Below are 144179 nucleotides of genomic sequence, written 5' to 3' on the forward strand. Positions count from 1 at the left end.
GTAATTTCAAGAAAAAAAATGATTAGCTGTGTGCCCTGGAACAAGTTTTGTCATGACATATACGTTTTCATATTTCTTTTTATAAGATTTATTTATTTTTATTGGAAAGACAAGTTTACACAGAGAAGAAAAGACAGAGAGAGAATATTTCTTTCACTGGTTCACTCCCCAAGTGGCTGCAAATCCAGGATTGAGCCGATCTGAAGCCAAAGAAGTTTATGAGCTGTATTTAAGTCAGGAATTTCTTTCAGGTCTCCCACACAGGTGCAAGATCCCAAAGCTTTGGTTTGTCCTCAACTGCTTTCTCAAGCTACAAGCAGGAAGCTGGATGGGAAGTGGAGCAGCCAGGACACAAACACCTATATGGGATCCTGATTTGTGCAAGGTGATGCTTTAGCCATTAGGTCCATCTTCACATTTTTTTAAAGATTTATTTATTTTTATTACAAAATCATATATACAGAGAGGGGAGAGACAGAGAGGAAGATCTTCTGTCTGATGGTTCACTCCCCAAGTGAGCCGCAACGGCCGGTGCTGTGCCGATCCAAAGCCAGGAACTAGGAACCTCTTCCAGGTCTCCCACATGGGTGCAGGGTCCCAAATCTTTGGGCTGTCCTCGACTGCTTTCCCAGGCCACAAGCAGGGAGCTGGATGGGAAGTGGAGTTGCCAGGATTAGAACCGGCACCTATATGGGATCCCGGGGTGTTCAAGGCGAGGACTTTAACCGCTAGGCCATGCTGTTGGGCCCCATCTTCAAATTTTTAAAAAGACACTCATCCAAAAGCACTAATACTTGCAGTACAAGCAAAGCATATTTGAATGTTGAAAAAATATACCTAGCATTTAGCTTCCAAGGACAATTGTGTTTGGTATTTCCATTTGTATTTTGAGACATAGAAGTTTAGCTTAACTATTGCAAGGACCAGTTCCTTGATGAGCTTTTTATCAGTCAAGTGTGACACCTTCTCTGATCTTTGTAGCAGAAAGAAACTAGTTGCAATGGAATAGACAATAATAGATGTTTCTTGGATCTGACTTGCTATTATAATAATAACAATAATAATAGCTGGACATATGTTATAATTTGGTAATTCCTATAAAGGAAACAACTACATAACCTTGATTAGTGCACATTAAACAGTACAACATGCCATTAAAGGAAATAAAAGCAATATGCCATCCTACTGTTGAACAACAGATTAGTCAGATAGTTAAACCGCAAATGGTATCAACCTTAGGCATAAACATTATGTGGGGTGTGCAGAAATAGTTCTACACATTTTCCTGATGTTATTAAAGAAGTGCGCAGAATTAATTCAACTTCACTTTTGATAAGTCACTTAAGAGGCAATGGAATATAACTTCCTTTTTAAAAAGGAAAATCATCAATGAATGACTATATGTCTATCTGGATATTGACCTGGGAACTGATAGAAGTTTGGATGATGTCGTTATTGCAGAATACAGGAAAAACAAGCATAAGTTTAAATTTTTACATATAATTATTTTTAATAACTGTTTTTGAATATTTTTGAATATTTAAAATATTGAATTTAAAATTAACTAATTTAGCATGTCTTGAAATTCTAATACATATCTACAAGCTAAGATGACAATCAAAAGCAGGAGTTTCCTAAGAGATGTCAGAGACTGAATCCCTGATTAAGAAGGAAAACTGTGGTAGAAACCCATTGAAGAGTAAGGAAATATTTGGTGATACATTTTATTTTTATATACATATATAGATTTCAAGATATGTTTTACTTTTATTTGAAAGGCAGTGTTATAGAGAGAAAACAAGAGGCAGAGAAATCATAATATTATGAGATGTGATTCACTCTCCAAATGACCACGATGACCAGAGAATGGCTGGTCTGGATCCAGGAGCATTTTTGGTGTCTCCCACATGGATGCAGGGGCCCAAGGGCTTGAATCCTCTATTGGCAGGGAGCCGTATCAGATGTGGAAACTCTGGCGCTAGAACCAGATTCTGTCTGGGATGCTGGTGCTGCAGGTGGAGGCTTAGCCTGATAGACCATAGAGCCAATGCCTGTGATTCATTTGCAACAGAGAATGGAAAATTATTGTTTGCCAAATTGCAAATACAGCAAAAGTCACTAGGTAAACCACATCGTAATGAGCAACCAGCTCACTAGAGGAGACTAGAGTACAGAGAAGCAAGTAGGAAGGAAAACGTGTGACTTAGAAGATGTCTGGGAAGGTTGTCCCCTCTGTAGTACTCAGCTGCTGATGAGCCAGGGGAAGCACCTGTGTGCTAGAATATAATTGCCTGTTGTAAGTGTTCCAGATGTGCCTGTTCATCCTAGAAGACCAATTATAAAATTGCACTTCATGAGACTGAGTTTCTCTCTCGAGTGGGGAGGACTTTTTTTTTTTTTTTCACAAACTCGGGGGCTCATCTGGAATCTGTGTGTGAAATGTGAAATGTGAATATGTAGAAGTGTTCCCACTTCGTTGCTGGTAGCCTACTTTATCTGTGTCTGCATGCCCTGTCTCTCCGCAAAAAGACACAGAAATGGCCAAGAATGTAATTTGGACGACAGTGGAGGTGACACAGGTAACGTGACAAATGGACAATCTGTGATTAACAAAATGTTATTCTTGAAAGAAGTATATTTTTTTAAAGATTTATTTATTTTTATTGGAAAGGCGGGTATACAGAGAGGAGGAGAGACAGAGAGGAAGATCTTCCATCTGATGGTTCACCCCCCAAGCGGCCGCAACAGCTGGAGCTGAGCCAATGCAAAGTCAGGAGCCAGGAACTCTTCTGGGTCTTCCACATGAGTGCAGGGTCCCAAGGCTTTGGGCCGTTCTCGACTGCCTTCCCAGGACAAAAGCAGGGAGCTGAACGGAAAACGGGGCCTCTGGGATTAGAACCGGTGCCCACATGGGATCCCGGGCATGCAAAGCGAGGACTTTAACCACTACACTATCACACCGGGCCCAGAAGTAGATTATTCTATCTGCTGAAAGAAGAAATTGATTGCAAGTTTGCCTTTAACAGTAATGTTTATTGTCTCTATGTATAACCTTGGGGCACCTTATTATGTCTATGCCCTTCTGCATGGAGGATAGCAACATCAAGAAGTGGCAGTAAAAGATTCAGGAGAAGTAGGACCATGGGACCATGAGCAAGTCAAACCAACAGCCCCCTTAAACCTTTATCCTAAGTTAATAGAGGAACTACAGCAATAGGGAAAATACTTAGGAAACTTTCCTCACACGCCAAGTTCCCCAAACAATAAGAATCTAGAATGTTCCCTTTTCAGAAGTTCCTGTAGGACCAGGAGAGTGTGTATTTGAAAATGTTCCCCTAATGAGTACTGAATTCAGAAATTTCTAAAGAGAGACAAAACTGTTGCTCGAGGACACTGAGGGCTAGCAAATCAACTAGACCAATTCTTAGAATCAAGTTACTAAACTTGGGCTGAAATGACATCTATGATGAAGATTCCAGGCAGTGATTCAAAAGGCAGCCATGGTCATTTGAGAAAAATAGCATACTCCTAGAAACGGGATCTGATTGGCTGAACACAGATTTCTCAAGATTGATCCTGAGTGAAATAATACTGACACCAACATTGAGCAAATGTGAAATATCAGACAGCTAATAATTAAAGGAATAAAATAGTCTCTTTCAGATTCTAAGAATTCATTAAACCATTTACTCAAAGATGAAGAAATCTTCCATTTTTCCACTAAGACTTAGAGATCAAATAAGGAAATACTTTAGTCTGAATCCAAAGCGCTCAGTTGGATATGTACTTTTAAAAGTTAATTTTGTATCATTAGGAGCCTGGATATCATAAAGAATCTACAAAAGACTAAGGAGAAACGAAAGTGTTTTCAAATGAAGAAATGGGCAAAAACAAAAGGTGAAACTCATGGCTTCTTCTGCAGAACAGGCAATGAAAAACTGGATGGGAATTCTCCTTGCAAAGATATGGAGAAATCCCAAATTTCAGCAAACAGCTAGGAGGAATATACAGATGGGAACTTGTATTAATAATCACTTGTATTAAAGGTTTAGAAAGATTGGACATTCAAGAGAGAATGCCCACAATCAAAGAAACAGGACTTCTGATGACGATGTAGGGTCTGAAGTTCTTCCTGTGTGGGTTCCACCAGAAATTTTTGATAAACCTCTGGATAGGATCTGAGTGGGAAGAGATAACACTTTTGCTTGACAGTGAAACTTTTCATTTTCACTGATGCATAAACTGAAGGACATATAACTGTCCAGAAACAACTTGTCAGTGCCAGGGACAAAGGGGAGGGATTCTATGTTCCAATATTTTTTAAAAAATGCAAATCTGATTAATATCAGGACATGTTAACAAATCATTTCATGTTCACATGAGACAGGGCTTGTGATCCTCTGCCAAGACTTGATTATGAGATTGAATTTATGATTAGACATAGACAAGAACAAATAAAAGTACTCCTATCTTAGGAAAAGGAGGAAAATATTGATCATTTAGTTTGGGTACGAGAGGATAACAGGGGAGGATTGAAAATTACGCCATTACAAATATTTTTTCATTCTCTTTTTTAATTAAATTTATTCATTAATTACATTGTGTTGTAATTTCATAGGAACTGGGATTCTCCCCACACTTCCCCACACCCTCCCCCCATGGTGGGTTCCTCCACCTTGTTGCGTAACCATAGTTCAAGTTCAGTTGAGATTCCCTCTTAGCAAGCATATGCCAAGTATAGAGTCCAACATCTTATACTCCAGTCAAGTCCAACTACTTATTGGGTAGACCCTCTCTGGTCTGAGGGCAGAGCCAGCAGAGTATCATCCCGATCAAAAAAAAGCACTAACATATTATCAGCAACAATTAACATCGTTATGGAATTAATTCACATAGTATTGAGCAGCCAACATGTTAAAAATAAATGTGATTTCTTAACCCCATTCGGTGACCACCCCATTCACATTTCCATTTTAGTTTATATACTACATATAACATAACATCCATAACATAACATGTTATGCATAACATCATATCTTCTTAAATTAAGGCAAACATGTGGTATCTAACCCTTTAGGATTGGCTCATTTCCCTTAGCATTATGGTTTCCAGTTTGGCCCATTTGGCCACAAAGAACTGCATTTTGTTTTGTTTAATAGCTGAGTAGTATTCCATGGAGTAGATGAACCATAGCTTTCTTATCCAATCCTCTGTTGATGGGCATTTTGGTTGCTTCCATGTTTTTGCAATTACTGATTGTGCTGCTATGAACATAGGAGTGCATGTTGGTTTCTCATAAAACAAGTGTTCTGGATATATTCCTAGGAGTGCTATTGCTGGATCATATGGTATGTCGATTTTGAGTTGTTTGAATATTCTCCATACTGATTTCCATAGAGGCTGTACCAGCCTGCAGCCCCACCAGCAGTGGAGTAGGGTTCCCTTTTCCCTGCAACCTCGCCAACAAGTGTTGTTGGTATTTTTCATGTGGGCCACTCTTACTGGCGTTAGGTGGTACCTCATTGATGTTTTAATTTGGATTTCCCTTATTGCCAGGGAGCTTGAGCATTTTTTCATATGTTTATTTGCCATTTGAGATTGTTCCTTTGTGAAATGTCTGCCCATTTCCCATGCCCATTTTTTGAGTGGCTTGTTTGTTTTGGTGTTTTTGGCTGTTTTGTAGTTCTTTGTATATTCTGGAGATTAGCCCTCTATCACCTACGTAGTGCGCAAAGATCTTCTCCCATTCTGTGGGCTGCTTTTTTACTTTGTTGATTGTTTCCTTTGCTGTACAGAAGCTTCTTAGTTTGATGAGGTCCCAATTGTTTATTCTGGTCTTGATTTCTACTGCTTTTGGAGTCCTTTTTAGGAAGTAGGGACCTACCCCTAGATCTTTCAGAGTATTTCCAACATTTTCTTCCAAAAGTTTGAAGGTTTCTGGATGTAGGTTTAAATCTTTTATCCATTTAGATTTGATCTTGGTGTATGGTGATAGATGTGGGTCTATCTTTTTGTTTCTACAGGCTATCAACCAGTTGTCCCAACAGCATTTATTGAACAGACCTTCCCATTTGCCTGGATTATCGTCTGTCCTTTTGTCGAAGATTCTATTCTGCTCCATTGGAGAAAAACTGGAACCCTTCCCGCCATTACAAATTAAACTTAAGCAACTGGGAGCAACAGCAGCTCATTCCTTCTGGAGGGAAGAAGGGTTTATAACTAGTAACACAAGGATTAATCAGAGATGGATTACTAGACCTTTGCATGTCCCCATGCAGTACCCCAATTCTCCCTATTAAAAAAACCTGATGGATCCTATAGACCTCGACAGCACTTAACAGCTGTCACCAAATTGTCCTGAATGGCCACCAGATAGTGCCAAACCTTTACACCTTGCTGCATAAAACCACATATGAACACAAGGAGTTCAGTGTGGTTGATTGAAAAGATGAATTTTGCATTGTCTCTTAGACAATGACAGTGGATCTTCTTGAGTAGGAAAATCCTGCAAATGGAAGGGAACAGCAATGCCCGAGGACTGTATTATCACACAGCTTACAGAAGCCCCAGATCTATGTGGCCAAGCGTTAGGAAAAAATGTGAAAGAGTTCCAACAAAGACACATTGTGATACACAGATAACCTTCTAATCTCACTCCTTCCCTCTAATGTTTATGGTTCATCATATGGAATTTAGCAATTTGGTGCTGATTAAGACTTGAAAGGAAAAAGCCCTGGCCACACTGAGAGGGCCAATGTCAAGTAGACAAAAGGTGGAATAATTATAATTGGGTTAAAGGACTGATAAAAGAAAGTGTGGGACAGAAATGGGAATATATAGAAAATATGAGTCATCTGAATCTCCATTAAAAGTGATTCTAAAAAGAACTCTAGCCGTGCACATTAGCCTAGCAGCTAAAGTCCTCGCCTTGCATGTGCCAGGATCCCATTGGGTGCCAGTTCTAATCCCGGCAATCCAGTTTCCCATCCAGCTCCCTGCTTATGGCCTGGGAAAGCAGTCAAGGACAGCACAAAACATTGGGACCATGTGCCCACATGGGAGACCCTAAAGAGGCTCTGAGCTCCTGGTTTCAGATCAGATCAGACCAGCTCTGATTCATGTGGCTATTTGGGGAGTAAACCAGTGGGTGGAAGGTCTTCTGCTGTGTCTCTCCTATCTGTACATCTGCCTTTCCAACAAAAGATAAAATAAAATATTTTAAGGAAGTAATAGAAAAGTCAGGACTGGAGGTTGATTAGCTAGCATCTCCTTACAGGCTACCTCTGCTCACTGCCTACCGCCTCACAACATTCAAGTTAATTAAAGTTGTGATAATGGATCCTGGGAGAGATTTGTTTGATCTGAAGAGAAATCAGAATATCCCTTCAAAGTCTTTTGGCTCAAGGGACTTCTTGCGCATACCCCGCCCCTCTTGATTTCCAGGCCCTTCAAGTTAATTGGCTTGGCGGGAATGGTCCTGGAGGCTCTGCAGACCCCACCCCTCCTGCCTCCTGCTGTACTACTTTAGGCTAATGAACTACAGGAAAACTTTGGGTTCCAGCAGTTCTTCTTCTCCCTCCTAACAATTAATTGAATGTATCGAAACTTTTTACTGTATGCCTCTCAAGCTGACTGGAGGATGAAGGCTTAAATTTGGCAGTAAGGTGCAGTGGCTCCTAGGGTGTAACAGCAGCTACTGACACCAAGCTTGGCCAATAAAGAGTTCTCCTAACATTCTATACTTGCATTATCTCTTTTGCTTTCTGCCAACACTTTAATTAAGGAAAAGAAGGGAAAGAAGGAAGGAAGGAAGGAAGGAAGGAAGGAAGGAAGGAAGGAAGGAAGGAAGGAAGGGGAGAGGGAGGAAAGAAGCGAGAGAGAGAGAGAGAGAGAGAGAGAGAGAAAGAAAGAAAGAAAGAAAGAAAGAAAGAAAGAGAAAGAAAGAAAGAAAAAGAAAGAAAGAAAGAAAGAAAGAAGGAAGGAAAAGTGAAGAAAAAGAAAAGAAAACACCTGGCTCTTAAACATGGCATGCACACTTCTTAATCATATTATGACATGTGAACAACTTGAACTGTTCGGATTCTCCAATCAGGGGTATAGTTTCTCTCTAGATTAAATCCCTTTGTAACTGAGTAAGTAGTACTAGGTAGCTTGCAAAAAGAAAGTGAAAACTTAATACTATATGATCAGTGGCAGCTGCATAACTAACATTGAATGAGCACATATAATGTACTAGAAGTTGCAGAAAGAACTTTATCGTATCTTTAACTATCTTAGCCTCAACTAGGGAACTACAAATGAGAAAATAAAACAAAACAAAAAAGATCAAAAGAGAATAGAATAAACACTGAACAGAATGACAAAACAAGAAAAATCCAAGCCAAAGCTCTCAATTGTACCTTAATGATACTGTTACTGGTTGCTGTTGAAAGATAAAGTTTCAAAGGTGTCTTTTTCTTCATTGTAGGAGCTTTTGAGAATGAGTTTGAGAGAGATAGCTCCTCTTATTATTGTGAATTCCTTGCTGAGCCCAGGTTATACTGGCCTGGAAAAACCCCAAGATTGGTACCGTTGTCGACTGGACAGAACCTCCACAACCATTTGACTGAGATTTTTATCCTCCATGTGAGCAAAACCAGGAAATTTATTATCTAAAAGAGTATCGTTTCAACCAAGACTATTTCTTGGTACACTGCACATCACACTTGGAAAGTTTTGTTTCCAACCTTTGTGAAGTTCCTGCCTCCACAATGGTAGGTGGCTCTCTTGAGGCGCTCCCGACTTACCAACAATAATCTGAGAGTATAATCCTGTAAATTTTTTGAAATATACTAGAAGGTTACTTTTCTACAACGGATCAGACATGAGTGCAGGTTTCTTGTCCGTATTATTTCCTGGTAATAGTACAAGAATTACTATTAGTAGTAACAGTAGTTAATCAATTAACTTTTTTTAAGTTTTTTTTAATAGTACAAGAATTATTATTAGTAGTAACAGTAGTTAATCAATTAACAGTAGTTAATCAATTAACTTTTCCTTGCTAATGTAAAACACTAGATTGTTGCACAGCAATATCCAATGGATTTATACTCATTTGTGAACAGTGCCTGTCCATTGACTGCTCTGATTTTTAATCAAAGAAAAATATCATGGTCCGGCTTGATAGCCTAGTGGCTAAAAGTATTCGCCTTGCACACACTGGGATCCCATATGGGCAGCTGTTATAATTCCACGTGCCCCGCTTCCCATCCAGCTCCATGCCTTGACCTGAGAAAGCAGTCAAGGACAGACCAAAGCCTTGGGACCCTGTACCTACATGAGAGACGTGGTAGAGACTCTGGGCTTTTGGCTTTGGATCGACTCAACTCTGGCTGTTGTGGCCAAATGGGGAGTGTATCATTGGACGAAAGATCTTCCTCTCTGACTCCCCTTCTGTCTATATCTGACTTTCCAATAAAAACAAAATAAATTGTTTTTTATAAAGAAAAGAAAAACATCAGAATTGGTTATGAAATCATAACACAATGATGTAGACAGATACAGCTAATCCCATGAGATTTTATTTCCACTATCAAAATGTAGAAACAAGGATGATTTTTCAAATGAAACTTAGACTCAATTTCAGTAGTTGAAAGAGTATCTTATTTATTTATTTATTCATCTTTTATTAAAAAGGTAGATCTATGGAGAGAAGGAGAGACAGAGAGAAGGGCCTTCCATCACTGGTTCAATCCTCAGGTGACTGAAGTGCAGAGGTGAGCTGATCCAAAACTAGGAACCAGGTGCTTCCTCCAGGTTGCCCATGTCGGGGCTGAGACCTGAGAGTTTGGGCCATCCTCTACTGTTTTCCCAGGCCACCAGCTGGGAGCTGGATGGGATGTGACATGGCTGGGACATGAACCAGCATCCATATGCGATTCCAGCTGTTGAAAATGGGATGATTAACCAATCGAGCCATTGTGCTCAGACCCCAAGTTTTCATTAAAATCAAGCTTTCTTAAAATAAGATTGACTTTTCAATCAAGAACAGAAGTTTTTACTTCATTATTTTTCATTTGTCCAAACAGAATTTGAACTGTTTTGTAATCTAAATCTTACCAATTTTACTGCATCTTGTTTAAGAATTTGTATGGTTGCTTAGCTGTTCTAAGAAGTGCATGTAATTTTCATTATATTTTATATTGTCATTATCAATTGGAGACTACAATAATGTTTTTAAACAAATAACTATTGCTTTTTAAATTAAAAGTGATGAGAAATCGCTAATGTCAATTTAACTTTGAGTAACTAAATATATGTGTAGTAGGATTTTATTTGATTAAAAATAAAGCTTTCCATAACATTTATCTTTAATTTTTCAAATCATATATAAATACTTTGAGTTAAAAATAAAGAATATATAAGTATATGGATTATAGACATTGGGCCAGTTCACTGGCAGTTTATTGCTCCACCTACAGTGCCAGCGTTCCATATAGAGGCCAATTTGCACTCTAGCTGCTCCACTCCCTTTGGATTCTCCCTGTTTATAGCCTGGGACAGTGCAAAGGATGGATCAAGTCCTTGGGCCTCTGTACCCACCTGGGAGAGATGCTTCTGGCTCCTGGCATCAGATTAACTCAGCTCCAGCGGTTGCAGCCATTTGAGGAACGAACTATCTGTTTCTTTCCTTCTCTCTGTAAATCTGCTTTTCCAATAAAAATAAATAAATCTTTTTTTAAAAAATCATATGTATTTATTTATTTGGAATACAAAGTTATAGAGAAAGGGTGAGATACACTTGTGCACTCACACATACAGAGAAAGAGAGAGAGAGAAAGAGAGAGAGAGAAAGAGAAATTGTCTCTCCACTGGTTAATTTCTCACATAGCCAGAGGTGGGTTAAGTCAAAGTCAGGAGCCTGTTCTGGGTATCCCATATGGGAGACCTCCTTCAATGTTTTTCCCAGGGCATCAGCAGAGATCTGGATTGGAAGTGGATCAGCTGGGATATGAACCAGCATCCACGTGGGAAGCTAGTGTCACAGCATAAAGATCAGGTACACCACAACATTGGTGTTCAAACTTTCAAAAAACACTTATCAATTCAGTTCCAAATTTATATTTTCAATATATTGCATTTTTAATTTTTACAGAATCACATTTGTGATTTTAAATGTACAATTTTGTGAAGTCCTCACCCCCATCATCATTTTGTTTTATTTCCTTTCATTTCATTTGAAAAGCAGAGAAAAACACAGGCAGGAAGAGATTTTCCACCCAGTGGTTCACTTTCCAAATGGCCAACAACTGAATCTTGATCTTCCAAGAGGATGTCGAGGATCTAAGTACTTGTTGCTCTCACCATGCATATTAGCGGTAGATGAACAAGAAGCAAAGAATCCAGACTTAAGTCAAGGCACATCATGTGGGATGTGGACAAGCACTTGTCCCTTGACTTTTGATTTTAAATAATGTGTATAGTTACATAACTACCACAAAATCTGAGATGCAGTTAAATGTGCTGTCACCAAAAATTTCTGATGCTGTCCCTTTGTAATTTTCCCCTTTCCCGGCTCAGACTCAGGAAATTATTGATTTGTTCTTACGCACCACATCTGCCTTTCTCCCAAATGTCAGTCATCCCAGCTTAAAAATATAGCAAGCATAATGCAGATGAGATTCATTTATATGGTTGTGTGTATCAGCATGCGTTTCCCTTTGGATTCTTTCAAACTTTCTTCATAATGGGCAGAATCATTTGGCATTCATATCAATGATGAATAATAGTTCCAGTTTTAGCTAATCTTTGGTTTCCAATAGTTTCATTATGACATATGTCTGGTTTTCTTCTTGAAATTATATATGTATCTTCTTCACCAAATCTGGCATAGTTTACCCATGTTTTTCACTATTTTTTTCATTTTTTTCCTAGAATGCAGTAACATGAGTCTTAGACTTTTTATAAAAACAGTTTCTGAATACACCATCCTCAGTCTTTGGTTTCTGCTGTTCAGCCTGGCTAATCTCAGCTGAGCTGAATTCAGTTTAATGACCCCTCTGTTGTCTCCGTATTTGAGACCATCCAAAGATCACTTCGAATGCTGTATTTTTCAGTCTTAATTTTTGTCATGGATTCTTAAACCGATTTGTTTCATTTCCAAAATTTTGTCTTTCCACTCATTCTAAGAGTGTTTTCCACTAAGCTGTGACACCTTATTATCCCAACTATTTTAATGCCATTATCAAATCAGCACAAAATCTGTTTCATCTTGGTATGGTCATCTCTTAAATATGGTATCATGGCAGAATTGATCACCTGTGAGTGTATTTTAATAACTTTAGATTAAAACCCGACCTTAAAAATATTGTATAGAGAGAAACACAGAAGCGTCACTATGTCACTTTCCTCGCCTGCCTACCTCCTAGCCTCCAGAAGCAATAACCCCAATGAGATTCAGACTGTATCATTTGGGGCTTTCTGGTGGTTGGTGATTCTAATGTTAGCCCAGTTTTCACAAACAGTGATCTGCAGATTAGAAATTCTCCTGAAGGTGTGCTTCTATGGAAACAGTGGGCACCTTGGCTGTTAGCTTATGCCTCAATTGTGTTTCCAAAGCCTTTGCTGTTTCTGCTTCTTCAGCATGTATGTGCAGCTCAAGTGTGAGCCCAAGGCTTGAGCTTTTATTTATACCTAGAATTTCAAACATACCAGGAGCTATCTGCAACCTTCTTTTCTCTGAGATTTTTATCTCACAGTTGATCCCTTGGAAATCACTTTTTTCCCCCACACTGTAGTCAGAAATACAGCAGTTGTTAAAGTGCCATAATTCCCTAAGCTTGACAATCTAGCACCTGTATCAGGGCAAAGCAGTGGAAAAGCAACAGAAAATACACAGATTACTCCCATTCTCAGGACTACGCGATTCTTTGCTAGTTCTTCTGCCAATAAATGCAGAGCTTCTCTCACATTTTAAGTAGGTCTTAGAGTAGATGGGGTTCAGAACATGGTTAGGAAAGGATAAAAAAATAATTTAAAAAAAGTTTCATTTATAACCTAGGCCACAGAGATCACTGTTTCTGTACCTCTGTTCAGACAAATGGAATCTCTCAGGGAAATGTTGCTGTCTGCAAACCTTTCATAGTTATACGTCTAGAACTGACTCTTGTGTTAGCCAAAAGGTAAAATAAGATGAAAAATGCTTCAAACAGGATGCTCCGTAGAGTCTGTGATCCCCTCTCCCCATTTTTGAAGCTTTATAAAATTTCAGAAGAATTAAGTAGCATACAGGAATATTAAGTAATTAAAAAACAAACATAATTTTGCATTTCAATCCCATGATTCAGACTTTGTGAATATGAACTAATCATATAGTATAAATGATTGACACAGAGGCCAGCTCCATGGCTAACCTTCTGTCCTGTGAAGCCAGCATCTCGTGTGGGTACCAGTTCGTGGCCTGGCTGCTCTACTTCCACCCGGCTCTCTGTTTAAGGCCTTGGGCTCCTGCACTCATATGGGAGACCTGGAAGAGGTTCCTAGCTCCTGCTCCTGGCTCGTGGCTTCTGGCTCGTGGCTCCCAGCTTTAGGTTAGTTCAGTTCTGGTCATTGCACTCATTTGGGGAGTGAACCAGCAGGTGGAGGATTTTCTCTCCTCTCTGTGAAACTGCCTTTCAAAAAAGAAAACAAAAACAAATCTCTAAGTATTGAGATTATCCAAAACTTCTTTCTCTTTTTCATAGAAGAAAATGTTGTATCTAATGCCTTTATCTTCTGCATTTGTATTAAGGGTGATGGTGATGGCCTTTGATTTTTGTGAAAGTTCCAGTTCCCATTTTAAAGTTAATAGCAGAATCTTACTTTCTTTTATGTATCTTTTCTGTTTAAAGCGCATGGATTTTTTTTCTGTAAGCAACAGTTTGGAACATCCACACTTAAAGCTCTTCTCAGTATTCAATTATTAATTAGTCATTGTCTACATTTTTCTGACTTGCTCAAGAGTTAGATATTTAATAATCTAATGTCCATATCATATTAACTATGCAGCCTCCTAGATCTTAAAATTCAATTAATGGATTAGAGTAGGTGTGTTGAAGTGGAAACATTCCTGATATCTATTGTCTCAATGAATGCAAAAGTGCTGTTTGATATATATACTAAGATGTTTGCTCCATATGTGATATGAATTATTTATTTAAACAGCACTTATGTGTTTGCTAAAACCGAAGTTTGTTGTGGCATCTTTAGTGTTTGGTAATCCCAACCCATAAAACTTTCATTTTAAATCTTGTAATACTCCCCTGTAGAAATTTCAATTGAAAAGGTGAGCGTTTGGCGTAACAGTTGAGGTACCTCTTGGGATAGTTTTATCCCATTATCATTGTACCTGCATTCATCTCCTGATTACACTTCTGGTTCTAGTTTCCTACTGACATGCACTGTGGGAAGAAGCACTATGTGATGGCTCGAAGTCCAACACATGAATCATTCCGTCTGTTATCAACACTCCTTTACATAGCTGTCACCGTGTTTACCAGGATTGCTCTAACAAAAATATATATTGGTAAATGAGTATTCATTATTTCTGTTATTAGACAAATAAAGCAATGCAAAGTAATGTGTTTCATTCTCTTTTGGGCTAATTTCCAAACATACTATAAGCAAATTCAGTAGCTGGTTGTGACAAACTTTTCACAAGCTTTTTTTTTATGCTCATCTGTGCCTTGCATCACGGCCTACATGTCACACTTGGAAATCAACTTACTGAGGGATAATTTACATAAAACAAAGCTTATCCCTTTCAATTGCACATTTTAATAATTTCTGACAACTATAGAAATCATGTGATCACAGCCAAAATATAAGAATATTAACTTTACCTAAAAATGTGTTCTGTGCATGTTACCATTGCTTGTTCTCCCCACGAGATATAACACTGAATGTTCCTCGTAATTATAATTTATTTTTGCTCATGCTAACATTTTGTATACATGGAAGTATACTATATGTTTCTTTGTGTCTTACTTCTGCTGATGAAAATATTTATTTTAAATTCCAAATCCATTACATCTTCATTCTCTTCAAATTAAGTATCTGTGGTTTTCCATAAATGGCTTTTCTCTCCTGTAGATCTGTCTACTTCCTTCACTTGACTTTGTCTTTGTGATTGATAATCAGGACATTTGTATGATCTACCTTACTGTGCTTTGCATCTTTGCTATCTTTATCCTGCTGGACTTCAGTGTTTATAGTTTTAACTGTTGTTGTTTTTGAATTTTCTAAGGAACTTTGTGCTATTTTTCTCAATTATGTTTTTTCACTGCATGTCATTAGATTCCAAATGTTCTTGTCCCTCAGGTCACATTACTAGGGTTTTGTTACACCTTAATTCATTTTTACTCTCTGTACTTTAATATTTCTATATATTTTTATTGAACATCTGAAAGTTTAATGATCTTTTCTTTTTGTAGCCTCTAATTGGCTATTAATGTCATTGGTAATTTTTTTAAATTTTAAACATTGAAAATTTCCTTTAGAAATTCCATCTAATTGGACAAACACTTGGCATTTCACTTGTAATGCCTGCAACCAGTATCAGTATCCACTTTCAGTATGCCTGGATTTGAGTACTGGCTCCACTTACCACCCCAGCTTTGTGCTGATGGGTATTCTTGGGATCACGTGTGATGGGTCACGGTTGCCCGACACTCACCTGGGAGGCCTGGATTGAGTTCCCCGCTGCTGACTGCAGCCTGGCGCGGCCTCCACTCTGGCAGCCATTTGCAGGATGACACAGAGGACAGGGAATCTCTTCTTCCACCTCTCTCACTCTCCCTCTTCCACTGAAGCCCCATTCCCTTCCTCTGCCTTTCAAGAAAACCAGTCCTGAAATTTATAAAAAATAACAAAATAAAAAAGACTTTTCAATAGTTTTCTCTGTTGTTAAAGGAAATTCACCATCACTCCTCAACAAATTCACACATTTCTCTGTTTTTTCGCTTGTTTTTTTCTGGTTAGTCTCATTTTCTCCATCACTTTATAGAAACTGAATTAACTGAGTATTTTCTTGACTCTCAGTTACAATCCTTTTTCCTTCCTTCCTTCCTTCATTCCTTCCTTCCTTCCTTCCTCTATTCTTCCTCTCTTCTTTCTTCTCTACTTGCTTTTTCTGGTCACATTTGTTTCCCATTATGAGCATTTTGTGAGTGAAATTGTTGAGTGTCTGGATTTTGCTTCCTTTCATCAAAGAGTGTTGAATATATTTCAACTTGATTTACATTGTTTGGACTTTATTGATGATCCAACAATTTTATAAAATATTTATTTTATTTTCATTACAAAGTCAGATATACAGAGAGGAAGAGAGACAGAGAGGAAGATCTTCCGTCCTATGATTCACTCCCCAAGTGACCACAACGGCCAGTGCTGCGCCGATCCAAAGCCAGGAGCCAGGAACCTCCTCCAGGTCTCCTACATGGGTGCAGTGTCCCAAAGCTTTGGGCCATCCTCAACTGCTTTCCCAGGCCACAAGCAGGGAGCTGGATGGGAAGTGGAGTTGCCGGGATTAGAACCGGTGCCCATATGGGATCCTGGGGCATGTTCGAGGCGAGGACTTAAGCCGCTAGGCCAAGCCACCGGGCCTCCCAACAATTTATTTTTAAACCTTATTAGGGCGGAGCTGGACCAGTCTTCACTGATAAGCAGGGTGTTATAAAGGCCATACTGCAATGCTTGTGGCATCTGCACTCAACCACATTAGTATGCAAAAGTATCGCTTCGCTCTGGCTAGTCCAGACCCACCTATTGTTGAGTCCTCTGTGGAATTTCTTCACCTTGTACATCCCGAGCCTTTCTTCTGGTGTCCTGAAGCCTCACGCTACACATTTGCAGATGTCTATCCAGCAACCGAATCCAGGAGCTTGCTATGCAGGTCCCTGGGGTACTCCCTACATTTCTACGACCCTCCCTCTTCTTGGATACATTGCTGGACAATCCCCAGCTATCGCAGCCCCTACATGCATCAGTTTCATCTTTCATGTATGTCTCCATGAGATTGCACACATTCCTCAGTTTCCCCTTGCCTGTGACCATGTAGAACTTCAGAGCGATTGCCTGACACTCCCACCTTGTTATTCTTTTCTAAGGATTCTCCATCCCAGATCATTTGTTGATGAGTATCTGAAAGTAATTGGTTTATGGTTGGCAAGATACAAATCATTTTTGTTACAGCTAGATATAAAGTTAGCTTTTCATTAATTTTTTTAAATTATGTTTACTACTATATTGTTTTGGAATACAAATAAGTGCATTATATATAAATCCATACAAATACTCTGTAGAAGTACAAAAACCATTTGTGACCTAGATGATCATTTGTGCTTTAATTCTAAAATGACTCAACAGAAACAATGAACCTAAAATGAACTTTAAGTTTGACAACCTCTTATATTTCACACAAGAAGCTATTAAAGATATTTTCCTTCTAAACTTTGATCAAGTCCCTTGGAGTTCAAAGAGTGGTACATAGGACAAATGCTTTGGCAACTTGTCTACCTAATGGCAGTTAACTTTTTTTTATTCTGATTTTTAAAATTCTAAGACATAGTTTGGTTTTATAAAATGACTTTACTACCTAAATCTGAATATTTATGACTTTTTTCATGTCTCTTAATAAGTTATTTAAGTACTAAAAAACAGGGGTCAAAACATGTAAGATTTTTTAAAAAATAAAACAGGGTCATTTTCTCAAATACACTCTTAGGTAACAGGAGTTTAAAAGATACAGAAATAGGCATCAATTGCTTATCATTTCATCAATAGAACATGTTCCTGCCTACCTTCTTCTTTTCCACACTCATAGTCTGAAACTGCCAATTATCTGTTAACATCACCCAATCTGGCAAAGACAGCTTTGGCTCATCATAGTAAAGGAGGAGGTCTATTAGGTGTTATCTGCAATAGAATTTTCTTCAAAAAATTGTTTAAGATCTATTTTTCATTTGAAAGGCAGATTTACAGAGGGAAAGAGAGACAGAGAAAGAAAAAGATCATCCTTCCACTGATTCATTCCCCAGACAATTGCAATGTCTAGAGATGAACTGATCCAAAGCTAACAGCCAGAGATTCCTTCAGGTCCTGTATATGGGTGCCGGGGCCCTAGGACCTGAGCCATCCTCCGCTGCTTTCCCAAGCTCACAAACAATGAGCTGGATCAAAAGTGCAGCAGCTGGAACTAGAACCAGTGTTCGTACAGGAATCCAGTGCCACTGGATGATATTTACTATGCTATGCCATCCTGCCAGCTCCAGGTATTAGTTTCAATGATATTTTACACAAATTTTAACATGCTTACCTGTTTCTCCTCCATTCGGTTGCACTTGTGTCATTGGAATGTTGTTCATGTTTATGCAACCACCATTGTTTCTCATTAGAAACAAGCTTACATATGCCTTTTCAAGAAACAGGTTTTCGAACTTCCAAACAATAGCTATTTTCTATCATATCTGTTCATTTGAAAGGTCTGCCTAGAACTTACCAATATTTCTTGTATATCTGCTTACTTACATAATTACCAGCTCTCAGTTGTCTCACATGCCAAAATGAAATCTGAAATGCTTTAAGTCAGAATCTTGTTGGTCTCTTCATTTATATTTCAATAGCATCCAGAATAGCCCCTGACAAGAAGAAGAGGAGCTAGTGATATTTGTTCAGTTATGAAGTGGAAAAAGTGAGTTTGGCCAAGGTTATAATAGAGGGGATGACTCTCATCTCATAGCACATAAAAACACATAGTAACAGGAGTATCATTGTTTTCCTTGTGTATTTTCATGACTTCATTTCAATTGTATTTTTAGTCACCATCTTATGATTGCACCTGCAATTTAATCATAACAATAAGTTCCAGCTGCTCATGTAATTTAATATGACACCTAAATTTACAGTTTGATCAGTTAGAAATCATTAGGCTGTAGAAGACTAAGTTGTGAATCTTAGAAGTAAGTCTAGCTGGGCAGTGAGAAAACAATATGTAGGAGATGTCAAGTTAGAAAACAAGTTTTAAAACGATAAAATACGGGCTGTTTATGTTGTAACTTGAAATAAAGTATAAGTTGATACTATCCAGTATATTAAATGAGTAGCGTTAGATAGAGAATGACTCTGGTAGTTTGAAAACAGTGTTTCTTGTAAAAGTAGATTTAAGCTAATTTCTAATAAGGAGCTGTCAAGAAAATCTCTCTGCAGCGCATTGGATCCTATGCAGGAAGGCCAAAAAATGTGAGGTGTTGAAGGATGACTTTATAAAACAGACAGAACTTAGTTCTTTGTTCTAAGCCTAATAACTTCTGCTCAGGAATTTACAGAAGCGACGTAGGCAACTGTGCTCGAGTTGAGCCCCAAAGCCTACCAGAGCTTCCAGAGTCACAGGCTCAAGTCGCCACTGCATGACTTGTACTCTTACTAGGTGGAAAATTCTGAGACACTTGTTCTCCAAACCACAGTTTTCTCATTCCTATAGTGACATCAGCTTCATTAGATTGTTGGCCAACTTAGTTATAATTACCGATTATCATCTGTAATAGGGATTCGGCAAACGTGTTGCTCAATGACTGCTGCTTGAGTTCTTACTCCTGCCATTACTCACATTCTCCCTCAGGTTGTCAGTCACGAAGACTGAGGCAGCCCTGAGATTGAGTTTCTGCATCGTTTCAGGAAGTGAGGAGGGGCACCTGCTGCTGTTCTTTGCACTGTCTACATACCGCAGAACATCAGAATGAGTTGGCCTGGAATCTTCACACATCACATAAGCAAATTCATTGTATGGTGAGAACTCACACATGAGAATAAATGAATTTTTTCATTAAGGGTTTTGTGTTTGTTGCACAAAGGATGCAACTGCAGACCAAAGAAAAACACGATCCATTGGAATAATTGCTTCTCCATAGGTTCATTTGGAGCCAGGAATTGTAGTTATCCTTGGAAAGAAATCTCTTCTAATCAAAATAAACCATGTAGTAGACATTGATTAGTTTGGATTTAGTACCAGTATTTCATCATTTTGCACTGTGAAATATAACTAAATATGCTCTTTAATAATATCCCATAGCTTAATTTCTTCTTCGATGGTCACAACTAAAGTAATTAAGAGGTGATTTTGTATGATGAAGAAAATTTCATAAATCAAAAATAGACTTTGCTGAATTTTGAATTTAAGACAATGCATTTAAAGACTCTGGTAACGCTGAACGTTTTCCTCCAGAGAAGGCAAAGGTTTATATTGTGACACAGGAAAGTCGTAAGAATCACAATCCTGGTCTAGGAACAATTATTTGATTATCATTAAGGCTACAATTTAAAAAAGAAAAACCAGTAATTAGCAAAATTGCTTGACTACATTAAAACATTAAAATTATTCTTGATAACAAAAAAATCAGAAGTAAATTTAGCACCTGAAAAAAAGTGCCATTAAAGAAAATGATGTACACATCAATGTGGTAAAAACAGCACTTTTTTTTCCTTTTAGGTTATTTGTCATATCATTAATTAACTATTCTTGGTAACAAAGTCTGAGGAAAACTATATAATATGTCTGCAAAAGAAAATTTAAATCTATACAGATTATTTAATTTTTTTACATTATTTCAATATGAGGTCAGTGTTGCGATGCTGAGATTAGAACTCTGCCTGCAGTGCTGACATCCAACGCGGAAGCCAGGTCAAGTCCAGGCTATTCCACTTCTGAGCTAGCTCTTTTTTGGAAGAACAGTGAAGGATCATTCATGTGCTTGGGTCCCCACACCCACTTAAAAGACTCCGATAAAACTGCTCCCTGCTTCTGTGTGGCACATCAGTGGCTGTTGTGGCCATTAGGACAGTGAAGCAGTGAACAGAAAGTCATTCTCTTTCTTTGTCCCTTTCTGTAACTCTGTCTTTCAAATAAGTTAGTAAACTAAAAAAAGGCATTTCACTATTAATAGTAAAAACAATACATCATGTGTCCAAACTGTAATTGCACAAGTGGCTCAACGGCAAATGATTGATTGTGGCAACGAGTCAGCGGCAGTCTACAGGTGTTGTCTGCAGGTCACGTCAAGACCTTGTCATTAGGATACTGGAGGATCTGAATTCTTTTGACCCTGAAGGACCCCATGGTGATTTCCACAGGGGACAGGGAGGACACTGCCAAGGCCACCAGTGTCGTCTTCGTAGGGACATTTTCAATATTTCTCCAAGTGGGTGTTTCAGCAGTTGTTGATGGAAATATGAATTTTCTGATACGTTCAACAAAGATAAATGAGATATTTTGTCTGAGATATATTATCCTGTCTCACTTTGTAGTAAAAACGTAGTAAAGTGGTTCTGCAGGGTCAAGTAACAGAAAAATCATCAGCAAGTGGCAGGGAAGGCATTCATGCAGCTACAGAATAGAGTGGGCAGAATGTGAATTAGGCTCAAGTCAAGGATTACAAAAGAAAAAAACAATTAAGAAGCAGCAATCCACAAAACCAAAAGCTTCAGGCTCTGTGTGCAAGGCTCAAGCTACAAAAGAAGATCTTACTAACAACGCTGGTTTCAGTGCTAGCCAGAGAAAAATTCAAATATGGAAATGTTTTGAACCAGAAGAAGCCTCCATCTCTTAATTTTTTTTTTCCTTAAAGAGAAGCTGATGATTTCTAAGTGGATTTTGAAAAGGCAAAGAATGCCCTTTGGAATCAACTCTAATACTTGCAAAAAAATGTATAGTATGAATGAGCTTCAACAAATTTATGGGAATGCATATTGCAGAAAGAAAAGAAATTCTGCATGGATTTCATTTTTTACACCAAAATAAGCATGTCTTTGAACTTTGCTGCAAACTTTTGAAGTAGTATCAAATTATGCAGTAAAGTTTAGAGGCAGAGATCTATTGTCAATATATCTGGCTCAGAAAAAGGATCAACAGGGCATTGGTATAGTTTGGAGTCTCACCCCACACCCATCTCCCATGCACATGTACAAAGCCCATCATTTAAAGGTCTGGATTCAAGGCAGTGCTACTGCAAGATGGTTCCTTCTTGATGCAGTTATGATGCTGAGAGCGTGAGCCAAGTAGTTAATTCACTGGCTGCACATTTATCTTTGGGAGGTAGTTCTCACAGTAGGGTTAGCAATAGAAGCCAGAGTCACCTAGAGATCTCTGCATTTTGACTCAACAAGTGACCTTTTGTCTGCACACATTCTTCTGTCTACCATCCTCAGGAAATTCAGAGCAACCAGGGCTTCCCCTCCATGGACTGTATGCCTGTGAGCCACACAAATGTTTCTTTTTCTTTCTTTCTTCCTTCCTCCCTTCCTTGCCCCCTTCCTTCCTTCCTGCCGTCCTTCCTTCCTTCTTTCCGTCCTTCCTTCCTCTCTTTCTTTCTTTTCTATTCTATCACTTTATTCTTAAATTTATTTAGTTTACAGACAATGAGTAAGAGATAAAAGAGAAGTAAAAAAAAAGAATCATGGCAAAGATAATTGGACTAATTTCTTTTCGTATTTCAAAGGAAATTACGGGTGGGAGATCCATATACTGTAAAATAAAATATCAACAGAGTAATTTAATGTTCACATTAGTGTTTTGTTATACATTTTAGTTTAAAGGAAGACTATGAGATTATAAAGACTTAATTTTTTACAAAAATTCAGTTTAATCATAGTACAGCGATTTCTAACTATGCCATGTCCGGCTAATCAATAAGTAATACTTCCTTTTTTATGATCGTGATCATAAAGTAAATAAACCCTTATTTCTTAAGTAGCTTCTCTCAATCATGCGTCATAGCAGTGAGAAGCTGACCACTATAGATAGTCATAGGAGATTTGAACACCTGATTTATCTCTACAGTAAAACCCCCTCATTACTTATTTTTCTCCTTAAATATTCTTAAAAACATATTTGTGTTTATTTGAAAAACAGATTTACAGAGATGGATAGACGGAAAGAGAAAGAGAGAGAGAGAGAGATTCCATTCACTGCTTTACTCCCCAAATGGCTACAAAATTGGAGTTTAGCAGGTCTGAAGAGAGGAGCAAGAAGCCTCCCCTAGTTCACCCACATGAGTACAGGGGCCCAAATACCCAAGCCATCCTCTGCTGCTCTCCCAGGTAACAAGCAGCTAACTGTATTGGAAGGGAAACAGCCAGGACACAATCCCATACGAGATGGCAGCATTGTAGGAAAAGGATTAGTGTGCTACTCTGCCATTCTGCCCGTGTTTCCTTTAATTTTCCATGTCATGTCCTTCTAACACAATTTGATTAGTTCAGGCATAAGAACAAACTACCATAGCTTGAGAGACTTAATTACCAAACATTTATTCCTTATAGTCCTGAGACTGGAAGTTCAAGATCAAGGAGACAGCAGATGTTCACTGTCTGATGAGGACTCCGTTGTGTTTGCCAAGGAACCGTCTCTTGCTGTGTCTTCACATGGAAGACAGATAGACAAATAGTCTCTTTTGATAACAGAACACTTATAAGGCTTTATCTTCAGAATTTACACCCTGCCTCTAAAGACCTAACCTCTAGTATCACATCAATGGTTAGGTCTTGTGCAGATGACTTTCAGAGGGGAAGACAGTCATCAGTCTGCAGCACATTGCAAACATTTATTGCATATAAAATATTTCTCAAAAGTCACTCTGGTGACTCCTACCTAGATGAAGCCTCTTCCCATGGGACATTTCAGAGGAAAATGGAAGCAGATAAAGTCATAATGCTCTTTTCAAGCAGATAACACATAGATAATGGCTGGCATAGACATGAAAAGTTTCTTTTATAATAAAAAAAAAGTAATCATGTTAGTAGTGATATTGTTTTTTTATTGTTGATACTGTTACTTGGGCTAATGAACTTCTGTATTTTCTGGTTCTTATCTGAATACTTGAAAATTAAATAACATAGAGACAGGGTTGTTATTTTCCCCATTTTTCTGTACCTTCAACACCATTAGTGAGATGGGTTGTTGAAGAGCACAAATCACTCATAAGTCCCTTTAAAAAACTAAGAAGGCTTGAATTGTAGCTTTAGTTTGGTTTTGATAGCATATATCTAATTCATAAGCATAATACTGAAAAAAAGAAACTTCCAAAAGGATTTACATAATTGAAGTTCTATATTTGTTACTACATATGTGCTACAAAATTCAAACGAAAATCCAGAATATCAAAAATCTCTTGAAGTTTCATGAAAAGGTAATGTGGCCAAATATTCATATCCCCCCGCATAAATAGAGCCACTTTGGCAAATAGAAAAAAAAAGAGATGAAGGAATTTTAATTTCAAAACCCTTTTAAAGAAATAAAATCCCATTTAAGAAAGAATGTCTGAATGTAAAACATCAAGCTTGCCATCAAAGTTCTATCAAGAGCAGAGAAGAGATTTCTGTAAGACATTTTGAATTGTTTTAGTTAGAACTACATTAAGGAAATATTTAAGAAATGTAAGCTCCTTACTTACAACTGGGTTTTTGCTTATAGCTTTGGCAGCCTTAATGTCTATGCATTGTCAGTGTGATTCCACATGCACCAACTTTTTAGAAAGCATATTGAAGTTCTTTTACTTGCCAAGTGGTATTTGATTGTACAGTGTCCAAGTTACTTTCTTTTTTACTCCATTTAGGCTTCTAGAAACCAAAGAAAGTTTTCAGATAGAGTTCATTGGACAATGAAAACATCCTTTTAGAGTTCTGATACATTTTGACCTAAGTCGAATCAAATTAATAGAATTGAATTTTTAATAAAACCACTTTAACTGCTACAAATTTTATTAACTTCAAAGATTCATGAAGTTAGATTTTTTCCAGTTTTTAAAATGTAAAAGAGAAGAAATACAAACATATACATTTGAGTAGTGCTTTAAATTTTGGAAGATGAACTCTTTAGAACAAAAGTCATGACTCTAACAAAAAACACACGGAATTCCTAACCCCAGTACATCACATTGTAACATAATTGGAAAGTAGAGGGGTATGCTTTTGGTCTAGCAGTTACAATGCCACTGGGACACGCATACCATAATGAGGAGCCTGGGATCAAGTTCCACCTCCAGCTTCCTGGTAATGCACACCCTGGAATACCCAGTGCTACTTCAGGTGGCTGCTTCTCATGTGGGAAACTTGGATGTGTTCCTAACTCACAGGCATTTGGGAAATGACACATAAGATGAAAAATCCCTCTCTCTCTCTCTGTCTCTCTCTGTCTCTCTCTCTCTCTCTCTCTCTCTCTCTCTCTCTCTCTCTCTCACACACACACACACACACACACACACACACACACATGCACATTTATGCTACTCAAATAAATGACTAAATACTTTGTTGTTTTCCATGATCCAGTTTTCCTCTCCCCATCTTCCCTCCTGCCACATTCCCCTGTTTTATCACACCAGGAGGACAAGTAAAACTTGAACTTGCTAATATAGAAATGTAGCATGATATTGTAAGTGTAAGCAAATGTAGAAAACCTGGTTTTGTTTTACTGTGGCATATTTATGTTTCATTGGAAGTTCTATTTTTATTTGGGAAAAAAAGACCCATCTTAATAAGAAAGATCAGTCATTGTTGATATGGTTACGGTCACCATGGTTCAGTCAGATTGAAGCAGTGTGGACTGTTAATCCAACGTGACTGGCACCTCTGTAAGAAGAGGAAAGAACTCCAGGTACGGACACATAACCATAGGAAGAAGATGGTCCTTGGAAAGAGACAAGTTCGGACTGAGCTATCAGAAGTCAAGGAGTGCCTGGACTATCAGAAGCTCCAAAGCAAGGCTTTTCCTTTAGAGCTTCTGGAGAGGGCTTGTTCCTGCTGACAGCCTGATTATGCAATTTGCCCTCTGGTATTATGAGGCAATACACTTCTCTTATTTTACCTGTATGACAGCCTGCCAGGTTTTATTAATGCCAGTTACTCAGGGATGCATTTCTTAGAGTACTGGGCTGCAATCCCAAGCATACTTTCTTCTCTAACATTATGAGGCCCTTGCATGGCTTGGATACCTGTTGAACAAAAAAAGCATGCATCTTTACTGTGCTTTGCCTTTGCTTTTCAATTCATATATATATTTTTTTACTTCTCCTATCTTTATGATTTTCTTAATTTTTTCATTCTCTTTAGCATCTTCACTGTAATAAAACTTGGATCTTCATCAACTTTACATCAGATTTTGATATCCTTTTTAATTAATTAATTTATGAAGCATTTATTTGATAGACAAATAGAAACTCCCCATGTGTTAGTTCACTCCCCAAGTACCTTCAAAAGCTGGGGTTGAATGAATCCAAAGCCAGGAGCCAAGAACTCTGTCTGGGTCAATCAGGTGATCGACAAGGAGCTTACACTTAAGCCTTCACTCGCCACTCCCAGCAAGTGAACTTTTATGGGGAGCATTGGAAGGAATGCTGAGACTCAAATGGGCACTCTGATAATGGGTGCAGGCATCCAAAGCGATTTCTTAACTACCCACCCTAGAATCTAAAACGATGTAGCCATCATAATATTAAATGAGATTCTTGGCAGATAGTAGGAGGTTGATTCCTTACTTTAATCATTAAAATGTCCGTGGGTAAATCAATAAGTACAATTGGGATTTGCCTACAAATATTATCACTTCACTTAAGAGTTCAACGTCGTTTGAAATTACTTTCAGATCAATAAGATTTTCCATTTGCAGGAACAAAAAAAAACCAACATTATGCTTCTTTCTTAAAAGTCTGATATCCACAACTTACCATTTTATTTAATAAACTCCTGGATTAGGTCTAAACCAGAAAGGCTGTGCTTCCTACATTCCTTTCCTGTTGAGAGTAAAGCCTCATTGGAATAAATGCCATGACTCTGGGGGGATCAAATGGTCTTTCCTGTTGAGGAATGCATTATTGAGTATAAAAACCTGGATACTTTTTTTTTTTGAGAAAGAGCATTTTAATTATACACAGAATGCAATTTCAGACACATTATTCAAATGTCTTTATACACTATGTGACCATGTAAGCCATTGTTTTGTTGGGACATTTTTGAAGTGAAAAGGAGCTATACAATTATTTGTTCTTTTTTTTTTTTTTTAGTGTTTTTTAAAATTTATTTATTTATTTTTTTAATTTTTTTTTATTGTTAATTATTTTGCATTATGTGACAGTTTCATAGGCTCTGGGAATCCCCCCTTCCTTCCCACGCCCCTCCCCCCGGTGGATTCCTCCACCTTGGTGCAGTATTACAGTTCAAATTCAATCAAGATTCTTTCATTGCAAACATATACCAAGCATAGAGTCCAGCTACTTATTGTCCAGATGGGTTGAACAGTTTCTTGGGGAGACCTTTTCTGGTCTGAAGTTTCAGCTGCCAGAATATCATCACAGTCAATTAAGAGTCCCAATATAACATCAACAGCAATTTGCAATGTTATGGAATTGACATGGTTTTGAGTAACCAGTGTATTAAAAAAAAAAAAAAAAAAAAAAAAAAGGAAAACAAGTCCTAGCCACAACCTGTGATTAGCTCATTGACATTTCAATTTTAGTTCATATACAGGACCGGCTGCTCTATACCTTAAAATGGCCATAAGGTACCATTCAGCCGTTTCGTGTCCACTTCATCTTAGTATTTAGCCAGTTGTTGTGTTGAAGTAAAATTTTGCTGATCTTGGCAGATTTTAGGATAATCCAGACTGGCTTGTAACTCTAACAAGATATATGTCGACATTTTAGGTGCAAAACATTTTGGGGGGGGGGGTGTGCAGGAAAATCCTCAACACCATGGTGAGGAGTAGCTAATCTTTGTGACCCACCCAGCGAGGCATGAGCCAATCCATGCCAGCTCTTTCCTGTCAGATTTCAAGTTCTACTTTCTGTTGTTTATTTATTTTAGTTTTTTTTTTTTTTTAGTTTGTAGGATTGTTTGCTGTGAGGAGTTTTCGAAGCGATCCTGATGGTCATTGCAAGGGAGGGGGGGTCCAGAGGTGGAGCCAGGCTCGGACCAGAGAAAGCTCTCCTCCCTGGTCCGAAAGGACATTTATTGTTCTTCTGTTTCTGCAGACCGCTCAGGGCTTCTGGTTGTCTTTCCGATGACGTTGGTTTCTGCACGGTAGTGTTTGGACTTCTTCCATCCCCTGTGGAAGCTCCGGTTGGGGGTGGGTGACCTCAGAGTACTCGGCCTCCGAGGACATCCAATTCCCTGTGGCCTCCTTGGCAGTTGGGATATAGTCCTTGTTGCTCGTATTAATAGTTTGTGGTGAAGATCTGGGAGTCTTCATGATTGGGATCCAAGCTTCCTCCTTACCACCTGCTCTACTCTGGAGTGCTCCCCTGCTCCACGCACATGACCTCCTGTTAAGAGGTTGTCAGGATTGCACCCGATTCCCCCCTCATGCATTGGTATAGTAGTTTTATTGTTGTTTAGTGCCGCTTTGAGTCTGTTATCTATGAATTACTAGATTTGATCTTGATAGGCTATATTGTACTTTTTTCTCACTCTTTTTATGGTCCTGAAAGATTTCCCTGCACTCCCCCCCATTACAGGTTAACATAGCGTATTGAGGGTATAGTAGGTTTTACAGTTTTTTGATGTAGATCTTAAGTATTCTGACATTAATTGTTGGTTTATAGATTATATCGCGTTATCTTATTGCATTGGATACAGGTTATAAGAGATTGTACTAATATTACAATATACAGGTACTATCTTCCAAGTTGTCATCTTTTCATCTCAGATTAAGGCAAACATGTGGTATTTAACCTTTTGGGATTGGCTCATTCCTCTTAGCATGATGGATTCCAGTCGGGCCCATTTGTCCACAAAGAACTGCATTTCGTTTTTTTTAATAGCTGAGTAGTATTCCATGGAGTAGATGAACCATAGCTTTCTTAGCCAGTCTTCCGCTGATGGGCATTTTGGCTGCTTCCAGGTTTTTGCGATTGTAGATTGTGCTGCTATGAACATAGGCGTGCATGTTGGTTTCTTGTGTAGGAGATGTTTTGGATATATCCCAAGGAGTGCTATTGCTGGGTCATATGGTATGTTGATTTTGAGTTGTTTGAGTATTCGCCAAACTGATTCCCATAGAGGCTGTACAAGTCTGCAGTCCCACCAGCAGTGGAGAAGGGTTCCCTTTTCCCCACATCCTCGCCAGCAAGTGTTGGTGGTATTATGTATGTGTGCCATCCTTACTGGAGTTAGGTGGTACCTCATTGTTGTCTTCATTTGGATTTCCCTATTGCCAGGGAACTTGAGCATTTTTTCATATGCTTGTTTGCCATTTGGGTTTGTTATTTTGTGAAGTGTTTGCCCATTTCCCGTGCCCATTTCTTGAGCAGTTTGTTTGTTCTGGTGTTTTGGTTTCTCTGGAGATCTTTGTATATTCTGGAGATTAGCCCTCTATCACCTATGTCGTGTGCGAAGATCTTCTCCCATTCTGTGGGTTGCCTTTTTACTTTATTGATTGTTTCTCTAGCTGTACAGAAGCTTCTTAGTTTGATGAGGTCCCAATTGTTTATTTTGGTCTCGATTTCTACTGCTTTTGGAGTCTTTTTTAGGAAGTGAGGGCCTACCCCTAAGTGTTGCAGTGTGTTTCCAACATTTTCTTCCAAAAGTTTGAAGGTTTCTGGATGTAGGTTTAAATCTTTTATCCATTTAGATTCGATCTTGGTGTATGGTGAGAGATGTGGGTCTATCTTTTTGTTTCTACAGGCTATCAACCAGTTGTCCCAACAGCATTTATTGAACAGACCTTTCCATTTGCTTGGGTTGTTGTCTGTCTTTTTGTCGAAGATTAATTGACTGTATCTGTGTGGGTTTCCATCTGTTGTTTCTGTTCTGTTCCACTGATCTTCCTGTCTATCTTTGTGCCAGTGCCAGGCTGTTTTGATGACCACTGCCCTATAGTATGTCCATAGATCCGGTACTGTGATTCCCCCGTTAGGTTCCTGTTCTTCAGAGTGGTTCTGGCTATTCGTGGTTTTTTGTGTTTCCAGATGAATCTGTGTATCATTTTTTCCAGTTCGATGAAGAAAGCTGTGGGTAATTTGATTGGGATTGCATTGAATGTATATATTGCTTTTGGTAGTATAGACATTTTGATGATACTAATTTTGCCTATCCAGGAGCATGGGATGTTGTTCCATCTTTCGAGGTCTTGTTCTATTTGTTTTTTGAGTGTTTTGTAATTTTCTTCATAAAGGTCTTCTACGCTTTTGTTAAATTTATTCCCAGATATTTCATACTTTTCTCTGTTACTTTGAATGGTAGCTTGTTGGTTAGATCTTCTTCCATCTTGCGGCCGTTTGCATACACTATGGCTGTTGATTTACTTGCAGACTCTAGAATAAAGGCTTCAAAGACAATAGAACACATTTCCTGATGGTGTAAATTGACAGAAACTCTGTTGTGCAGTCGTTCAGGGCTTCCCCCCATGGTTTGGTTTCTCTACCTCTTTGAAAATGGTTCACATCTGAATTTTCAGGGCTCTGGATCATATAAGGAGAAGGGAAAACATATGTGGGAGAATTGGTTCTGTTTTCTAAGACTTAGACCAGAATTAGAACTTGCCACTTCTTTTCACGATTCACAGGCAAGAACCTGATTTTAAAACTGTAGCTTCAAGTGGGATAAATAAATACAAGGATCATCTTTCTGTGGGCAGCTGCACTTACAACTGCTTCACAGATGAAGTTGGGTAAGAGTGTCAGCTGAAGGTGGTGATCCCTCCCCAAAAACGTTGTGACTATAAACTGGAGTATTTTACTTTTATTTGCCATTACATGTGGAACACATAAAGCCTTATTAAACATATCCAGTTCTGATATTTACATCAAAGATGTCAGGCAGATCCAGGTTGTGTACAGTCTATGAACTTGCGTCTCATATCACAGCATCTTGTTTGAATCCTGGAAGTTGTGTTTCCAATCTGGCTCCCTAACACTTGCGAATACAGCAGATGATGGCCCCAGTATATGTGTCCTTTGTCATCCATGTGGGAGACCAGGATATATCTCTAAGCTCCTGAACTCGGCATGGCTGTGACATGACTGCTGTAGCCATTTGGGGAGTAAATCAGGGACTGAAAAATTCCTCTGTCTTCTCTACCTGCAACCCCCTTTCAGTCTCTCTGCTTTTTAAACAAAAAAATATATGCATATACATATATATGAATAATATAAATTATATATAATGCATATTTATATATTACATAAATAATATTTATTATGTAATAATAAATATATGTATTATATAAAATAAGTACATGTATATTTAAAAGCCAGACTAGCCCCAGATGGTTTACGTGGGTACCTTTACGTTTATGCTCAAGTTCAAAATCAAATTAATTTTTTTGCAACAGCAAATAAGCTGTAAATCATATTCCATATATTTTTGAGAGAACTACAACAAAATATGTGTGTGAGTTTTCCTAAAACATCTCTTCTGAAGTCAGTAGGGAATGCTCAGGTTTGGAGATTTCAGAAACTTTCAAAATATCTGGTGTCTTTTTGAACTCCGGTGGTTAAGGAAGCAAAAGATTAAGAGAGAGGAGAAAAGAAAAAGAGACAGAAAACATTACACCCCCTGCCAATTTACTAAAATGTGAAGAGGTTCATGAGTAGCAATGAATCTCATTTTGATAACAAAAAAAATAAATTTGAAGGCTGCAGATCTATTCAGTTCTTGGTGGGCTAATTCTCTGTTTGCTCTCTTTACTCAGCAGATCTTTTTGCAGTTCTGGGAATTAGAACCACTTTTCATTAGTTCACATATTATTTTCAGGCTTCCTAAACCCCATGTTGTTGATTCTGGCTGTATTCAAGAGGGTAGCTACTCATATGACTTGAAAACTTTACATTAAATGAGCATATTTTTTAAAAAAGGCTCCAATGCTATATGTATTTGTCTAAACTTAAATTGTTATTGAGTCTGGTTTTTGTTAACTTTTTAAAGACATGTGTATGTATAAAGGCTACTCTGAGAGTTCACGACATTCTAAAGGGTGCTCTAGAATGTTACAGAACAGGATTGAACGTCATCACCACCCAAGATTTAGATTTGCAGCGAGCAGCAGATGTAGCACTCTCAGATCAGGAAATAAAAGTAACAGACACAGGGACGTAGTGATTCTGTCATATTTGAAGAGATCGCACGTGAAGTGCTTCTATGAGGCATTACGGGTATGTGAAACCATCGTTTCAGAATAGGCAGCATATTACATCTCTGAGCATAGCAGTGGGTACTATGAAAATCCAATCTTTATAGACATTCAATTACAATTTTTATACCCGATTTACTGGGACAAGGAAGAATACTGCTCTAGAAAGTAAAATTAACTCTACAAGAAAAAATAAAACAGGCAAAATCTGAGGGTCTTAATCTAAAAGTTAAGTTTGACAACAGAGCTTGTAGAAAATTCTCCAGGAAATTCTCTTGTCTGGTTTCCTCTGGGGGGATGCACGTCTGGCTTCTAGTGGTCCCCATTTGCACAGCTTTTTCTGAGTACTTCCTTTGCTATATTAAGCCCACTTGCCCTACAGGTACAATAAACAGGAAGCACCAATCCAGCCAATCCTGGAACAGCCCTCACTAAGAACTATAACACCAATGTCCCTCCCAGGTAGTAAATATGATCTCCAAGTTGCAGTCTGATTTTTGAGATTTCCCTGAGACTGTCTTTCTTTCATAATGACAACTAGCTTAATACTTACCTTTTGCCAGGACATTTTTGCTTTTCAATTGCTCACTTTCCTACTGGTATATTACTTGTCTTCTCATTCTGGATGTGGTGGTAGGATTTTGAGGAAATGGAGATCAAGATCCATCTTAGCCATTGAGCATCCCAGCAAATCAGTGCTTATTATGATGTGATGTACAGGAATCTACGTCCCTCAGCCTTGCATTGGCTTAGAATAACCACTATACACCATCATTGAACAACTGAGAGAGCATGCTCCTGCATGACTCTCTCATTGTCTTCACCTTATTTTGCAAAGATCCCAAGACAGCACGGTCTAGTTAAGAAGAAAACTGTCTCAAGTAACGTAACCCGGATCACTTGGTCTGAACCCTGCATCCACCTGTGTGTGTGCACTTATTAGCATGTCTGATTATCATCAGGCAGATGTTGAAGTAAGACACATAATTAGACTACATAAAATAAAAGAATGAGCAAGTCCTCTCCTCAAGTAAGATAAAGCTGGACTAGCAGAGAGTAAGTGATCATGGGAAAAGGAGTTTTCTTTATAGAAGGTACTTTAAATAGTTCAAGGAAAATGCAATTTCAAAATAAATTTATTTTGATGCTAGAACACTTTGAAATCCATGAACAGTTTTTACTTTTAAATAAACAGCTCTGTGCATATTTAAAGGGCCTTTATTTTATGGGAAAGGATAACGATTGTTAATGATAGGGTATTAAATATTTTGAACAAATTGAAGATAAATTATAAGTGTCTCCACATAAGATTGAGAGGTAGGGAAGGAGTCAAAGGAATGTGCACAATTATTATTTCTCAAGTAATATTCTGAATTTTAAAAAGTGAAAAGTTTCAAAACTTAATTACTGGCAAATCATTTAACAAACACTAATGTATTCACATGAGGTACTCTCATGTGGCATCATACCATGCAGTGTGATAATATTTGCTGCCATGAAGAATGACACTGATAAATGGATAGACAGTTAACGCATTCTGCAAGATTTCTTCAACAGGATAGCCATCATCTTGTAAAAGGTCCTACCTTAATAGTGACCGGAAGAACATCTTAAACGTTTTCTTGGATACCAGGTTTTTGGTTATCTGTGTTCTTTTCTGAGTTTACAAATTTTCAATATGCTTCCTCTACTCAGTTTTGTAATTATTAAAACCATTTAAATTTTCAACTTTTCAGTAAGTCACCACAGTGTAATACAGATTAAACTGGCACAGCTGCTATGTATTCTGTAAGTACAATCCCTTATTCCCAGATCCTCAGTCATGGTTTCTTACATTCATAGTATCTTTTTTTAACATATCGAATTTTCAAAATTTACTTAATGTGAATGTAATTCCCAAAGAAAAGATTGCAACAGAGACAAATAAAGGTTACCATGCTTTCTCAAATGTAGCTTTCACTATGTTAATTAGAGAAGGCTCAGGAGAGTTATAAAAGTAAAATTATTGACTCATTGGAAATTGAAAGATCCTCATTGTGTTTTCTTCAGGAAATGTATCATGACTCTTGTTAAGTAATGATTTTTCCATTTTAATTACATTAAATTCTGCCTTTCTAAATTCCTGCTGTCATGCTAATTAAAGCAAAACTTTTCATTTTCTGTGCAGCAGTCCTACTTTGGAATACTTCAACCAACTCAACCTAATCTTCCAGAGGTTGTCTTGTACATTAAAGTAGGTGAAGCTACTCTTTTATGAAAGATTAATAAAATGCTTAAGATGCCTTGCAGGTGCTATATAAGATAACACATACATACACTTGTTCAGCACTTAATCCAATGGAGAGAACTCTCAGACACACATATTGCTGGAAAATGAGCATACCATATAGCATAGCTACTTATACGTTTCAAAATTCCTTGTGAACAGCTACAAAATCCAAGAAAAGTTCTCTTTTCATTTTATCCTTGGCTGACATAATTATACCTATTTATGGTATATGTTATAATTCAATACTTACACACATCTTCTAATGCTTAAGTCAAGATGATTAGCATATCAATTACTTTCAACATTTATTGGTCCTTTGTTGTGTGAACATTCAAAACCCTCCCTTCTTGCTATTTTGAAACATAATACGTTGTTGTTAGCTAAAATCCTTTACTGAAAAATACAACATCAAAATTTATTCCTCCTAATTTTGTGACAGAATCTATTCTTTTGCTCTAACTGTAATGCTGTACCTGTGGGTAAATCTCTTCAAATTCCTGTCCCAGTACCTCATCTATCCCCCCTGTTTCTGATAGGCTCTGTTCTAGGCTTCACTTTTTGTTGTTATTAAATTTTTTTAGATTCCACTTATGGGAGGGATTAAGTGTTTTTTCTGGACTAACTTGTTTCACTTAATATGAAATCCTCTATGCAAATGTACATTGTTAAAGATGACAAGATATCATTCTGATGGGTAAAGGGCATCCCATTTTGCTTATACACTACATTTTCTTTATCATTTTAATTTAGGGTATTATTAATACATTAGGTTCTCATGGTGACAGAAAATGTGTGATCATTATCATGGTATAAATTCTCACTAGTTTTCATGTTAATGTGGTATTAATGGGAAGAGAACAGAACTCAAGTAGTTCAAAGCATCAAATATCAGACCGTGTTGGCACTTTCATTTCTTCCTTCTTTTCTCATTTTTTTCTTTTACACTTTTTGAGATAACACACGTTCTTATTGGTGAGCTCTGATTGGTTACGAATCTGAGATTCTGTGAATCATGCTAAAATGAAAATCAAGCTGCAGATACTTCTTCAATGTATTGGCTTCGCTCTTTCACAGACAGACCCACAAGGGGCACTGATGGATCCTCCCTAGTTCTATTTTTGAGCTTTTGAGGAATCTCCATATGTTTTACAAAGGTTCCCTTTACTCCCCATCACCCCCTTACATTTGGCATCTTCTGTTTTCTAACTGGAATGGAGTGATGTCTCCTCACAGAATTGACTTGTGTTTGCCTGATGAGTGAGTAATTGTTGAACACATTTTTCTAAAATTTTTGTTCATTTATTTATTTGATTTATTTTGCTTGAGTGGCAAACAGCAACACGGAGATTCCTCATCCATTGGTTCCTTCCCCAAGTGACTATCAAGGGGAGTTGAGTTGAAACCAGAACCCCAAATCACAATGGAGACCATCCATGTAAATTACAAAGCAATTACTGGAGACATCATTTCTGTCTCCCCGGGCAGGCATCAGCAAGAAACTGGATCCAGGACCCAGAACTGAGTAGCAAATCCAGGTACTCTAATGTGGGCAGTGGCTTGTTAACTATTAAGCTAAATGCCTGCCCTAATGATACTTTCATGTATTTATTAGTCACCCATATGTTTTAAATTTTAAAAATATATTTTACGCTTTTTAAAACTATCAGATAGTATGCTGTTTTACTATTAATTTGTTTCAATTTTTGTATAATTTATATATTGAATTTATTGCTGTTTCTTGCAAATCATGTATGAATCTTTACATTTATTGGTGTCCTGTTCAGCTTCTTTCTCCAGTGTTCTATATTTTTTCTTGTTGTAAAGAAATTTAACTTCCCTATCTAAGCTGATTTTTTTCTTAGAATTTCATTTTCTAAGTCACTATTGTAAATAGAATTGCATTTTCGGTTTCTATCCCACATAGCTTGCTACTACTATATAAAAATGCTATTTATATGTGCTTTGTGTATCCTGGAATTTCATTTATTGCTTTTAGGAGTTTTTTGTGGAGATGTTTGGCACAGTTAAAATTCTGTCTTCTGGAAACAGGGAAAATTTAGCAGCGTTTGCAATTTGGATGACTTTTATTTCTTTATGCTTCCTAATTGCTCTGACCTGAACTTCCAGTACCATGGTGAAAGGTGGTGGTGAAAGTACCCACCCTTGCCAAGATGCAACATTGTGTGGGCGTGGAATTATCAGGGACTGTAGTAAAGCTTTTGTCTCTTTTTTTCTTGCTAAAATACCATGGATTGTATTCCATTACACACACACACATATATATGTGTATGTATATATATATATATATATATATATATATATGTATATATGTGTATATATATATATTCAGTTACAAAAAATGATTACATTCTGAGGATGATAGACTTACTATGCTATAGGATTATGGCTACATGGCTTCTTCCAATTAACATTTGAACACTTAGTTCAGCAAATTAGGAAAATAGGAGAAATAATGGAATATACACTAGAAAAAGAAATGGCCCTAGACTGAAGCAAAAATAAAATTGGGTTCACACAAGATGAAAATTCAAAGCCAGAAGTATTTATAAAATAGAAATTAACAGTTCAAAAACACAAGCCATAATATTAGAATACACATCGGTCCATTTATAGCTTCACACTTTTACGTTAAAAATACTATTTGAACAGCCAATACAGTCAATTCATGGTTTCACTGTTGGAAATATGAAGATCAGTTAGAGAATCTACTGTAGTAGCAATATACACACACAGAAGTAGCTTAATGTGTGACAATGGAAGTTAAACAGCTTCTCAAGTTAATTTGTTTGGAAAGTTATAACAGAGACTATTTTAAATTGGAAATTTCTGAAAGTTTTGATTAAAATAATATGGACAAATAATTTTTGGAGCAGAGTTTAAGCTGCCGCTTGAGGCACCAACATTTCCTACTGGAGTACTTGGTTTCAATTCTCAACTCTAATGAACCCAGCTTTCCGCTTAGGCTCTCGCATGGAGGCAGCGAGCGATGACTGACCTCACAGGTCTCTACTGCGCATGTGTAAGATCCATACTGAGCTACAAGTTCCTGCCTTTGGCTTGACCGAACCCTGGCATTGCAGAAATCTGAGAAATCAAGCAGCCATTGAGAGAGCCCTCATTCTCTCTGTCTTTCTCTGTAAAACAAAATGAATGTCTAAGTATTGTATCTATGTACTTACGTGAAAAGCAGAGTTACGGGACAACAGGAGAAAGACTGAGACGCAGAGAGAACTTTGATCCACTGGGTCACTCTTCAAACATTTGCAAAGGCTGGGGCTGTATCAAGCCAAAGAAAGGACACTGAAGCTCCATGCAGGTCTGCCATGTGGATGACGGGGGCTTCAGAACCTCGGACATCTTCCACTGCCTCCTGTGGAACCTTAGTAAGGCGATGGGTTGGCAGAGATACAGCTAGCACTAAAGTGGCACCCATATGCCATGCTGGTGTCACTGCATGTGCTTTAACAAGTGGTGCCACAACACCAGCCTCTACTTATTCTGATCATGTTTTAGCAATTGTCAAGAATATATTGAAACGCAAATGAAAGATTGACCTGAGCTGTCTATTCAGTGGGTTCCCTTCACATCTGCTGATGGGTGCATGGCCAGCTGGGCTTCTCTTTCCAGGGTGGCTTTGAGGTTCTTGGAGGAAACGTTGGAAGGACTCTGCACGGTAAGCTTTCCTGCCCATTATCAGAACCTGCAGCTCCTCAAGACTGTGGACTAGGAACCTCCAGGACATTGGGCAACCTGTGCTGTTCGTTTTCTTGTTATTCCTGTAACTGAGGTCGGGCTTCCAGATCTGGCCCCGAATCTCTTCTTCCTCCTATTACCTCTGCGTTTTTGGTACTTTTGTTTGTTCTCAACATGCTGGCCTGGTGGCAAATGGAGTTCTTGGCCCTCTTTTGGCAGTCTAACTTCACCAAGTGTCTGAAGGCTGCCATGATGCCAAACAGAAGGCTACCTTCCAAGGGCAGTGTTGAGGAAAATCTTTTCTGTTTGTAGTACTTGACCTTTTACATATTAATGTGACATCGATACAAAGAAAATAAAGTGAGTGTAATTCATAGAATATGCTCTTCCCCCGTTCCCTTGTTATCTTTCCTTTTTTAGTTTTTCAAATGGCATACTTGACTTTACATCAAGTTCTTAATATTTCATTACATGAAGTGTTCAAAATAAAATGTAGAAAGATCTTTGTTCAGTGGGAAAATATGCAAAGATTATAGGGAATAGTTGAGGAGTGATGGCTTAGCAAACTAACTCTGTCTTGTGGCACAGGCATCTCCTACAAGCATCTTTTTGTGTCTGTACTGCTCCACTTGCAATTCAGCCTTGAGAAAGTAGAGAGGCACAGCTCAGGTCCGTGGACCCCTGCACCAGTGTGAGAAATCAGAAGACGCTCCTGGCCTCCAGTTTAACATCCGCTCATCTTTGGCTGTTGCTGGGGGGTAAACCAGACAATGGAAGATCTTCTCCCTTTATCTCTCGTTCTTTCTCTGTGAAATTTGCCTTTTGAATAAAAAAACAAATAAATCTTTTAAAACACAAAAAATTAAAATAGTAAAATGAAAGAATGACCATTTACCCATAATTACAGATCATTTAAACCATAGCAGCATAAGGTTCTTAGCCAATGGGTAGACAGATATCTACAATTAACACTTACAAAATTATATTAGAATAATACTGATACACACAGGTGTAATTTCCTCTGTTTTTGATTTTTTTCCTTTTTTAAACTTTGGCCATTTTGTACAAGAAACATATTATATTTGTCTATGTCAATTATTTCACTCACATAGTGGCCTCTAATTGCATACAGTTTGATACATGTGGCACAATTTCATTCTTTTTTATAACTGAGTAATATTGCATAGTGTATATGAATGTATTAAATTATACAATATTTGATACATACATATGCATGCTTATATAAATAGACATTCATATGGTGAAGGACACCTTTACTGATTCCCTATTTTGGCAATTGTGGAATTTCTGCTGTTAACATAGTGACGTAAGTATCTTGTTGTGACAATGTGTTTGTATCTTTTGAATCTATACCACATACTCACATATACATATACACCAAATATATAGATATGTCCACATATGCTCTCATGCCTGTTGATATATGTTCACATACATGCATATATTATATTTATATATTCAGAATATTTATGCTGAATATATGCATATGTATATTCATGTATATATGCTGAATATATTTATGTGTGTGTGTGTGTGTGTATGCTGAATCTCAAAGAGTGTTGACATTGTAGCCCAATGGGTTAAACCATTGCCTTGTAACACTGACATTTTCTATAGGCACCAGTTTCAGTTCTAGCTGCTCCACTTGAAACACAGCTTGTCACTAATATGCCTGAAAATCAGAGAATGGGCCAAGTAGTTGGTACCCAGGACACATGTGGCAGACCTGCACGAAGCTCTTGACTTCAGCCTAGTTCAGACTTGGCCATTGCAACCACCCAGGGAGTGAACACTTGGATAGAAAATCAAGCATTCTCTCTCCATCTCTTTCCTCTGTAACTCCACCTGTAAAATACATAAATAATGTTTTTAAAATTACTTTAAAAAGAAATCTCACACTATCTTCTATGTTGACTGCCCCAGTTTACATTCCTACCAAGAGTGTAGAAGAATTCCCCTTCCTCCTCATGCTTGCCAGCATTTGCTATTCTCTCTGTTTGGGTACTAACCATTCTCGTAAGGACAAGATGTTATTTCATTATAGTTTTAATTTATATTTCCCTGATGACTAATGATGTTCAGCATTTTTTCACACATTTTTGATCATTTGTATTTATTCTTTTTATAATTGTGTGTTGAGGTCCTTTGCCTGTTTCTTATTTGCTTGTTCCTTTTTGTTTTTGTTCTTGCTGTTCTAGTCGCTGATATAACGTGACTATTAAATCTTAGTCGCACAGGTAGTTTGCAAATATTTGCTGCCATTTTATGTTCACCACACCGATTGTTCCCTTTACTGAGTAAAACCTTTCGATGCTCTGCGACTCTTACCCAAGACGTCATCACCGTCACCTACACCAGCACCACTGTTTCCATTACGCCTTCTTCCACAGCTTAATACTATGAAGTTTCAAATCCAGATCTTTAACCTATCTTGAGTTGAGCTTTTTATACCATGAGAAGTTAACATATATTTCATTCATGACATAAGAGGAATCTAAATTATAACATTATGATGAACAAAAAAAAATCAATAACAAAATATCTACTTTCCAAAGCAATTCGGCCTTAAAAAGAGGAATAGAGAAGGGAGTAGATATGATTAATAGAGATGGGATATATTTAATAAAATTGAGATGTTAGTATGATGGGATTCCTTGTATCACTCAGACTAAGATGGGTTTCTTCAGCTTCACTTTTAAGCAAATGAGACGGTTAAACAGTTAGCATTTTAGAGCATAAGAGTTGTAAGTAAAGAATTTTTTGTTTTGTTTAAGAGATAACTATACATCATTATACAGATCTATGATTCAGAAAAAATATGCAAGACTGATTTTTGAAGATATTTAGGTAATTCCTTCTCCCTGCCTTCCATTAGAATCTTCAAAATAGTCTACATTATTCCTAAAATTATTGTTGGATTTGAGGATATTTTATCTTGATTTTAAATGGCCTGATATATTATGAGAGAGGCTTCAAGTACCGGGTAAATATAAAGCCTGTAATTGTACAGAAACATTCAGGTGAAAATCTCCGCAAAAGATTTCAAATTAGTGACTCTAAGTAAAACTTATTGTTCACCGAAGCTGATGATGCTGCTGTTGTACTGACACCGCACATCAGAGAAATACTTCTGATGATTGCCTGTCATTCCTCTTATTCAAAAACCCAAATTAGGAAAGGTGCTTCCAGGCACTCAACAATGTCTATCTTTTCTGACACACCAGCCACACACCATGACACCTGAACATCCTGTGTTTACTCAAGTACCATTAGTGGCTTAGTAGTAGTATCCCAACCCTGAATTCCTATTGACCTTCTTTATTGCAAAACCTTGTCAGATAACTTGACAATGCCATTTCTGAGGAGTGTTTGGATCGGTATAGTAAACTGGCAAGGCATACCGTGTTGGAGACCATGGTTAAGAGGGGAGGCTCAAGAATCTTGCAGAGACCAGCGTTTCATGTAACAGGAGAGAAATGTGAAAGCTGAGAGAGCAACAAGACAAATGTTCCCAGGGCGATACAAAGAGACAGAATGGGCATCGCTTCATGCATATTCAGATCCCTTCCCCTTAATTATAACCCTGCATGTTTGGAAATATGTTGCCACTCTAAGCTCACATATGCTTGGGAAAAAAATGCTCACTTTTTCATTATTTTCAAATTTACAAAAAGTTTATTAAGCTGGCTTAGGAAAAATAGCATAAATAAATATGATTCCCATGTTAGGTCACCCCAAATGGGCCATTGTTACTGAGGCAGCACCATCTCTCATATCCTGAAAATGGTGTTAACAGGGCAACTCTACTTTCTAGTCATAGGAAATCATGAACCTGCTGAAGAGCTTTCATCACAATGTAAGCCAGGGACGCAGCAATTGGGAATAGTACTTAACTCTGTTCAAACGAATTGGCCTTTACATCTCCCAGAGCATCAGCTAACGGACCCTGAAGTGGTAATTTTTGTTTGTTTGTTTTTTCTCATTCCTTCGGCACATAGGTTGTAGGCATAAACTAAATCCTGTGACACATGGAGTTTATTCCACCACTCATGGAACCTGCATGTTTGCCAGAAAGATGAACCACAAAGTAGAAGCTGAGGCAAGAGTCAAAGCCTGAAACAGCCACTTTGTGGTTGAAAGAAACAGAAAGGAAACGAAAGGGAAGGAAAAGAAGAAAAAGGACCTTATTTCCCAATGCCCGATGGAGATTTGCTAGGAAAACACACCTAGCAATGAAGCACCTCAGAAAAACATCAAGGCACACTGAGGGGTGTGATTTCACAGAAGTCAAAATAAGATTTTCAAACATCTTCTCTCAGAAGATTTGAGTCAATGTCTTATTTTATCCAAATTGGCTCTCACTTCTGTAACTATTATTAGAGTTGTTGAGTTGTGCTGGTATGTGTTGTAGATCCTGTGGTTCCCACGTTTTGTCAAAAAATGCAATCACCTGAAAATATTTCTGTGGCTGAGATGTGCAATGAATCCAACAGGCTGTTTGAACACTTCTTGGGTTCTGTGAGGTTTTTGTTCTCTTCCTGCTGGGTCCTGCCATTTTTCTCTCTAATTCTGAATGTGGTTAAGGAAAACTCGGGCAAAATAAAAGTCTACTTTTGAGCCAAATAACTTCACTCATGACTAACTATCCACTGTATATGTGACTCTGAACATTTTTGTCATTGCCACCTACTGCACGCATAGATTGCTACTCAATAGGAGACATCCGCTTTACATTTGTGTGCCCTAAATTTGTACATAAGTGTGCTACACTCCGTGTTTAAAGATTTTTTCACTTGTATGTGTGTTCTTCCTCTTTCTCTTTCTCTTGAATGAAAGCCAGACTAAAATAGTAAACAGCTCACAAGTAATGGGCTTTGGGGTTTGTTTATGCTTTTTTTTTTTCACCTTACACATAATGGCTTTTGGTGAGTGAGAGCATTCTGTTCCTATCTTGTTATTATGTCACAGATGATTCCAATGGAGATACATTTGGAGATGCTTCTAAAACTGACAGGCCGTAAACAATATTGGGACACTTTAATACAGTGATATCTTATAATACACATTGTGTCCTAGCAAAGGAATAACGTTACTTTCTCATTGTGAACATAGAATGCCATGAAGAAATAGGCAATTCAATGTAGTTCTTTTTGCTGCTAGCTGTGTAGGATAAGATTAGTATTGCAATTTCCATAAGTTACAATGATTTAATGGTTATGAACCAGCTGAAATATAACAAAATAAGTCAAAAAAAATATGTGAGCAGTAAGCAGGCTCTCCTCAGCAGCGAGCACCAAGACAAATGTTCGATTGCTCTTTGGTAAAGCACGATTCCAACAGAGATTAGTAGAAGAATGATGGTACGGGACAGGGAAGACGAGGACGCCTGTGGTGATGCTGTGAGCAGTGGGGGACACATATATTTCATGGCAAGCAATAGGAACTGAATCCCTTTGAAAAACTTAGGGAAAACCATAGAACATACCATGGAGTTCTTCAAATTGAAGTGCGGCTTGCTTCCAATGAAAGGGTTGGCCAACTTCTAGAAAGAAAAAAGACAGAAATTGAACATAGAGAGAGAGGGAGTCAGATGGGGAAGGAAGCAGCCAGGAAAGAGAATTAATGAAAGAGGGAGGAAAAACCCTTAGGCAGCAAGTCCCCTTTGCTTCCCTGAAGTCAGGCTCACATGTTGAGGCACCTGCTGAGAACATATGAGTGGGGCTTTAAGTGAATCTGCTATAGCTGTTTACACTAAAATTTTTTTAAAAAGTGCTTATGGGAAAAAGGTGAACAATTGAATATTTCTTCCTGAAAAGCACTGTTAAAATTCCTAGAGATTTGCAGGGACTTGGAATAGACAACCTGAGATGTAGGTACTTACTTGGCCAAATTTTAAAGTATGCAACCAAGGAGAAAGAAAAGAGCGAGCAGCGGGGAGATAGTATTTGAGGCTAAGCACACACATGAAAAATAAATTAAAGCTGAATCATGGGGAAAATGAACAGGATTCCTCAGATGGTAGTGAAAATAGAGGATCAATGGTACTGATTGAAATAGATGGTCTTGGACCCGGCACCATGGCCTAGCAGCTAAAGTCCTCGCCTTGAACACACCGGGATCCCAAGTTCTAATCCCGGCAGCCCCGCTTCCCATCCAGCTCCCCACTTGAGGCATGAGAAAGCAGTAAAGGACAGCCCAAAGCCTTGGGACCCTGCACCTGTGTGGGAGACCTGGAAGAAGTTCCTGGGTCCTAGCTTCTGATCGGCATAGCACCTGCTGTTGCGGTCACTTGGGGACTAAACCACCGGACGGAAGATCTTTGTCTCTATCTCTCCTCCTCTCTGTATATATGACTATCCAATGAAAAATAAATCTTAAAAAAAAAAAAAAAGGAATAGACGGTCTTGGGAAGGGCCATCACTACTGGCTCTTCTGATGCTCTGTTACTCTTTTCTCCATCAACATGAGTGTTTATTGATCATTTACTTTTCAAAACAAGGGAGGAATTAACCAAAGGCTCTGTAATTCATGAAAAACTTGAGTTTAACCATACAGGCTTGGATATTCCTGTGGAATTCTATCTTGATAGAATGATCTTTATTTAAGGTTGTAGCATATCATACCAAATATTTTTAAAATGAAGGCAGAAAAGCCAGTTACATGATTTGGGGACATTGGGGAAGGCAGAACCTCAAATCACACAGCATCAATTAGAGATTGAGTCCAAATAAACAGATAATCTGCACATGAACAGATCAAATTTTCTGAGTTGAGCCCAACGCAACAGCCTTGTGATTAAAATTCTAGCCTTGCATGTGCTGGTATCCCACATAGGTGCTGGTTCATGTCCCAGTTGCTCCATTTCCATTCCAGCTCCACGACTGTGGCCTGGGAAAGCAGTGTAGGACAGCCCAAAGCCTTGGAATCCTGCACATCCATGGGAGACAAGAAGAAATTCCTGGCTTCTGGCTTCTGATCAGCTTAGCTCTGGCTGTTGCAGCCACTTGGGGAGTGAACCAATGAATGAAAGATCCTTCTCTCTGTATCTCCTTCCTTTGTCAACCTGACTTTCCAATTAAAAAACACAAATAAATCTTCAAAATAAGTTTTTTTCTGAGTTTTTATAACACCAAGATTCATCTGCAGGAAGTTTGATTTGATCTATGGAGGGAAGTTTTGAGGATCATGTCCTCAGACTTGAAGTTTGGCTTGCTCCAGGTGTGTGAGATCTGTAACACAAGAAGTTTATCCCAAGGAGAGATCAGATTGACAACAAATCAAGGTGTCAAAATGTCAATTGTATTGAAAGCCTAGCTTTCTCACTACAGGAAGTACAGAAAGTAGGGAGATGTAAGTGTAAATGAAGGATACTTCCAAAGATGAGATCAAACTAGGAAAATTTGTATTAAAAGATATTTGGAATGTGAGCAAATGATCAGATGAAGTAATAAAGAAACAAAGCCAATGGGATAAAAAGACTAAATGTTGGTCCCATGAAAACCAGTTACAGCAATGTAACCATGCCACAGCACACTGCTCAACTACACACCACAATGGCAGGAAAGAGTTGAAATCCTCAATAACAATTTATTTTAAAATCTCAGGGTGTTAAAAACGGGAGACAGGAAATTTAAAAGGATGAAGATGTAAAAGGTTACCAATTTCATATCCCATAATGGAAGTCAACAGAGAGTACCACACACTAGTAAAGCGTTCAGGGACTACTCGTGTGTATTGTGTAGGAATAGGGATGTATAAAAGCTGAAAAAATAGCTGAGAATTTTTCAGAAGAGGAACTGAGTGATAAAGAAGACATTGCGCCATTTAGTTTCACATTTATTTATGTATTTATCTATTTATGTTGTACAATACATATTTTCTTCAAACTTGCTGAAAATCCATTGTGTGCTTAAATTTTAAGATCTTTTTGTACCAGATCAAATTCTACTATGTTCCATTTTTCATGAACTTTTAGATGTATTTGTATGAACTGTATTTATACTAAGACTCAAGATAGGCAAAAATTAATCTTTACTGCTGAAAATTCATGACAACAATAGACTGAAGTGGTTCTGAAAAGATTCTATTTCCACTCCGGGTCATTGATTTTATTCTTTTTTACTTAGATTTATTTATTTTATTGGAAAAGCAGATTTTCAAAGAGAAGTTGAGACAGGGATAAAGATCTTCCATTCACAGGTTGATTCCCCTAATGCCTGTATTGACTGGAGCCGAGCCAATCTGATGCTAAGATTCAGGAGCCTCCTCAGTATTTTCCACGTGGGTTCAGGATCTCAAGGCGTTGGGTCATCTTTCACTGATTTTCCAGAACATAGGCAGGGAGGAAGCTGAATCAGAAGTGTTATAGCCAGGACATGAAATGGAGACAATATGGGATGCTGACACTTGTAGGTAGACTATTAGCCCGTTGAGCCACATTGCTAGCAAAAGCACCATTGAGTTTGTTAAAGGTGTTTGTCTGAGTACCACACTGAAGATTATAACTCTGGAGATTAGCTTTTTAAAAGTTAATTATTATTTTTGATAATTTTAGCAAATGGTAGAGTTTCATTTTTTAATGGCTGAGTAGTATTCCATGGAGTAGATATAACACAGTTTTTATCCATTCCTCTTTAATGGTCACCTGTGTTGTTTCCATGTCTTTGCTATTGTAGATCATACTGTTGTAAATTAGAGGTCATTATTCTCAGTGAAATAAACCAATCCAAAAAGGAACAAATATCATATGTTCTCTCTGATACAAGGCAGCCTTCATGTAAAATACAGGATCAATAGACATGTAGGTAAAAATCCATATACATATAATTATCTACAGCTATTGTATAATGGAGACCAGCATACCAGGAAGTGAAGACACATTGTAGCATGCATGTCTAGTCCTGACTAAAAATAGGACTTCCAATCAAACTGGTAAATAAATCTTGACAATAGGATGCTGTATACCATTGTCTGTATCTATAATGCCATGATACTCTCAAATAGCAGAATAATGGACTTGTGTTGTTGCTGAAGGACTACACAAGTGTAATCATTCAAGCGAAAACACCAGTGGCAGGAGGAAAAGTGGAAGGCGAAATCGCTGCTCCTATGGAGCCATATCATGGGAAACAAAGTTAATTGCTATTATAATTGACACCTTTTTGGTGAGCTATTTATTTGCAACACTATTTAATTGTCTATAAGAACAATATGGGCTTACCAATCATATCTGATAGTTGAATTTCTGAAATCCAATATAGTCCTCGAAGCAAAGCAAACCACACATGACAAAACATAATCCTGGTCATACCATTCTTCCGTTCAAAACTTTCATTAATTTTCCAATTCAACCAGAAGAGAAGGCAATCTTGACACAGCCCATAAGCTCTTAGCTTCCACGGTGCCCACGCTTTCTCTAATTTCACTGTGACTGCTTTTGTCTGCTTCCTTACTTTCCAGTTACATAGGAATGGGTTAATGGAGGCATAACATCGTGAATATATGAAATGTGTCAATTACATTACACTGATGATTTTGAAATTGTTAATTTGATATCACGTAAATCTGTGTCAGTTTTTTAAAAAGTAAGAGCTTAAAGCCAAATGAATTACATTCAACTTCAGGCTCTGTTACCTAGTTGTACAGTTTTGAGATGCTATATAAACCCAACATATCATAGTTTCTTTGTTTGTAATATTTGCACAATAGTGGTGCTTACCTTCCATTGTTGTTATAAATATTAAGCAAGGTAAAACCTGTTAAAAATAAGAAAGAGTGTTTGCCATATGTAAGAAGTATAACATAGTATCTTCTTAATCTAGTGATAATTTTTTTAAAAGATGCCTGCCATTTCTTGATAAAATTGCTGTCATTTATATAGAATATTGGTGGTGAAAATGGAAATGCAGAATATTAGCGCCGCTGCTTCATGCTATGTCTAAGGCAGAAATGGCCTAAAACAGGTCACCTGGCTTGTCTAAAAGCAGTGAGTTGGACTCCATACCATTTTCTATACCTACAATGTCAAGATACATTAAATAGCAGATTGATGGACTTCTGACTGTTGTTGAGGGACTAAAGTATTGTTACAATATAGGGGAAAACAGTGGGGGTGGGGAGGGAAGTGGAAGGAGACATCCCTGAGCTAAGCAACTGCATCAAGAAAAATCAAGAATTTATAACAAAATGAAAATGAACAAGCAGGGACCTGGAGTCAGGCGTGCAGCCCAGGCTGGGAACGAGGACACCTAGCATCCTGAGGCCTGAGATGCACTCCGTATTCCTGAACCTTTAGTGAACCCACTTATGTGTGGAAGTAGTTAAATATCAATTTGGTGCAGACCTTCCACATGACTGGATTTCTTTACACATTCAGGTTGTTAGAACTTAAAGGAATGAAAAAAAACTTTTTTTTTTTTTTTAAAAATATCACTGTAGCTGTTCTCCACAGTGCTTTGGCAAATAAACCCAACATTAGCATGGAAATCACAGTAAAATTGTTAGAGTGTGTAATGATAGAGCATGTGCTGAAAAATGAAATGTCAAAAGCAACCCTTATGCCATACAGAGTTTTGCTTATATTTGATGGAGCACACATATAATTCGACTGTAGGTTTGCTAGACCCATTGAGTGGTATTCAGGTTCTGAGTTTACATGTAAAATTGATCAATGTAGGTGCTTTGAACAAAATTGAAAAAGAAATCTGTCTCATCATTCAGCTGGATGTTGCAAATTTTGTTATGAATTGTAAATGGTGTGGCATATGAAGCAGCATCATTCATAGTCCCATTGATTCATATGATGAGTATTAATCAAGGCTACACTCCAGGCACAGTGCCTACAACTGAGCCTTCAAGTAAACTTGGCAGACTAACAGTCCACCATCGTTGTTCATAATAAACAAAAGAAATGAAGAGTGACCATGAGAGGATGAAATAGGATGCTATGGAGGAAACTCTAAGTCTGTAACATGCAAAAATCGATCAAGGAGGCGCCTTGAGGGAGGGGCATCAGTGGCCTGTTGAAATGGACCAGATGGAAAATCACACTGAGAGCTAGGGCAATGCTTCTCAACCAGGGGTGATTTTGTGCTTCTGAGAACATTTGACAATATCTGCAGACTTCCTTGAGTGTTAGAATTTCGGTGGAGGTCACTACTGACATCTAGTGGATAAACTCTAGGCAAGTTGCTAAGCATAACTTCACTGCACAAGAGAACCTCCAAGCACAAATGATTTCTAGCCCGAAAGGTACAAAGTTTTGAAGCTGAAAAGACCCCAAGCTAATAGGACAGCAATGGGGCTGCACAAGAATAAATTAACAGTCTATTACGAAGATAAGGCCAATAGCAGATGAAAATAAAGTGAATAGGGTGTAAAACGTAAAGAAGAAATCAAGGTGAACATGACAGTTTTCCGATTTTAACAGCTGGATGGAAGGTAGTACTCTAGTTGAAATGCTTTTGAGATTTGAGTCAGTTTAAAAGCATCATCAGAGTTGGCTGCATTAATCTGGAGTTTGCAGCAAGATCTGAACAAAAGACAAACTCTGGGAGCCCTTATGTTAAAACTAATATTTAGCAGCATGGAAGTGTATGACATCATTTGGCAAAAAATAGCGAGATAAAGATGTAGCCCAGAAATCAGGATTTGAACCTAAATCAGCTACTCATTCCCAGCAGGTTCTAAAAGCCACTTGATCTTTCGCTTTCAGTCCCTTAGGTAACATTTAAGTGCACTCAAATACACTCACCACATTGTGAAAGCAGCTACAACATTCAGGTTCTCAAGTTTACTCTAAGCTATTTTCCTTTGTACCTAATTATCTTAGAAAAAATTAAGTAATTTTCAATGGATTAATATCTCAGCAGTGCCACTTGCTCTGATGGGAGCACAGCATTACATGAGATTATGCTGGTTTGTTATTAACTACAGTGTATCCATTTATGATGGAGATTTCGGGGATGGGGAAAAAAGACAGCATGCATTCAACTGAACATTTTCATTCTTAAGAGGCATTATGAAAAATTGTGAATTAAGAGTGATTGCCATAGCTATTTCATGCCAAAAATATCTGGATGCATATATGCACAAAACGCAGTCTTTCCAAAAAGCACAAAACAAATTAACAGCAGCTGCTGATCACTCATGAGTAACTCAATACCATACGCTTGTGTACATGAGCAATGGAGGGAAGCATTTTAACAGGGAAATAAATCTTTGTCTTAAGCCTTACAGGATTCTAAAGATGGAACAGAGCAGTAACTAAGTTGCCATCAATTGTTTAAAAAAATTTGTTTCAGGAAATAGAGTTTCTCTAGTATGTCCCTTAATCTTACTGAGCCATTTACCCTTGCATCAAGAGTAACACAGACAAAAGTAGTAAATTTCTTCCAATTATATTGGACTAATTAGGCTTACTTATTATTACTGAGTTATTTTGGTCTAATGAAAATCACCCATTTCACACAGGACAAAATATTTCCATTGTTACTATCTGGAAAATATTTGTTTATTTGTGGGATAACCAGAGACAGACATATACGCAAACAGATTTCCTATTCACTAGATCATTCCTCAAATGTCCACAGTGGTTAAGACTGAACCAGGCTAGATCTAAGAAACAAGAATTCAGTCTAGATCTCCCATAACAGAGGTACCACATACCTAAACTATCACCTATTGACTTCCAGGTAAAACATTAAAAGGAAGCTGGAACTAGGAGCCAGATTTGGGACTCAAATGAAGGCACCCTTACATGGAATTCGGACATCCCAAATGGTGGTTTGCTCACCAGGCCAAACACTAGTCCCATAGGACTTACAGAAATGTAGAAATGACTTTACTTACCAATGATGGCAGACATATTTACTCAAGTAAACACACACACACCCCTGAGTGATATGTCCCTAGGATGCACTTTGCGTATGTATAGTAGCTCACTGAATCCTCCTATGGCCCTATTGTGTTATTAGCACTTTCATTTTACAAGATAATAGCAAATCCTGGAAGGCTGATCAGTATAGAGTATGTAATATTACAGTGATAAACATCTCAGAATTATAATATATGAAGATGAGAGTTGCCACTTATTGATCAATTGATGTAAACTGGAGTTATCTTGTTGTACAAATTGATACAGGAGTCTAGGCTGTTTCCATCTTGTCAGAATTGCTCTGGCACAGGGAGAACTGGGAGATCACACAGAACCTTTTCTCTGACTTGCTGTTCACCTGAACTGGTCTATTTCATGCTATTCACATTTTATTAACTATAAATAGTAAATGATTTCCTCCTAATCGAAAAGTTACAGGTTTTGTATGCCACGGAAGGAGAGAATGGATACAGTTAAGCACTAACCATCTAATACAGGAAGATCATGTTACTGAATCAATGCTAAAATTTAAACTTCAGTAAAATCAGGATTAAGATAGTATTTTTAAAAACAGATTCAAATACACTCCTTGGATTCTCAGGCTCTCTTTTTGTCCAAGCTGTATTCAACTAAATGAATCTTTAAGTTTAAAAACAAACTGTGGGGCCTGGCTCAATGGCCAAATCCTCACCTTGTAAGTACTGCAATCCCATTTGGGCATTGGATCAGGTCCTGTGGCTCCACTTCCCTTCCAGCTCCTGCTTATGGACTGGGAAAGCAGTACAGAATAGTCCACAGCCATGGGACCCTGCATCCACATGGGAGACTCTGAAGCAGCTCCTGGCTCCTGGCTCCTGGCTCTTGGCTTTGGGTTGGCTCAGCTCTGGCTATTGCAGCCATTTGGGAAGTGAATCAACAGATGGAAGATCTTTCTGCCTCTCCTTCTCTCTGTAACTCTGATCTCCCTTTACAATAAAAATACAAAATAAATTAAAAAAAAAACTATGAAATACTTATGTTTGTTCTCTCTTTAAGAAGAATTTGCCAAGTCTGGTGGCATGGCCTAGCAGCTAAAGTCCTAGCCTTGTACGCTCCGGTATCCCATATGGGCACCAGTTCTAATACCGCAGCTCCATTTCCCATCCAGTTCCCTGCTTGTGGCCTGGGAAAGCAGTCGAGGACTGTCCAAAGCCTTGGGACCCTGTACCCGCATGAAAGACCCAGAAGAAGCTCCTGACTCCTGGCTTCAGATTGGCACAGCACCCGCCATTGCAGTCACTTGGGGAGTGAATCACTGGAAGAAAGATCTTCCTCTCTGTCCCTCCTCCTCTCTGTATATTTGACTTTGCAATAAACATAAATAAATCTTAAAAATAAAAGAAAGATTTGCCAATGATTTATGTACTATCCATTCATTGATTACTGATATGCCACTTCTTCAAAGCCATCTCAAGCTTCCCTGTTAATTGCAGTTCTTAGTTATCTTCATGTCCATGGTAGTGTTTTGTGAAATCCATCCTATTTCTTCAATGCCAAGTGTTTCATGATGACAGCAACCATCTACCTGCAAGGTCTCCACAGCTTGGCACAAAGCCTCACCAGTCAGTCCCCAGTAAATACACACAGAACAAATGGTGAAGCTCTCCTGTATTCCAAAGCAAGTCATGATATTGTTCGAAACCATGTAGACTTAGAGATACTCCCCAAAATGAGATGCGAATTCCTTTACATTTCCCATACAGTGTCCTTACTTTTCTTATTTCTTTACTTAAAAAAAACAGAGTTTTTTTTCCTCTTACACAGAGTCCCTCAAATTTCAGAAGACAACCATCACATGCCCCTAACTATTTTTAGCATTTTCATGCATTAGAGTTATTACTAAGTCCATATCAATCCTTCTTCTTATGCAAATATGCTGTTTTGTCAGAGTTCTTTCTTCCAGTGCCAGTCCGAGGCATGCTATTTGCTATATGAACTGCCTATTTTTCTAGGGAGGGCACTTTCCCCACTAGAGAGTCTTCAGCAAAAAGTATGATGCCTGCTAACACGAATGAGATTCTTGGTAGGTATTTGGGAAGTGAATGATTGCATTTTAAGATATGTGAAATTTCTTTTATAATTACTTCCTACTCAAGGCTCATGCAACTGTGAATATGCTTTTTTTTTTCCTATGAATTGACTCAGTTTAGATCAATTCTGCAAAATCCATACTTAGAAAAAATAAAATCCGTGTGAGGTGTTAATATAGAACTAGCAAATATTTATATGGAACATCCCCACAAAGCTCAAAGGAAATTAAGTGAACATCGTCAAATCCTAATTTCCCCAGGGTTGTGTCCTAGTCCTTTACAAAGAAATCGTCTCCAAATCTACGTTGTTAAAATAGCCTGTTTCCAGCATTCAAATGTGACAGCTAAAGGAAATTAAGAAAAGCAGCAACAGAGGAAGCTGCCTCTTTCCCCGTACTGTACTGCACGTGTGAATGGATGCAATTTACAAGAGATTATCTCGGGTTCAAACAGGAACGATTCCTCTATAATTTTAGAACATTTCAAGTCTCTCATTCCTCTCCTTGTCTTTTTCATCCTTGAGTTAAACCAGCTCTAAGATTCCCTTAAATGTTGGTGTCCAGGAAAGTGATCTGCCGTAAAGTCATGTGACAAGCCTCAGCTGGCCATCTATAAGACCCCCTAGCACGCGCCTGAGGACCCACCACCTCTCACCGCGGCCAGCAGAGACAGCCAACCTGTGCTTCACCCAAGGGTTGGGTGTGATCTGGCTAAAAGATCCAGAGCTCAATCGACTTGGCTGAGCAGCACAATGCGAAGTTGAGGCAAAGAGAAAAGGAGCGTGCCCGTGTGCGTGCGTGCCACTGTGTCTGGATCTGTGGGGCTAGGACTGGCAGGGGCGCTAATAAAGGGTGGAATGAGCGAGGGGAGGGAGGAAGCAAAGAATGAGAGAAACAAGAGCTGGCCTCCCGCCCCAGTTCACCTGCCTGGGAGCTCTTAAGGCTCCCTAAAGCCCCTGCCAACTCACACAGTTCTCTCTCTCCTTCTTGGTCCTCACCCACTGCTGTCTCCTCCTTCTCAGTCTGCGCCGCCGCCCTCCCTTCACTTTTGCATCTGACCAGAGGACGGATGAGTGAGACGCTCCCACAAATTGAGGCAGCAACTTTGCTTAGCTGGTAACCAGGCTCTGGCAGCAGGAGTGCCCTGGTCCATCGCGGCGCGCGGCCCATGGAGGAGGAGGAGGAACGGTGATGGGCTAGTGACAAGAGCCAAGGGGTCCGAGCTAGCTCAGTGTCACCAGCTGGCTCCGCGTTCCCACGCCGGTTCCCTCCCCCTAAGCCGGCGGGGAAGCGCTCGGGGTGCAGACCCTGGGTATTCAGGGAGGATGAAGAGGAGACCCGGCCCGAGTTGGGAGCATCTCTCGGGCGTGCGACAGCTACTGAGCTCGGCATGAATTAAAAAGCCAAGAAGATGGAGCGCGCTACACTCCTCGCCCAGCCGGGGCTCTGGATCTCTGACACCAGCTGGACACTCCTCTATTTCCTCTGCTTCGTCCTCCCCCCGATCGCCCCTCAAGTACTCAGGATCGGTGAGTAAGCCCCGGCGTGCGCTCCAGGCTACCAGCGCTGGGGATTCGTTCTCCGCAGGCGGACAGCAGAGGCGAGGCGGGTCCCTGGCAAAGCCGCGCGCGCCGGCGCAGGGGCCGGAGACATCGGGATGGTGGAGGTCAATGAGCACGGGAGACTCCACGATAAAGAGGGGGCCGCGTCAGCGCTTCCCTGCTGGCAGGAGCCGGGCTTCCCCAGGAGATGCAGTTGGCGGGTTTTTTCAGTCGGGTTAGGGGAACACAGGCAAGAGCCCATGGACCCAGGGTCGCCCTGCAGCTGGTACCTTACTGTAGGTACTGCCGCACCACTTCAGCTGGGGGCGAGGATAAGACCCCCCCCCCCAACTACCTTGGTGGGCGTCGGGCTTTCTGTATCCGCGGCGGTGGTCCCTGGCGGCCTGCGATCTCAGTATTCGCAAGCACACCCAGATGTCAAGAGTGGAATGCCAAGACCGCTAGGAACACGGGTCTATCTTAGAGCCCATTAGCCCTCAGCCTCCAAGTTTCCATTCAGACGGACTCTGTGAAGAGCAGAGGGTCCCATTAGAGTAAAGGGCAGAATCTGGCTTTGAGTTCTGGCAGAGGGTTCCAGGAGAGAGAAGCATGGCCAGAGAGCACTTAAATTTCCCGCTTATTCCCCAGTTGGCCCACCAACCAAACAAGAGCACCCTGGACACTCATTGGGCTTTGATCCGGGGACTTGATAAAAAAAGGGGGGGGGGAGGTTGAATATGGAAATCTGGGGCAACCCAGAGAGAAGAAAATAAGGCCAGTAGAAGACATGAATATTATGAATATTTTTGGACTGAAATTCATACACCATCCCCCCCCCCACACACACACACACACTCAAACACCACCACCACTACCACCATGATTTGGTCTGTTGAGGCTCTGAGCTGTTTCTGGACTTTGGGATTGACAAGTGCTTCCGCTCTTTCTTTTCCATCTAAGCTTGATTTCGAGTTCTTTGGTCTCCCAGTGCTCAACTACTTCCCTCGTCTACACTGTGTCACAGGAAAAGCCGCAGGTGAAGTTGCGGCAGCGCAAGGGTCTCCTCCCACTTAGGCAGCAACCATGGAGCCCCGAGCTGTGGATTCCTCGTGTTCACTCTTTTCAGGAAGGGACAGCACACGCAAGGGACAGTACCTGGTACTTGTAAGCAACTGGGGTGTTTCTACAACGATTCTAGTTCTGACCCAAAGTTAGTAAGCCCCTCCACAAAATCCAGAACTTTGTGGGTTTTTTGTTTTAATTTCACACTATTTTTGCAATAAATATAGAAGTCAGTCAATAGATGCAGTTTGCTATTTTGTATCACCTTTTCTCTAAGTTGGTGGCGTTTAGCTTTCAAGGAAAGAAAAGCTCTCAAAGGCTAATACTTCCTGCTGGCAAGCCTCCCTAGACCAAAGAAGATGACAGTGTGTTTTTCCTTGGCTAGTTTATACTCTTGGCTAAAATCATTCCACAATACTTCTTTGAAAACTTGCTTCTGCTCGTAATAAAAACATTCTTCATTTCAGATTTGATCTAGCATTCATATCCTGTTTTGGATGTAATCAACCCTACTCCTTCTTGTTTTTAAAAACCCTGATGAACAAACAAATATGTAATGAGTATGTGTTATACTTTCCAATACTTATTATCGTAGCTGGAGCTTTGGTGGTGTATCATCCAATTTGAAAGAGACAAATCTAAGAATGCTAGAGATGGCTATGCCTGGAGGCTGAATTTTGCTTTCCTGCATTCCGCAAATCTAAAGGAAATCAAGAAAAGAGATGGAAGGGGATGCTTTAAGATGTATTTGTTCACATATCTGACTATTTTTACAAGCCCTAAGCATTCTCAGTCATCCATTCAAAAGTAGTTTTCAAAGTGAAAAGAACCGACATGAATCACTGACCTTAAAATGTGTGCCACAAGATAATGAGATTTTCTTTTCCTAAAGGGTAGCCAAAATGCATAAAGTTAAATTTCATGGTCTGGCATAGTTTATGTTCAGCAGAAGTGTCTCTCTGCTGCTAGCCCTGTGTGACCTATGATTGGCACAGGCAGTGCCACCCTGTGCGTACCTAAGAAAGGACATACTTTTTAAATGGGTGATTCAGCGCCATGGAAACCAGCTACAGCTCAGGGAAATGTGCCTTTCTGCAGTTAGTTTTTTCAGTCAAGCCCATCATTGAATAAGAACTATCAGAGATTGAGGACTAAGCAACAATGTATGTGTATAGGATGCAGAATAACATTGTATTTCTTTTAATGACTCTTTCTAGCACACCACTAGTCATATAACCAACTAACAGAAAGGGGGTCTTAATACTAAACATTCAAGCTTTTCAGCAATTTAGAATACTTTGGAGTAAATGACAGCACTTATATCCATCACTTAATACTATTGCTCTTCTATAGACAAGTACTTAAATGCCTGAGTGGATTAATCAGTGTAGAATCTAAACTTCTGCAAGGGGGCATGCTTCAGCTTCTGAGGAAAAGTATGAAATCCTAGTTAAAATTCATCCAAACCAAATATATGAGAGACCACTGACTATGCACATACGTGTGCTTCCAGGATACATTATTATTATCCTTGGAAACTTTATAATCCTACTGGAAGTTAGGACACACAAAAGAGGACAGTGGACTACACATGTTAATCACTACTGCACAGGTGAAAGTTCTCATCAGCTTGCAAAGACTATAGTCCTGAAAACTCTGTGATACCACAAAGGGTCATTTCCTTTGTCTTTCTATGGACACCAGTGTATGCCAGCATCATTAATTTTGTCACAGATTTGTTCTGTGTAACTTGCAAGCATAGTGTTCTCCTCAAAGAATCAACCAACTTGTAAGTAGTGGTCACATCACGATCTAGGTCTCCTAAGTAGAAAAGAAAATCACTATGTAAATTCTGGAATCAGTGATCGTAATTCTAGGAATAATAGCAGAGGTGTGGTATTGACAAAGCTCATTTGTGTGCATTGAGTCAGCATGCAGGATCTTGGAGCTGATGATAAAAGCATACCCATTACACACCACACACTGAGTGCTGGATAACAGCACTTTCTCACCTGTGACTTGGTATGAGTAAGCATGAATTTGAGTCTGAACTCTGTGATTTGCTAGATTCATGTTTCAGAGAGAAATCACTAAATCTCACTAAGGTTTTGTTTCTGCTTCTGAGAAATTTAATTAGACCTATGCTAGACTTTATCACTAGTTTGGCAAGAGTACAGGAAGCAGTATGATATGAAAGATTATTGAATACCTGGATGTATTTTCATTATTGTTGTTGTTTTGGTTTTATTTTTGGATTTTATTATCGACATTTTCTTTATGAACAAGGAGTAAAGATTCAAAGTGTGTATTTCTGTTAAGGCATATTGTATTTCCCTGGCTGATGCTTTTTATCTGAGAATAAATGGTACTGATATATGCTTTTCTCAATTTTGACAGGGGAAGATAAAATACACTAATTTTTGTAGTTAGTAAACAAACCATTAAATGGATGTAGTAAATTGGTATTGTGTGATTAATTCTTCCATATAAACAGAAACACTCTGGAAAAATGTATCACAGTGTGAAATGTTACACTGACAGCATAATTGTTCAAATACCTTTATTTCTTTATGAGACACCCAAATCTTTTTATGTCAGTCACTATTTTGACTATAAAACCAATCCTGAATGTTTGAGTCCAAAGAACCCCAAGATTCCAATTAATGTTTATAATTGCTCAGTTTTTTTCCTTGGTATACAAAAACCTCAACTTCAGTCTTCATTCTTTGATAATTTTAATACTTATCTCTTATTTAACAAATATAAATTGAATTTTCCATTTCCTGTCATTACTCAGAAATACTTCTAGGTGTTAGACACACAATACTGAACAACAAGGACAAGCGCATTTGCCTTCTGTTGATTTACCATCTGTGTTATCACTAAAGCCTTTCATCAGCATTTCAATGAAAATTCTTTAATTTTCTGTTCCAATACTATTCTGGGAGAGTTTTCAATTCGTTCTCTACCATTGATACACTGTATCAATTGCAAGATCAACGTGGAATAGGCAGAGCTCCCCATAAGCACTGAATGCAGACAGCTTGAGTTCACACTGTCACACCTAGAACAGAAACCCAGAGAGCTGCTTTCTATTTAGGCTATTTAGGAAGATTTGCTTGGCTTGAGATTGAGTCACTATGAGATACCCAGGCTTTGCAAAATTAGTTGGTCTGAATACTAATTTGAAGATAGCAAGTGACCCTTGACAATCTGGAAAAGAAAGGATCTGATAGCTTGATAGGAGTGCCTACATAATGTTAACATACTTATACAATTGAATAGATTGCTTTCCTTATTATTTTATCTGTGATACTCATTTTTATTAGCAGATGCTGATTTTATGGGTCTAAAGTCAACTCCATGCAGATTTCCACTGCAGCCAGATCTCCTATACATTTTGTAATTTTTGGTTAATTAAGAAAGCATGACTTGATGAATTTACTCAAGTTCAAGTGATGGTTGGTTAAAAGGAGGGGACTGTAGGTTTGTTGTGGCGATCTCCATTTTAAATTCCTTGCATTAAATGATGCTGTACTTTGTATGGATTTACATACTGGAGATCTTCAGGATGCTCATAGAGAAAGCATATTATGAAAAAATAGGCATGGATTTAGAAATGTTTTGCAACGAAGTAAACACGTTTTAATTCCACTTTCTTGAAAGCATTTAAAGTGTTTGTGTATTCTAAGCCAAAGTGAAATGTAAGAAAAAATGAACTTTGCTCTTAGTTACTCAAAGATATGTAAATAACTTAGAGTGGATTTGTGTTTCAAGTAATTAGCAAAGGGAAAAGTTGATATTATCAGTGAACCCCAAAGAATTTCTTTTTAGGAAAGGTTCAAGAAATGCAAATACGTTGGAAGGTGAAGCATATGTCTAGACCTGCAGTGTTAAGTTATATTATATGGTGGCTTAGGAAGATTCTGTTGATGCACTTGGTGCTGCTGCATGCCTACAGAGTCTCAGTCCTCTTTCTCTGTCTCACTGATGATTATTAATCCATAAAGACACATCCTACATATTCCGAAAGTCTCCAAAAGTCATTGGTCTATGAGTGATGGGGATTTTATTTAGTTATCATTTTACCTGCTTTTTTAAAATGGACTGTCTTTGTTTTGTTTTTATTACCTCCAGTTTCATCATCTTTAAACAGAAAGTAATAATAGTAATTCATGATTTTGTTGTGCATATGAAATATTATATCAGAAGTAAAATCTATGTGTATGGTAGGACCAAATGAAGGTACTTCTCTCTTTACCTGTGGAGGTGGTAACACTGCAGGTTATCTGTCATAATGTTTACGTCTGACCAGTTAAGCAGGGAATGCTCTGCTTGCATGGTCATGTGGCACATTGGTATGAGTGATTTTCAAAATGTTTATGGAAAATACACATTATCAGAACACTAGGCATAAGTTGCAAAAAAATGTTTGCATTGAGACAAAACATATTTTCATTACAATTTTCCATAGGCTTTTTCACTGTCTCACTTATTAAAGATTATTTGAACTCTTGCAGCAAAAAAAAAAAAAAGGTTTTGTTTTGGCTATGATCTCTGACATTTTAATAATCAGAAAACTTCCATTTTATTTGAATCACAACCTTCATTTTCAGCTGAACTTGGACTCCCAAAACACATCTGGAAGAAATGTCTGCAAAAAACATTAAAATCTCAATATTCACATAAAATCCACATGACCACACATCTTACTACTTTTCCATAAGAGCTTAGATTGTGCTCACGCAATATTTCAGAATTTTTCATACAGTTTTATGAAAATAGTTAAATGTATAGTACCAATTGCTATTATTTAGAAAACATTTTAAAATCACATAATTCATTCTAATGGTGCATCATTTTTATTAGCATGAAGTGTGACTGGAGCATTTCCCTGTTTTGTCTAGCATTATAATTGCTTTTGACATTGTTTTAAATGATAAAATTGCTAAAGTCACATAATTTCTAGAAGTATAACCTGTGGTAAGTAACAGGTCTGCCTACATCTGAAGTTCAACCTACACATTGATTTTTAAATTCTTGTTTGAGTTTACTGAGATAGATTTTTGTGGAAAAATGGAAACATTGAAATTAAAAAATATATATTACAACCTTATCAATTTCGATAATTTCTTGTCTAATTTAATGCTGATGTCAAATCATATCAAATACAAAAAACCCTATGATTTTATATCAATAATATATTTGTGATAATGAATCAACTGGAAAGACAGATAATCTTGGAGGGGAAATGAAATAATGCAAAAATATTTAATTTTGAAATCCCACTTACATATGAATGATCAAATGTAGAATTTTAGAATTCTAAATCATTTTGATAATACTTCATTTTATTGTTATTGCTGTAAATGTATAGGTTTGTAAAAGCATCAGCATGTTAAAATTAGGTGTAAATTGAAATTAAGAAGCCATGATATAGACTACATGAGAAATAAGCTCCTGTTGACCGTAAATGTTTCTCATTGAAACATCCTATGACTTAAAAAATACTCTTAAAATTCTTCAAATTATTGTGTATATTATTTTATGCAAAGGATTTCTAAGTAAATGTGAAATATCTGCTCATAGTATATCTTTTGATGAATTTCTGACTTACAAATATTCTGACCAGGAAGAGCAAACATGGTCAAAATTAAACACCATCCCAAAGCATATTAAAGCTCTAAACCTTCTACTGAATTGTTCCAAAAGGAATTGAACAATGTAGATTTTGATACAAATTGTGTGTTTGCCTTTATTTACAACAAATCTGATGTTTGGTTGTTATATTTGTCATCTATAAAATGTGGAGATGAATAGTACATTGCAAAATTTATTCTGTTCCCGCAATCACACAAAAAGGGGTGTGCTAAATGCCTTATTTCACTGAAGAACCCCAAGACAGATTATTTACTAGAACTCAACCCCAATATTGGTAGTATATATTTCAAAACACTAAACCAGGAGTGTCCAAATATAATGACACTCAAAGAACAATAAACACAGCGCTGCCCAGGGTACCTTTAGAAATGAGTGATTCTAGAAACACGAAGGGAAATACAGAAGCGCATTCTGGAGTACTTTGCAAGCAGTGCTAGAAAAGAAGTCATTCCTCCGGAAACTTTCTTAATGAAAGTAGGCTGATGGGACATAACACATGAGTGCCTGGACTCCTGTGAGTTCACATTGTTATATAAAAATGATTAAACAGATACATACAGAGTAAGAAATCTTTCAAAGAAAAATGCGCGAAACGGTTCTTCATTGCCACTGGAAAGTCATTGAATGGTTTTTGTGCTTGATGTCATGCAAATGAAACTTTATCATTCATCCAAAACCCAGAACCACCACTCTAACTATCAGAAAACATCAGATGAATTTAAGAGAGCTACATTCTTCAAGATCTCCATCCTCATCAAAACAGTAATATCATAAAATAAAAGGTGGAGAGTGTCCTAAGAAAATCAGTGACTAAATATAACATGGTGTACTTGACGGGATCCTAGAATAGAAAATGACAATATATTGTAATAATTAAGAACTGCCCAGCAAAATTGACAATGAATAATGTATCAATAATAGTAGCTTATTAGTTTTAACAAATGCAATATATGAATTTAAGATTATAATCACGGGAAACTGTGACATATAAAGGGGTTTTTGTATTACCTACTTATTCTTTCTGGTACTTTAGAAATAGTCTATTTTTAAATAGACTCATATGAAGCCTTTTCATGCTGCTACTATTCCCACTACTCCTAGCACAGGAAGAACAGTAATTGATTGTATTAAGAAAATACAAAGGGAAGCCACAGTCATCCATTTCATACAAAATGCTGCATCAAGAGTTTTCTAAGAGTATCATTAAAATCAAGAGAATAGCATTTAATGTTAGAAAAATCATTAAAAGAAACAAGCTTTACATAACTATTATTATTGATAAAAACATGACGATTATATGTCTTCTTTAGAATTCTGCGATGAGTTTCTAGAAAACCAACCATTAGGCATTAGCATTTTGAATTTCAACTATTAAATGCTTTAGGTACTTCATTAAGTATAATTTAACTTTGAATATTGATTTAAGCATTGTAACATACTTTGATAGAGGCATTAAATGTCAATGTCTATGAATACTCATAGCAAACAATTTACATGGATTCCTTTACTTAGCAAAACTATTCACATAAACCTTTAGAAATCAATACTTAATTCCCAGAGAAAATATACTATTTCTTTCTTCAAATTAGGAAAGGATAGTAAAAATCAGGCTTTTTCCCTTTTATGTGAAAACTCAGTTACAACGTGTAACAGTCTTTTTTATCTAAATTTTAAAGTTCTAAAACATTGGATCACATATGCTGACAATCCACCAATAACAGTTGCATTTTGATGACATGGATGTGTTTATATTGTGGAATATATTACTGTACTTTGTCTCATGAAAAAGGATTAGTTACATAGAGGCATCTTTCAAGTCTGAAGGAAATATTTGTCTTTGCATTCTGGGCAGTGTGTGTTTCTTTCATTCCTAGGATATATTTGAACTATCACGCTGCTTCCACACATGTTCAATGAATTGTCAAGAACGTTAGTAATGACTGTGAAGGCAGTAGCTAATAATATAGTAGTATAGACTTAAGAATTGGGGGATCCATAAATGCAGGCTTTGTGATAAAATCCATGCATTAAAATGGAAAATGCTTACAAAACAATATAGACCGTTGTGGATTCAACTGTTTGAGTTGGGAGTTTACACAATTTATTCTTGCCTTTACGAAAGAACTTTTAATTCATGAATTTGAAAAGAGAAAGTCTGTTTTATGCATATACATATCTGTGTTCTATGAATACTTGGCACCCGCAGCATCAAGTCTGTGGAATTTTGTTCATTTTCCTCAAGCTTAACAAGGCATACAACCTCTATTTTCAGTGGCTCTACATGCAAGGCTAGTTCAAGATCACTTGCCAATTTTTTTTAAAAATTTATTTATCTTTATTGGAAAGACAGATATACAGAGAGGAGGAGAGACAGACAGGAAGATCTTCCATCCGATGATTCACTCCCCAAGTGACGGCAACGGCCGGTGCTGCACCAATCTGAAGCCAGGAGCCAGGAGCTTCTTCTGGGTCTCCCATGCGGGTGCAGGGTCCCAATTCTCTGGACTGTCCTTGACTGCTTTCCCAGGCCACAAGCAGGGAGCTGGATGGGATGCAGGGCTGCCGGGATTAGAACTGGTGCCCATATGGGATCCCGGTGTGTTCAAGGTGAGGACTTTAGCCTCTAGGCCATGGCACCAGGCCCTCCCTTACCAATTTAAAATGGAAACTTTCATGGTTGTTGTTGTTGTTGTTGTCCTTTTCCTGTGTACTTTAAAGGTGTCCAACATTAGGAGGGAAGCATTCACTGTCATCCTCCCAGGACATCCAGTGAGGAAGATTGTGCCATCTGATCTGGGTCATTGTCCTTTGGGTCTAACCCCTTTGCATCCTTTGCTCACAACCTGAGTTAGGAGCTCGCTGGTGCTCACCCTGCTGTTGATGAAGATGCTCGGAGACTCAGTGCACTCTGCATCTGGTCTCTCCCACTGGCTGATTTCCCAACAGATGATCAGGTTGTAATGCATGAGCCACCCAGAAATGCCCAGGTCCAGCTGACATTCAAGGCCAACTCACAAGCTCAGGCACTTTTTGGGCAAGTGTGCATGCCACGTCTCTATTTATGTTGTAGTAGAAGCTATGTGCATTGTGAAGTGTACACAGCGGGTTTTTTACTCCCAGTGACCAGCTGGTCCAACTGATATGAAAGAGTTGATGATGTTTTGCTACATCTGTGGAATATTTGTGAGAAGATAACTTTATTACAAGAAAAATGCCATAAGGGGAAAAATACAGAGTTCACTGTCACCTAATCAGTTCACTCTTTTTGAAACTATAATTGCACGGAAATGAAAAAAAAAAAAAAAAAGCTCAGAAATCTCTTCTAAAAAGCTGTAGGAAACAAGCAATTTTCTTGTCATATATATATGACAGGAAAATACATACATATATATATATTTAATATTTATTTTTCTTGGAAAGTCAGATATGCAGAATGGAGGAGAGACAGAGATGAAGATTTTCAGTCCGATGATTCACTTCCCAAGTGACCGCAACAGCTGGAGCTGAGCCAATCCAAAGCCAGCAACCAGCAGCTTCTTCCGGGTCTCGCATGTGGGTGAAAGGTCCCAAGGCTTTGGGCCGTCCTCAACTGCTTTCCCAGGCCACAAGCAGGGAGCTGGATGGGAAGCGGGGCTGCCGGGATTAGAACTGGTGCCCATATGGGATCCCAGCGCTTGCAAGGCAAGGACTTTAGCCGCTACGGTATCGCATCAGGCCTCCTTTTAAAATATATTTTAATCAAATTGTTTATATAGAAAATGTAACACACACATATATGTGTAAATTTAAGAAGCCTACTTCACCCCAGACAGGGACTTCCAAAGTGTTGAAGTGCAACACACGTACTTACTACATGAGAACATTGAGATCCACAAACCCAGTTGAGGTAAAACTCTAGACAGCAAGTCAAAAGTCTTCACTCCCACTCAAGGCTGGTTTCTTGCAGCTTTACTTTTCCCACACAAGACATTTGACAAACATTAGAAATCTGTATTTAAAGGAAATAAGCATATTAATCCACAAACAGATGGAATTTGAGAATAAAAGGTGCGTCCGTTGGCCTCATCACTTTGGTGTCTTTAAATGGGATGTCCTGTCTGCAGGAATTTTGGGGTGCATCTCACAGGGCAGAGGACATGGAGAATGAAGCCAAGGCACCATCTTGTAGGAATGGTTGTCACAAAGATTCAGATCCACAGAAACTCTAACATTCACAGCAAACAGATTTCACAAAATATTTTTAGCGTTGCACATGATGATTTTTAGATTGTGATCTAAAAATTTATGACCAATTTGAGCATGCATAGATGTCTTTATATCAGTAAGAATACAAAAAAAAGCCTAGAAATTACAATGTACCACAGCAATTGAATAATTGGTGAGTACTGCCAATATATTCCCACTACCCTAATGTAACTAGAAAGATTCAAGTGTTGTCCTTTTTTGGGCTCAGTACCATCAACGTGTACAAAGGAAGAGTGTTGAAACTAAACATCGATCACACATTTTGCATATAAGTGTTTCACTCCACACTGTGGAACTTTGAGATTCACAATCCTGTTTCTATGTCAACTCTAAATTAGGTGTGTGGAATACATGACTAATGTGATACTGATAAAAGACTAAGTCAGAAAAAATTCCTGGAGAGCATGTTAAAACAGATTTGCTATACTCGTTCCTAAAGTTTACTCTGCCTTTTGCTCATGTAATTTTTCAAATAGACATTTTTAGATTTTGCAAATAATGATCACTCTCTTCCTCTTCATTCATAAAAGTTTTAATATATGTTTTCATGCACTCTCTATGATACACATATTAATTTGTTTTTATTGCCATTGTATTCTAATATTATTTCAAAGGTTTAAAGAAAGACATACATATACAGTTATTAAAAACTGATAAAATGTATTAAATAAAAGGTGGTAAAGTGAACCAAAATATTTATCTTCAGAAAGAAGATAAATAGAACAAATCCCAATTTAGAAGGTCTAGTTGCCTAAGCCCATATTTTTTTACATTAACAAAACATAAAAACAATCATCTATTTGATTTTGATAAAAAGAAATGTTATAAATAACACTTGCATAAATAAAGTGGTAGTGCGATTTCGTTTATTTTTTTATTTTTTTAAGATTTATTGATTCATTCATTTGAAAGGCAGAGCTGCAAACAAAGAGGGGGGTGGGCAGAGAGATCGTCCATCATCTGGTTCACTCCCCAAATGGCTGCTGGAGGAGAGGCCAGAGCTGGGCCAGTCCCATGCTAGGATCCAGTAGCCAGGAGCTTTCTCCGGGCCTCCTATGTGAAGTTCAGAGCCTAAAAACTTGGCCCATCATCTGCTACCTTTGCAGGGCAATAAGTAGGGAGTTGGATCAGCAAAAGAGCAGTCAGAACTTCAACTAGTGCCTATGTGGGACGGAAGCACCTCAGGTGGCAGATTTGCTCTCTGCACATTTCTGGCCCCAATATTCTGATGTGTGTGTATGTTTCCTGTGGAGGGCTCCATTCAGCTCCGTAACAAGACACCAGCCAGGAAAAAGAATATGTCTACAAAAGGCACTGTATGGGGGACTTAAGTATCTGGTACAGGTTAAAACATGCAATGTCCAGGTGGATGTTTGACTGCCTGCCTCTTACCTAATCATTATAGTTTCATGAATGTTTTATTGGAAAATAAGTGGCAAAAGCATAAATATATGGACATTGTGATGAAGTGAACATTTCAATAGGAAGGGAAGAGATCCATCTACATAATGAAGGAACCCAAGCAGGATACCTCATTAAATGGAAGTCTACATCATATCTGCATGTATGATACACTGGGTGCAGCGCCAAACTTTTATTCAGAAAATACATGTGACTTCTTCACATCAGATGCACAAGTGGATGGAAGTTGTCTGCTTTAACACTGCTGAAGAAAATTACAAATACGAGGAGTCTCAGAAATGTCATGTTATATATGTGTGAGTTCACAATATTTCACCAAAATAAACTTAGCTTTTAATTCCAAACTTTAAAAACCTCATGAGCAAAATATTGACCAGAGCCATGGAAAACAAATAGGACAGAAAAATAAAACAAGGCTCTTTGAAATATCAAATTTAAATAGCATGCATTTCAAGTTGGAACTGGATACTGATCTTTCGTATTGATGTAAATATTGACAGATATGTATATACATATTCATTGTAGACTGTCGGTTATATAATGCTAAAGGAGCAAAAGTTCAAATTTTGTTTTTCAGTTTGTATACAGAAAATCAAATTTTGTCTACCTTTTCTTAGGCTCCATGTTTTGGATTTTATGATATGTTCAAGATTTGAAAGCAAGTAAACAAAATCTGAAACATGGCATGTTTTGATTTTGAGGTTAATATCTCTACTGTTTGAAACATAATTTCTTATTTTTAATTTTTTTACATCTAATTTCATGAGTTTTGACCTGTATAGCCACATTTATTCTGCATATCTTGGTCAGTAACACAGCATTTGGTTATTTATTCATTCATTCACTTATACACTTAAAAGGCAAATTTAGAGGAAAAAGGAAAGAAGAATGATCTTCCACCTGCTGGTACACTCTCTGAATAGCAGGAGCTGTGCTGATCTGAAGTCAGGAGTTTTTCTGTATCACCCGTAAGGGTGCAAGTGCCCAAACATTTGGGCTATCCTCTGCTGCTTTCCAAGGTCCTTTGTAGGGAGCTTCTCTGGAAGTGGAATAACTGGGACAAGAAAGAGTACCGACATGCCAGTGCCACAGCCAGAGATTTAGCCTTCTACCAGCACCTTGGCACTGGTAAGAAGGTCTCAATTTTTCCCTGTCCTCATGGAACTTTTCATATGTCTCTTAGAAAAGCCTATTTTAGCCAGTGAGACTGTGGGTTATAGAATGCCAACGAAGCAGAAGTTCAAATTTTGTTTTTCAGTTTGTATCCAGAAAACCAAATTTGTCTACCTTTTCTTAGGCTCCATGTTTTGGATTTTATGGTATGTTCAAGATTTGAAAGCAAGCAAGCAAAATCTGAAACATGGCATGTTTTGATTTGAGGTTTTGATCTTTGTGTGAATTTTAAAAATACAACAACTTGAAATTCTATATAGTTTTTACCTTTTTCTGAGAGAGAAAATGCTCATTAAAAGTTCATGAGACATTTCACATCCAAACTCATACCTCTCTTAGTTGAACTGAAAAATAATTTGAAAAAGTTAAACATTTGTACAACATTGGTGAAACACCAAGATAAGCTACAAGTTAGATTAATTATATCTCCTACTATTTCATATGTTTATTAATACATTGTCTTTTCTTATGAAGGATTTACTTATGTTATTTGAGAAAGAGAGAGAGAGAGAAAGAAAGAGACAGAGAAACTTCCATCCACTGATGTCACGCCCCAAATAGCTTCTGTGGGATTAGCTGGGCCGATCTGAAACAGGGATGTAGGAGATTCTTCTAGGTCCTCCACATGATTATAGGGCCCAAGGACTTAAGCCATCCTCCTCTGCTTTTCAATTTCTGTAGCTGGGAGCGGGATGGGAACTGCAGCAGCCAGAACATGAACCACATCTTATATGGAAAGCTGTTGCTTGCAGACAGAGGATTAGCGTGCTATGCCCCCCTCGCCAGCACCTATGATGATTTTGTTTAATTTTAATGTTTTATTTTTCTTTACAATTTATCTAGTTCCTCTCTGTCAAACATGAATATGATCCTCTGGATCACAACAGTGTCACATTGCAGATCAATTTACAAGCATCCAAATCAGCACTGTATTTCATAAATCAATGAAAGTATAATTCATTGTCAGTCAAAAGAATCCGTAGTACACATCAACACATCCACAGGGAATTGAACCATGAAAATCACAGTTGTTTTAACACACCAAAAATGACCACCTTCTGGATACTGTAGATTTGGGATAGCTATTGTACATCCTGCATTCTGATGTTAGAAACCAAATGCCAAACTGTGAGAAATATGCTTGGCAAGATATAAATAAATAGCTTTCATAAATTTTCTTTACATATTATCCCAAAATTCAACTCAAGCGATTAACTAGTTTAGGGTTATACAACTGCAAGACCAAGTAATGAAAAACAAATTTAAAATGAAGACCAAGGAATACAACAGCAAATACGATGCATTTTGAGGTTTAGTCATTTATTTATTTTTATTGGAAAAGCAGATTAAGAGAAAGCAGAGACATAGAGAAAATTTTTGCATCCACTGCTTCACTCCCCCAAAAGGTCACAACGGCTAGAGCCAGGAGCTTCTTCCTGGTCTCCCATGCAGGTTCAGGGTCCCAAGGATTTGGACCATCCTCTACTGCTTTTCCCGGCCTCAAGCAGAGAGCTGAATGGGAAGTAAAGCAGCAGAGATAATAAATGGTCCCCATATGGGACTCTGACACTTGTAGGGTCAAGATTAGCCAATTAATCCATTGCACCAGGCCTGAGGCTTAGTCATTTTTAAATCAAACTGTTGTTTTCATTTATTATTAAAGAGATAATATCCATAAATACAATTTTGTAACTTTAAGCCCAACATAGGTATGCTAAAACAAAAGGAAAACCAAAGCAAATGTATGTAGGTTGTTAGATAGATAGATTTATGTTACACACATAAATTTAAATGTTTAAACATCTATGTCACACACATATATGTGCATATATACATCTATACATCTATCTATCTAGAGAGAGAGAGAGAGAGAGAAAGGGGGGGGATTTTATTTCCTAGGGTTTCTTTTCTTAAAACTGTAAATATCTTTGCAACATGGTTAAGGCATTTTCACTGATCTACAATGACAAACTACATGGATTAAATAACAGATATGAAAACCAGAGGAAAGATACATTTGTAAGCTAATTGTAAAATCTGTCACATGACATCTACAAGAAATCTTTAACGTAATATTTAGCTTTGAGAAATAAACCGATAGATAAAAACGTTTCAAACAGTAAAATGTGTTTATGTTTTCATCGATTCTTTTTTAAAATTCAAATATTTAGAATATCATCATGGCATTATTGTGGAAATTGTGTTTAGATTTCATGAACTAAATCAAATCAAGACGAGTGGATCTTGCATCTAACTGGGAAACAGAAAAATATATGCTGAAAATACATTGTCCAGTTTATTTGTCTACAAAGTCTACGTTCCAATAATTGCCAACCATTTATTTCATCTGCTTTAATGGACAGAACAATTGTATCACTCAGCTGCATTATTTTAATATTCCTTCAAAAACATGGCAAATCCATTTACCTTCACAAGTATTCTTAGCATACCATCAGGTGAGGAATAGGTGGTTCCTGCAGGGATACAAGGAGTGGGTCCTGAGTAGCGGTTCATGAATTAAAATTCCCAATGTATTACAACTAAATTATTTTTAGAACATTGCCTAATTGTATTTTTCAGACTTTTGGTGTACATTAATCTGCATAACTATCTTATACTGAGCTTATATGCTGAGAAACAAAACCAAATTCAAAAGACTTAATTAAAGCATGGGTAAACCTGAGTAAAAATTTTAGATATTACAAGTCTGACCTATGCTAGCCTGTTATTTCTTGATTTGTTTGATTTATATAGGCTCAGTTTTACTTAAAAACCCCTGGGAAATGATTACAGATAAAGATACTCTTGAAAGTGTAAAATAAAGCCATTTAGAATGGCAGCGATTTGAATTAATAATGTTCTCAGTGGGCCATGCAACGAGGGCTAATACACTGGATCTCTCCTTTGTATTATGAAGTATACTGGGGAAATTTTACGCTGGCATTTCAATAAGAACCTTTTCAATTCACTTACGGATTATTTTGAGTCTCAAGGTTTTCCTCTAGAACAACCATAGTCAGTCAACGTGATTTTTGTTTGCCTCCAAAGGGCATTTGACAGTGCCTGGAAATATTTTGGCCTGTTTCTGATTGAGAGGGTGAGGACAGCTGTTCTTGGCTTCTGGTGGGTAGAGGTCAGGAACACAACTGCTAAACTGCCGAACGACCTGGGATGTTAATGGTCCTGAACTTGAACTTGAGAGTAGAGGTTATGACCACACACTGAGCATAGGTTTAGGGTAGATGTTTTGGACACCATGCAATGTGGTAGTGCAATCCATCACACATTCACAGATGGTATGAACAGGGATGGCACAATATGCTGATATTTTACTGTGAATCAGGGACAATGATTTTGGGGGGGAACTCTTCCCTTGCCCTATACCTGCGGTCTCTCTTGTGAGAATATGGTCATTTGAAGCAGAAAACAGGCCCTGCTGTGACTGACCTTGTGTGTAACATGCTCCTGACTCTATGATTCTCCATCGTTTCTCGATGTCACCGGATACATACTAATGCACACGGTACGTAATTCATCTTGCAGAGAAATTGCTCAGACATTAGTTAAATAATCAGTTTAAAAAATAGTGTGTTGTGGGCATGGGTGAAAAAGGCAGAAAAAGTTTATAACAGTCAAAGAATTCTCCCAGAGTAGGATATGCATGAATTTAGATCTTAAAGAGTAATGCCTGTTGGTTGAGCTGGAATGAGAGATTCCAAACAGGAAAAATATCACGTGTCAAAGTGAAAACCCAGCTTGTGGGGAGATTGTGTGTCCTTGTTGGCAATATTTCTTCAGTACCTTCTTGTGATTGTGTGTGCTCACATATTTGTACCATACCTTTTCCTGCTAACCCTTTCTAACCAGTGGGGTGACAGTAGGAAAGTTATGCCTTAGGTAGACATTGCAATGTACAGCCAGTTATTCCGATAACCATCTCCCCCAAAGATAAGATTTAAATCTTCTCTTTGAAAAAATAGAGAAATGAAATAGAATTTTCTTATCATCCCCTGAAATGGCTAAGAACAAAAGAAGCAACAGAGGGGACTCCTGTAAGGAGGGTGTAGGGATCAAAGAAAAATATTTCTCTTTGCTGAATCTTTGTTGATTCTCATCCTCTTCTGCCTGTGGGCGAGTCCTCTCATCTCTGCGGTTGCCCCCACCCAGATCAAAGTACACAAAGAATTAGAGAGTGTCAGGCCCAAATAGACGAGCATGATGATGATAATGATCATTACAAGTTAAGGAAACTGAGGCACAATAAGATCTTCAGTATTTAGTATCTGTTGGCGAAATCAGTGCTGTCCTGAAAAGTGCTGCTCCTGCTGCAGGGATGGGTATTTTTAACACACTCCAACTTCTAAAAACTGTGTGCAGGTATACAAAACCTCATGCTGTGTAACACTACAAAGATCATTTAAGAATACGATTAAGACACCTTAAGAAGAACTATACTATTGTAGCAACATGGGGGGAATCTGTCGGGGGTGAGAGTTTAGGGGGGGAATTCCAAATTAAATTAAATTAATTTAAATTTAAAAAAGAGTTAATCAAATGAGCTTTGTTTTAATTTATGAGTGTAGCCAGTTAGAGAGCAAGCACTGTATTGTGCCAAGCTATTGGTTCTCCCACAAGGTGCAGAGTGCCTTTGCTCAATGAAGCGTTAAGACACATAGGGCCCAGAGTGCACTCTGCACACCCCCAAGATCAGGAAGGTAGGTAAAACTGACTGTTTAGCTGTGTCTTGATGGACGCCCCTGGGATTTACTCTTCCTTTACAGATCATTGTATTGCCTTGTGTAGATAGCTTGGGATATATCTACAGGGTGCAGTCACACTAACTTTCCATGACAGCTAAAGCCATGAGTACTGCAAAAAGTTACCATCTCCATTAAGGTCATGATGCATTTCCCCTGTAACTCTCCATCATCATTTTACCTCCAGATCAACTCACCAACTTCCTCTTTCTTTCTTTCTTTCTTTCTTTCTTTCTTTCTTTCTTTCTTTCTTTCTTTCTTTCTTTCTCTCTCTCTCTCTCTCTCTTTCTTTCTTTCTTTCTTTCTTTCTTTCTTTCTTTCTTCTTCTTGTTTTTTTTTAATCTTTTGGAGTTACACTTAAGGTTCTCTTGCCCTGGCTTTATGCTACTTTTGTTCAATGGAAGACGCCTACACATGAGCATGAACAGAATGATTCTCTGTGAGTTATTAATTGATATTGGCTCATTGTGAGCATATCTCAAGGTATTTTGAGCATAATTTCATGTGTCTGAATATCTCCTTTCTTTCACCTTCAGTCCTAGGGAAGATGAGTAGTTGTTGGCTTACAGCTCTGGACAATACTTAATGACTTTACCTTCACTATCCCTTTCCTTGCACTTAACCTGCCACAGGTTCATAAGGAGTATCTTCATTAAATGCACGTGAATCATCGACTATGACTCGCCATGTGCTTTCTGCTTGGACACTGACCTGCACAGAAAGCTGATATAAACGCATGAAAAACTTCTTGACGGGACAATGAAATCATTAGAATATTTAAGTGTGTAACTTCATATGCACATCATACACAATCTCTTTTTACGTAATCATAATCACTTTAGATTTTCCCTGATACAGTAATTTAATATTGCATCAAGTACATTGAGCTTTTAAGTTTAACTATTTGTTTATTTTTCAGTTAGGTACAGAGACAAGTGCACACTGGTGAACTAATTTACTAAGTAAATATTAAATATATTCCAAAGTGTTTATATGCTATAAAAGGTTCAGGAAAAATATGAGTTATTCCTTGTATTCCAAGACTTGCAACTTAAATAGAAAAAAATAGAATATATGGTAAAAGATATTAATTATTCAAGAGCCTGATTATAAATATATTATACATTTAATACATGCCTTCATAGCTCAAAATGTGTGGGAGCCTCAGCAAAAATCACATGACTTCATTTCAATGTTCTTGCCTATAAAATAGTGGTGGTAATATTGATATTACTGGAATTTTGAGGTTAGTTGAGCTTAAATATTGAAGGTGACTGCCATAATGCAGGGATATAGCCATCAACCTACAACAAGTTTATAGGAAAGTTTCATTATCATGAATGGCACAGTTTATTTAAAGTAGGTATTAGATTAACATTAGAGAGACCACTTGTTAGATTATGCAATGTAAGTTTCTTCTCTGCTATAAACTAAGAGGTCTTCCATAGCTCAGAGACATTGATTCTTTTATTTTTTTTTTATTGGAAAGTTGGATATACAGAGAAGAGAGACAGAGAAGATCTGTCCACTGCTTCACTCCCCAACTGGCTACAATGGCTGGAACTGAGCTGATCTAAAGCCAGGAACCAGGAGCTTCTTCTAGATCTCCCATGAGGTGCAACATCCCAAAACCTTGGGCCGTGCTTGACTCCCTTCCCAGGCCACAAGCAGGGTGCTGGATGGGTAGCAAGACTGCCAGGATTAGAACCAGTGCCCATATGGGATCCTCGGGTGGGCAAGGCGAGGACTTTTAGCTACTAGGCTATCACACCAGAATATTTAAAAATATTCTTTTTAAAAAGGCATTGAATTCATACAAACGGTAATTTAGGGGGAAAGTAGTTGTGAAACCCTGTGGGTATAAAGTTGGACGAGGGTTAATCCCAGCTCTTGGGGATTTCTCTTGACTTGATGGATTGGGATAATCAGCAGAGTTGTAGGATGCTCCTTTTGTAAACAGCCAGTTCCTGCTCCAGGAATCCTTTGTTTACTTCCCTCCCTGCTTTACCTGTGGGTTCTGGACATGCCCATTGTGACTGCCATGTGGAAGGCACCAGCTGCTCTACATTCTCAGAGAGAGATGTTGACCTCAGTCAGCCAGAGCAGATTAGGGAAAAAATTAACCAGCCCCTAAGACAATCTCGACAGAAGAAACCACCAAATATTTTATACTTTAAAGCACAAATAGACAGTTTCAATCATGCGTCAGTGTGAGAATTCTGAAGCAGATAAAAGATTCAAGTACCCATAACTAAATCCTGGGTGCCACATTTAATATTCATAAGAAATACTAAAGAAAAAATCTCCGTACAATATGCTTGATAGAATGGCAAAGCACTCCAAGTTTGCACACAGTAGTTTTCATTATGGAAAAGCTTCCAACTTAAATAATTTAGCCACTTTCGCAAAAGTATAACCCACTCTCTTGAAAATCTTATTAGCATACTCATTATTTTGGTTTATGTCTTACTTGTAAGATTTATTTTCTGACACTTAAATGTTTAGCCTCTTAATACTTCATCACTCTCAGCATTTTAAATGTATGGCATCAGGATATCTGTGCATAGTCTATTTTATGTGGATACAGAAATTAAAGACTGGCAGCATCTCTGGAGTTTACTGTATATTTAATTTTTTTCTGAGAAATTTCTGTTTATGCTATTTCAAACCCAGTGCATCATACAGAAATAAAGTGCCTAATTCAATGAAAATGTGGAAGACTCAGAGTAGCTCTACATTCTAAACCAAAACAGAGTTAATTGCTGTTGGCTTTGCATTTGGACCAATTTAGATTCAGAATCTAAACACTGAACTGAAGCATAAGGGCCATGGCGGTAGAAAAGTACACCCATTTTTTTGCATTAAAAATGTATTACTTTAAATTTTTTCCTTCTATTTCATTTTTAATTTTATGATACAATTCCATAGTCTCTGGGATTTCCCTTACACCCTCCCCAAATTCCCTTCCTCCAACTGATTTCCCCCATGTTATTACAACAGCATAGTCTTTCATGAACAGTCATAATTACATCATTCTGCTATTTAAGTGTATCCTGATCTTGTGGATACAGACAATGGCAGAGAGTCCAGCATCCTATTGTCAAGATGTATTCAACAGTTCATGGTGAGTCCATCCTTGATTTGCCAGTAGAGATGCCTACTGCATCGTCTCTTCAAATCTGATTTTGGTATTCTCTGTTGCACAGTTACTATACATTCTCTTAATTGGAACGCCATAAAACAAAATCAACAGGAAGAAAGATAAAAAATGTAAAATGCCATGGAGTTAAATAACATGGTACTGAATAACCAATGTGTCGATGAAGAAAGGAAAAAGGAAACAAAACAAAAAAACTTCTTGGAGAAAATTATGTTACTGTATGATATATGAATCAGTGAAAAAGTTAATTAGAGAAAAAGAACCTATTATGAAGAAATAAAAATAAAAGCAAAAATATCAAAACCCTTGAGTTGCAGCAAAAAGGGCCATTGATCTTATAATTTGCATGAAGATTGCTTTATAGCAGAGAGAACATATGATATCTGTCCTTTTGGAATTGACTTCTTTCACTGAACATAATGGTCTCTAGTTGGGACCATTTAGTTGCAAATGGTAAGATTTCGTTCTTTTTACTGGTGAAATAGTACTCCATGGAGTAGATGTGCCACAATTTCTTTATCTAGTCCTCTTTAGACAGGCATCTGAGTTGTTTCCATGTTTTTGCTATTGTAGATTAAATATAGGATTACAGATACCTTTCTTATATGCAAAGATTTCCTTTGCATATATTTCTAGGAGTGGGATAGCTGGGTTATACAGCAGGTTTATTTGCCGTTCTCTAAGCACTCTCTGTACAGACTTTCATAGTGGATGTATTAGCCTACACTCCCACCAGCAGTGAAAGAGGGCACCTTTATCACAACAACCACACCATCAGGTGTTGTTAGTAGAGTTCTGAAAGTAGGCCAATCTCACTGGAGTTAGGTGGAATCTCAACGTGGTTTTCATTTGTATCTCCCTGATGGCTAGGGTGCCTGAGAATCTCTTCATGTGTCTATTGACCCTTTGAATTTGTTCTTTAGAAAAATGTTCTTTTCAAAAATGTTTATTATTTTATGAAACAGTTCCATAGGCTCTGGGATTCTACCCTGCCCCCATCCCTTCCTCACAGCTGAGTTCCCCTCTATTATCACAATACAGAATGCTTCATGAACATTCCTAAATCTACCATTATACCATTTAACACCCAACTCTAACCTGTCAATAATTGAGAAGAAACATAAGCAAGAACACAAAAACAAGTAGAGCTAAATAGTTAAATAGAGGGGAAAAAACTGGTAAAATTTGTTGTTATTGGATACTGTGAATTATGGAGGAACAGGAAGAAACTAATTTGGATATTGGAAGATACTAATGAAGCTGACACTCTATCAAGGCAATGCGCCAGATGAGTAGGACAAGGGCAAGAAGTATCTATGTCAGGGCATGGCACGTGAAAAGCCCCAGGACAGAAAAGATCCATGATGCATGCCGGCAGGGATTCGCTCATTTTAGTCCCCCTGGACCAGTAGTCTTGTAGTATTCCATCCCCCATCCCCACCTGAGGATGATAAAGACATTCCACAGTGTGAGTCAACACCAAGAGATGTGAGAGAAGCTGCTTCCAGAGTCCCTATTTTTCTGTTTCTTCTTTTCCAATACCAGTCCCAGTGAGAATGCACCTGTGCTCTGCTGGCTCTCCTCTCAATCCACTTCCATAATTGTCCTATTCCCAATCATTGACAGAAAGCACATGTGCCAGTTTTCCTGTATCTAAACTTGGCAAAGTGCCCCAGGGCATAAGTCATCACAAGGGCCCTGAGCAAGAATCCTGGACCAGCATTTAGAGGCACCAAGGGCAGTTTTGGTTTCTTTTATCCAGTGAAACATTCAGAGCAAGGTTTCTATCCACTATCTATCATTCATTTATCTGACTACTCTTCTAACACATATCTGTCCATACATCCATTAGCTCATCTCCTCCTACATATTATAGTGTTATAAATTTTGAGTAATATAATCCGGCAGACATTACACTATATCATAGTTACAATCCAACAAGTGAAAAATGGGTCTTCATCTTCCATAATTTAATGAAATATATAAAACATGTTTAAGACACAACATATTCAAGATGATGTGTTTTGAGACCATTCTAACTTAGAGTGAAATATTTAAATATTGGCTGAGATATATGGTGATAGATCTTATCATTTTAAGATTCCTTTTTTGGTTAGCAGAAAATAAATGCTTCAAAACTGCTGTCCTGGGGAGAGTAGTGTGGCACAGAGAGTTATGCCGTTACCTCTATAATTGGGATTTCATGTGAGCACCAGCTCAAGTCCTGGTTGCTCCGCTTCTGATTCAGCTGCTTGCTTAGTCACTTGGGAAAGCAGCAGAGAATTACAAAGGTGCTTGGATGCCTGCACACTTCTGGTAGATCCAGAAATCCCTGACTGGTGGCTTCGTCCTGGCACAGCCCTTGTTGCTCCAGTTGTCGAAGGAATGGACCAACAGATGGAAAGCCAATCTTTCTGTGTCTTTCCTCTCTTTCTAGAACCCCACCTTTTAAATAAAAGAATGAATCAATTAAATCTGAACAAAACAAAACATTGTCCTCTGTAACAATAGCAAGGACATGGAGTTTGATGGGAAACAAGAGAAGAGCTTAAGGTAGAAGATGAAATTATTTCTACAGAAATGCTTTGCACATCTAATATTTGAAAAAATAAATGAACATCATAAATGGCTAGTTTTAAATATCCATGATTCTGAGATTGACATCTCTTTCTTCATAATGTATCAATAAAGTGTTAGCAGAAATGCACAGCAATGAACAAATTCAACCAATGAGTTAGAAATATTTAACTACTTATTGTCATTTTCAGTTACAAGGCATACTACCTAATCAAACTGGGAATGAAAACATGTTTTAAGCTTGGGCTGTTTATCAATGCATGTTGCTTACAGAAAACAAACAGCAAAATCAAGTAAAAGAATATTTTTTATTCTGTGTTAAAATTTTGAGTTTTCAAAGTCACTTTATCCATTTACCTAGAAAGAGTAAGTTTCATGTATGCTATGATACAATTTTAGAAGCACAGTGACATCTCCCACCCAATCCCTTTCCATTCTTAATTTTTTGACAAACCCTGCCTAATTTTACAACTGCATATCTTCATTTTATTTTACTAACATAAACTTAACACTCCTTAGGTAAAGATATCACACATAGCAAGTAGATGGAAAGGAAATCTGTTATTTCTCAGCAGAGTAGAATAAGGCTGTAAACAATGATTGAATCCCTGGAGGTTAATCTTACTCATAATGATTACTTTCTTTGTACTCTGTGTAATCATTATTAAAGATCAGGAAAGAATGTCATTTGTCTTTTTGGAATTGGTTTATTTCACTAAGTAAAATGATCTTCAGTTGGATCCACTTAGTTGCAAAAGATTTCATTCTTTTTTATACATGAGTAGCATTCTGCAGTATACATTTTCTTTATCTAATCATCATTTGGTGGACATCTAGGTTGATTCCTTATCTTAGCTATGTGAATTGAGTTGCTATAAACATGGAAGTGCAGATTTTTTTTTTTTTTTGGAAAATTCCCACAAGTGGAATGGCTGGAATATACAGTAGGACTACGTCACATTTCTAAGGCATATCCATACTCTTCCATAATGATTTATCCAGTTTATATTTCCACCAGCAGTAAATTAAGATGCATTTTTCCCACATCCTCACCAACATTGATTGCTGTTGAAGTATTTAATGTACCAATAAAAGCAAGACACATGATATACATAAACAAATGTGTTCAATCTTACTTAGGCTGAACATAATGAGGACGCATCACATACAGATTTGAGGGAAAACAAGCATTATTTGTTCTGGGAAGAGTTAAGATGTTGATGCACAATACCACTTTTTTGTGAGAATTGGAAAGGAAAGTTTTATGTTGTCAGTAAACTAGTACATGTGTAGGTATGACTTTTGATTTGCTGCTGCCTGAAATTATATCAAGTTATTTTGCAAGGCTAAAAATCCTAGAAAATTGGGTTGGCATATATTAAAGCAAGTGATAGTTCAGGCCTGAGATCTCCATTTATTTTGGCCTCCTGATTGTGAAGGGCAAACAGGCTTTTAGCAAAGGTTTGGTCACACTAGGATTGAGCGCCATAAAGAAAATGGCTTTCGGTTTTGTCTCTGCACAGTTGCTGAAGCTATACCATTGCTTGTTAAACAAACCCCCCTTTTTACATAAATTCTTTCTCCAAACTAAATGAATATGGATATAATTTACATGTCAGCCTCTGTTTTAAACATATGACCATATTAACAGACTTGTCACATACGTTACCTGATATATTAATTTACATTATTAGTTTTTCCTATTCATGTATTTGTTTTAAATAGAAACATGCCTCATTCTCATTCTCTGACTCAATGTCTAGTGACTGAAGGAAAAAGCAACAATAGGCTAAAATATTTTATCTAGCCTGTGTTCAGAATTTTAATATGTTGTTGGAGAACATTTAGTTCTAACAAAATGCTGCACTATTTGAAACAATAGCATGACACATCTTTTGTTTTTTCTATTCTGTACATTACTTTTCTGGGTAAATGCTGTTTTCAAGTTTTCCTGATACTGTACACTTTCCCATTTACTACATTCATGTTGATGTTTCAGAAAGAAAACTCGATAAATGATTATGTGAAAATTGCAACACAAACACATAAAGTGGGATAAAGTCTTTACCAATGGAATTTGTAACTGAATGAGGCTTTTTTCCATAACAGTTTTAATTTGCAAAAGCTATTATTCAGTTAAGCCTATCAAGTATTCGAATGCATCAGAATGTTGTAATATTTCCTTTCTGCAAAAAAAAAATTTAATTAAGAAATGCTGGGAAGCTGTGAAATGATTTGCAGGATTCATAGTGAAAAGAGGAAAGGGTTTTATTGCTCGATTTTGATAGGCTCCGTAGTACTGCCATTATATACGTTGCCCTACCGCCCTCCCTGTCTCAGTAGTTTTTAGCTTCAAGGGACTATTGTTTGCCCATGTGGCACAAATGATGAAGATATGAAGGGATTCTCATGATGAGGACTTCAGAACTCAAACAGATGTATAATGCCTCTCAACACCAATGTGTTGGGTTCGCAAAGGCTTCTGCCCCAGACAGGCATAGATTGCATCGGAGAAAATAAATCATGTGAATACAATGGATTTCCCAGGAGCTGAGGGCAGAAAATGTAGTGCTATTCTGCTCCCAAAAGAAAAGAACTAGAATGTGAAACAGGGCCATGCATGTCATGGCTGGTGGTCCAGGTTGGAAGTTTCATCTCAGAGAGGACAAGCCTTCACACTGGTATTTCTGAAATTACCTAGGATTTTCTTTGGGATTTTCAAACCTCAAGTTCTCACATGACAATATTATGCAAGAAGGAAATGGAGAGGAATGAGACATTTCAGTTCCCTTGACTTGGGTACAGGTTTTACCATCATCTACTAACAGACCAGTGATGTCATCAAATAGAATTCCAGTGGCAAATCCCCTACTAAAATGACAATAGACAAGGTTAAGAAATTTGGCTTTAAATCAAGAAATGTGTATTCCTGGAGACTGAGCATACTTCCAGAGGAGAAAAAAAATCACTAATTTTAGCAAAAGTAAAATTGTGTGACTATGAGTGTTACAATCAGTAGTATATATTTTCATTTAAGTCAGATATCAACCACAATTTACATATATAACTTGAAAGGAAGCAAAATTGATACTCAAACTTCTGAAAGATTTAATCATATCCAATGATGCCGTAATTGGAAGCCAGCGAAATAATGTCTGGAAATCTCCACAGAAGATCATTTCAATGTTCCTGTTATTTTGTTATGATAGTGTGCCTTCTTCATATTTCACGTTCCCTGCATTGTTATAAGGACACTCATACACTGTTTTAGAACTTTAAAATATATTCTTAGACCACATTAAAGAATGTCTTTAAATTTGAATAATTTTAAGTTATTAGAATCACAAGCAAGATCTTGCAGCACTATGAAATACATTTTATTCTCCTTTTTTTATTTATCTATTTTTTGTTGGAGAATCAGATACAGAGAGAGGGGGAGAGAAAGAGAAGAAGATCCTGTGTCCTCTGATTCACTCCCCAAGCGGCCACAACAGTCACAGAACAGCCACAGCTGAGCCAATCCAAAGCCAGAAACCTGGAGCCTCCTCTAGGTTTCCCATGCAAATGCAGGGTCCCAAGGCTTTGGGCCGTCCTTGAATGCTTTCTCAGGTCACAAGCAGGGAGCTGGATGGGAAACGGGGCAGCCAGGATTAGAACCGGTGCCCATATGGGATCCCGGTGCGTTTAAGGCGAGGACTTTAGCCTCTAGGTTACCACGCGGGGCCTGAAATGCATTCTTCCAATCAATGCGTGAAATAGAGCAATTTACTTAGAGACTCTAAAAAGCATCATAGAAAATTCATAATATGAAAAATATGTATTACTACAAAAAATGTTTGCCCAAAATATATCTATGTGTGTGTGTGTGTCCCCTCTTTCTCGTGAACTTTTTTTGTCTTTTTTTAAATTATATTTTTGACAATCTTTACATAGTTAATTAGGGTAAAAAGTTTCAAGAGTTATAGGGAAATGGGTAAGACTATTATTTCCATATTGTTTCCTTCATATATCTGAGGTAAAGGGGGATATTGAGGGAGAAGCCCCACCCAGTTTCCCACCCACCCCAAGTCCTGGATGTGGGACATGCTCTGAGATACTTGCTCAAGTGGTTTTGATAGTTCACCAGTTATGAATCTCTGACAATCTCGCCACTCTGAGCACGATGAGGTCATCGAAAAATCTACTGATTGACATAGTCCATCATAGGGTCTCCATTTGCCCAGTATTTCGCTGCCAACATATAGCTGAGGTGGTTGATTGACTTGTTCTGTCCTCTGTCTTTTCTTGGTTAGGGTTCTGTGTCTGGCATTTTGATTGGGTAGATCCCCAAAGAAACTTTGAGGTATTCCCAGATCAGATTCATATGTGTTCTAGCAAGCACAGGGCCTGGCACAGTCAATCGCCCTGATCAGCTGGTTGCTGCAACTGCTGGATTGGTTCTGTTTTCAGCCCCAACTTCCACTGGAACCAATGGGTGTTGCAGTCCAGCCTGGCTCTGCCCAACACATACTCGGCCCTCACATAAACCAGTGGGAGCTGCAACCTCGTCAGAGCGACCCACAATAACCCCCACCAGGCCCGCTCCCTACTCTGGTTTGCCAGTATGTGTAGCAGACTAGTCCAGTCTGTCCCACATCCCTCTTGGCTCTCATACATGTCAATGGGTTTTGAAGCTTAGTTCCATCTAACCAGCTCAACTATCCAGTCCTCACGGATGTTGTTGAGTGCGTCTTTGTCTAGCCACCCCAGCCCTCATCCTAGTTTTCGTGCCCTCCCATGGGAGTGGTAACCCAAGAGGGAGGAGCCCACTATTTCCCGCCCAGGTCTCTCTCACTCCCAGATTATGAACTCTTCAGGTGGTTCTGTGGTTTGACTTGACAAAATTAGTCCCCAGCGCCAGCTTCTGCCAGTTGATGCTGTGGCTAAGCCCAAACAACCCTCACTCACTCTAGTTTATGCTTGCACCAGTAGGAATAATCAGCCCAACCTGGCTTTTCCCTGATCTAGTCCACATGAGGTGCACAGGTGTTGTAGCCCTGCTTAGTCTGGTCTGCCCCCATCCCAGGCCACGCTCTCCAGTGGGAGTAGCTGTCCAGTGGACCATCCCATTATTCCCCTCTGCCAGCTCCGCCCCCTCCCTTCCTGGTTCTCGCCTGTGCTGGTTGGGTGCTGCAGTCACATCCGATACAGGCAACCTCACCTTGGCATCCCATAGTGTGCACTGTTTTTTGTTGTGACCAAACCTGGCTTGAACCACACTCTGTTCCGGTGCTGGGATTTGCCAGTGGATGACGTGAACTGATTCAGCCTGGTCTGCCCCTGACCCATGCTAGTGGGAAACTTTCCATGCCTATTCTGAGCTGTTTCCTATCATGCTTCTTGCGCTTACCTGCAAGGACTGTGTCCTGCCAGAGGAGTTGCCCAGGTTCCTCCATCAGAACCCCTCCCAATGCCAGATTTTACGCATACCAGGGGGTCCATGACCCAGGCCTATTCAGTTCACCTCCTGTCCTAGCAGGAACAGTGGCTTTTCCTGACTGGCCTTCAACCCAATCTGATTTTTGCTGTTGGATGTTTCAGCCCAGCCATGGCTCATCCATACCAACATACGGCTCACACATGGCTCAGTAGGGGTTGAGACCTAGCCTAGTCCATCCCACATCTACCCTGGTCCTCCAGGACACCAGACAGTGTTGGGGTCTGGCCTGGCCTGGTGCATCCAGTCCTAGTCCACACTTGTGCCAAGGGAGACTACAACCGTTTCTTGATCAGAACGCAGCCCCCATTCCAGCCCATGCACCCCTTGGTGGGAAGTTCAACCCAGTTAGGACGTCCCCTTAGCTCCCCAACCGGGCCTGTTCCCATATCATGCCAGTGGTTGCTCTGACTCAGCTTGGCCTAGTCCCTCACTTGTCCCGGCCTCTGCCTTAGACACTGTGGCTTAGCATCCCTGACTCATAGACCAGTAGGTGCAAGAGCCTAGCTCGGCATGACCTGTGCTCCATCCTGGTTTCTAGTTTCACTTGTATGCTAAGGTTTGCTCAGTCCTGCCCAGTACATCCCATTCCATTACCAATTCACACATTAGCCAGCTGTTGGAGCTACTTTGCCCAGCTTGTCCGACCCCCAGGTCTGGACCACATGTTCACCAGCGGGAGCTATGACTCGCCAGGGGAGTTTTCCAAGTTCCTGCACTTGATCCACTCCCTGACCCAGTTCTCATATATATGCCCTTGGGTTATAGGCCGGGGCCCAGTGCAGTCTGGCCTTCCATTTCGCTGTATATGAACTGGTGAATGTTGCAGCCCAGCCCACCCCACACCCTATTCAGGATGCACATTTGGGTGCTACTCCCTTAACCAGTCCAGACTGTTGCATGTTCCTTTATCTGTGACTGATGGCAAGCTCCTTGGTCACACCTAGCTTAGTCTATCACCACCCCAACACTTGGGCTAACCAGTGGGGCTAGAATTTCCACAGGGTGTGGCCCACACATCCCCCACAGAATCTACCCCTGGATATGTTTCTCGAGTGCTAGTTAATGTCATGGCCCTGCCTAATGTGACCCGTATGCTGATCCATCATCATGTCAGGTAATAGGATATTCTGCTGGACAAGTGCCGAGCCTTAGCTTTTGCATGAACTGGTGTTGGGTGCTCAGCATTGTTAAGTGATTACAAGTTCTTTAAAGGAAGATTTACTCTCATTGGGAATCTTTAGGATTGGCTCACATCCCAGAAGCACAGTGGGTTCAACCTGGAGCTACCTAAGCAGTGATTCAAAGAACCAAAATCTCAGAGCTCCCTGGCCGGGTGGCCAGCAGGCAAAGCCTGGTGCCAAATGGAATACTGGCCACCCAGGACAGCTCACCACATGCACGCGGTGTCTGGCATGTGGGATCCAGGCATGAGATGCCCCATCTTGAGACCCACCAGCAGCCAGGAGGCTGCTGGAAGTTTAAACCCCCAGGTCCAAGGTCACGCCCCACCCCAATCCCATTCACCGTCCAATGAGGGCAGTGGGTGGGCCCCAAACCTACCCAGTCATGGAGACCTCCCCCCTCAGTGTACTCACCCTGAAGGGAGCAGTCCCTGGAGCCCAGGCAGGCCCGGGGACAGCTCACCACATGCATGTAGTGGCTGGCGTGTGGGATCCAGGCATGAGACGCCCCATCGTGAGACCCAAACTCATGAACTTTTTGATACTGATATATGTTTAGCCATGGACTGAGGAACTTATAATAATAGACATTTATCCCCCACAGTTCTGGGACTTGATGTTCAAGACCAAGGCACAGGCAGATTTGGTGTCTGGTGATATTTCACGGTGTGTCAGAAGTCATCTGCTTGCTGTTTTGATCACATGAAATTAAGAAAAAGGTGTGAGATTGCTCCATGGTTGCATTTATGGGTGTGCTAATCTCCACATTCACTCACTGACTTCACCTGAACTTTATTACTCCCCATAATTCTATGCCAAACTATCTTCCTATTAGATATCAGGGTATCAATGCATGAACTTGGGTGCAACAATAACATTCAGTCTATCATAAGCAGAGAATGAAATATTTATATAATGATATTATCAAATTTACAAACTTTACTCAAATTTCTTGTTTTTGTTTTTTTTGTTTGTTTGTTTGTTTTTTGCTCCCCAGTAATTTCCATTATAGTATCCCAGCCTTACCTTGGTCTACTAGGATTCCATTAAGGGTTTCTTACTATGTAGGGAAACCATATCTCCTTGTCTTTAACTTAAAATAGTGATTAACTTTCACTTTTCTTCTTTTATTTTAAAGAGTTATTTTATTTATTTAAAAAGCACAGTTACAGGGGAGGGAGTGAGGGCGGGAAAGTGAGGGAAAGAGAGAGATTTGCATCTGCCGCTTCACACTCCAAATGGCCATCAAGGTCAGGGCTAGGGCAGATAAGACTCATGACCTGGAGAGTTCTTCTGCGTCTCCTACATTATTTCAGGGGCCCAAGCTGTTGGACCACCTCTCACTGCCTTCCCGGGCACATTAGAGGGGAGCTGGGGCAGAGCTGGAGCAACTGAACGAGAACAAGTACCAATAGGGGATGCAGTTGTCCCAGGAGGCTGTTTGATGTGCTAGGCACAACACCAGACTACACCTTTCCGCAGTTACATGTGCAGGAGCATAGCTCAGCAGCTCCATCAACAGTTTTCTATCGAGATATAAAATAAATTGATCATATACTACAAATAAATAGTACTTAAAAGCACTGAGTCTGTGCTAATGCTTCACTTTCCCACTTTCTAGCTAGGTGAATTTGTGAAGTTAATCTCGTTTTTTATTAGTTTTTCCATATAAGGAGAACATAAAATATAAATGATAAGAATAATAACTATCATGCAAGATTACTGTTAGGATTTGCCAAACAAACTTCTTAATATAGGGAAGTGTTCATATTACCATTATTAGCTTATTATGGCCAGTTATTAGTTTGTTACTGTATTTACTTGGGGGAGGGACCTTCATTTTATTTTATTTTATTGTTTACTTCTCTTTTATTATTATTATCCTTTTATGATACAATTTGATAGGCCCTGGGATTTTCCTTACCCTCCACCTCAAGCCCCTCCCCATCACTGAGTTCCCCTATATTATTACTAAACTACAGTTCTTCATAAATTGTCACATGTCCACTGTTGTGGGCATGGACAATGGCAGAGAGCCCAGCATCCTGTTGTCAAGATGTAGTAAACAGTTTCATTGGGAGTCCATCTTTGTCTGGAAGTAGAGATGCATACTGCATTGTATCCTCACATCTGGATATGATAGTCTCCATTGCATGGTTACTGTGCATCCCTTGTTACTGTATGTTATTATTCTTGCCATTACTGTTTTGGTGTCTAGAATTCACCTGATATAACGTTGCCAAATCATAACAAAAATGTAAGACTATTATATTTGTAATATAATGTGTTTAGTCCTCTGTCAAAAAGGTAGCTAATATTGTGCTTCACATCACTGAAGTCACTCTTCCAAAGACAAGATGCTGACATTTTAAAATCATGATTTTATGGGAAGCCAGCGAAAAATTACTTTTTAGATCATATTATAGTTATGCACTTTCAGGATAAATTGATGATTGCCAAATTACTATAACCAGATTAAAACAAAACAAAACAAAACAAAAAATACATTTGGGGCATGTGTTGTGACACATATTTCCTTTTTTTTTTTTTTTTGAAGATTTATTTTTTATTGGAAAGGCAGATATATATCTATATCTATATCTATATCTATATCTATATCTATATCTATATCTATATATATATAGAGAGAGAGAGAGAGAGAGAGAGAGACTCCATCTGCTGGTTCACTCCTCAAGTAACAACAATGGCCAGAGCTAAGCCAATCCACAGTTAGGAGCTAAGGGCCTCTTCAGGGTCTCCCATGTAGGTGCAGGGTCCCAAAGCTTTAGGCTGTCCTCCACTGCTTTCCCAGGCCACAGGCAGAGAACTGAAAGGGAAGTGGAGCAACTGGGATATGAACTGGCACCCATATAGGATCCTGATGCATGCAAGGCAAGAGCTTAAGATTAGGTTATTGTGCCTGGCCTGGTGTTGTGGCACAGTAGTTTAAACTGCCCCTTGGGAGTACCTAGGATCAAATTACGCCTCTGCCAGACACAATTCTGCCTCTACTAGCAGTTCAGATCCCTGTTAATGTTTCTGCGAGGCAGCAGATAACAGTGCCAGCCCCTGGGCTGCTTCTAACCACTACCCAGCCTCTTCTCTTGCAGGTACTGGAGCAGTGAACCAGTAGAGGGGAGATCTCTCTCTGTTTTTCTCATCTCTCTTTCTTCCCACTCCCTTGTTTATCCTTCTTTTTCTATATGTATCTTTCTCTCACTCTTTGTCTTTCAAACAAATAATTCTTTAAATAAGTAAAACCACATGAAAATCAGTAACATAATTTTTTTTTTTATTAGTTACTTGTGAAGCAGTGACTCTATGCCAGGCACTTACACATCATAACCGCACACACACAAAAAAGGTTAATTCTCATTGAATTGAATATTTTCCAGTATTAAAATTGTGACATCTCTAGATCATTGAAAATAAATCTCCTGTAATGGCAATCCAATTTGCTACATTATACAGTACCATGAGGTTAAATAAAAATCTACCATGATTTTGTTTGATGAGAGGAATACATTCCCTCTCACTGTCTCCCTGTGTCTGCTTCGGGAAGCTTTCACACTGGCAGTTTCTTTCCTTCTCAGACTTTGCAACATAACAAAAGTCAATTTAAGGTTATTTTTGCTTTAGGGAAAAATATGTGTATCTAAGCAAGCTTTCTTACTACTCTGTCTTTTCTACTGAGGAGGGCCAGTTCTCACAGATGGGCCCAAGGGCCAAGGACAGGTGACCCAGGCCCCACCTGATCCCCGACCCCCAGGGCTCATGGTCCCTGCACCACCATCCCCAGACTGGCATGACTCGCCTCACCTAGGCATCAACTGGCAGGTGCTTCAGCCTGGCTCAGTCTAGCCATTCCCAAATTTCAGCTCCTGCTGGTTGGTGCTGCAGCCTCTCCTAGATCAGCTAGCCCCCTGTCGCAGACTCAGCATGAACTGGTTAGCAGCAGCCCAATCAGACCCCTCCTGCAACTCATCCTGGTCCTCAGATCTGCCAGTGGATGTTGTGACCCAGGCCAGACTGGCCCACCCCCAGACCTGACCCACTTGGATCCTGGCAGGTACTGTAGTCTGGCCTAACTTGTGCTGCTATCAGCCTTGGTTCTTGCACTCTCCTGCAGGGACTGTGTCCTGACAAAGAAACTTTCCAAGCGCCTCTATCAAGCACCTCCGTATTTCAGACCTTCCACACACTGCTGGGTCCTTGACCCAGGCTGATTTTGTCCACCTCTTGTTCTGATAGGAACATTGTCCTTGCCCAACCGGCCCAAACCCAATCCAGTTCTTACCGTTGGATGTTGCAACCCAGACACACCTGTTCCTTACTGAGACACAGCCCTCATGTCATTGAGCAGGAGATGAGACCTAGCCCAGCCCATTCTGTACCCATCCTGGCTCTCACAAGTAGCAGTGGATGCTAGAGTCTAGCCTAGTCTGGCACTCCACAAATCCCATGATCCCCACCCATGGCAAGGAAGACTTACCATGCTCAGGCCAGCTTGTTAACCCCACTCCTGCTCCCATGCTCACCAGAGAGAATCCCCACCCAGCTAGGGTAATCCCTTAGTTGCCCAACCAGATACGTTCCCAGTCACAAATCTTGCACATACCAACAGAGATGGTCGTTCACTCGGGAAAGCTCACATACTTCCCAAAATAGTTTGCCCCGGGTCTACTTCACTGATGCGCTGCTTAGTGTCATCCACCAGTCTCACCTTACCCATTCCCTATTCTAGCTCTCACTGGTAGGTTCTGTGATCCAGCCCTTCAAACACAGTGGCCTTCTTCATGGAAGATCCTGAAAAGTCATTCTTCAGCCGGACAAGAACCCTCAGGTCCCTGTTGACCCTCACACGTACCATCCCAAGACCAAATGTCAGTCCACTCCCCCAGTTCCCCAGAGTGCACTTCTGGCTGTCTGTACCTATGTTAGTCAAAAGGTTTCCAGGCCAGGAACGGCCTAAAGACCTGTCGAGCCTCCTCTCCCCCGGGGAGCCAGGCCACCTGGCTGTCCACACCTGTGCCAGTCTGTTTATCGTAATTCTTAAGAATCCTTTTGGAAATCCTTTGAAACAACGGGTTTGAAAAAGATATCTGTTACTGGAAACTCTGTGCACAGCCTATTTGGGAAGGTTGCAAGGGGTTGGCCTTCTTTTCACATAGGAGCACAGCCTGCTACTTCACAGTATTAATTCCTCAAATTTGTACAGATGTATTCCTTCTTTAAATGATTTCTCTCTGAATCTTTTGAAGGATGAAAATATGGTTAGTAGTCCTGCAATCCAAAATTATTTCAGTAAAGGTTTTTCCAAGGTTGAAATATATTGCTGAGTTTCAGGAACTTGGAATCTGCCGGCTTCTCTGCAGGCCCTTGATAGAAAAATGAACACAAGCGTGCTTTTTCAGGCACCTTGCTACCTGCTCAGGGTTTTCATCAAAGAACTGGCCCACATGCAATTTAACCAAGTAATCGGTGGGATTTTTTTCTTTTTTTCTGGAGTTACATTGCTTATCTTAGATTTCATTGAACCGAGTGAAAAGAATTCTGGTTCTGATGTGTTAAAAAGTGTTGGCTTATGGTAACTGCTTCAAGAGATGCCAGTCTCGAGCATAATTTTGCCTTATTAGAAAGGAAATTTTAATAACAACATCGTATATTGATGACAATAGAGATATGTTAGAAATTATGCTTTTATTTATCTTGCAGTGGTGATTATAAAATTTCCGCAAGCCAATGTTTGGATTAAGATTTTATCGAGTTAGTATAGATTAATGAGATGAAGCAGCCAATGGATTTTTTTTTTTAGCCTGAAAGTCTTCAAATGTATATCCTTAAAAATTTCAGATATCATTATTAGATATTGTGTTTGCCATTGTGAGACAGTTTGGCCTAAAATTTTCGAGCTTAGAATATTGGCGCAGAAACAAATTTGTTGAAGGTGGATTATTTGTAAAAGATTTCCTTGAAAATAGACACAATGTTTACCAAAATTTGAGAGATTTTAAGGTAAAATTTCACTGTGTAGAAACATACATGCTTTAAAAATATTCTTTTAAATATTTTATAAACTCAAAATGAAGGTTTATATAGTTTGTTCGCAGAAACAAAATATCATCCACAAAAATAGTTTTATGGAAAAGCTGTAAAGGACATTCTCCAGAAAAAGCATTTAACGCTTCCCTGAACAATTTATAAGCCAAATTGAAACAAAGTGTCGTTGTTAACAGAGAAATCTTGTGCTTTAGTGAAATTTCTCTATTCATGTTCATTATTTAAAAGTTGGATTGCAATTATATATCCCCTTTAAATAGCAATTAATGCAAGTTATTTGTTTAATTCTGGTATCATAAAAATGTACTTTGATGTTAAACTAAGAGGTATCACATTGATTAGACAGCATAATCACAACCACCTAAGATGAAACTTATTCTACGATTGAGTCATGTGGTTTTGCAAGCACATTTTAGAGGCCTCTTTTGAAGAACTTTTTATATTTCTAGTTGATCTCTGCGAGGAATGGGTAAAACATTCCCTAAGACACCCTATGTTGTTCAGCTTGCTTCCCACAAAATTGCAGACTTGGTCTGCTGGGAGGATACCAGCAGGGAACAGGACCAGGAAAGATGTGGCTAACTTGACACCAGGTGAGCTACAGAGAAAACAGGTCGCCTTAAAAGAAAACTCATGATGGTGAGAAGGCTGTAGTTTGAGTGAGTTTGATGTCTAGAAAATGCAGTTATAATTTTGGTTGTATGTATCTACTTGGATAAAATTGCAAAAGTAAAATTTGCATAAACTCATGATTTTCTTTGATATTTCCTGATATATAAGTTGATTTTTAAAAAGTTAGCATTTTTGTAAATTTCTTTGAGCAGTTTCTGGCGTATATTAAGTGCCCAATAAATGCTAATTATTATTATATTTAACAAAGCCAAAGGGATCATATTTTTTTAACCTGTTTATCAATGAAGTTTCTAAATCCCCAGGAGATTTTTTTTTAATGAGTACAAGTCAATTTTCACCAAAACAATAATAAAACATAAGTATATTTGCCTTTCCATTTGTGCTAGTTAAAAATATGCTTTACTGGTTTTAGATAGAGCATGGACTGGCACAATATTTAATGCTGAAGTAAGAAATTAAAAATTGCCACTATTATTCCCTGAGTTCCTCTTCTTTTTGACACCTGTATTGTACTGCCAGCAGGTGGTAGACGGAGTGGGAGTCACTGGCATGCTGTGGCATCCTAAAGGACAGAGATTTTCTGCCAACTTCTTGTCTTTGTAGATTTAGTTGCATTTCTTCTGTGCAGTATTTTTTAAATACACAATGAATCATCAAAACAAATAAGTTGGAAATGTTTTAAATGCTGTATTTATATTATCTGATTATTTCCTTTTCATAAATTTATAAGCAATATTAATATACAGAGATAATAAATATTTTAAAATACAGTGGAAGAGTATATTTAAAACTATAATTTAGGGAGCATTTGTTTGATTTGCTTAAGTATGTTAAGCATCCAATTATTAAGCAATAAATCAAATATGGTCCAGTGATCTGAATTACATGTTATAATATCTAAAAGAGCTTTTTGAATTTTTTCTCAGAGTGACTCATACTTAACTTTCAAGATTTACATAATTAATCAAAAGAGATAAGAAATTGACGGTAAAACATTAGAGAATTGTTAGCTTTATTTTTTACTCCTTTATGGTGACACATAAGGGATATTCAAACAGTTCATAGAAAATATATATTATGGGCCTGGCATGGTAGCCTAGCAGCTACAGTCTTCACCTCACACACACACCAGGATCCCATGCGGGTGCCGGTTCTAATCCCGGCGGTCCCACTTCCCATCCAGCTCTCTGCATGCAGCTTGGGAAGGCAGTCCAGGACGGCCCAAAGTCTTAGGACCCTGCACATGCGGTGGAGACCCTGAAGTGGCTCAGGGCTGCCAGCTTTGGATTGGCACAGCAGCGGCCAGTGTGGCTGCTTGGGGAGTGAACCAGTGGACGAAAAATCTTTCTCTCTGCCTTCCTTTTCTCTGTGCATCTTTCTAATAAAAATATAAAATACATCTTAATATATATAATAAAAATAATCTGTGCATAAATTTCAGGTTTTTTCAAAATAAACATTTTTAAAATTTTATTTTCTGTGATTTTTGCTAAACATAAAAATGGTTTTAAAAAAAGAAATTAAAATAATCCACTGATAAAAACATAGAGGAAGTGGATTAATGAACGTGCATGGCTTGAGGTTTTAGGCTTTGCAGAAGTTGATGATACTGTTTCCTTAGCTTGGTTTTACAATTTTCATTCTTGATTCATCTTTAAAGGAAAATCAAAATGACGTCTATGTGTGCAGTAATTTACTTTTCAGAAATGAACCAGATATCCTCTGCTCAATTTTAGCTGTATCAAGAACCACGTAATAATTTAGAACATGCTACAATCAAGCTGTTTTCCTTAATGAAATTAGACAGAACCAAGAACTTTTTTCATAAAAAATAAGAATCATTGAAAAAAACAATTGTGTGAAAACAGACTTAATTTTGTCCAAATAATTTTTATAAGCAGGTCTGTCAGACATGACATCTAGAATTAGTTTAAAGCGTGAAATAAATTCTTTCTAAGACTGTTTTAACCATGTGCCTTCATTTTATTTCCATTTTTATCTTTACCTGTTATATACAATCGACCAGTTTTTAAAGCTTCTGCAGACTAACTCTGTACCTCTGTGAAGAGATGTAAAATTTAAAACCAAAGTGAAAACGGGCAAACAGAGTATAACTTAGTCTGCGTACTCCTCCCCCCAAAATTAAATATTACCTAAAGTGGAATACAAAGCAATTTGCAAACATTTGCAATAAACCACTCTATCATCTTCCTCTTTTTTTCAAAACCTTGTTTCATGACTATATAGGGTTTTTTAAAGATTTATTTATTTTTATGGAAAGTCAGAATTACAGAGAAGAGAGACAAAGATCGTCCATCCGCTGGTTCACTCCTCACGTAGCGGCCATGGCCAGAGCTAAGCCAATCCGGAACCAGCAGACAGGAGCATCTTCTAGGTCTCCCATGCAGGTGCAGGGTCCCAAGGTTTTGGACCGTCCTCCATTGCTTTCCCAGGCCACAAGCAGGGAGCTGGAAGGGGAGTGAAGCAGCCAAGATACGAATCATCGCCAATATGGGACTCGGACTCTGGGTATGCAAGGCGAGGACTTCAACCACTAGGCTACCAGGCTGGGGCCATGATTATATATATATATATATATATATATATATATATATATTTTTTTTTTTTTTTAAAGATTGATTTGTTTTTATTGGAAAGGCAGATATACAGAGAGGAGAAGAGACAGAGAGGAAGTTCTTCTGTCTGATGATTCACTCCCCAAGCGGCCGCAACAGCTTGAGCTGAGCCAATCTGAAGCCAGGAGCCAGGAGCCAGGAACTTCTTTCCAGGTCTCCCACGTGGGTGCAGGGTTCCAAGGCTTTGGGCCGTCCTCAACTGCTTTCCCAGGCCACAAGGAGGAGCTGGAAGGGAAGTGGAGCTGCCAGGATTAGAACCAGCACCCTAAGGGATCCCAGGCGTGCAAGATGAGGACTTTAATCACTATGCTATCACACCGGGCCCATGATTATATTTTTAAAACTATGTGTAGGGATGTTTAGTCTAGTGATTGAGACTCATTATTTTCTCTTTCTCTGTACCTGCGTTTGAAACCCAACGTAACACCTGACTCTAGCATCCTGGGAGAGTTGTCCCTGAGAAGCTCAGGTAGTTGGGTTCTGTTACTCACTGGCAGACCTGGACTGAGTCCTCAGTTCTTATTTCAGCCCAGCCCAGCCAAGCCATGGCAGGTGTTTGGGAAGTAAATCACAAAAAAATTACTCCTATTTTTGTTTGTCTCTCTTGCTGTCTCTCCACCTTTCAAAGAAACAAATCATGTATCAATTTGACATGTTCTACTTAGTTGGATCACTACAGAATTTGATATAAAATCTACAGCTTTTTCAGCTGTTGTCTGAAGACATTGTATTAGAACAGAGTTTAGATTTTGGAGCATTCAACTGTAAACTGTAGCAAAAAAAATAATGGAATGTTACTATAATTTTCTTTTTTTGGCATCTTTCCAATGAAATTCTATGACATTAATACAAAATGATTTTAATGTATTTTTTAATGATGGTCCCCCTAATTGCTTACTTTTTTAAAGAATCTCTTTAAAAGACTCCCCCAAGGGAAAAGGCTCATTCCTTAAAATGTAGTTTTGAAAAAGCTCTCTTTGCTTAGGCTGTGTTGCCAAATTTCTTCGCAGCCCTATGAGGAACTAATTCTCTTCCTGGTGAATCAAGGAGATGACAATATTACTAAAGCTAACTTTGTCTTTAATCCATGAGTGTGAGTTCCCTGAGAGAACCAATGATTTTGGATTTGAATTCTCAAATGTTTTGTGATGATCAATTAAAAAAAAAAAAAAAAAAAAGGAAAGAAACACCCAGGCCCAACACGGTAGCCTAGCAGCTAAAGTCCTCAAATTACATGCGCCCATATGGGCACAGGTTCTAATCCAGGCAGACCTGCTTCCCATCCAGCAATGGGCTTGTGGTTTGGAAAGCAGTTATGGACTGCTCAAATCCGTAGGACCCTGTGCCCACATGAGAGACCTGGAGGAGGCTCCTGGCTTCAAATCTGCTCAGCTTGGCTATTGTGATTACTTGGGGAGTGAATCATTGAATGGAAGATCTTCCTCTCTGTCTCTCCTCCCCCTATATATTTAACTTTCCAATAAAAATAATAAAATAAACCTTTACAAAAAAAGAAAGACCCTAAAATTGAATCATGTTTTGTATACAAATAGTTGTGCTTTTAAATTTCCATTGATTTTAGCTTTTTGAAAAATATTTACTTAATTTTACTGCAAAGGCAGATTTACAGAGAGAAGGAAAGACAGGGAGAAAGATCTTCTGCCTGCTAGTTCACAACTCACATGGCTACAGTACCCAGAGCCAAGCCAATCTGAAGCCAGGAGCACTTCTGGGTCTCCCACATGGGTGCAGGGTTCCAAAGCTTTGAGCCATCCTCCACTGCCTTTCCAGGCCATAAGCAGGGAGCTGGATGGGAAGTGGATTATCTGGGACATGAACTGGCACCTTCATGAGATCTCAGTGCCTGAAGGGTGAGGATTTGCTAGCTAAGTTATTGCTTCAGACCCTGCCATGGTTTCAATTCAGGTTCAAAGCACATTGATTTAACCAATCATTCTCTGACACTCTGACTAAACTCCCAATGCATCTCACAAAGTCTAAGATCAATAGACTGTTGGAAGGCTAGGACAGGCCGTGGAGCAGCACTGTAGTGTCAGTAGCAATTGTTTCTGTTGACTGAAGCCCTCAAGTCATTGCTTGTCAGTTTTTCTAGTGAGTGACCCTTTAAATGGTGTTGGACAAATGAAGAATCTATAGATAATCTTCCAGTGACTGGCTTGAGGAACAGGAGTTGATACAAAAGACTAGAGTGAAAACTGTAGGTCTGTCTAACCAGGGTACGTACAGGACATGATCAGGACAATGGATGACCTCACATAGCCATGCACGGGCTTCAGGGATTTGAAGTGCACCTGTCTAATTGCCTGCACAGGAAATATATGATCCAATCAATGCAAAAAGGGAATTACAGGTATAATAATGCCAACCCCAAATGAAGGACCATAATACTTCAGAGATGTGGGGATCAGTGAAAGCTGAATGGTTAAGGAGCACTCTGAGTCCATCAGTCTATCCATTTGTTTTTTTGGTTTCCTTTTTTAATTTTTAATTTTTCTTAAAAATTTTACTTCTTTTTCATTATTATCATTTTATGATACAGTTCCATAGACTGTGGAATTTCCCCATCCCCTCCCCAACTCCTTCCCCCCTCTCTTGTCCCTTTATGTAGTTACTATGCTATAGTTCTTCATACACAGTCATATCTCCATAATTGCAGGCATGGACAATGGCAGAGAGTCCAGCATCCTAATGCCAAGATATAGTAAACAGTTGCATTGGGAGTCCATCTTAGCCTGTAAGTAGAGATGCATACTGCATTGTATCCTCACATCTGGATATGATTGTCTCCATTACACAGTTACTATCAACCCCTTAAATGAAAAGGCACAAATCATAATTAACAACAGGAAAAAAAGAAGAAATTAACAACAACAATTTATTTTTTAAATAAAGAAATTGATAAACTGCAAGTTTATTTGTAATTCTCCAAACACTCTCCATACTGATTTTCACAGTGGTTGTACTAGCCTACTCTCCCACGAGCAGTGAAGGAGGGTACCGAAGTTAAATAACATGCTACTGAATGACTGATGTGTCACTGAAGCAATGAAAAAAAAAAGTCAAGAACCTTCATGAGCAAAATGATGCTGCTGTATGATCTATGAGTCATTGAATAATTTAATCAGAAGAAAGGGTTTTGAAGAGATAAAACTAGCAAAAAGAAATCAAAATCCACGAGATATAGTTTCCACTGATCTTTGTTGGTAAGATGTGTCTTCTGTAGGTAACAAATAGATGGGTTTTGTGTCTTAATCCAGTCTACTATTCTATGATATTGTTGATAAGAGGTTTTATAACAAGTGTTTTAAATTCTGTATCCCCTATTTTCTTGATGTCTTTCTCAGTGAACTCTGAGGTTGGCATAGGGCTTTGCTGCTTTGCAGGGGAATTTTCGGTAATATTCATTGTGCCTCTGTCTCTTCTTTTGCTCTTGGTCATTGAACTTCTGGTTATCAGATTCTTCTTCTTATGGCAGGTTTCTAAGCTCTGTCACCCATAGGTCTACAGTTCAACTTTACTTATTGCAGTTGGTACACGGCTCTTTGTTTGTGGTCAGTTGTGTCATTCCCTCCAGCAAGTTTGAGGTCTAGGTTCTTATGTTAGATTTCTACCATGATCTCCATAGTCCCAACTTCTGGCTTACCACTCTCTACCTCCTGTGATACCATGCTGAGACTGACCCATTGTCTCTACAACTTTTCTCCCACTTATGGTTGGAGTAGGTCCCATGATTAGGGAGCCACCAGGTGTCCTATATGTATAACTAGGTTGTTGGTGGTGCTGATCTTGCAGAAACTTGTTGGCTATTAGGTCTGAGGACCACACGGATCTATTTTGTACAGACTGTACAATGCTATAGTTGGTGTTATTTTCTTTGGCGGACCAGTGCGATGCACAGAGCTCAGTGCATACACAGCCCACCGTTATTCATGCAGTCTTAAATTCTTTGACACACTGTAGGAAATTGTGCCTGAAGTGCCACTGCTAGAGTTCTTGATCTGCTGGCCATCAGGTCTGAGGGCTACCCACACCTGTCTTGGGTGAAACCTGTAGGATGCCACGTTGTTGCAGTTCACTGAGTCAGAAATGAGTTCACTCCCAGCTCCGTGACTGCACAGTCCTGCTACAAAGCCTTTGCCTCCTTAAATAAAATGGCTCCTAATATGACTCTAGGGGCTGGAATGGGCTATGAAAGCCACCTGTTCCTGCACTGCCCGTCTGGACCTGCTGCTCTCTCTCTGCTCCTAGTCAAATCAAACAGACCAACAGGAAAAGCAATTCTTTGTGTGGGTTCACCTCTGGAGCTCCAGGTTAACGTCTCTTTCCACTTTGTTGCTGGTGTAGTTCCAGTTGCTGGTGTGGTTCAGATCGCCTTTAGCTGAACGTTGCTGGAGTATCAGTCACTGCAGCACCACACTGTTGTGTCCGTTACTTTCCCAAGTCTGTCAGTCTCCAGGTACCCCTCTGCTGTTGTTCTGTCCTCTCCTATTTCCTGGAATGTGCCCTCTCTGGTTCTCACTGACTAATATTTCTTCATCTATTTAAACATATCCTTACCCTATTATGCCATCTTGATTCTCCCAGTCTATACATTTGTTCTGTTACATTGAACTACTCTTTCATTACTCTGTGCTAAATTGCATTCAACTACGAATACATTAAGACACAGTACTTGCTTTTGCCAATTTTACAAATAGTGCTTACTCATATGCTACATGCCCAAAATATTCAAACTTCATTTGCAAAGAAAATATATATATATATATATATATATATATATATATATATATATATATATATATTTACTTCAGTGCTATTTCCCTTACTCAAAGGATGGCTCACCAGTTTCTGAACTGTTTTAGGTAGGAATCTTTCAAGTTTTTCATGAGTTCCTTGCACTCGGAAGAAAGCCTAATATGTGGTAGATGATTCAGGAATACTTACTAGGTAGTAATTTTGGTACACAGAATAAACGTTGTACTACACATGCATCCAGGACAAGAGAGGCGGCAATTCTTCCTGGATGTATCCTTCGATTTCTCTCCAACCTCATTCCAACTGACTCAGTCCGGCATGTCATCACTTCTGCCTCAGTTCACAATATCCTTTGGATGAGCATGTTACAGTAAATGCCATCAAGAATGTCCCTAATTCCCTTAGCTGCCTGAATATAACACATCTGTAATCAGTTCTAATGAGGTTGTCCCCTAAATTTTGTTCTGACTTGTTAAAAAAATTACCAGGGCAGATCTCTTGAGTGAGTGATGCAGAGTAATGTATAAATCCTTCGACTACGTAAAAGATGTACCAAGAGAAAGATTGTCAGATACTGTACTTTCCAGATGATGGCTGCATGAGATGGTTTATTAACCTAACAGGGCAAGAATGAAAAGATTTATGGATGCTTTGAGAACTGAATATAAAAATAAATTAGGCCAGTCAGGCAAACTTGATATAGCGTAGAAAGCAACTGTAAAAGCCAAGCCTAGAAAGGATTATTGTACAAAAAAAGTAACAAAATCCTGATTGCTCCAGGACTGTATTTAATTGAAGCTAAACTTTAGTATTTATTTAATGTAACCCAAAGCTATGATTTGCCTCAAACCTAATTACAAACTTAAATGTTGTTAATTCTTATTCCTTCAGAGAAATTTCAGAACATTTTAAGCAACATCACATATCTGCAGCTCATTTCAAAATCAAAATTTAATTTCAATTTGGTAAATCATTACTAAAAAGACCAACTAGGAATTTATACACAACTCAGATATGATATATAACAGTAATAAGATTCAAAAGTCATTCTATAAATTGAATAAATGCTTTGATTATTCACAAAAATCTTTTTCTTTGTCAACAGAAGATTCAAAAGTCATTCTATAAATTGAATAAATGCTTTGATTATTCACAAAAATCTTTTTCTTTGTCAACAGAAGTACCAAGTGAAATATGTACCAGTTACTTTTCAATAACTCCGTGCCCATATTACTTTTTCCTGTTGAGTGACATACCATACTTTTTCTCATAGAATCCCATCAAGAAAATATATCATTGATAGATGTGCCACATGACTTAAACATATACTAAAGGCACATAATCATAATCCAGACTTAATTTTCTTTTGATTAAGCATCCTGACTATTGTGCAAGTCACATATAGTTTAATAACTAGGCAGGTATGACTCTCTTTTTTGGCAATAAGCATGCTAGCAAAGTTTAATAATGAGTGATAATGAAAAGTATACCTAACAAACCAGGTGGGCATTTCTGAAAGCAACTGAGAACTTGTAAAGTGGTTTTTAGGGATTTTGCATATGGGTCCTCTTATTCCTTCCTTACACTCATTTCTGAAGCACTGCTGGGCAGAGGGCTTTCTGGGCATGGAAACCCTCCTAGAACTTCACAATAGGTACCCTGGTGTAGGGTATGGGAGACTCCTCTAAGGAGAGGAGTGGAACCTGCCTAACCAAGTTGCTGAACAAGAGCTGTTCCCATTTCTTTCAGACCCTTGCACACACATAGCCTCATATCCACCTAGCTACCTTAACCCTGCCCATTTGATAAAAGCAATCCATAATCTTGCAGGAACAGCACAAATGATGATCCATATTGTCTGTTTCTTCATAGGTAGCACATGGGAATAGAGCTGGCAGGGAGTATGTGTCTCTTGCTCTCTGTTCTACAGTGTTGGGAAGTGGGAAGTGGCCTGGAAAACTATCATCCTGTGCAGTCCAGACGAGCAGGCATATCATTGAGAAGGATGAGCTGAAGCCTTGTCTCATGACCTTCTGAAGCTGGACAACTTACATTCTGCTAGAAATAGAACAACTTAGGGCATTACACCTGCTCCAAAGAGAACACTAACAGTATAGCAACTATAAGGCCAAGGGAGGAAATGGCCAGAATGTTCATGACCAGATTCTAGGCCAATATTCCAATCTTGTTCATTGTGATCCTAGAGTTGTCTGGCCTTATTCAAGACAATTTGACTGATTCCAAGAAAACCAATTTTAGAGCATGACATAAATCCCATAATTCCTCCCCTCACCCCAGGGCAGCATTCAGCATGGCTGTTTCTGGCTGTTTGAAAGGGCTGGGTGAAGCAAATCTTAGCACAGGGACCATGGTCTTGGCACTGTTAACTGGGCAAATGCTGTATTCTGTTCTTGCCTAGAGGAGTCACTGTTCAGGCTTCCACTTGAGAGCCTAACATAGCAGCATCACTATTTCCTTGTACATAAAGAATCCACAAACTGTTGATGAAATGCCAGAGCTGTTTAACAGATAGGAATTAGTAGATGGTCTTCATCTTGTCTGGGGTTAGTTTTTGCTGCTGGGGATGAGGGTGAGCACAAAATTGTTTACTTTCTGATAGGTCAGCTGTTTTTCCTCTTACACATCTGGTTGCCAGATTCTGTTAGGAAGTTAAGGGTGCCCAATATTAGAGTCTCAGGTGGGGGATAGACTAGTAAACCATTTATATTTGAAATCATCTCTCCACCCTCTGCAGGAGACTGGTGGACTCTTAAGGGTCTCTGCGAAGGACCTCTGCCAGTAGATGGGGACTGTCTGTTAAGTTCTCTGGTGGCAATGCTTTCCAGGTGAGCTGGTACTATCTATCCAGATGGTTAACCCATGCAAAGGTGAATCAGAGAGGACGGGAGGGGATGCTGAGCTTCGTAATAATGCTGTGAACATCAATGTCAAGTTGGGTGTGTGCGAGGCACAGATGTATCATTCTCATGGGCCACTGGAAGGAACATTATAAAGGGCTGGTTGTGAAATTCTTTCAGGAAGGCACCCTGTAGATTCCTATTACCTGGATGGACTGGAACGAGGGTTAGCTTAATAGAAGATTAACACAGAATCGGCAGTGTTTCTAAAATGAAATTTGCAGTCCTTCCCACAGCATCACTGACCCTAGGCTGTTGCTTCAGTAGCAATGATTACTTTGAAAGCTGGGAAAAGGATTTTTTTTTAACTTGGAGCAACAGAGGATGTGATTTTGACACCTTTTTATGTATTGAAACAAGCATATTATCTTTTTTTAATTAATGTTTTCATCTGTAAAAGATAACAAAATGTATTTCATACACACAGATGGAAAGTAACAAGGTTTCTGTTTAAGTGGGATTTTCTGCATGATTTCTGAGAACTGGATTCTTCTCCTAAGACAGGCTTCACTGGCTAACATTTCTGGGAAGATATGTATGGCTCACTAGAGGTGAGCTCAGCCTCTGAACTTTACCGTGTCTGTAGCTAGGGAACATTTAACCTTCCCTCTCCACATTCAGCCTTTCCCAGTGTATTTCCAACCTCACAAAACGAAGAGAAGGACTTCATATATCTTCACTTTCCAGTACTCTCCAGGGCCTATAATGTAGCATTCAGGGATGTTGTTTGCATAAATGGATCTATCTACGATGATCCAGAGCTTCCAGAGTGAGGATTTTGATGAGAGCAGCCAATAGCATAGGACCTAGCACAGAGGAGCTGCTCCTAAAATATCTGCTGAATAAACAGATCATTAAAAGTGTAATTAGGTCATTAGAAAAGAAAAAGGTCGGGAGAAAATCTGCCCAGGTGCCTTATGACATTCACCTAAGAATAGACTCTGTGCACCTCTGAGAAGTTGTATTAAGAGGAATAGAGTCCCAGCAAGCAGAAGATGTACATTTTAATCCTGTTTAGGGACTAAGAAAGTTGCTTACCTTTTTTGAGCATATTCTATCTTTGAAACATAAATGTAAATATTTTCAATAATAACTATTTTCACACAGAAATATTTTTATCTTGAAAGTAAAATATAATGATAAACTTCTATCGTGCTGGGTTTACACAATTTTTAGATTTTATGGGGATAAGGCTTATGGCAGTTTTATCCAAATGTATCTCAAAATTAATTTTATCAGTCTTCTTTTATGCAGGTTTGTGTATTGACACAATCAAATATCTTTTTTTTAGAATTTATTCATGTTTTAAAGTCAAAGAATGTAATAAGTGAAGACTAAGGAACTATCCCAGAATTCGTGGATCTGTATTACACAGTGCGGATTCTAACATGTGTCTTATGATGCCATATTAATTCACTCCAAGTTCTGGAGAAAAACTGTTTTAATGATTATAAACTGTTGTTTATTTGGCTCAAAGGACAACAAAGAGTGGCATGCGTAAGAAAGAGGTCTTACATCCGCTGGCTAGCTCCCCAAATGCACACAGCAATGAGAGCTGGACCAAACTAAAGCCATGATGCAGGCTGAACAACTGACCTTCCCATGCTGGTGACTAGTACTTAGAACATGAGACAATACTTGCTGCCTTTTAAGGACATTAGCAGGAAGCTCGAATGGAAGGCAAGGCAGTGGTGGGACTTTTCCAGGCACTGGATTATGGGTGCCATAACAGCCACTCACAGAATAAAATTCATTTTGTCTCCTGGATTCAAGTTAATTCTGTGGCTTGTCAAACATTCTTTGGGCTTTGATACAGTGTGAAATTTTCCAGAATTAAGCTAAACTGTTATTAAAATTGATTAAGTCATGAAACAGGAAGCCAAGTTAAGTGCGTGCAAAGTGAATCTGACCTGTGCAGAAACTCCTGTGTTTGAAAGTGATCACTTCCAATTTCCTCGATTTCTTCAGTTCCTTTTGGTAATATAATTGAATTTTCTATGCAGCATCTCAAGATATTAAGATAGTATTTCAAAGTCATATTCACTTTGTGTCAGTTTCATTTGGGGCATGTTTTACAGTCAGGATCAATAGTGCTATGTAATTTCAACCCAGAGTTTACTTTCTGTCTCTTTGTCCCACTGGTTATTAAACTAACAAAAGCTTGGTATTTTTTATATAATTATTTTTTATTACAAAGTCAGATATACGGAGAGGAGAGAGAGTAAGATCTCACAAGAATCTACCCTTGCAGAAATAAAGCAGCAGAGAAGAAATCATTTTCATGACTTATTCTTTTTAAATTAGAATGGCAGATCCACAGGAAAAAAAAAACAGAGAGAGAGAGAGAGAGAGAAAGATAGATCTTCCATCCGCAGGTTCACTCAAATGGCTGCAACTACTGATCCAAAGCCAGGAGTCAGGAGCATCTTACTGGTCTCCCACACGAGGTACAGTGTGGCAAGGTTTTGCTACTTTGCTGCTTTTCCAGGCCACAGGCAGGCAGGGGGATCTGCAGTGGAACAGCAGGGACATGAACTGGGCTGGGATCCTTGTGCTTGAAAGGGGAGGAGTTAGCCAACTGACCCATCACCCAAGATTACCGTTTTCATGACTTTTAAAGGCTCTTTACACACAAGCAAAATTCACAATTGTAACATTACAAGATGATGAGTGTTTGGTATTTTTCAGATACTGTAGTAAATCGATTTACATATGGTGTCTGTTTATTCAAAATGCATTGAATTCAATGTTTGCCATGTCTGGCATTGGTCTAGACACTAAAGTTTCAATACTGAACAAGACAACCAGAAATTTCCATCTTTAAGAAGTTTCCTTTCCTTTTTAATTGATCCACAAAAAGAAGTAAAATGTGTACCGTGGAATATTGCAACAAATTTAAGGAGAAAAAAAACAAACAGAGAGAAAGCAAAATATTGTGATATGAAACTGCAATTTCACCTAGGGTACCAAGGGAAGATCTCACTGAGAAACTGAATTTTTAATTGCATTTCAAATGTGAAAACTAAATCAAAATCATAATACAAAAATGGCACACTGTTTACACAATTTCCTCTCTGATACAACTGTCTTTGGAGTCTGTTTGCTTGTAGCCTTGGCTAATATTCATGTAGGTGCTTTCAAGAGCATACTCTTGTCTATTAAAACTATATGATGGAGGAAAAGTTGTAGAAATATGAGCAAAGTTAGGGAACTACTCATGACCAAAACGGAAGTAATAGTGTTACAGGTAGGAAGGCCATTCATTGGTTATTCCACAGACAGCATGGAGGACAGGATGGCAGGAGCAGGGGAAACAGAGCAGAAGACAGCAATACACATATTATGATGGAAATGACTCAAGGGCTGAAATCCTATGAATTTTATTCTTTAAAACAACAGGCTGAGAAAGCAGTTTCTCCCACATTACTTAACTTACTTACAAAGTTAAGATTTTAATCTTACCTATGTAAGTCCAGTATCTCTGATATTAATCATGCTACTATCTAACACAAGTTAAAGGAAGATGAATACCAATAGCTGAATATAGTGGGAGAAGAGCTACAAGGAAAGTAAAAGCTAATGTTAGAAGAGTGTTCATTGTGTTTGGAAGACTTTGGCTAGGCTCCAGAAGTTATTCTTTATCCTAGACCTTTTCCAGGGACAGAAATGAGTTTAAACAGTGAAGAAAAATTCTCATTTAATTTTGTAGCTATTAAAAATTGTTAGGTACAAATTGGTTTATCATTATAGTAGTTTTGCTTTTTAATGTGGCTAGTGTTTGCTTAGTTTTGGGGTTACAATGTAATGAGGCTTAAGAATATGAAGAGGAACGCTCTGCCTCCTGCTACTGAGAGATCCTTTCATTTGATCCACAAGTTCCTTAAATTTGGCATATATAAAAAAATTTCATTCTTTTTTCCTGTGACCCCATGCCTGTATAATCCATCAGTGAATGTTAACATCACCTGCTGAGTTGACCAAATTTGAAATTTCAGAGTCATTCTAGATTAATTTATCTCCTCATCTCCAAATCAGTCCACAACACCAGAACTTGTCAAATTTCCTTTTCAAATATATTTGTTTTTCTTGGAAAGACAGGTTTACAGAGAAAGGAAAGAAAAAGAGAATAACCTTATATCCACTGGTTTACTCCCTGCATGGTTACAAGTCGGATTCCAAGGCCAGCAGCAAGGAGCTGCAACTAGTTCTACCATGTTGGAGGATTCCTAGGCACTGGGGCATTAATCTGCGGTTTTCCCAGGTCATAATCAGGAAACTCTATGGCAATGGAGAATAGAGAGGAACCAGCACTCATACGGGACACAAGCACTTGTAGGTGGAAGATTAGCCTATTGAGCCATGACACTGACCCCTGACACATTTCTTAGTTGGAGTATCTCTTCAATAACAGTGATTATCTTAGTTACGTGTCTTGTGACTGCTGTTAGGTCTCATTACTCACATGGAATAAAGAAAGAGCCTCTTAAATAAGCTTTACTTGCAGTCTTTTCCATGTGTTCACTCACTCTAAACTTAGTACCTGTTTCTTCTAGGCACCGTGATGCACGTTTGGAATAGAAAGATAGATGACAGTCCTCAAGGAATAGACCATCTGGTAGGGGAAGGGAAACCAGCCAAGTCAACAGGTGATGGTACTTCAGTATCCATATAATCAGACAGAAGTAGACCCTGGGGGCATCCATCAATTTTTGACAAGGAGAACCTAATCAGGCCATGCCTCTAATTAAAATTCTGACATTGTCCCTCATTGCATTCAGGATACTCTGCAGAAGCAACACATTTTACAAGGCTCTCCTGCGTGAAATCATTAATTCTCTCTTTTGCGCCATACCCAGAGCTACATACGACAATCACCATTTGGAGTTTCTATAGCCCTATGCGCACACTTTCTAGCTTGCTCATTTGTTTTCTCTTCTCTAGGGCCCAAACCCTCAAATTATCCCTTCACTTTGCTACATAGTCTGCTGAAAACTGCTATTCATTTCTAAAGTTTCATCTCAAATACCTTACTAGTAATGCCTTATTTCTGAATCAGGCAGACTTCTGTGAGTGTTAGGAACTAGGAAGGGCAAATCTCCATGGTGGTTTTTCATCATGAAAAAACTTTAGTTACTATTTATATGATGACATCTGCGAAGACTGAGCCCTTGAGAAGGTGTTATATATTCAATATATAATGCCATGCCAACACCTGGGGATATTATCCCAAAGCCATGAGAACAGTAATGATGACAACCTCAGCTATAGCTCTTTTGGTTTGAAGTAGATTCTGCTAATACATACATATATATTTTGTCATTTGATTCTCTAAAATTAGAAACACATGTATCCCATTTCATACACTAAGACACAAAGGAATGAGGTGTCATCCCCAAGTTTTCATTGCCTTTGAGTGGTGGAGTCACAAATCAAACCATCTCAGCTCTAGAGCATGCTCCATAAGCCATGCACTGCCGTGACTTGAAAAGCAAGATTGTGTTTTTATTATGAGGATGATTGTCACCAATTCAGCTCTATTTGTTAGTGAAGACTACACAAAAATCAGATGGCTTTCTGAAGTTATTCTTTTTAATCAAAGGCCAAGTTTCAGATTTAAGATTATCTGACTCCAGAGTTTGTGTTTAAAGAAGAAATAGGGACTGGTGCAGAATGTGCCAGGATCCCATATGGGCACCATTTCTAATCCCAGTGGCCCCACTTCCCATCTTGCTCTCTGTTTGTGGCCTGGGAAAGCAGTTGAGGAAGGCCCAATGACTTGGAGTACTGCACCCTCACAGGAGACCTGGAAGAGGCTCTTGGCTCCTGGCTTTGGATTGGCTCAGCTCTGACCTTTGCAGTCACTTGGGGAGTGGATCAGCCATGGAAGATCCTGTTCTCTGTCTCTCCTCCTTACTGTATATCTGAACTTCCAATAAAATAAAATAAATCTTTAAAAAAAGGAAGAAGGTAAATTGCTGCATGTTTCTTTGTCAAATAAAACAGGTTATTTTTGGCTTTTCCATTATGTTATACCACTTGCATTATTCTCATATAATTTATTTTCACATTATAATGAAATTATTTCTTTCATCATATTTTTGTTAGCTTTGGGACATTCTTCAATAACAAAGCTGAACAGAAAGCCATTAGTTTTAGTTCATGTACAAATATGATAACCAAATAGCGATGAAAAGATTAGATTTCAAAGGAGTACGCAAAAAGAAGATGTTCTGTTGCATTAGTCATTGGAAGTCTCTGTTAAATGTATGAAGGGTTGGTGGCCATTGCTCAAGCCAGAGAACAGTGCCTCCCTAGCATTTGTCTGTCTCAGCTTGATGTGCCACTGTGGACAACAGAGTAGAGCTAAGCACTGCTGTGCCAGCCTTCCAGGCAGCCAGGTGGCCAGGCCTGCCAAGCCATTCTTCACCCAGCAGCAGTACTCATCACCGCAGTTGTTTTAATCCGATCAATCACTTTACCAATTCTGCCTTGTGTCAGAGCCAAGCTTCTAATTATAGGTTTCAAAGATCTCTACCAATTCTCCCTCTTTGCATATAAATAGAAGTATCGCTTTTCTCTTTGCTTGTATTGGATACTCTAGTGAACATCTTATTCAATAATTCACGTGTTGCTCCTTTTTTCTTGATGTTAGCTTCTCAAACAGGTCCTACTTCCAGAACTATTCCGAAGTCATTGTGTTCAGTCAGCATCTCCAAGCCAAAAATCTCCAACTTTAGGCCCTTCATTCTTTTTGGTGTCCACTGAGAGGTCACCGATAGAGGAAACACATCTTGGACAAAGCTTTTTCCATTTTATGTGTTGTAGAAATCATGGGAGTGAAGAGCAGAATAAATTCTTCTGAACTACATATCTACAAATGAAAATTTTCATGTCAATTTCATTCAATAGAAGAATAAACGACATTGAATATTAACTATGTTCAGGCCCTCCCACAGGAATGAGATATATATATTTAGTAGAATATGTACTGTATTATCCATATCGTTCATGTGAGAATAATAACATATTTGAACATGTCCTCTTCATTGTAGATATTCTGATATGAATTTTTGCCAATAATACAGTTTCTAATAGAAGATGAATATTCAACTATAAAATTTCATTCATTTTTTCAGTATTTTCCAGCTGAAAAGAAATCATAAAAATCTACTCTTCCCTATGTCCAACTTCCCACCTACAGTCATCTCATTGAGGAACCCAATTTGGTAAAGACCAAACAGGTGTTCGAACATTGTGACAGGCTCAATCCCTGAAAATTCTGCCAGAATCTACTGCTTCATACTAACAGCAGATGGTCACAGATAAGCACCACATTAGCTATTGGTGACATTGAAAACAAATCCTTATTACTGAAAGGAGAGACAAGGGGCTTTTCAGACATCGCCATTTTGTAGGTATTGTTTCCTTTATGTTTAACACATAGGCTATCATTGAAAGTATAATGGAATGAAATTAAAATTTAAAAGGATGTTGAGCAAGTGCTTGGCTGCCTTCCTACACAGAATACAGACTGATCCCATTCCTCATATTTGAGCCATAAAATGAAAATATTTATGTGTGATATTTATGTGCTGTTCTTGATGTTGCTGAATGATATGATTCACACTATAAATATTTCACTTTTATGGTTGATTTCAGTGCTTGGCATTCTCCTTGTTTTTTTTTTTTTTTAATTTTCACAAAAGGGCTGACCACAAATAATAAAAACAAGGCAATTTCCATCAAAACTGTCTAAAAATGTTAGATTTAATTCTGATAGGATTTGTTAATATATCACACTGTTCACTGAGGCTTTGGGTTTTCAGCTAATTTTTAAGTTAAGTGTCAAAAGGGACATATGAAAGCTCTGTAGAAACCCTTAAAATGGACTAATATTTTGATATAACAAATTACTTCTTGATAAGGTCTGTTAGTGATAATGGTGTGACATTATAACAGAAACAGATTCACAGGTCCTATTTATGTTATTTATTCTTTTGACACTTGATTTCATGCACAGCATCTATTTACCTCCAAATATTTCCCATGTTGATTTTATAGACAGTGCACATTCTTATAGTTTTATGGTTGAGGACAGCTAGGGAATGTATGAAGGTGCACACGCGCGTGTGTGTGTGTGTGTGTCTTATATGAGTACTGTGTGTTTGATGACTACCCTGTTGGGTACAGCTCTCTGGTGAATTCAATAACTAAGACAAGGTTAAATAGGGTGTGGGACACACTCAACAAGTCTGCGGTACATACTGGCAAGCACGGGAACCAGGACAGGGGCAGGCCTGATGGGGGTTATTGGAAGTCACTCCTACTGGTCTGTAGCTCCCACTGATTAGCATGATTGCTGAGTGTGAAGTGGACAGAATCAGGCTGGACTGCAACATCCATTGGCTCGTGTGGTAGACAGGGCTGGAAACAGAACTGGCCCAGCAATTGCAACCACCATATGAATAAGCTGATTGGGGTGACAAACTATGCTGGGCCCTGCACTAGCAAGCACACACAAGAATCTGATCTGGGATCACCTCAGACAAAGTTTTTTGGGGATCTCCCCAATCAAACTGCCAGACTCAGAACCCCAACCATGAAGAGAAGTGCAGGTTCCATGGTTTGACCATGGAGTGCAAGTGCCAGCTCAGATGGGGGAGCATACAGCATATTCAGATGCAAATGCAGGATTTGGCAGTACACTGGAGCTTGCAGAAGACACCTCGTACCACAACAGAAGATGGAGGACAGAACAAATCAATCAACTACTCCAGCCATGTGTTGGCAGGGAAAATCTGGGCGAAACGAAGATTCTAAGGTGAATTATGTCAACCAGTGGATTCTGCAGTGATTTCATTGGGGTTGGAATGGAGAAATTGGCAGTAATTCAGAACTGTTGAATTATCAAAACCACTCAAGCAGGACCCTAGGAGCTTGTCCCATATCAGGGACCTGGGATTGGTAGAAGGCTGGGTGGGGCTTCTCCCTTTATCTCCCCCATTTGCCCTAGACACAGAGAAAAACAAAAAGCAATAATGTGGAAAAAATAGTCTTACCCACTTTCCTGTACCCTTGACCCTTTGTGCCCTAATCAACTATGTCAAGATTGTCCAAATAAAGCAATTGAAAAAAAAGACAAGGTTAGCAAAATAAGGACCATTTCCTGTTGAAATATGGAAGTCTTCACAGTGACATATTTCATTATGTATTCAATTACATCAATGTAGCACAAGGTATATTACCATATTTTAAGGATGAAACACAGATATATGGCTGAACTTATTATTAGACTTTAAGAAATGCAGCCATGATATTTACCAGTTGGGATAATAAGATTCCTTGAGTATTGAGCAGAATGCATGAGTTATACGAAGACTATTGAAAAATTTGAAACCTCAACTGAAAGTAAAATTCAAGTTCTTGAAAGAACTTTATGTAGAAAATTTTAAAGAAAATTCACAGTAAGTCAGAATTGATCACTTTAGATACTGATTATCTTCATTGGGTAATTTCCACAGGCACTTTAAACAAGATTTTGATTTTTTTCGGAAACAGAATCCTACTATTTCATAAAGCAGTTTCATAAAGTAGTTTGCAATCAACAAATGACCTATTGTTGGCAGAGTATTGATAGAAAATGAAATATTATGCAAATTTTTAATCTAATCAGGGAAATAAAGAATTCATTAAGATATTTATTTGACTATTAAAGCATAACTCCAACAAGGAGTATAACATGTTTAATTTCCATGTGACATATACATTTTGACTTTAACTTGGATGTAATCTGTGTTCCAAGACGTCTTGAAATTTTCACAGAGGAAAATTTCTGTCACTGATTTTCCGAAACAAAGCAGATGATTGTCCTAACTTCTATGAAGTTCCAAACGTTCCATGGAAAAAATGGAATTAAACAATGAAAGTGGAAATTTTCTCTGGTAATGTAAATTTCAGCAATACAAATCCAAGACAATTGTGTAGGCAACGGTATGAGTCACTTAGTCTGTCTCCAAAGAAACAAAGTGTCCAGGGAAATTAAATAATGTCATGAAATCGATGCCCACTAAAGACTGATACAGAAACAAAAGAAAGTCAGAATGAACCAAAATCAGGAATTGAAGCAGATATCAAATTATTTCACATCAAAATTGTAAGAAAAACCTTCTTATTTAGTGAGAGGATTGAGCAAAATATTGTGTTAGAGAAGGATTCTGGGTAAAGATTTTCCCCAGGATTAGATTTCCCAGTCATTTTTTGGGGGGGGGAGGGGTTTGAAGTTCTGGCTAATTTATTTCAAAAATTAATCTTGCAGATATTAGCAAATATTGTCATTCTTTGTTCCCTCAGGAAACCAACAAGTAAATTTGAGCATCCTGTTAGAATGGTTGCTGCACCCTCTGCCCTTCCCCTCCTTGCTTGATGAGACCACCTACACACCTTGATAGTCACTCCTTTTATTCTAGATTGTTTTCCAGATCATGCTGATTAAGCTATTTCATTTCTTCCAAGAAATGCTTCATGATTTTGATCTCGCTTGTTCAAAATTTCCATAGACACTCTGCTCCTGTTTGCTTCTGTTCTGGGAGCAACAATTGTTGAAATCTATTTGGCAGAAAGTTTACTAGAGCTTAACATTTCAGTCAGAATTGTGTTAGCTGCCACATTGATTTGTGCATGTTGCTGGCTACTGTTCTTGCTGCTAACCATTTGTGTCACACAATCAGGCCACCAGCAACACTAATTCTTCATTCGCAACCTTGATGGGGATGGTCTATTCCAACAGATTTGTCATTTCCTAAATGAATTCTCCATTTGTCAACTGCTGATTTCTTTGGGGCTTTGCCCTCATGAAGTTTTCCTGAAGAATTGGTTATTTTATCATTCCTCTACCCGAGCATCATCAGAAATCTGAAGTTTGTTTTTGATTCAATTTCAGCAGAATTTATATCACTCTGACAGGAGCTTTTTCAAACTGATGTCTTACTCTTTTTCAGTGTTTCAAAGTAGACTGTGTTCAGAAGGGCTATAAATAGAAATTTTAGTTTCTTTTGGCATGATCAATTGGAAATCCAGGAAGCTTTTCATAATTATGACCTTTTTGAAAACACCCTGCATTTAGTATAACTTTTTGTGACATTTGCATGTACTTACACTGAAGTTTTTCTTTCCGATTTTGTCATTCTATTTAAGTGTATTTAGACCACAAAGTATAAAATAAATTATTACTTAGCTGATTTATTTATCTGTTGATGAAAGAAACTACTTTTTATATTACAACCTGTTGAAATTTTGTGAAAAAACTGCTGAGATGAAGGGTAGTTTTTCCTCATTTGGGAATAAATGATAGCACAAATGTGCCAAAATAATTATAGAATTAAGAAAAGATTTCTAGGATGAAGGCTATTTAGCATCTCACAGCAGGATGCCCATTATATAGAAAGATATGTACTGACACAGAAGGGAAGGAAAGAAAGAGAAAGGAGAAAAGAACAAAAGGGGGCACAGCAGAGCTGAGCTATGTGGAAAGTTCTATAAAAAGTTCGAGATTTTGCTTATGAGTGAATTTTTTTCCTACTTGCAGTGAAGCATAAAGAATTAGGTACTCACTGTTGTCTTATATTTCATGAAAGTACAGTTACCTCATTCCAGTTGTTGGTGTTGGATACATGAAATGGGTTCATTGTAATAAGTTTTAAAATAAAGCTTCTTATGTTTGTGATTTTTAATTTTCTTTTCATTTTATGGCATCATTGTATAAGGTCTGAGATTTCCCTACCCCCGCCCCAAATTCCCAACCCTCAACTGCTTTTCCCCATAGAATAAAAACAGCATAGTCCTTCATAAGCAGTCATAAAGAGCTACACAGACAAAGAGAGTAAGATCCTAATTTCTTGGTCCACTCCCCAAATGTCCACAACAGTTGCAGCTGGGCTAATCCGAAGCCAGAAGTGTCTGCCAGGTGTCACATATAGGTGCACAGGCCAAGTACATATGCTATCTTTTTTTTTAATTTTTTTTATTCATTGATTACATTGTATTATGTGATACAGTTTCGTTGGAACTGGGAATCACCCACCCGTCCCCACGCCCTCCCCCCATGTGGAATATTCCACCTTGTTGCATATCCACTGATCAAGTACAGTTGAGATTCCCTCTATGCAAGCATAAACTAAACATGGAGTCCAACATCTATAGTCCAGTCTAGTTCCTCAGCTTCCTGGGGAGACCCTGTCCGGTCTGAGGGCAGAACCATCAGATTATCAACCCAATCAATTAAAGGCTCCAACGTACCCTCAGCAACAATTAACTTTGTTGTGTAACTAATAGTTATAGTATTGAGTAACCAATATGTTAAAAACAATTGCAATTTCTTAACCATCTTCTGCGATCACCTCATTGTCAATTCAGTTTTAGTTTATACACAACATAATATACATAAAACAACATGTTTTACATAACATCATATCCTCTTAAATTAACACAAACATGTGGTATCTGACCTTTTGGGATTGGCTCATTTCCCTTAGCATTATGGTTTCCAGTTTGGCCCATTTGGCCACAAAGAACTGCATTTTGTTTTTTTTAATAGCTGAGTAGTATTCCATGGAGTAGATGAACCATAGGTTTCTTATCCAGTCTTCTGCTGATGGGCATTTCAGTTGCTTCCATGTTTTTGCAATTACTGATTGTGCTGCTATGAGCATCAAGTTCCCTGGCAATAAGGGAAATCCAAATTAAAACATCAATGAGGTACCACCTAACGCCAGTAAGACTGGCCCACATGAATAAAAGCACCAACAACACTTGCTGGCGAGGTTGTGGGGAAAAGGGAACCCTACTCCACTGCTGGTGGGGCTGCAGGTTGGTACAGCCTCTATGGAAATCAGTATGGAGAACATTCAAACAACTCAAAATCGGCATACCGTACGATCCAGCAATAGCACTCCTAGGAATATATCCAAAACACCTGTTTTATGAGAAGCCAACATACATATGCTATCTTCTATCATGTTCCCAGGCTATTAGCAGGGAGCTGGATCAGAAGTGGAGCAGCCAGGACTTGGGCTTAGCCTGCTATCCTGGCGTACAACTCTCCACCAAGATTTCTAAAGAGAATTTCAAAAGGAAAAAAAGAGGGACTTTCTTTTCTGCTTTATTTTTTAACTTTAAAAATACAGAAGGATTTTTAAGATTATTTCATTTAACGGCCCGGTGCGGTAGCCTAATGGCTGAAGTCCTCGCATTGCATGTGGTAGGATCCCATATAGGCGCTAGTTCTAATCCTGGCTGCCCTGCTTCCCATCCAGCTTCCTGCTTGTGGCCTGGGAAAGCAGAGCACAGCCTAAAGCCTCAGGACCCTTCACCTGCCTGGGAGACCTGGAAGAAACTTCTGGATCGGCTCAGCTCCAGTCATTGAGACCACTTGGAGATTGGATCAACAGACGAAAGAGCCTTCTCTCTGTCTCTCCTTCTCTCTGAAATTCTGACTTTCCAATAAAAAATACAATAAATCCTTAAAAAAAGAGAATATTTCATTGAAAAGTATCATGACATTGTATGTACGATAAGTAGAAGAATGATGGACTTGTGGCTTGCTGAAAGACGATACTGTTGTATTAACATAGGGGAAACAGTGCAAATTTTAAAAAATTAAAAAGAGTATTTCAAGTTAATAACCGTATTAACCTATTTTATCATGATGTGTTTAAATTATTGTTTCAAAACTTATTTTTTTAGTTCAGTCTCAGTCCAAACTTCATTTTGCACTTTGTTGTCCAAAATTTTCATTTTGGTTTCCAAAGAATGGGATCTAATTTCACCTTAAGTGAGATTTTTAGGGGTCCAGTTTTCTCACCCTAAGAATTTCTTACAAAATTTTTGGCCTTGATGATCTTCTTCCTCAGTGAAGCGGACACTGATATGTTCAGAGGTGGAGACAGAGAGCAACATGTCTCTATGCGTACAGAACAAAGATGGACTCCCAGGGAAATGGCTGAAGACACCCTGACAGTAGGATGTTGAACTCTCCAACACTGTCCATGCCTACATTATCAGCAGACACTTCAGTGGCAGCATAATGGACTTATGAATGTTCATGAAAGACACCCATTGTAAAACTAGAGTGGAAATCAGTTGGAAGAGGAGCTAACTTGGGAGGGGCAAGGGAAATCCCAGTGCCTATTAAACTGTGTTATAAAACAAAAACAAAAATAATTTTAAAAGAATATCATACTCCTCATATCTATTTTAAAAGCAGAAACTTGAGCAGATTTGGTGCAGTCCCAGGAGGACTTCTAGAGGAGGTTACAAAAAAATAAAATGCAGTAATTTGAGTTCTAATTTAGGCACAGCATGATGGGTCAACTGACCAATCCTCTACCTCCAAGGTCCAGGATCCCATATGGGAACAAGTTCATGTCCTGGCTGCTCCACTTCCTAATCAGCAACCTGCTGTGGCCTGTGAGTCACCTGAAGTTCCAGGCTGCTTTCCCAGGCCCCAAGCAGGCAGCTAGATGGGATGTGGGACAGCTGGGATTAGAACTGGTGCCCATATGCGATTCTGGAGCGTTCAAGGGGAGAACTTTAGCCTCTAGGCTACCATGTTGGGCCCCAATTTCCATGATTCTTAAAATACCACTGTAGTATTGATCCCATTAGATATTTCTTGTATGAGTGCAGATTTGAGGCACTTGAGAACTGATACACTATCCGTACATGTGTATGTAGAAACTTCCAAGCTGTTCCACTGCTGCCCATAGGTTGTCAATGATTCACTATTTCTGATAGTGGCTTTAGGAATATTTGTGGTGCTTGTTATTTAAAGACTAATCTTTAAAACTTTAAGAGAGGGACCTGTGCTGGGACTCACAAGTTAAGCCGACTTTTGCAACACTGGCATCTCGTATGGCATTCAGTTCCCATTCTGACTGCTCCACTTTGCATTTAACTCCTTGCTAATATGTTTGGGCAAAAGAGAAGGAGTCAAATATGGCCTAAGTATTTGCACCCCTGCCACTCATGTGGGAGAACCAGAGGAGCGGCCCCTGGTTCCTGGCTTTGTCCTGGTCCAGTGCTGGGCATTTGGGAAGCGAACCAATGGACACAAGATCTCTCTCTCTCCCTCTCTCTCTCTCCTATCTCTCTCTCTCTTCTCTGTTAGTCTTTCAAATTAAAAAATATAGAGAGAAAGAGAAACAAATAAATCTTCAAGAAAAACCTTAATAGAGAATGGGCTGTTAAAGATGAAATGAAGACAAAGAAAGAAGGAAGACCCTCTCATTGATGTCTCCTAATTCTTTGAGGTTGTTGTGGGGAAGGAAGAGCGATATGTTCAGCACTCAGGAAGCTTGTATCAACCACATAGAATTATCCGCTCCTTCCTCCTGAAGACAGAATCCTATTAGTTGTGGGAAAGTACTTTTCTTTTCTAATCCTGGCATTCATTACATGTTTTCCTTTCTTTGGTCATACTGTATGTTTTGGGACAATAATATAAAAGCAAAGATTCATTAAGGAATTGTCCCATATACACCTCTTCTTGCTGTGAACTTGTGTCGTCTGGAACTTCTACAGATTTATTGGATTTCATGAGGGCAACAGATCTAAAGAGGAATGTCGGGACAATGAAGGTATAAAAGGCAGATGATTCTAAGAACTTGGGCCTCAGGTAGGAAGAATGAGCAGCTGTCTGTCTCTCCATTTCCTTCACTGACTGCCTTTCAACAAAATAATAAACAAATCTTCATAAAACTTCTACCAGTCTCTCAAGTTTCTAGGTACCTGCATAATGAGGATGAAGTCCCAGTGAATCCATAAGAGAAACTCAATACCTCTTCTAGATTGAAATAAAATGTAATATGAGAGTCACAGTTTGTGGATTAACCTAAATTGTTCAGTTAGAACTTTGAAATGCTGAAATTCTTTCCAAGGTGTAAATTAGCGAAATGTAGTCCCTAGGAAGTAAATTGAAAGAGGCCTAAAGGTTTCTGGAATTAGCAAATGTGCAATGAAATCAATGACTCGATGGCTGGAAAGCTCATAACCCTCCAGCTCTTTGAAGCTCATGAAAGAGTTAATGTAACCTTGAAAGTTATCCAAATTAAAATCAAAGTAGTGCCAGCTGTTAGTCAGAACATGCTACACAATTAGCATACGTTCACATGCCTGTGATGAAAAAGTGGTCTGTCTTAATCATCCATTCAAATAAATCCATTCAAATGTTTTTCCTTAACCTTCGTCTGACTTCTTTTCCTGCCTGAACTGCTGTAGCTGCACCCATGTATGGGTACACATCCATACTTACATTTGAAATAGGTTTTGTTATCCTTTATCTCGTAATTTGCACTTCTTTTGTTTTGATGTGCACATTGAGAGATTTATATTTGTAAACACACTTTTTTATTTGCCTGTCAGCTTTGCCTAGAGTTCTGTTAACCTGTGATAAAGGACATTGTGATAAGCCAGGCAAGAGTGTTGAAATAATCCATTATAAGTAAGAAAAGGAAAACAAAAACATAAAACAAACCAAAACAACACAATGATATTATACAAATAAGATGCCTTCTGGTACTAAGTTGCGCTACCTTACAAAATCTTACAAACAGGAGGGACAGGTGGAAGGACGTTTGACTGTTCCTTGGACCTGTATCTACAGAATGCATGAAATTTGCTCCCTTTGTATTAATAAAAAAGAACACAATTGACACCTTCACTTCTCCTTAAACAGTGTGTTGAAATTGGGCAAAAATGGTCTTCCACTGTTAGCCTATGCACACAGGGGCGTGAGCCAATTTGACATTTTCAAAACTGTTCCAGTACTGTGTGTAGCAAAGACACAGCAAAAAGCCCATCTGGAAAAGAAGTGAAGCAAGCAAAGCAAAGAAGAACATAAACTTCACATTATGTTTCTGGTTAAGACCAAAACATGTTCACAGTAATTATGACTTCTTGGAACTCAAGAATTCCCTGTTACAAGTGAAGTTCTATTCAGCTAATCTCCTGTAATAATTAAACTTGCAAAAAAAAAAAAAAAAAAAACCAAAAAGCAACTCTAGTGCCCAGTATGTATTTGACTCTTACGTCATTTGAAGAGAACCTGCCTTGTGTATTGAACATTTTGCAAGTCAATCTGACAAAGAGGCAATAACACATTCTAAATCTGTAAGAAGAGTGTTTAATAAAAGAAACAGATTAGCTTCAAATAGACCTGGAGGGATTCCTACATTGATCTTCCACTGACGCTTCCTCTGAATTAGTTCAGACTTGCAGACTAACAATGGTCCTAATGGGAAAGATAAAGAAGACCAAATGGTGGAAATGTGGCAATTTAAAGGTTTAATTCAGATTTTCCTGTTTATATCAGTCATAAATTTAAATAATTGGCAATATTCACAGCGATGACAGCTTTGAGTACCCTTGATGGATGATGGCCGCTCCTTGACTGCCTCAGCTTTATTGCTCAGTCTGAGACAGCACAGTGAATCTGCTGTCAGGCCAAGGTTGCTAACAGTGAGAGGGGTCTGCACGGGTGAACACCTGAACAGCACTTCATCCATTCACTGGGATCAAGGAAGCCATTTGAGCAACGTCTATTATTTGTACTATTGTTTCATTACATTTTCCTTGTTTAGTTCCTATGACCCAGGACTTAGGAGCTTTTCCAAGAACTTCAGCAATATTAAAATTTTCTTTTGGAATTGTCATATTATGAAATGCCCCCAGGTGAAAAAGTCTTCCTGTGATTGGGGAGTTTTTCTGTATAGCTGCATAGATGAAAACAAAAAGGAAATAATACGTGTTCATTTAATTCAGAAAACCTTCCAAAATAAAGTAATCATAACTTTTTTTTATTTAGTTAGTTAGTTTTCTTTTTAATACTGTTTACATAGTTGAGAGTGGTGCATGCCCATGTGGGCCTGTGATTGGGGTGGGCAGGTTCAAGTATGGAGAAAAGTGGGTGAAACAACTGTTTCCTTCTCTCTCTCTCTCTCTCTCTCTCTCTCTCTCTCTCTCTGTCTTTTTTTTTCCATCTTGTGTGCAAAGGGGACTAGGAAAGGGGAAGGGAGGCGGTCCTTGCTATCAAACTACATCAGCATCCGGGGATAAGGGATGGTTATTTGACACTTCAGAGACCCCAATGTGGGGAGGAATGTTTCAAGGCTGAGAAGTTATTGGTTTTGTTACTCTAGCATTGAGAAAATCTTCCCAAAGTCTATTGGCTGACAAAGTCCACCTTAGTGCATGCACAGGCCCAGGAAGATGCTGCTAGCTTGGCCAGGAGAATTGTCCAACCTGTTCTGCTTTCCATCCTCTGATGAGGCAGTTGTTGACATACCATGCTGGCCTGAATGAGTTAGCTCTCATGTGTCCCACGTGCATCTTGACACGCTGTCCGCTGCACAGGCATCACCAAATGGGAAGGCCCAGTTCAGATATATGCACTCCAAGGTTGAATCACACATCTTACGATTTTGGGGGAGTATCCATAGTCTGAGTCTAGCAGTCTAATTGGAAAGCCCTTGAAGAAACCTCTCCTGGGATGACCTCAGACTTGACTCTTATATGAACCAGTAAAGGTTTAGTCTCTCACCTGCCCCAGCCAACTCATATACCAGTGGATGCAGCTGCCTAATCAATTCTTTCCTAGCCCCGTAGCTCATGCAAACTGACAGGTGCTGCAGTTTAGCCTCGCTCACCCAGGCACAGACCTGGTCTTCATGCATACCAGTGGGTGCTGGGACCTACTTGGAGTATTGGGGTGATTCCAATAACCCCAATCAAGCTCACCCCAGTTTTTGCATGTTTCAGCCTCTGCTGCAGCCCAGCCTGGCCCAGTCTACCTCCCGTTCAGCTCTTGGACTCATCTTTGGACACTATGGCTTAATGTAGCCTGATCTGTCCCAAATCTGGCCCACATCTCTGCTGACAGGTGAAGCTGGCTTTCCAGCCTGATTCAGTTCTTCCTAATTGGTGTTGTAGCCCAGGCTAGCCTGGCCTGTCCCCAGCCACAGATCTCACATCAACCAGCAGGAACTGCAGCCTAACAGGGAAGTTCCCCAAGTTCCACTACCAAGTTTGCTCCCAGATTTCACATGTGCCACCAGGTGCTACTGTTCTGAATGACATGGTTGGCCTCTAGTCCCAGCATTTACCTGCAGGTACTGCAGCCTGGCCCAACTGCAACTCACACGCATGTTGTTGGGTTCTTCAGCCTTGCACAACCCAGCAGAGAAGTCCCCAGAGTTTCCCTATTAGGCCAGTTCCAGCCCAGGGTCTTATGGTATGAGCTCCCTCACATACCTGCAAGCGCAGTGCCTCCTTCATGGAAGTTTCCAAAAGTCATTCCTCCCCTATGAAATATGTTTTCAGTGGCCTCCACACTCCTACTCCAATATGTCACTGGAACTTCTTCCCTGGGCAGTCTGCAGCTCTCCGCCCCACCGCCACCATCACCCAGAGAGCCAGGGTTGTGTGTCCCAGCCTGTCATTCTCTGTCCTCCCCACTTATCAAGAAGACAAAGAAAAATAATAATAAGAAGGACAACAACAACAACAAAAAAATAACAACAACAACAACTATACTGGCGTACTGGTATAGTTAACACACATATGGCATTAACCAGGTCCAGAATGCCCACCGGTTTTTGGCTGCTTTTCTCCCACGAGTGTAAAACTTGTCTAGATACAAAGCAACCTTGGCAGTTGCTTATAGCTGTGGAGTAATTGTAACTATTCACATAGCTCAGGGCAATGGTTGGAGTTAAGCACAAAAATTCATTTTTTCGTTCTCGATTTAGGGATCATATTAAAATTAAGTACTATAGCTGGCATTCAAGGTACTGTTTACAGTCATCACAAGTGATACAGAATGGCTAAGTCTCTACTGATTAGCTCAGAAAACTACAGACTTTGTCACTTAGGTTGGAAAAATGGGTCTCCCTCTCATCTTTACTTACCTATTATGGCATTAAATGTTGTTAAATTACTAACTAGCAAGTACTTCTCACACTGTCACTATTTTCCTTCCCCCTAATAGAAGGAGGCTGGAGATGAAGGTTGGGATCAATTAAGATCTAATTAGTTGCTCAAAGGTTTTATATATATATATATTTGTATATGTATATTTATATATGCTAAGATGTCATGCTTCTTGAATCATACTAACAGATATATTATGTATACAAGTACACTTTGATTTATTCAAAACTATTTCATGATATGATAGTAAAATGAGATTTGTTGTCAAGGTCACACTGGAAGGAAAGGGCTTGTAGTGGAGAATCAAGCCAAAAATAGCAGATATTTTGAATCCTACTTTGTGGAATAGACATGTTGGAAAACTCTTTCATCTTCCTGTTTTTCCATCTTTCATTATACATAATATTTTTTCCTAAAAACTTTTACAGGGTAATAGGAACAGAAAACAGAGACACCAATAAATAAAATACTTATTTAATGTGTCCACAGTGCATTCAATACACACGTAATAATAGGCAATGTACTCTGAGTAGGATTTCAGTACGAACAGCTTTTATCTATTTTGTTTTTCATGAATAGGTGGCATAGATACTCCCCCTTTTAGGAATAGACAGAATGGAGAGACATTAAGTCTTTCTGATAAATTGGGCAGAGCATGAGATATTGGGCTTTAAGAAGAAGAAGCATAAATATTTTAATGATATTAAATCGAAGTAAATAAGCAATATTTCAGTTCCATTCAAAATCTTGCGGAATTACAACCTAGTTTCTTTGTAACCTGCTAACAGTAGTACTTTCCTGGGCGCTGATGTGTTCTGAAGAACATTCAGTCTTTATTTTTATTTTTGCCATTTGGAAGGAAGACATGCACTACTTGCCTTTGTGGTAAGTCTGGGACCTCAGAGGCCATTATTAAAAACTCCCTGCTTGTTAGTTATGACTTTCTTTCCTGAGACAACCATTAGTCAATGCACTGCTGAGTAACCTAATGAAGTAGAACCATTGCAAGTTTATAGACTTGAGAATTCTTTACTTGCTAAAGGTCAAATGAGAAGCCATTATTCTGATTTGACTCACCCGACTTTATTGCACTTACTAAGGTTTATCATGCTGTTTCACAGAACCTCTAGAGTTTATGAAGTACTTTTAAATGGTGGCTGAAAGTTAGATAACTGGAAACATTTCTAGAATATATTTTTGTATTCTCCAAAATATTAGAAAACTGTTAACTGAATCAAGTCACCTCTCAACCATACTACTGTTTCTTTGTGAACATGACATTGATGAATTAGTATTATAGAATTTTGAGACTCTCAGATGTTCCATTAGCCTAGCACTGGGTTTGGCAGAAATATAGCAGATCACTGTCCTCAAAGACCTTCGAGGTTGGTTGGAAAGGAAAAGTTAGATATCAAGACCATACCACAACTTGTGCCATTGACTTTAAGTACAAAATAGAGCAGAAAAGACAGCTCTACAAATTTCAGCAGATAACACTACATGAAGTGGTCAAACTTGACTTAAGCATTAATATAAATTTTATGGGTGGAGAAACAAAGTGTAGTATATAGGTTTACTCTATCATGCATACACTTCTACTTAACTCTCATTTACAAATGCTGGGGGAAAAAAAAACAGGTTAGAGAATTCTCTGTCTTCAAGGAGCCTCACTCATCATTTATTCTGTGAACATGACAAATCCTTTCCTGTTGTAAATTCTTTGCAAATACTGTTCCAACTATTCGTCTTCATTATCTCTTATCACTGCATAACAAATGCCATGGGTCAGTGGTCTTGTCTTCCATCTTTTGATTCTGCAGGCTTCCTGGGCTTAGACAGAAGTTTCCTTGGTATCATGTGATGCCACTTGACACAGCAATGACCTTGCAGCCCGGAGAGTCCGTGGCTTCCTAGATAGCTCATTTAGACATGGCAGGCAGTCAGTTCTGTCACGAGGACACAGTTGAGACTATTAGTCAGAAGCTTCTGTCCTCACACTCACAGCATAAGCGTAAGGTTCAGAGAGAAAGTTTTGTAAGGCTGTCATACAAAACTTTACATATCTTACAGATCAACTCCATAAATTACATGGAGTCATCTATCATATTCTATAGGTCAAAGCAAGTCATCAAATTAAACTTTAAGAGAAAGAGTGGCAAAGAATCTGCAGCTATCTTTGATCCATCAGACTGTTTAGAGACCTTTTCAACTGTCTTTTTCCATAGATGGCCTCTTTCATCTTTTAAATTCCATCACGTTCGAAAGCTCTTACATCCAGACTCTAGAGAGTTAACCATTCCTTCCTTACCATTAGCAAATACTCTACTATGGATCCCTGCTTATTTTCCCAACTGCTAACAACACACTACAATGCTTTTTTTTAAAAAAATAATTATTTATTTTTATTGCAAAGTCAGATATACATAGAGGAGGAGAGACAGAGAGGAAGACTTTCGTCCAATGATTCACTCCCCAAGTGACCGCAATGGCCAGCGCTGCGCTGATCCAAAGCCAAGAGTCAGAAACATCCTCCAGGTCTCTAATGCGGGTGCAGGATCCCAAGACTTTGGGCCATCCTCGACTGCTTTCCCAGGCCACAAGCAGGGAGCTAATGGGAAGCAGGGCTGCTGGGATTAGAACCAGCACCCATATGGGATCCTGGTACATGAAAGGCAAGGACTTTGGCTGCTAGGCCACTGTGCCGGGCACTGAAATACTTTATAAAATATTTTATCTGTGTACTTATCTTTTCCTGAGCCCTGCATAGAGGGAAACATCCATATCACTCGCAATTCTACATTTAGATCTAAGAATAATAACACAAGTAGATATTTCCTAAAAAGTTCGGATGAATCTATTAAGAAATATAGGTAATAAAACCAACTTTATCTTTAATAAAACTTCCCATTCCAAATTGCAAAATTTCATTCAAATGATACTGCACATGTTTGTCAACTTCTTTTGTGTGTGTGTGTTAGATTTTTTTTTTATTACTTACGTTGCATTATGTGACACAGTTTCATAGGTTCTGGGATTCCCTCAACCCCTTCAACTAATATTTTTAAAAATAAAGTGGCTGTTGACTCGGGTCAGGCCCTGGAAGCAAGCTTTCCAGGGGGAAGCAGGTCTGCACCTGGTGCTGTGAGGCCTGCATGAGATCGCTACTCAGAAGGCATTAAAGATGTGGCAACAACTTACGCAAAGAAGAACACCTGCACAAATTTAATTCTTAGGGCAGATAAACAAGTTGTCTAGGATGCAACTCTCGAACAGAGCATATGGGCACGGTGAAAAAGACTTGCCTTGCCGTTTGGAGTTATAGCCGTCCTGGACTTAGGAGCCAACATAAATGAGTATCAACACGTGAATGCTAAATGGGAAGGAAACACCACAAGCATTCCATACCGCCACGTCTTCTTCGTTTTCAACAGCCTTCTCAGTCCCAATATATTTCTATCACATACTTCCTTTATGACAGATGAGAAGGGAAATGAATAAAAGATTTGGAAATGAAGGTTTTGTGTTAATGAACATTGAGATATACATTAATAACAGGCTAAACAGGTGAAAAAATAAACAAACAAAAAAACTTATCTTCGATTAATAGCATCAAGAGTCCTGGGGTTGACTTAGTGAAGTCAACTGACACTGCTAAGTGTGTTTGACAGTTAACAATAATCTTCTCTCTCTCTTTCTCTTTCTTTCTTTTTAAAGATTCACTTATTTATTTGAAAGACAGAGTGAGAGAGATATATATTCCATCCACTGGTTCACATGGTCATAATGTCCAGAGATTCCAAAGATGTGCAGTCTGAACCAGGAGCTTGGAGCCAGGAACTTCTTCCAGGTTTCTCCTGTAGCTGTAAGGCTCTAAGTCCCTGAACCGTCCTTGTTACCTTCCCAGGAACCGTAGCAAGGAGCTGACTCAGGAAGCTGCAAGAAGTTGAAACAGTGCCCATAAAGGATGCTGGTGCCTCAGGTAGAAGCTTAACCTGATATACCACCATACCGGCCCCATCAATGCTCTTTTGAATATAGTTGATAAATTGCCTGCCAAAAACTTATCATATGAGACTTAGTTCCATACTTTTTTTCAAATACTAAAACTAGATAAATGTCCCATATCTTCTCCAGGGGTGAAGAAAGTCTAGTCCACATAAGGCCCACAGAATTACTTGGTCTGGTCCTGCTAAACAAACCTCAGGCATGACTCAAATCTAATGAATCTGTAGCAGGCTAATTTTTCAGTTGATAATTTGAAATGGCCTGTGAATGGTGTTCTAAATATTCAAATGCCCTTGGGCAGAAAAAAGTCTCACCACCTGTGAAACTAATGCCGATTATAATCTCTTTTGCAACTCATTATTTATTAAGACTGAGATTTGTTCAACTTCTGTCTGCTCTTGTTTTCCAAGGAATTTCTCCCAACATCTGTACCCCGACCATCTGTTTTATTTTACGAATCCCATGATGCCAAGGATGGTTATCACAATTTTTGAACTGCTAGATCCAAGCATGGTATAATTGTCTTACAATAAAATATCAGCAAATAGAGCAATAGTGGACATATGAAAATGAACTTGTGCCACCTAAAAAAATGATGTATTGTGCTCTCCAAATTTAAAAATCATACAATATTTTGAGTACTATTTTGGGAAACACTTGACTCTCTAAGGCGGTAATTTTTTTTTAATAACCTCTAAGGTTTGAACCATGAGATCAAATTTCATTTCCTAAACATTCTTGGGGGTCTTCTGTCCAACAGTCCCCAAGACCACCAAAAGGTGAGGTGACAGTGCTGTTCTGCAGCAGAAACACTGGAGACAAACTGGTGGTGAAGGATGTCCATTTATTTGAGAGAAGTCACAAGCTTATCTAAAAGAAGGGGGCGGGCAGAAGGATGGTCCCAACAGAACAACAACATTGTGATTGGCTAATAGATAAGTCTATGTCTCTGGATCCTCCAATGAAGTTAAAGGTCAGGAAGCACAGGAAGCACAGGAAATTGTATCTCGTGGCAGACTCCTTGGCTGCTGAAAAGTGGGATGAATGTAACATTTGTTTTCCTAGAGTTGTTTCCAAAGGAAGTCTGAGCAGAGTAGGGAAGAAAGACTGGGGTGCAGAGCATTGCTCCTGTTGCATACCCAGTGAACAGGCCATGTTGAGGTCTGTTAGCCAAGGCACAGTGTGCTATGTGCCTATGGCCTCCCGTATGGGCTAGGCAGGTGGAGATCTAGGGGTGATTTCCCACAGTTACAGAACACAGAGACAGAGCATGAGAGAAAGATCATCTGTCCTCTGGTCCACTCTCTACACAGAATTAACCGCTGAGGTTGGTTAATGTGAAGCCAGGAGCTTCTTCCTAGCCTCCTGCGTAGGTACAGGGGTCCAAGCAGTTGACTCATCTTCTACTGCTTTCCTAGACCATTAATAGGGAGTTAGATAAGCAGCGGGGCAGCTGGGATTCAAACCATTGTCCATCTGTTCATATGTGTGTTTTAGCCAATGGCTTTATTTCCTTTCACACATTGCTGGCTCCAGGTAGTACATTTCTGTGGTCTTTTATGTTCAGGGATGATTCCAATGTATGTAAGAGGACTGTGTTCCCACTCCAACTGAAAGAGTCTTTCATGGTACAGCAAAGAGCAAAGAGGGCATAAATTGTGGGATCTTGATCCATATTCTGAATTTACTTCCTGTTAACTGGACAACACTTCAATTCACATTAACCGCTCTAAACATCAATCTCTTAATCTATAAAATGAATAAGGGACACGTGAAAGTTTTTATGGAAACATTTCCAACAGAGTTGCAGATATATGAGAAATGACTCTAAAGACTCACATACAATAAGAGGCTCATTTGCTGCGTGGTCCAGGCAGTCTAGTCATCTCTCTGGTCCTCCGTTCTATTTCAAACCTGGGTGGCTCCAAATCCTGGAGCCCAGTTTTTTTGGACAAATATGCTTTGTGCTCCAATCTCTAAGAAAATATGACTATTTGAACCTAATGTATTTAATCCTGAACCACAATTAAATATACACCCTATAGTATTTAGTATCAATATAAAATTGTGATACACTCATATAAGACCGATACGTTGGACATTAACTTAGAAGAGAAATAGGCCAAAGCTGTCATGATAGGGAAAAGAAAACTAGCCAAAGCTGCAAGTGGTTCAATCTTTTAAATCATTTTAATTTATTTCCATTCTGCATTTACTGGTTATGTGTCAGATTAGTCAAAGCTATTCCAGAAAGTGTTTTAAACTAGAATTAAAGGGAAAAATTTATTCTGGGTGTCAAGTTTTTAAAATCCATGCATAGTTTTTTTTTCTTTCATAACATACACTTTTCTGAAATTTTTGATGAAAAACTAGAAAAAGTCAAGATTAGGCTGCTTTACAGGAACTCAGGCTATGTATTATTGCCCATCCTAGTGGGAAACTCTCAAAAAACAATAATCGTATTGGTATTTTGAAGTTGTCCCATTCTGGGACAGGTATAGCCCCAGAGGCCTCCATGTATTACCTACTCTTCCTAAACATCCTTTTTTTATGTAGCAGAATGGTCTCCTCCAGGTTCAGTGCTTCCATGTTTTGTTTGTGGCTTAAATGTTTCCAAAGGTTCGCATGTTGGAAGTTGTGTCCTCAGTGAAACGCTATCAAGATGATGGGGCATTTAAGAGAGCTAATATGTGAAGAATTCATTATCCTTGAACTAGATTAGTGCGCTTGAGAACAAGTTGTTACAAAAGAGCCAGGTTAGCCTGTCCCTGTCCCTTGTTTCCTGGCCTGCAGTGGATAGCTCTTTCACACATGCCCCCACTTTATGATGACACTCACTGTGCAAGGAGGCAGCAGAACCTTCACCGGAAGGGGTCACTCAGCCTTCAACTTCCAGGCTCCAAAACTGTGAGAAGGACAAAACAACATCTCTCCGTTCTGTTAGGCAAAAACAGTGCTTTAAGAGCCACATTGAATAACATTATTGCTGAATTTTAAGTCTATATTTGGAGCGGAACTCATCCCCTGCCCCCTAGAACTATTAACAGGACATCCATGCATCCAAATGGCCTTGAGTGTTGTGCTGATTGTCACAAATCAGCATTAAATTAGTCATTGATCATACTTGAAACGACACACCATCTGCAGATCTCCACCACTGTGCAAAGTTGTCACAAACAGTACATTACTTTGCAATCTGCAGAAGTTAACAACAAATGTGGAAATTCATCAGACACCGGAAATAAACTTGGGTGATGAAATTCAGTTTCTTAGATAGAGTCATTGCCTGAACAGTTCCAAGAACATCACCATATGCTTGTGAGAATGTAGGCCTAAGCGAATTCAAACCAAAAGGCATCTTGTAACTTCCTATGTGAACAGGAAGGAAGGGAGAGGATAAAGATAATGAGATTCTCTGATCATAGGAAATTGGAATTCGCTATCTTGCTAGACCATTATTCTTAATGCACATCTGAAGTTGGCTACATTTCCTTGGCAGACAACTAAAATCATTCTGATTCCGAATAACATGCAATAACTTGGTAAAAACTTTTTCCAATAATAGTGTGAGGTTCTTTTGCTGACAAATAAAAGGTATATATTCTCTTCCTGCCAATGTTTAAGGGCTATAAATTGCACATTCAGTAAACAGACTTGAAATGTCTTGTGTTTAATGCCTCAATATTTTATTGCATTAGAGATGAGTTAGTGTTATATTTAAAATACAAAAAAAGAAGTGAGTGGTTTTGTTTCCTGATGATAGTTATAGAAAAACTGTATTTAAAAGCTATGGTCCCCATTAAAATAAGAAGTTCCCCAAAAGGCTTTAAGGAATGGTTATTGTAATAAATGTATATATATAAACTGTTGAATATTCAGAGGTTAAGTATTATGGGTCTTTTGGATTGTTTTGCTTCAGGTTTCCTTCATTTTGTTTGATTCCATAAATTTGCAAAAAAAGTGTAAGTTTTTTTTTGTGTGTATTTATCAAGGAAGTAGGATTGTTTCAAGAAGTTATTACATTCCATGGGAGAAAATGAACAGAAGACAAGTAGAAAAGTTTCTGGCCTTATTATTTTCTTTTTCTCTTCTACCAAAAAAAAATTTAATGAGCTACTCTTTTTCCTAAAATGTTTCTAGATGGAACACTGAGACAGCTAATTGTTGTACTAGTTTTAACCTAAAGGGAAAATACAGCAAAAGCAGAGACATCATAAGTCAACATTACAATCTCTGGTTTTTAAGATGAATAAAACTCTGGAGCCAACTCTAAAAACATCTAATTAAAAGAAACATAGAGGAGAAAATATGATCATGAACCTGTCAGATGTAGTTTGGGACATCCAAATATATGCCCCCAATTCTAGTAGTTTCTTCTGCGTAGCTGGTATATGCACCAAGTTAGAGACGCAGAGGAGGAAATGGAACTAGAGTTTCCCCACTTGCTGGCTCACTCCCCAGATGGTGGCAGGGCTGGATCAAGAGAGAACCTGCGGATTTTTCTGAGACTCCGATGTGGGTGTCAGAGGCCACCTTTGATTGCTCTTTCAGCTCATTAGCAGGAAGCTATGAAAAATGCAGCAGCCAGAACACAAAACAATGCTCATATGTGGTGCTGGCACACTAGGCAGCTGTGTAGTGTGCTACACCACAACACTGCCCCACAAGTGCCTTAAATTCATTCCCATGATCTTTTCCCTCTACAGCAGCCCTCTTTCTGTATGTTTATACTATTACTGGAATTTCAGCTCTCCATGTTGCTAGCTTGTATACAACTATCTCTATGCCTGGCAAACACCAACCATAAATTCCAGCTGGATTTCAAAAACTTCCAAATATGTCCTTCTCAGTTATTTAAAACGCAGCCTGTTCACAGCTTAGTTCTCTCTCTTCTCAATGTTGCTCATCCCTCTTCCATGCTACGTCAATGGCATCAATCAGAGACTGTTGTGCAGAATCAAAGTTCAGATGTGTCTCTGTTTTTTTTTTCTATGCCTCTTTCCAATACTTGGTAGCTATCTTACTTTGTCTGGGCTGTTATAATAGCATGTTATATAACAAACTCATTTCTCACAATATGTGCTGAGAAATGAACCTTGCATGGTTCACACAGGGCTTCGCTTCTTGCCACCTGTGTGTCATCACAAAACGGGTTAGGAAAGAAGCTGTCTGGGATCTTTTTCATAAGGGAGCTAAACTTTTTTTTCCTGAGACAGAGAGATCTAACCACGTTCCTAGAGAGTCCGCCTCCTAGTATCTCTATGACAGGGTTAAAAAAGCACTTCAACATGGGTGGTTTGGGGATGGAAATCAGGTCTGCAGAACGGGCTCAACGATGCATCTGCTTCACCAAAAATATATCTGTGAAATATATCACAGTAGTATATGTTATTACAGTAGTATAATCCTTCAGCAACAGTCCATCATTCTGCTACTTAATTGTATCATGACATTGTAAGTATAGATAATCACAGTGTGTTAATTGCATCTGTGTCTCCGATTTCTCCGATTTCTCTTTTCATATCCATCCCAAGGGACACTATCCTAGTGTCCTTTCTGTAATTCCCTCTGCTTACTTCCACCAGAGCCATGCACACACTGCAGTGTAATCTCCTTTGCTATCTTGTCGCCATATCCTAACACCCAAGAGGTACTCAACAAGTGTTTGTTGGATTCACTTTCCCAGTCATTTCTCAAGTACACTTCCGTTAGCCCTTGTCGAAGATAGAGGTGGTCTCTCCTGCTGCTCTTCCTTATCTACAACCCAAGCAACACTAACAATTAATTGCCACTTGTTCCACTTGCCAGTTCTCCTAAGTCCTTCCATATATTGTATTCCCTAAGCTCTTGACTCTCACCCATCACAGAAGTGCTCTTATTTCCCTATCAGAACTACGAATTTTGCTCAAGAATCTTATTCAGACATTTTCCCCATGCAGCCCAGCCAGGGTACACAATACATAAAATTGATACTGTCTGTATTCAACAATATTCTTTTCTATAAAGGAGCTACAAAATGTTTTATTACTGTAGTCTCAAGAGGAGAAAGACAGCACTGTTTTTTCCTGAAAAAGCATAAATAAATATTGATTTTGATCACAGCATATGGAGATAGAGATTTCCAAAATATAAACTATAGGAACACTTGAATATTTTGAGAATGTCTTAATTTGTGTTAAAGCTTTATTTGAGGAGCATGTTTATTTACATTACTTTAAGCTAAGGATTCTTAGTTCATAGATTATCAAATGTTGCAGGACACCTTGTATAGCGTATTCTTGGTTCAGTGATTTCCTCTATGATTATACTACAGTTATTTTCCAGCAGCTAAAGGAATGATGGGACTTTATGTCATTCCTATATGTGGTACTATGAAAGAATTTCCTAAATGAACCCAAATTCTTAAAAAAAAAAGTATGTTTACATGAATTTCTTACTTTGATTTCTAATGAAATCCAAAGATATTAGAGAAAACTTCAGAAAAGCACAAATAGCTGGTATATTAGCATGGGTGAAACATTGCTGCAATGACAACAGTTAACATTTCCCTGAAGGCATCACACAGTGTGAATCCCAGTACAGTGTATGGAAAAGCACACAGACACAAAAAAGTACATGTTACACATGATTTGAAAAAAAGAAGATAAAAATGAATATTCTCAGTTGATTCTGATCTTGTGAAAGGATCTGTGGTACCAAGATAATTACAGCATTTAGAACTGGGAACAAGAGACACAAATGTACTGATACAGTTTCTTGGGATATGATGCTTTTAATGTAAAAGAGAGAAAGAGAGAAAGAGAGAGAGAGAGAGAGAGAAAGAAAGAAAGAAAGAAAGAAAGAAAGAAAGAAAGAAAGAAAGAAAGAAAGAAAAACAGAGAGAAAGAAAGAAAGAAAGAAAGAAAGAAAGAAAGAAAGAAAGAATTACCTGCTACTGACTACTCAGTTGGTATGAAGTATCGTGCTAAATGTTTTCAATAAGTTGTGTTATGAATTGATCTGATGCTCAATTACTCACAAAATTATGACATTAAGAGTATCAGAAACAGGTCTGGTGTGATAGCCTAGCGGCTAAAGTCTTCACCTTGAACATGCCCTGGAATCCGATATGAGCACCAGTTCTAATCCCAGTGGCTCCACTTCCCACCCAGCTCCCTGCTTGTGGCCTGGGAAAGCCATCAAGGACGGCCCAAAGCCTTGGGAGACCCGGATGAGGCTCCTGGCTTCGGACTGGCTCAGCTCCAGCTGTTGCGGCTGCTTGGGGAGTGAACAATCAGATAGAAGATCTTCCTCTCTGTATATTTGCCTTTCCAATAAAAATAAATAAATAAATCATTAAAAACAAACAAAAAAGAGTATTAGAACCAGACATCTTTTGAAAGTCTATGCACCTGTTAGTTAACATATTTAAGGAAGTGAATTTCCCTTTGGCATTCTAATTAAAACCAAGAGGTTACCATGTGACCAGTTGACAAAGTGCCATTGTAAAACCCTATCACCATTTCGTGGAACACCAGGAATTCATGGGGGCGGTGGAGAGCGGGCACAGGTGCCTGTCTGGGACACCCAGGTGCTCTCTGGAAGATGGAATCCCAGAGGTTCCCATGTTTTACAACTGAGACTAAGGAGTTCCTCAAGAGGAAAAGCATCACGAATCTCTGAAGTCATGAGGTTTTAAGAGTTACAGCTTTGCAGCTAGGCCTTGAGTGCTAACAAGACTGAGGTAGTTCTAAGATTTTGTTTTCTAGTCTGCAAAACAGACAATTAAGTCTTTCTTCAGAAGGGATCAAAGACAAAACCTCAGTGTGATGTGTGCGTCACGGTGAATTCTAAGAGAGTGATTGTTTTAAAAATGATTTGTTTATTTTTATTGGAAAACAGATATATAAAGAGAAAGTGAGACAGGTAAGGATGTGCTGGTTCATTCCCCAAGTAGCCACAAGAGCTGGAGCTGAGCTGACCTGAAGCCAGGAGTCAGGAGCTTCTTCCAGGTTTCCCACATGGGTGCAGAGTCCAAAGGCTTTGGGCCAACCTCCACTGCTTTCCCAGGTCACAGTCAGGGAAGTGGGTGGGAAGTTGAGCAGTCAGGACACGAACTGGCATCATGGCACATGCAAGGCAAGGACTTTTCTCCACTAGGCTACTGCGTTTGGCCCAAGTGAATGATTTCTTAAGAAAGAGAAAGACAAGTGAAGAGAAAGAGACCAAGCAGGCAATGGTGCTGACACCACGTTCCCAGGTGTTTCCCTGCAGAGAACACGTGACGAGCCCGGGTAAAAACCATGCTAGCTGCTGGAGGTCCTCCCTGGTCCTCAACCCAAGGTGCACACGAGGTTGACAGGCATGGAAAAGGGTTCCATTGAGAGCTGTAAAATAAATCCAAATCCAGACCACGTGGGATTGAAATCCAGTTCTCCCTGGCATGCTAGGAGGAGACTTTGTGTAACGTTTAGGAAATATGTAACATTTATTGATCCCACTGCACCACTGAATGAAAAAGACAGTAATAATCTCTACCCAGAAAACCAGCCGATATGATGGCCCAGAAACACACAGTGTTTTCTTGAGCCCATTTCAGAAGCGCGAAACAGGAATGCAGTTCTCAGATATTTAGGAGAGCCAGACTATAATTAGAATATTGATAAAGTGATCTCTGAGGTGAACATAAATTTAGTCTTTGCAAGCTTAATTATTTTTGGAGGAAATGAGAATAGATCGAGAAACTAAACAGTTACATCTGCACACACACACACACACACACACACACACACACTTTTAAAAGGTGAAGCTGTGATACTGCAACTGATAGCAAAAGCACCTAAAGCAAGTCCATCGCTGTTCTTGTAAATAGTGGTTTCTGAAATCTCCTCTGAATTTTATAAATAGCACATATTTTAACTGTCAGTACGAATCCACATAAATGTTGTAGTTTATAAAGTGTAGAAGCCAGAAGGTCCATGCATGATTTGTACCTTTGGCTCAAGAGCTGTGTTATTTACCGCCCAATTGGCTGTCCATACTTCACTCTTTCCTGTCCAACTCCTGTTACAGCCTCTGAGAATACGGCTTTCAATGTATCATTCTGATTATTGGAAACTTTCATCTTTCTGTAGGATGAAATCCAAAAGCTCCGATTTTGAAGACTCTTAAAAACGCTCTAATTTTCTCAGCGGTAGAGAGCAACGTATATTTACAATAGCTCTGACTCGAATATTTCATATCAGCAGTACTCAACCAGTACTTACTTCTGGCAACTTTGAACAGTTAATTTCCAAAATCAACCAAGCATTTGGAAAGTAAAGGGTTACACCCAAGTTTGTACCCCTAATTGTTGGAAGAGGAATTTGAATTCTTAACTTTATACTTTGAATTCTTAAGAACACTTTCCCATGGGAAATTTTATTGTATTAAAATGCCTTACAAGGCTGACATCAAAGGCCTACAGGAGCTTGTTCATACTAGCCAACCTGCTTCACTAGAGGAAATAAAATTCATAAAATGCCTTCTAACCTTTCCACAAAATTAGATTTCTAAATAGCTCTTTCTAGGACATGTTGAACAATGTGGTCTCTAAGACTTCTTCCAATGCAAACTGTCCAAATTCTGCCTCCTCCCCCCTTTTCAACGCTATCACTTTCAGTTCATTGAAGCAGCTTGGGTACACTAAAGCTCATGCCCTCCGTTTCATTCTCAGTCGTGTTGTTACTGTTCCTATACTTGAAGTCTTTTCATCTTTCAAGCGTTTCCTCATTACTCACAAATAATTATATAGTGGGATTATTCTTCCTCAGTTTCTCAGCTGCACAAAACTTGATTTATGTCCATATGTAAAAGAGACTCATTATAAATGATATTTGAACTAGTAAAATAGAATGCACAGGAACTAGCTTGATTTAGTCTTTTCATATTATCTTTATGTATCCCCAAAATCATTTTCACACCATAAATACATATATGTAGTTATTTTATTGATTGATTTGAATTGCTATTTTCCAGTAGGCACTTCATCTCTTCCTGTAACAGATTCCAGCCGACATAATTTTGAATTCTGGATGAGGAGCCTTTCCTTCTGTTTCACAGCAGCATTCATTGGTGTGGCCCACCAGATGTGTCTCCACACAGATGTCTCTTCTCTAATTTCACCAGAAATCTTCCTCTGGCCAGATTTCTGACTTCTTTATTTCATTTCTCAACTTTCTCAGAGAAAGCTTTAGCTCAAAACTCAGACTGTGGCTCTGCCATTTATACAAGTACCTTAGCTTGTCTTGTACTCAGTTTTGTGAAATTACAATTTTAGAGATTAAGAGATCTCTGAAATAAAATTATTTTTTAACCAGGCTGTTATCAATGCTCTCCCTAAAATAAAGCCGTAATAAAATTCCATAAACCACCAACGGTATGGCTGAATAACAGTTTGGAAAATGTCCATTAGATGCAAGAAATGAGAGTGTTTCCGAAAGGAAACTTAAGAAGGCATACAACCTTGGCTGAAGATTCCTCAAGAGAGGCAGGACAGTGCCAAATGAAAAAAAAAAACAAAAAACAAAAAAAAAACAACCAAACTTGTGCATCACGGCAGCCAAAGAATTGCTTGTTGCTGTGTGTGCCTCACTGGTTTAGTCCTCGCTGGTTTATTAATATAAACACTTCTTGTCTTTCCTGTCTTCTCATCTCTTAACGTGCATCTACATGTATCACCTCAGAACTCTGTCAAGTTCATCACCTGTAAAGTGAGTGGAGATAATTGTATCTAGCTCAAGCAAGATGAATAAATATGATGTGAGTTAATACAGATAAAATGAGCTTAGCAGAGGCCTCATCATCTTGCATGCTTTGTAAATGCTAGGTTTTTATTTAGTGCTTCGAGGACATAGTACCTACCATAGGCACAGTGACATTGGGCAGCATGTAGTGACAAAACAGCCCATAAATCAAGTGATGCATGTGGTTGCCCCACACCAAACAGTGCAAGTTGGGGCTCACAGAAGGTCACTGATACATCAAAACTGCAAGTAGAAGGGCATTGGAGGCTGAGGAGAAGCCAAGTGAAGACCCTGCATCTGCAGCATGGATTGGGTCACTTGAAGAACTGTAATTCAGTTCCTACTACGGAAGGCTGAGCTGCACTACATGACAAAGCCTGTGTACGTCTCACAGCCTGCTTATGTTCACTGACAAAGCTGCAGAAGCATTTCAAACATAGAGAAACACAATCAGATTTGTATTGCAAATATAATTTTGGTGATGACATACTAACTGATACGAAAAAAAGCCTAAGCTGAAGACATATCTAAGTGAAATAAGAAAAGGCTTTGAACTGTCAAAGAATGGTCTATTCAATACAAAATTACAGATTGAAAAGTATCAGAGGTTTTAGTATCTAAATAGAAATTCACTGATGTTTTGAAAGTATAAATAGTGAAGGGTCTATTTTGACATAATTGCTCTAAAATATGCCCCATTTAGTGTGGAAATTGTGTCATTGTTCACCTTCCTAATTGGCTAGGATTGGAAAAAGTAATTATAATGCTGGCAAAGGAAAGATGGAAGCAGTGCAATTTGGCAATTGAGATCATAAATGGAAAATCTTGTTCTTTTCCTTGGGGCTAATAATTTCATTTTCAGGCATCTCTTTAGGGAATATAAAGTAAATCCATCAGTACTTATCAAGTTAAAAAAATTAGAAATTTGCGTTTTCGACAAAAAAGGAGTGGACAAGAACCATAGGCCAATATGATAGATCAATGAACCGCAAGAGAGGATGAAAACATCTAACATTTAACACATTTTAGTCTATTATTATGAATTTTAAATGGAGTTGCCGAGTGTAATATAAAATGTTCAGATTCATTGTAGACTTGGGTCAACAGTGAATACATTTTTTGTGTATCTCCCAAATATTGTAAGGAGCTGCATGCTATCCTTTTATTTGCTACATACGGCAACTCTAGTCATAAAGTAGATGGGAACGCACAGTTTACACTATTTCAAGATATAAAATAAAAATCCATAAACTGCAGTTGATTATGGGGGAAGTATGCCTTCTAGAGAGATTTTAGAAACTAAACTGAAATGAGACCAGTGATTTAGCTGTCAGGAGGGTAGACGTTAGGTTTTACTTCTTTTTAGATTTTAGTGTGTTTTCTCTCATGCTTCTCCACAATGAGCAGAAATTATTGCTATAAAGTGAAGGATATGTGTATAAATACGCACTTATGCTCTGTGTAGTATAATTCCATTTTGCTTGTAAAATTGGCAGCCACCCACATTTATGAGTGCTATAAGCTAGGATGTGCAGGGTTTCCCAATATACTGACTAATGCGCAGCTTTCTCAAGTAGTCCGTAGCTCCCATGAAATTAACGTGGGACCACCAGGTCTCAGTTTAACGTCGTTACATCGGTAGAGGCTTCTATGTCTTCTTGTTAATTCTCCCGTCACTATCATCACAATCAATATCACATCAATATCATTCCATTCTGCTGTTCCAGATATATCTGCCTTGCTTCACACTGCCTGCAAGGGCACGAGTATTTATTTGTAGGATGGTTAAGAGAGAAGATTAACAGAAGATAGAAATGAGATCAGGAAAATTAGATAACATTTCTCATTAGGCTTAACCTAGTATTCATTTTAAATCCTAGTTGCATAACTTAATGACTCCCTGGGATTGATTTGACAAATGCTACAGGGGAAATATGTGCTCTGTAAAGTAGATATAAAGAAAAATAAAGATCAGTAAAAGGATATGTTCATGGAGAAAGTTTACCAGACATAGGAGTCGGATAAGACCCTTGAAAATCAGAGAAGTGGAAGTAAGGCTCCCAAAACATCTTAGGTCTTCGGGAATCCTTCCCTGAGGGAACTTCAATGACATGTGAAGGTCATTTTGTGGAATTCTGCATCCCACCAACATAATAGCAGTTATAAACCAGACTGACTTGCTGTGAGCCGATTCACTTTTCATTTCACCATGTCTTCTGGTTGCTTTTATAAGCACTGGCCAAATAAATCAACTTTAAGAAACAAATAAGCAAAAAAACAAATAACAAACAAACAAAAAAACACCACCGCATTTTTAGATCTTAAAGTTTATTTTTAAAAGCAGACGAAATGTTGTACGGAGATCTCTGGTGTGTTTATGCATTGCCCCAACTGCTGTTTCTCAAGTCATTGCTGCCTCCCTCATCGTGAACTCTACCTCTGTTTTTGAAGTCCTGATGCTTGCTACGAGATCACTTTTAATTATCACAGCATATTTTCTATTCTCTCTTCTCTCCGGTCCTCTCCATCCCTCTGCTATCTGACTTTCCTCATCTTCCTTATTTTTCCTTTTCTTCACTTTGCTCTGCTTTCTTAAGCTTCGTTTAGATTTAGCTTAGTTATGTTTAGTATACTTTCCCCACCACTGCCTTATTTATTTATTTATTTTTTGCTTTAACTATTTGTTTCCTTTTTAAAATCTGTATTATTATTTTCCATGGTATGATTTTGTAGATAAAGGGATTCTGCCTCCACAGCACTTTTTTTTCCTCCCCACTTCCCCTTTAAATTTAAGAAATCCCTTTATGGCTGCTATCCACAGTAACTTATTTTTATTCCAATAAACTAGGGAAGATCTACTCTAAGAGGTTAAATAAGTTGCTTTCATTACATCTCAATTCTAGCAGACTTAAAAGTCACTTCTTGCACCCACAAAGAAGAGATTGGAAGTATTCTATGAAAGACTGTTGAGCATAAGCTATAACTGCTACTACACCACTTGTTCGCAAATGATTGGCAATGTATGGATGATCGCACAAAGACGACAATACGAATCTGTGGACTGTGCTACGTTCAGACAACCACGTGAGGCTCAGACACAGAAGGACTCAGACTTTGGACAGAGAATTTGGACAGTCAAGTTGATTGTGGGTGTGAAAGGACATGTGCTGTATACCCCCTTGACTTTTCATAACAAGACATGATAGGACTCATTTTGCATACCAAGCTCAAACTTGTTTTCTTTTTTTGAAGAATAACACTGTAAAATGTCATTTAAATTATGCATGCCATACTGATATCTTAACCTCCTGCTCAATGATATGTCATAACCTTTAATCTTTCCCTTGTGTGAGTTCTCTTCACTGTGTCTCCATCATTTTTTGTTGGTTTTCATTCCCAAATTCTAATTCCAAAATTTTCTCAACCCTCCCCCCCCACTATCACCTAGGTCATGATTCCCGACTTGGAAATTTGTCAACAAGGGGGAAAAAAGTTCATTGTGATAATGTCAAATAGAACCTAAGGAACTAAATTGAAAAGTAGAAATTTTGTCGTTTTCTAATGCACATTCTCACATCTCAGAAATAACAGCTGATACAATGCCACATGCTTTCTTTTAAAAATGTCTGTGATTAAAAAATCCAAAAACACATGTGACATGATGTACATATGCACACTCTCTGTTGGCACATGCTTGCCTGGTGGCCGGGTGCTTGCAGATGTCCACATCGCACAGCATTGCACAAACACATCACCGTCTGAGTGCTCTGTACAGGAGTTGCCTGCCAACACATATTGAGGTTGTTCCTAGCATTCCTGTCCATCATGAAGAAGTGTGAAGATCTTTACAAAAATTATGCTTGAATAGTTACCGGGTAGAAGAACATTTCCACATTACAGACTCGTTGAAGCAAAAGGGCCAGCACACATATTTTATTTTGAAGAGTAATATCAATTTGGGTATTTAGAATTAAAAAGAAACATGACTTAAGTAAAAATTAAGATTTCTAGAAACTTCAAAAACAAAAATGTTGATGTACACATGGCCTGTCATTAATTTAAAATGACTCATTCATTCTGAATGAATAACATTTCCTATAGAAACCAAAATGTTTGCAACTCCATTCTCGTTTATGTGACTTGATGTTTACCCATGTTTGCAAACTAAGTATCGTCTGTGAAATCCGTTTCTCTTTATTATGTTTACACATTTCATTCTGTTTACTGTGATAAAACCAATGGGGCAGATTATGACCTATCAAGGTGAAGTCTGGAATTTTATATGTTTCTTTTAGAAGACAGACTGAAAATGTTTTCACTTTTAAGAGGTCAGATTTAATAAGTTTGTGAAGATTTTAGGAAACAGAGTGATTGATGAGCAAAATTTCAGAGAGAAATTTTATTGAAGCATCAACTGTGGAAAAGTGGGAGTTGTTGAGGAATGGGACTAGAAATCCACAATAAATAATCACAATTACATTTGAAATAAGTTAATATTGAATCCAGTGTAAATGGGCTTGTTTTCATTTCACTTCACTCATCTAAGTTAGTCCATAACTTGGAGAATTCTTTGTAAAAACTGATTAGCCCAGTATGAAAAAGTCCTTCCACTTTTGAGGGTACTTTAAAAGTTTGTGGAAAAATGAAACTAAAAGATAACTTTATTTTGATACAGAAAATTTCAAATCCTATTATAATATACACTTTCCCATGAATTTCTTCAAGACTACCCATACACTGTATTTCAATTTTTGACACCAGAATAAAACATCTTTCAATTCAAATTTCCATGAACGTTTCCCATTCACTTTTGTGTGCCAGCATGTAGAGAGAATAAGAGAGAGAACACACCCCCTGATCATCCTACATTAGGGTTCATCAACATGGCACCAATGCCTGAGACTCCTGGGCATTTCAGGTTATGTGGTAGCAGGATTTCGATTCTATTCCACGCCAAGTGCATTCCCAACCAATCACAATCAGCGCAGATGGCAGATTCCTCTTGTGGGAAAAATCCCCCATGGTTCCGACACACTGCCCTACAACAAATCTACCAAATCACACCCAAATTCACAGAGCTTGACTGTGTTCCCACAGGCATCTCAGCTATTGCACAGCAACAGAGTAGCACAAAAAAAAATGTTCTGTTGAAGAAAAGAAGACAGGGAAATAAAAGCAATATAAAGAATAATGGAAAGAAGAAGAAAGTATCCAAATAGAAGTGAGTGATGAGAGAATTTCTGGAAGAAATGCTAGATGAAATACCTGTGGAACAGTAGTCATGGAGATCAACGACCTTCTTTTGGGAGAGGTGGATGCAAAAAAAAAAAAAAAATACACAATGTGACTACTACCTGGCACGGTAGTCTAGTGGCTAAAGTCCTTGCCTAGCATGTGCAGGTTCGTGTCCCGACTGTTCTACTTCCTTTTCAGCTCCCTACCTGTGTGTGCAGCCTGCAAAAATAGTTGAGGATGGCTGAAGATCTTGGGACCCTGTACCTGCGTGGAAAACCCGGAGGAAGCTCCTGGCTCCTGGTTTTCAATCAGCTTAGCTTCGGTCATTGGGCTACCTGGGGAGTGAACCAGCAGACAAAAGATCCTTTTCTCTGTATCACCTTCTCTCTCTCTCTCTCTCTCTCTCTCTCTCTCTCTCCATATATATATATATATATATATATATATATATATATATATGGTTTTCCATTTTTGTGTTGATTTACAAAAGTAGTATCAATGTATAAATAAGTACAAATAGTTGTGGAGTATTGCATTACATGGATTCACACATACAAACCTATACACAGACAAGTAAATATAGAAGTATTGTCAACAGTGAAGTCATATGAATATAAAAGTGTATTAAACTCAGAAAAAGTAAGTTATTTATAGACTTACATATTGTAGTTGTCCACTGTCATTAATACACTGTCAGCAATTCAAATGTGTAGTGCCAGAGACCAGCTCCAGTTGGTGCACGAATCAGCGAGAATAGGAAGACAAGGAAGAAGTGGACCACTACGGCAAGACGTTCATAATGGGCAACTCAGAAAAGCTGCCTTCTTGATTTATACAGAAATCATCACAAGCTTTTGTGATGATTTGTGCAGTATCAATTTCTTTTTCCGTTTTACTTCATGGTTAAGAGATTATTTTAAAGAAAATCCTAAAAAAATGTTATTTTGCTCTAATGAAAACATTCTTGGCAAGCCATTACTCATTCAAACCTGCAGTCACCCGGCTGAAGGCAGAAACTCCATGGTTGGCAGCAAATGTGGTTACATAGTCAAAGGTGATTCATTTATCTCCGAAGTCAATTTTCACTAAACTTAAACTAATTTTACTTAGAAAAAATCAAGAATACAAAATTAACAGAAAGTAAATAAATTAAAGGAATTTATAAAAGCATATGTCATGGATTCATATAATCAATCATACACTAGCCAGCATTACCTTCACCTGGCATTAGTTCAGCTGTTTTTTGTTCTTTTATTGAAGAGCAGTTGGAAGGATCAGGGTGGCTCGGCCTTTCTATAAATGAAAGACCTTCACAAGAAATGTCTTTTTATCTTTTCGAATTATTTTCTTTCCCTAAATATAAGTGACAATATAAGGTAGAAATTTTACATTATTTTCCTCTAGGGGCTTGTAACATATATCGCCCTCTTAGAGGTGCCCATATATTTTCTGCTTTACATCATGGGAAGCCAAAATGTTTGTGTCACTCCATGTGTTGCAGCAATTCGAGGCTGCACAGCAAATAAACTCTATCTCCATAATTGTTTCTAAGATATTATTAAGCCATTTCTTAAGGAGAACATTACGCATCTTAGGGTAAGTTCCAGGACAAAGGTGGCCACATAAAAAGACATTTGGGAACAATATAGGCTCAATTGTACTACTGTATACTTTTAACTGTGTCTCATTTTATTTTAAGTTGTCAAAGACCCTTTTACCATAAAATGATTGATAAAATTAATTTCAGGTATTATACCAGTTACAGAAACCATTCCATAGATGCAGAAAAACAGTAACATCCTCAAGAGAATTCCAACAAATATCAATGGGGTGAGGCAGCA

Source organism: Ochotona princeps, chromosome 3 (assembly GCF_030435755.1).
Source record: "Ochotona princeps isolate mOchPri1 chromosome 3, mOchPri1.hap1, whole genome shotgun sequence".
In the NCBI taxonomy this organism is placed as follows: Eukaryota; Metazoa; Chordata; class Mammalia; order Lagomorpha; family Ochotonidae; genus Ochotona; species Ochotona princeps.